The sequence below is a fragment of the Amphiura filiformis genome, chromosome 5 (genome assembly GCF_039555335.1).
Source record: "Amphiura filiformis chromosome 5, Afil_fr2py, whole genome shotgun sequence".
NCBI lineage: Eukaryota > Metazoa > Echinodermata > Ophiuroidea > Amphilepidida > Amphiuridae > Amphiura > Amphiura filiformis.
The window spans coordinates 45,134,608-45,245,455 of NC_092632.1; the positions used below are offsets into that span (position 1 = coordinate 45,134,608).

The 110,848-nt window shown below is 35.9% G+C and overlaps 3 protein-coding genes across 4 annotated transcripts in view; 2 read left to right on the top strand and 1 right to left on the bottom strand.

The window, feature by feature from the left end:
- The window catches only part of LOC140152230 (uncharacterized), a 22,068-nt gene extending 4,384 nt beyond the window's left edge, over positions 1 to 17,684 (top strand). The window contains exons 2-13 of the mRNA XM_072174532.1: positions 184 to 318; positions 2,636 to 2,758; positions 3,683 to 3,963; positions 4,496 to 4,682; positions 5,577 to 5,798; positions 6,556 to 6,768; positions 11,898 to 12,076; positions 12,747 to 12,973; positions 14,094 to 14,410; positions 14,908 to 15,100; positions 15,984 to 16,777; positions 17,183 to 17,684. Of these exons, the coding sequence (XP_072030633.1) occupies positions 184 to 318; positions 2,636 to 2,758; positions 3,683 to 3,963; positions 4,496 to 4,682; positions 5,577 to 5,798; positions 6,556 to 6,768; positions 11,898 to 12,076; positions 12,747 to 12,973; positions 14,094 to 14,410; positions 14,908 to 15,100; positions 15,984 to 16,777; positions 17,183 to 17,385 (3,074 nt within the window). The 3' untranslated portion in view covers positions 17,386 to 17,684. The remainder of the gene's footprint in view (positions 1 to 183; positions 319 to 2,635; positions 2,759 to 3,682; positions 3,964 to 4,495; positions 4,683 to 5,576; positions 5,799 to 6,555; positions 6,769 to 11,897; positions 12,077 to 12,746; positions 12,974 to 14,093; positions 14,411 to 14,907; positions 15,101 to 15,983; positions 16,778 to 17,182) is intronic.
- Positions 17,685 to 25,417: 7,733 nt separating this feature from the next.
- Positions 25,418 to 31,099, bottom strand: LOC140151879 (uncharacterized). The gene is made up of 4 exons (XM_072174195.1): positions 30,843 to 31,099; positions 29,601 to 29,748; positions 28,017 to 28,205; positions 25,418 to 25,623 (listed from the first exon to the last, which is right to left on the bottom strand). Exons 2-4 carry the CDS (start codon positions 29,656 to 29,658, stop codon positions 25,442 to 25,444), a joined length of 429 nt encoding a protein of 142 aa, XP_072030296.1. The 5' UTR covers positions 29,659 to 29,748; positions 30,843 to 31,099; the 3' UTR covers positions 25,418 to 25,441.
- Positions 31,100 to 33,311: 2,212 nt separating this feature from the next.
- On the top strand, positions 33,312 to 109,463 carry LOC140153213 (uncharacterized). 2 transcript variants are annotated; one of them, XM_072175898.1, is made up of 19 exons: positions 33,312 to 33,445; positions 47,178 to 47,367; positions 58,093 to 58,238; positions 59,111 to 59,173; positions 60,443 to 60,518; positions 67,543 to 67,827; positions 77,534 to 77,648; positions 84,398 to 84,565; positions 86,279 to 87,799; positions 92,099 to 92,216; positions 94,053 to 94,236; positions 100,583 to 100,698; positions 101,902 to 101,977; positions 102,969 to 103,100; positions 104,094 to 104,145; positions 105,555 to 105,698; positions 106,217 to 106,354; positions 107,368 to 107,442; positions 108,266 to 109,463. In XM_072175898.1, exons 2-19 carry the CDS (start codon positions 47,284 to 47,286, stop codon positions 108,406 to 108,408), a joined length of 3,636 nt encoding a protein of 1,211 aa, XP_072031999.1. In that variant the 5' UTR covers positions 33,312 to 33,445; positions 47,178 to 47,283; the 3' UTR covers positions 108,409 to 109,463. The 2 variants fall into 2 exon arrangements, with proteins under 2 accessions (XP_072031999.1, XP_072031998.1); XM_072175897.1 differs by lacking the exons at positions 33,312 to 33,445; positions 47,178 to 47,367; positions 58,093 to 58,238; ... (1 more) ...; positions 60,443 to 60,518; positions 67,543 to 67,827 and having other exon boundaries at positions 77,550 to 77,648; positions 101,899 to 101,977; positions 108,266 to 109,462.
- Positions 109,464 to 110,848: the final 1,385 nt, after the last annotated feature.

Below are 110,848 nucleotides of genomic sequence, written 5' to 3' on the forward strand. Positions count from 1 at the left end.
TCGTCCGTTGGATTCACCATTACCCACTTTTTATGTAAGCATACAAATTTAAGGGGTAAGGAGATTAAATATTAGGATTTGTATAAATGATTATGTGATTCTGATGTTAAACTTAGGGGGATGTAAACCCCCACCCACTTCTGCCTTCACTTAAACCCCTATAACCCCTAATCATTTCAACAGTATTTGCAAGTCATGAGAAGATAATAAGAAGATGCATAGATGAGAACAATGGCAAGTCGACAGAAACCTACAATGTTGGCACTCAGGAATGCTGTGGTGGCACCGTATATTCCAAGAGAAAAGGATTTCAATGCTGTAAGTGATCATATATAAATCCATGCATTTACATGTACATATGGGGATTGAACAAAATAAAATCAGTATTCTCCAGTCTTCCCTTTGCAAAATGCACACATTTTTGCTGAACCATGCGATGGTCAGCCTAGAAGACGCGTTGTCTGTTACTTACAGGGATGTGAGAGTTCCTCTTTTCAGCTGATTTCCTCTTTTTTATGTGTTTTTCTTTTATTTTCAGCCCATATTTGGCGTTTTTACCCTGATTTTACGCTGTTTTTAGCGATTTTCCTCGTTTTTGGTATGTCTGTCGCCTCTCACACCCCTGTACTTACTAGTACTAAAAAACTAAAAAATAATTGCACTAATATTTTGAAAAATAGGTATTCATCAAATTTAAAATAATCATAAAGGTACCATTTACTCTGTACAATCCATTCAGTGATTTGCTCATCCGGAGGGTCGTAAAAATCATCAAAATTCAGATTTTGGCACCTTTGTTAATGTCATAGATGTGCTAACATAGCTTGCTAGTGATGATCCCCAAAAGCCATGTATTAAAGATAAAATACCGGCAACATTTCACATGAATCTGTAATTTCTCTACTTTTAATAAGTAGAGAAATTAGCTACATGTTTTTCAATGGGGCTTCAACTTCATCAATACTGCTTTTTCCTTGTTTTGTTTTTGCCAAAGTTTTCATTTTAGAAATACTTAATGACAATTCTCATGACTTACAAGTCTCATGACAGCCCCTAAGGCTGTGCTATAATTATGAGCTTCCCGGGGAGGGTAAAATTTTCAAACGGCTTGCCAAAAATTGCTTGCCCCCCCCCCCTCTCGGCCCACCAAAAATTGCTTGCCCCCCCCTCTCAGCCCGCCAAAAGATCTTTGCCCCCCCCTTTACACATGCCAAATTTTTGGGATCCCAATTTGTAAACCTTAAATGGTCTATATACATGTTGTGAGCGCAGCGAGCAGGAAAATTTGCATATATTTAAGCGTTTCCGTACGGTTTTCGTAAGCCTTTTAGAGCGTGTTATTTAAAATGCGCTCCAAGAATGTGTACCAAAATCACTTGCCCCCCCTCTTGGCTTGCCAAAAGTGGCTCCCCCCCCCCCCTTTTGGCTCACCCAAAATTTCTTAGCCTCCCCCAATTTTACCCTCCCCAGGGCTCATAATTATTGCACAGCCCCTTATCCTTCACTTTTAAATAATTATACACAATTTTATTTTTTAACACTTTCGCTGGGACTTTTAACAATTTATTGTTGAGACATACATTGCAACAGAGACAGACAAATTGACCTGAGCATTTCCTTCTTCTGGACAATTCTTTTCATTTAAACTTGAATAAAAATAATGATCTGCTTTTCAGGCTGTGTATTTTCCAAGTTTAACATAAATGGACAAGTCCTATGCACATGGTTGCATCATATGATTCCATTGTGCTCATTGATACAACATAGACAATACATGAAGGGGAAATATCCTGTGTGTATACTGATTGAATTCAAGAGTTGAAGGACAAGAATGTAGGCCCAAAACTGGACATTAACAATCAAATTGTTAACATTTTGTTTCTTAAGGGGGTACTACACCCCTGCCCAATTTTGTGCCCATTTTTGCATTTTTCTCAAAAATTATAGTGCATTGGTGACAAGTAAGATATGTATATTATAGGGGCAAGGACTGCAACTACTGCACTGGCAATTTTATTTCAGCACAGACAACAGTTGTGGAGTTACAGTCAAAATGAGGGAAAACCAATATTTGATCAATAAATCAATAACTACTTGCCTTGACTTCATGAATTTTCAGTGCAGTAGTTGTAGTCCTTGCCCCTATACTATACATATCTTACTTGTCACCAATGCACTTTAATTTTTGAGAAAAATGCAAAAATAGGCACAATTTTAAGCTGAACATTAGTGTAATCAAGTTGGTCCCTACATTTCCCAAATGAATGCAGTGACCATCTGGTGTTCAAGTTCGCATGCAAGATTGCATGCAACAACTTTGAAAGTAAAGCATGTCTCTACTTTTTTGCATGTTGCTCAGGGTATCAATTTCACCTTCCAAATCCAAAATACATGGTGCAATCTTGTTGCAAGGTGCTCTAAGGTGGTCTGCAACAGGCAATTTGATGGGAAATTGCCTCATGTATATTCAGCTTTAAATGTAATCAAAACTTTGGTTAGCTTTTGGGGGGGGGGCAAGACTTTTCACATTTTTCAAGCGCATTATTCACACATAAAGGACACTGCCTCACCATTTATTTGAATTTTAAAAAAATTGAAAACTTTGTGATTTGTTTAATTTCAATTGCCTTTTCAGGTGGCAGCAGTATGTATAAATCCAGCACCGGTGAATGCTGTCATGGTTCTGGGGAATGGATTCTGCATACAGAAACAGAATTGAAGCAATGCTGTAATAATAGAGTATATGATGTCCAAGATGGTAAGTCACAGAATACTCCGTGTCTTATCTCAAGTTGAGAGTGCCTTCGGTGCGTTTACGTGGATACCCTGCCGGATTAAGCCAGTGTGGGCGATTCAAAACCGGCACTGCAAAATCCAATATGGCGTTATTCTCAACTTAAGATGAGACACACTATAGTCTGTAATGTATGGTTATGTGAGAATTAAGCAAAAGGTCTCAAGACTAGTCTTGTGACTAAAGTTTGTTCGGCTTATAATTGGCAAAAAATATAAGAATCATTACATTGGTATAGAATAAGGGTGTGAGTGAGTCCCGGGAATTCGAGGCCCGCCTGAGAATCCTGTTACCCGGCAGGAAATTCCCAGCCGGGTACCAAAATTTATAAAAAATAAATAAATAAGTAGGTTTTTTTTTTAAAGTTTTTTTTTTGGTTTTGTAGTGTCTCTGGACCTAGACCTAAATGCTAGGATTCATGGTTGACCTAAAAATTTTTTTAAAAATTGCACAATGTTTGTGTTTTTAATAAGAAAATTGATATTTTGTGATAAATGGGGGACGTTTTACTTCCTGGAACCCTAAACCAGGCGTCCTCTACCCATCAAAAAATAAATAAATAATTTTTTTTTTTTTAGGTCAACCATGAATGATCCTAGCATTTAGGTCTAGGTCCGGGGACACTAACCCCAAACGTTTTAGCTTGTATTTATATTATTTACTAACATAGGCCTATTTGTTTGTGATATTTCAAGTGTTTCAAAATTTCAAAATTCAAAATAATCCCATTCAATTACATGGTTGACGATGACATTTTACTGAACTTATAGACCACCACCTGCTCAGATCTATTTGAAATGCCTCATTTTGCTAGCAACAAAAACATGACATTTAAGCTTTTAGCTTAATCATGTGCTCAAACACCTGTTTGATGTTTTTTGATTTTAGGGATGAGTTGCTGTGGGAAACCGTGGACCACGCAAACCTGGATGAATACAAGAACTCATACTTGCTGCCCCAATGGAGTCAGAGCTAGAGAAGGACAGGGTCATTGCTGTGGTCTGGATAAAGTCTACCAGCCAGGATCTCAGATGTGCTGTGAGAATGATGCATATGACTATGAGAGTCGTGTGCATGATGTAGGACATAATCAGGCTGATGAATTACATTGCTGTGGTCTGGATCTTGTCTACAGAAAAAGTACACATCAATGTTGCATATATGGAAATGTAAGCTAACATTTTTTTAATGATTTACTTGTGAAAGTCGGTACATATTTTCATGAAAGGGAGAGAGATAGAGCATGGGAGAGAGACGGAGGGATGGAGAAAGAAAAGAGGGGAGAAAGATATTGTGAGAGAAAGAGAGACAGACAAGATGAGAGATACATTTGGCTTATCATACATAAAAATGAAAGCATTAAAATATAAGTTCATGTAGCTACACTCGTAATAGAAAAAATGATTGTAGGGGTTCTACATCGATCAGGAGAGCTAGGGTTTGTAGGAAATTGCAAGAACCACAAAATGGTTCTCTCTGGCTTTTAGGAAATTTTTTCATGTCTAAAATGGTTCTTTCTGGCCTTTGCAGAACCTGTTTTAGTTCTTTGTAGAACTATTTAAAGTTCTACATACAAGACAGCATAAGAACCCTTTTAGGTTCTACTTGGAACCTTTGCTAAGAGTGTAGGGTTACTGGAGAATAATAATAGGGGAAGTAACTTGCATTGCACTTAGAAATTCTATTTATCTTCTTGCACAGAATTTCACTATACAGCCTCAGTCAGAGTTCATCCAGTGCTGTGGAATGACACATTATGACATACGTACTCAAGTATGTTGTCGTGATGTACCTCAGCCTTTGAGTGGTGGAAAGACAAAATGCTGTGGGGAAACATCATACAACACAGCAATGGAAACATGCTGTGCTGAGGAGCTATTTCCAATAGGTAGGCTTTCTAATGTTGAAGAGATCTACATTGTAGTAAAGAGATTAGACACAAAGAGTCCAAACTCAAAATGGGTTATTCCAGTTGAAATCCACACTACCCCTGTGGAAGATTTTGGAAATATCTTCAACAGTGGGAGTATGTTTTTCAAATGTAATTGGTCAGGGTCAATCATTTTGAGACCCATACTCCCCCTGTATTATGGCTTTACTTCCACAAATATGGAGTGAGTATTTCAAATAGAAGTTAACCCAATTGTCTATTCTATTCAAAACTCATACATTGTACTACCCCTGTGGAAGACTTTAGCTAAATCTTCCACAGGGGTAGTGTGGATTTTAAATGGAATAGCCCAATTGTCCCGTTTGTATAGCTATGGTAAATCTGCCATAATATGATTTGTTGCTCATGGAAGGCAAATAGTATATCTCTGGATCTTATTGGCTAAAGCCCAAAATGGAACAATAATTGGCTACTTTTAAAGGTTTTTGGCACAATGTGTTACACACAGAATACAAACAATTACCCACAGGGATGAGCATATTTTGTTCCAGTTTTACTGGGATTTTCAAAATTCAATTTCAGATTCAGACTTATTTTATACCCAAATGAAAGTATGTTTTACTATTTGATGGGCCAGTTACAATTTTACCATATTTGGGCCCAAAACACAGTGTTTTTGTGCTAAAAAATAATTACTTTATTTTTTCTTTTACCCCCCATCTCCACCCTCCCCCTGGTCCTATCAGGACCCAAGTGTGTGTCCACCCAGACCGACTAGTTAAACAAACAATTGAATGTATGACAATGCTCATAATTTAGTACCCAATAATTTAACATCCTGCAAGTTCACCATGACAATAAAAATAATTTAAATCTTACTTCATTATTCAGGTCATGGATCATGTTGTCATAAGCATGCATACAGTAGAACCACAGCATCATGCTGTAGACCTAAGAATTCATATCATGTGGGCATGAAGTTGAACACAATTATACCAGAGATTCCAGGAGTACAACAGTGTTGTAGTACAACATCATATCTTATCAACCATCATGTATGCTGTGGAGGACAGCTTCATGACAGAACACCAGGAAAACTTTGCTGTGGCTCAGGTACAGAATTAGTTAAAGTCTTGGGTAACATAAGGTTTTTTTTACTGTACATAGCTAGGTCAGTATCATGACAACCCTGTTTTAGACTGCCGATATTAGTTCAATGTATGATTCCCAGTAAAACAGGGGTAGCCACCTTTTGGACTTGAGGGCCACATTGCCAAGTTTAGACAACTTGACGGGCAGCATACAGTTTTATTGCTAACATTTCTTTTGTATATTATTTATAATGTTATTTTTTGTAAGAAAACTTAGTTTCGTGGGCCATATTGGAAATTGCTGAAGCTCACATGGGTCCTGCGAGCCAGTGGCGTACCCAGGACAAAGGGTGTAGTTGTCCTGAAGAGATTATTTTAACAGTTTCTGTTAAGGGCCCCTTCAACCACTACTAACCCATGTCTTATTTGAACCATCTCTCTTTGAAAACCTGGATTATTATTGAAATTCCCACAGCATACATACCAGAGCATATGCTTCTGAAAATTGGCACACCAATGACATTGTTCCATGCTGAAAAACATCATTGATCATTACCAAATTTGTGATCATTATTATGTGATGAAAATTTTTTTTGACTGAAGTATGCCACTTTAATGCCATAAAAAGTATTGAAACTTTGGATTTGCCCCGTGGAATTCTGCACACAATAACATATTGTTATATAAAATGACACAGTTTCACTTCATACTTATAGCTAGCTGGAGAAAGTGAGTGCAGTTTGAAAGTAACCATATAATATTTTCTATTATCCAAACAGAACTGTATGATACACAAAGCCAGCTCTGTTGTTTTGGAAATACCATACTTCCTAAGCACACAAATTCCACACAGTGTTGCCTTGATGGCAGCTTTGAGTCCAATTCTCAAACCTGTTGTTATGGTCAAGTTGCTAACATCACCAATGGGATGTGTTGCTATACCCAACCCTATGATCCAAAGACAACCTCCTGCTGTGAAGAGTATGATGCAGGTAAGGCGTTACTTTTGAATGTAGTTTCTCAATTAACTTTTGAATTGGAGTAGGCATTTCTTGCATATGTCATCAATACTAGCCTCTCTCAAGGTAACAGAAAGTTTAGCTTTCTAGTTAAAAGCTTATTCAGTTATTCAAGCGAAAGTGTAAACAAATTAAAATTGTGTATAAAGTAAAGGATAAATCATTAAAATTGTCATTAAGTATTTTGGAAATGAAAACCTAGGCAAAAAAATGATGAAAAAGTAGTATTGACAAAGTTGAAGCCCCATTCAAATACTTATAGCTATGTCTTATTCTGTAATAATACATGGCTTTCATCTTTACTACTAGCACACTTTATATACCTCATATATAGATTCCTCTCATCTGATTGGTTAAAAGTGGAGTCATTAAAATAGCTGTGCCCCCTTTTTCTATCAAGATGACGTCATACAACAACTGTGCCCGGGCACAGTTGATTCTATGCCGGAAAATAATTGGATATTCGCAACCCGAATACACAGATCGCTTCGTATACATTGCGCACCCACTATACGGGCGGCGGTGAGTACGAGTGTGGAGACTATCGCGGTCACAGTTACAGCAATGAATTTGACCTCTCCTTGACAACGATCTTTCACCGGCCGCCTTGAGTGCAGTGATTGTTTACATTCTGTTACATGTCAAGGATTTATACCTGCCAAATGTCACTTTTTAGACAAATTACTACGACCTGGAGACTCGGCAGTGTGTGATGTTAGCACAGAAACGGTAGGGTTGTTTTAGATATGAAATCGGTAGATATCGGTCCAAATTCTGCACCCTTGCTCTTGCATGCACTGTGTGCATTTAAGCCTAAGGCCTATGCAGTTACAAAGCTTGTGAGGCCTTGTCAGTCAGGAAATCTTTTAACCAATCAAATGAGAAGAATCTATATTATTCGGTATATAAAACAAATATTGACTGCTTAATATTAGGGCACAGTTTAAAATTATAGGCCCTCGGTGATGTCAAATCCATGACTATGCCCTCAGCTTCGCTTCGGGCATAGTCATGGTTTTGACATCACCTCGGGCCTATAATTTTAACTGTGCCCCTCATAGCAGTCAATATTTGTATAATGTTAGCACATCTATGACACTCACAAAGGTACCAAAATCTGAATTTTTATCAACTACTTGGATATTAGCAGTAGATGTGGGCATTAATAAACTATGTGATATCAGCAGTAGATGTGGGTATCGGTGAACTACTTGATATCAGCAGTAGATTTGGCATTAATTAACTACTTGATATCAGCAGTAGATGCAGGCATTGATGAACTACTTGCTATCAGCAGTAGATGTGAGCATTGATGAACTACTTGATATCAGAAAAAGATGTTGGATCAAGTTACTTGATATCACCAGTGGATGTGAGCACAAGAAAAACTACTTGATATCAGCAGGAGATGTGGGCATTGATTAACTACTTGATATCAGCAATAGATGTGGGCATTGATGATGAACTAAACAAATTGTGAGAAACGCTTTTACGGAAGGAGTTCATATCAGTTGGTAAGTTCTGAAATCAAGTAGTTCATCAATACCCACATCTACTGCTGATATAAAGCAGTTCATCAATGCCAACATCTACTGCTGATATCAAGTAATTCATCAATGCTCATATCTACTGCTGATATCAAGTAGTTCATCAATGCTCACATCTACTGCTGATAGCAAGTAGTTCATAAATGCCCACATCTATTGTTGATAACAACAAGTTCATCAATGTCCATATCTACTGCCAGTATCAAGTAGTTCATCAATGCCTACGTCTACTGCTGATATCAAATAGTTCACCAACTCCTTCACATACTGTTTATAGGAAATAGTTCATCAAAGCCCACATCCGCTACAGATATCGAGTAGTGCAATGCCCACATCTACAACTGATAGCAATAGTTCATCAATACCCATGTCTACTGCTGATATCAAGCAGTTCATCATCAATTGGTAAGTTTTTAGCAGGATCGCCATCGGACAAGTTTAGAACTGTCTGATGGGTTACATCGCGAACCTGCTAAAAACTTACCAATTGATGATGAACTACTTGATATCAGCAGTACACATGGGTATTGATGAACTATAATTGCTATCAGCTGTAGATGTGGGCATTGATGAACTATTTCCTATTAGCAGTATTTGAAGGCGTTGGTGAACTACTTGATATCATCATCAGTAGATATAGGCATTGATGAACTACTTGATATCAGTTGTAGATGTTGGCATTGATAAACTACTTGATATCAGTAGTAGATGTGGGCATTGATGTTGAACTTCTTGATATCGGCAATAGACGTGGGCATTGATAAACTACTTGTTCAGTACACCTGGGCATTGATGAACTATTGCTATCAGCTGTATGTGTGGACATTGATGAACTACTTGATATCTGTAGTAAATGTGGGCTTTGATGAACTATTTTATATTGGCAGTAGGTGAAGGTGTTGGTGAAATATTTGATATCAGCAGTAGACATAGGCATTGATAAACTACATTGATACTGGCAGTAGATTGATGAACTTGTTATCAGCCATATAGATATGAACTTCTTGCTATCAGCAATAGATGAAGGCGTTGGTGAACTACTTGATATCAGCATTAGATGTGAGCATTACTGAACTACCTCAGTAGTAACTATATCAGTAGTATTGTAGGTACCCAGTCGAACTATTTTTGCATGGTGCCATGGTGCCTGTAATGACATCACCACACTTATTTTAAACATGTAATTGCACAATTTCCAGCATGCATCAGGGCTATTTTTAGAATGGTGATCTCATCTTGGAATTTCCAATGCCCTGGCAGGTCCTACATGTAGCGCATCATGACCACATAAACTATGAGGTGAATATAATATACTAATTGACCCCTACGGAACCTGCTCTGGAGACTTGACATGCATGAAACAAAGTACTATAATACAACAGTATTGTTTTTCAATTGTATTTTATTCAGTTTTACTACGTATCTGATTAAACACGAGGAGAGCGTGGCCTAGCGGTTAAGGCATAGGACTGTGAACCCAAGGGTCAAGGGTTCGAATCCCAGGTCCGGCTCTTTGTGTCCTTGAGCAAGACACTTCACTCTACTTGCTTAGTGCTTGGAGGGCACTTTAAGCTGTCGGTCCGTGTACATGCATATTTTCTCACATTAATGTAGTGTGCACGTTAAAGAACGTCACAGGCTATTCGAAAAGAGCAGGGGATCATCCCGGTCATGTTGACTGTACTTCAAAATACACTCATCTACTCTAGGTTCCAGAGTAAAAAATAAGTACAGCTTGTCTGTACGCAGTGCGACAATACTCATACATATGAGGGAGGCACTTATAAGGAAGAAGAAGAAACACTTTGTTTATAAATTGTCAAAAGATAAAATGCAAGGATAACACAGCTTTGCTGTTCAATATGAAGTCTCTATGAACTATTCGTTGGTGTCTCCACTTGTGTCTTACGTATTCTATGGGGAGATAATGACCCTGCATAACTCATTTCAACGCATTATCAACGCATTATCAGTGCTGCGCAACACTCTTGGATGTACTATCGACTCGGTGTAATGCATTTTGACGCACTAAGGTGGCATATAGCTGTATTTAGAATAGAAGTACTGCATACTTAGTGTCAGATGACGCCTTTGACAAATCTCATGTGTTTAATCGAGATTTTTAAAACTACATACTCTCAGGGTGAAAAACGGCCCAGCATAATGCATCACGGTATTATCGTGCTACAAAACGCATTTTCACGCATCAAAGAATGCAGTGTTACACATTATTGATCCAGTCCATGATGTATATTTTTTTGGTTTATTTAATAAGAAAAATACTTGTACTCATATTTTCAATTCATCAAAAATGTATTGTTTTAAAATATACAGGTTTAATTAAGTTTAACTAGAGTTGTAATTTTACTACAAACAAGTATTTCTTACTTATTCCCTTGATAGCAGTTAATTTTGTTTACACAAGTAAAATATGAATTTGATTATTATTGTATTCTGTTTCTTATTTCTATTTGTCATCGTCCAATGAACACAAGTACAGCTGTAGAAATTTACTGTGACTAGCTGAAATTAGTGGCCCAGTCTAGACATTTGTTTTGGTAAATCTTGCACAATAAGTTCATGACCAAGTTATTGTTTGCTTGTTGTGATATATCTGTATTTGGGAAATCCCCAGGGAATCCCAATTTTGCTTTGACTTACAAACTAAATCAATGAGCATAAAGAACTATTAACAATTGTTCATTTACTGTGGTTAGTTGAACATGTACAATTATTTGCACAAAAGACTGTATGATAAGCGAGTGACCTCCCAAATAGTTCACGCTACTTTTAGTGTGTTGAAGGCTGTCGCAACAAGTTTAGCAGATATTGTGAAAGAGTTCTTTTTTAAGCTTTGTGGGGAATCATTTTTTCTATTTAATTTATTAAAGCTGAACAAACCTGTTGCTATTTTGGGGCATACTCTGGATATTTTCAAATTGGAATGGGAAGGTAAAGGGATTGTGGTACTCTGCAGCAAGACTTGGTATAGGTTTGGATCTAAAGACAAATTCAGAAGCAAAGGGGATAACAAGAAAAACAACATCTTCAATAAGGAAAAGTTTTGTGTTAAGAGATCAGGTTTTTGAGTTAAAGACAACATGGTTTTAACCTACGAGCAAGTCAGAGTACCCCAAATGAAGAAAAATTCTTTATGATGGTATCACTACTATATACCTACCTTGGCATATGGATTGTTTTATCTCTTGACCAGAGTACGGATGTTTTTACACATGAAAAATAAATAAATTACTAATCCTGAAGTTTATAGGTAATGATGCACTACATGGAGGACCTGTTACCTCATTCTGAGCCAGGTCATTGGGAAATTCCAAGATGAGATCACCATTCTAAAAATAATCCTGAGGCATTGATTCACTATATCAGCAGCAGATAAACCATTGATAAACTGCTTGATGGCAGTAGTAGATTATGCAATGGGAAACTACCTGAGATAATAAACATAACCTAGTATTTCTATATAAAGAATATATTATAGTTTCGTGAGTAATTTCCTTAAAGCAAACAAACAACTTTGATTGATTTTACTCTCAGGTCAAACTTACCCAGGAGCTGATCAGAAGAATAAATGTTGTGGAACCAAGTTGTTCAACCGTGACACCCAGATATGTACAAATGGGCAACACAGAGGTGCAGTTGTGTATGACAAACCAGCCAATCATCTAGATCACAACAAAGTTTGCTTTGACCAGACTTATAACTCAAAAACTGGGGTAATTTGATTTTTTCCTTTTCCACTTCCTGTACTGTATTGAAAATATATACCATACAAGATCTTGCAGTCAAATAAATCAGAAAATGACAAAACAGTTTTTGGCCAACTCTGAAAAGTGCTTTATTTTGTACCTCTGTGTTCTGCAATCGCAATTTACTATGTTAGTTGTATTCCTTTTTGAAGAGGGGCACCACTCAGCGGTGTTCCAGGTTTTTTTTGAGGGGTTTAAAAAAAAGAAGTCTAGGGTCGGGCCCAATTTTAGGGCAGGGCAGGGCAGGTTACTCCAATATAACATTTGGGGGGGGTCTTATGTAGAATGTGCGAAGGATGACAATGTCTTTCAACTTGTTTGTTAGTGAAGATTATGCAGCACTTCCAAAGTTTAAAATGTTGCATTCAATTTTTTTTTTACTTTTTGCATACCATACTTTCAAGGCAGCAATTAAAAGTGTGAAGTGATGTATATACATTGTGTGGAAACCTGATATCAGCAACATGTAAGACAGGAACATGTTTGAACTTGATAAAGAATTAGAAAGTCTCATCATAGTTTTGCCAATTTATTAAAATATTAATTAATTTTCTCTTGCATTGTGAAAATATATATAGTATGTATATAGTTTGCTTACTACAAAGTAATGTAATTATATTTATTGTTTGCTACTTAGGCTTGTGGTTCTGATGGGTCTATCTATCCCATACAACAGGGAGAACAGATTTGTGGAGGTCTACTTTATCATCCTGATGATAAAATATGCTGCCAAGGAGTCAGATACCAAAGATTTTTGGAAGGAGAGGAGCGTCTATGCTGTGGCTGGTCGAATCAGTACTTCACACCTTCAACTCAGACTTGCTTCAGTAATAAGGTTTTTGATATTCCACAACACCAAGCAAGGTAAGATATCTAAATTATTAAAAGATGGAGTACTCACGGCTGTTTGATGTGATCATTTATTAGTTTTTCAAACAAAACATCATGTACAACCCAATTTTAAGCTTAAACAGCTAAAAGCGATATCATGCTAATGTATACAGATGCTTTTGAGTCATTTTCATCTTTAAATTTCCCCTATTATACAAAATTATTCACTTTTATAGCATTTTTTAAAGCTTTTCGGATATAAAATGTATGACAAATTGGTGGCGCTATTTAGTTACTGAAAATTACTCTTTCAAGCTTTTAATACAAACAATTTGTTTTATTTTTTGATGAAATGTGTTTATAAAATTTCTTTGCTGCTTGTTTCATCAATTCCATCTATTTTAAAGGCAGTATTGATCACCTAACGATGCAAATTAATACAATATGATTTAGGATAAATAGCGCCATCTATAGTTTGCATTTAGTTAATAATGAAGATGAAGCCAATTCTATATACATCAAACAATCGTGTACTAAAGATATTTTCCTATTATTGCAATATTATTTGCAGTGCATTGAGTGGAATCTGTATTTACATGACCGACCATACCTAATCCATCAGTGCAGTGCACTTTGGGTTTTCAGTAAAATTGATAACTGGATTGGTTGGAAGTGTGTGACCTTATTTTCCTTGATCTTTATATTCAAATATGTTTCTCTTTCTGTTTTTCTTTCAATATGTAGGGTGTAGGCTAAACATCATGCTTATGTAGGCTTTATTTTTTAGCCTAGCTTCGGCATTTTGGTTGAGACTGGTCCCATCAGAACTCAAGCATGTCTGTGCATAGAATTAACATTTAAACAAACAAAAAATGTTCAGGTGTTTCACATGAACACTGCTCTCCAACTTGCTATTTTCCCATCACACTTTCTTTAGGGTCATGCAAGATGTGCATTGCACTTTTGTCTAATTTAGCGACAAAATCATATTAACCTCTAATTAAAACAATGTGGTTAAAATATTAGAAATACATCAAAGGTTCAGTAATTGTATGATGGTTGTAAGCCTGTAAGAATTGCATTCAGTGAATATGTTCTTACTATTATTTTCCAAAGGTATTCATGTCATTTTATTTCATTGTTTGCATTGAAGCTTTTGTAGGAGCACTGCCTACAACAACCAAACTCATTTCTGCTACGATAACCTAGTGGTCAGACGCCGAGAGGATTCTCATCTGTTATTATGTGGATATAACCAGTGGTCACCATCTGCCTGGTACGATCCTGATCAGTTCAAATGCCACCAAGATACAGGCACCATTCTGGCTTCAGATGAGACCCTGTGTAATGGAGTCGTGTTTGACACCCCAGGAGTAGGGCTTGGACATGGTGGATGTTGCCAGGGGGCAATAGCATATAATCCAGCAACACAATTTTGTTGCGGGTTACAAGTTCACAACATTAGTGAAGGTAAGTTTTAGAAGCCATTTCCTGCCACTTCTGTCAAAGTTGCTGGAACGTGTGGGGGCACTCAACGGTGATGTACACAATCATAATCAGATATGTTCACTTCACAACACCCTTAAACAAGTCTCTACCTAAACAATACTAACTTTTACCCCAAACAAGTTTAAGTTTTAAAAAAAGAAGAACAATATATTTTCTTTTTTTGGACTCAATTTACAAATATTTTGAAGAGTAATTACCCTAAATAAGTTCACCATGACTAAATACCCCCTAAACTAGGAATATTTTATGCAAACTGTTGTACCAAACATATTTTAAAGCAAAAAGATAGTCAGAAAAGATAACATATTTCCTAAAAATTAGTGTAACCTGAGTATGACAGGACATCAATGGGGTGGGGGATTACATGCGCATGTAGAGTATTTCATGATTGATTCCCGGTATATGCCCTGAGTAGTCATAACTATTTGGACATCACTTTCATTTAACTATATCTACAGAAACTGAATGTTGTGGAAGTGAAATCTATAACAAACTCAACCCAACTGAAATCTGCTGTCGCAATCGTCTGCGGTCTACCACCGGAGGGAGGACAATGTGTACAGGTGACATAGCCCACAGGCCTGATCAAGCTGTGTGTGGTGGTTCCAGTGTATATAACACACTGACACATATGTGTTGCAGTAGAACTGTGTAAGTCATCATGGTCTGAAATAAAGGGGATTATTTAGGGACTGTGCAATAATTATGCACCAAAGGTGTTCAATTTTCAAGTGGCTTGTAATAAATTTCAACTTTAAAGCAGGGAAATGGTCAAAAATGGACTAAAATGTAGAAAAAAAGGCCTAAAAACCTTAAATATCAGGGTAGCCAGCATCTCACGGGGAGACTTCTTACAGGGTGTAGCTGCCCTCTCACTTACCTATGCCACTTCACCCCCACTCCTTTTACTTAGGTCAAATTGTGGTGATCTTATATTCCAAACCTCAAATGGTATAGATTGTGTATGTCTGCTTTACATATAATTCAAATGTTTTCACCCCAGTTCTAGTTTGCTTAGTCCTTGCTGGCTTACAAAACAAATACCCCCCCCCTAAATGTTGCCCTCTCCAGAGGCACATATTGCACTACCCCCAACTGAAGTCCTTGTCTTAATTTTGACTTAGTCCAACTTGTAAAGAACTTTTGTTTTGTGCAGAAATAGCAATTTCATATTTTTATAAAGTAAATACTATAAGATTCCCAGGATGATCATTTACAGCATTATTAACCCCCTGCGCACTACCTGCCGATCTAACATTGCCTCTGATTGGTCAATTACACAATATTTTCACGTTAATCACCAATCAGAATGGAGCTTTGCAAATAATTCACCCCAATTTTTTTGCGTGGTGAAATTATTATAACAATGTTGCTGATTGGGCCAATTGACAATAAAAACTTCTTTTTGGCCAATCGGCAGGTAGTTCTCATGGGGTTAACCTATATAATGGGAAAGTTCTGTTGTTATCAAACTTAAAGTATGAATTTAACAAATTCAAAATAAAATCATTATTTCTTGGTTCTCATTTCACAGACACACCAAACATGATAACTCAGAATGTTGTGGGAAGTTATCCTATAACACATTGGATGAAACCAAACTGTGCTGCGAGGACACTCTTCATTCCAATGCATCTGATAAAGAGTGCTGTGGAAATCAGCTCACTGACCCTACAACAAGAACATGCCGAGAGATTGCAGGACAAGCTGTCAGTCTTCCAACTCAGCTAGCACAGTCAACATTCTGCATGTCTGGTAGCTACGACCCGACACAAGACACTTGCTGCAATGGAATTCTCCATTCTACACAGGGTGTATGCTGTGGGTCAGACTTAATCACAGACTCAAGTCTACACATATGCTGTGGAGAGACAATACATATGAAAGACGCATCACAAATTTGTTGTGGTGGCAACCTGTATCGCAGCAGTGGCTACACTTGCTGCGGTAATAAGCCTCTTCTGCAATCATCACAAACGCAAGCTTGTTGTAATGATAGCCTATATGACATTTATGAACAAAAGTGCAACAATGGCACCATCTTGTCACTTACAGAGGAAACACCTGCAAGGACTACAGAGCTTTCCTCCACAGTAGCTAGTACTGAACAATACTATCCAACCACTATGGGGTTGCTCACAGATGGTACTCCTGCAAGCACTACAGAGCTTGTCACCACATCAGCTAGTACTGTACAACACTATCCAACCACCAATGAGTTAATGTGTGAGGATGTTCTGTATGATAACAGAACCTCTGGGTGCTGCTCAGGACTTGTGTACAATATCTTCAATCGGAGATGTGATGATGGAAAAGTTGTAAGAAACAGTAAGTTGATCAATATTTTTATACCAAGAAGTCATTCAAAATTGGTGTGTGCATAAATATCATTAGGGAAGAACTCAAGAGATCCTATAAATTTCGTTTCTCGGCCCTCCTCTCCCTCCCTGCCAAAAACAGAATCCTGAAATGTTGAACATTGCATTCTTCAAACTGATATTTATATAGACATGTAGTCAAGATTTCTAAACCCTTCCCTCCACCATGAAACTAGTTTTGTTTATAGGATGGCATTGATCTTTTGGGGTGTCCCTTTAGCACAAAGGGTACAAAAAGTCGAATTTATTATGGACTTGTTTACTACCAACTTGTAAACAAAAGGCATGAACATTCTTTATAGTTATTGATGCATGTCTAATTTAATTTGTTTGTTTACCTTTTTCTTTTCTTTAGAATGTGAAGTGTGTCAGCTGAGAAACAGAAGCCGTAGACAGAATTTGAAGCAAGCCTGCAGAGGACAGCTCATTCTCCTCGTCAGAATCACTGCCAAAGAAGTAGATAACACCAAAAGTCTGATAACATTGACAGCAGAAGACGTTGTCATCGTCAAAGATCTCTTGGAGCCTTCTCAAGATGGCGTCAATGTCATCAAGTGAAAGTACCTAAAGCGTGCCAATGCAATAAGACTACCAATCATGGTAATGGCACAGGTAACTATATGATAATCACAGACAATCGTATAGATGAAGAGAACACACTGTGGTTACAACCTGGAGATGCCTTGACTAAATCGAATGGTACAGACTTAGAGAAACGTGTGACAAGGATGTTACAACGTTGTGATAATCAAGAGACTTTGTATGGTGGAAGCTCTTAGGGACCGGTCACTATTTATGCCAGGGGGAATGGAGGATTTCAATTTTTTTGACTGAAACATTTCACGTTCCCCCTTCGCTTTCGTTCAAAAATTTCGCATTCCTCCTTATTTTATGAAATTTCTCCATTTAAAACTTAATATTCTCCCTCTTTCCTGGCAAAAAAATCACAGCCCCCCCTCTTGCTCACCAAAACATTTCACATTCCCCCTCAAATCCTCCATTCCTCCATGGTAAATAATGACAGCTCCCTTAATTAATTGTATTCTTTTTGTGTCTTACGTCTCTTGACATATGTGACACAATCTGATCTATTCAGGCTATGGTCTAAAAATTGTTTGGCATATTCTTCTGAAGCTTCTGAGTTTGTAGTCAGCAGGGCAAGTCGCTAACTTTAAATAATATAAATGATAAAATTAGGTAAGGTAGGTAGGGATGGGGTTTTTTGACTAAATCTTGTCTATTTTCAAATAATTAAAGATAGTGACACCCTCAATATATCATGAGACAATTGAAATTCATAAAATTATTCATATTTTTATGTATCCATATGTGTCCATCCATATCGAAACGATGCACTTGTCAGCTGCTACATGTGTCTCATTTCACATGATAGCTAGGAACAAATACCAGACTCATCTCAAGTGGACATCACTTCAAATCATCCCCAGGTCACATGGTTTAGGAATATGTTCTCTGTATTCCTAAATCAAGTGACTTTGGTATGATTTGAGGTGACCTCCACTTGAGATGAGTCTGGTATTTATTCCTAACTATTATTTAAAAAGAGAAACATGTAGCAGTCGACAAGTGCATTGTTTTGATATGGATGCACACATATTCATATTTTCAACTTCAACTTATTCATATTCATATTTGTAAGTATTTTCAACTTCACTTATGAAAGTAAGCAGTATACAGTAATTCATTTCTTCTTTATTCTTTTATTCCATTCTATTTATCCATAACATATTTGATTTAAATGACCTGTTTTATTTTTCAGCCCTTAAAATTTTGGTCAGGTCATGCCAATCAAACAAGTTTTTAGACCCTTTGTCAGAAAATTGAGTCATATTTCCACATAGAAGGCTGTGCAATTATAAAAAATCCTTTATCACTAGCATACTTGACTGTGACATTTAATCTTGTTCAGTAAAAAATTTTATCAATTTTTAAAATTCAGACCAGTCTCAGATGGCAGCAATTTTTATGATTAAGCCATAGAGAATGAGTATTTTGTGATATATGCTTCCATCCAATTATAACAATGTGCCAGTACGTTGAGACACTAGTGGCTCAGTTTGGTTCAGGAAAGTAAGCCTCTGTGGTATTACAGTATGCACTGGTTTGATCAACATGGTGCAGCTGCAGCAGAGGTGAAACAGTTTGCAATTCTGTCTTTGAGTATAGCTAGCAGGGGTGTGAGAGACCAGATTTTAATCTGTTTGCAGATTTTTTTTTTCAACTTCCAGATTTTGTGTGTGTATGTATGGTTTAAATAATTTCAGATTTTTTTAGCTGTTCCAGACCCTCTGTTCGCCAAAATCAGATATTTTTTCAAAGACACACTCTCAGGCCTGAGCTAGAACATTTCATCCTATGATTCTACCAATTCTTTCCTTCCAAGGTTTGGTAATTCTCTTGAGCTTAACTATAGTAGAAATATCTCCATGGATATTTGGATTATAATGTAAATAGTTAATAAGTAATTTATCAATTATTTTTGTCTACAGATGTGCAATCTGTGAATATGTATTGTATCATGAAGCTAATTATTTATGCAATTGATAATTTGTATGTATTTATTTATTTATACAGGAAATGTGCAAAAATGTTCACTCTTGGACAGGCCTCGCAGAATTTTTAAATTTTCACTTGCCCATGGGGCAAATCCACCTAAACTTGAAATTTAATTACTCTGCTCTGCACACAACTTATTCACCTTATGTCACCAGACAAAATGTACAAGGTATTTCTTTTTGAGGAATGCCTATAGTTCATAAAGGAATATCAGTTTGCATAATTTTCTATTGATATCTGTCTTTTTAAATCTAGTTACGCATCAGACATGCCAGTCTGTGTACTTGGTTGCCCAACATCAAATGTTGGTTGCCCTTAGCTGGGAGATTCTGTGAGGCCTGCTGTTGAACTATATAACTATGCAGTGTAATAAATTGAAAATTGTTTCAGACATGTATTCAGATTTATATAACCATTTGGTTGATGCTGCATGGGTTTTCAAAAGCTGTTATCAACTGTTTTCTCATATTAGGTTGAATGCTTTTTATTGAAAACACTCATATTTGTGTCTAATGATCATACAGGAAGTATACCAGGGTACTTTCATCTTATAAGTTAACCAGTTATCCTGGGCATAAAACTCAAACTACTCAGTGAGTGCTGTTTTTTAGGGCAGGGGCAGGGGGAGCAGGCTAGCAATGTTTGTTTTCAGGAGAGGGAGAGCAGGACTTTCAAAATGTGAACCCAAATTGGGGGGAAATCCAATTTCTTGTGAAAAGTGGACCTTTTAACCCAAACCACTAGCTTTTATTTAAACATTTTCATCAAGAAAGAGTACCATATGTAAATAATTTTTCTTAAAATGTTTGACTTTTTAGCATGTATTTCTAACATTACAAAAGGTGGATTGGAGGCCTCCTCTTGCACTCTGTGACTATGGACTCCTGTGGTACTAGTATACTTTATTTTTGATTTTTGATTTTTATTGTGTATCAATCATATTATCCTAAATGGACTTTACACAGTCCATATATGTTATTTTGTTTTCATTACCATTCATGAATCATGTATCATAAAGTTTGGTGAAATTAGTTTTGTAACTATATCTTTAACTAGTGATATACACGGTATATTGTTAGGAATCAATGGACTTTGTATCAAAGGAATAATGTATTTCAAGACAATGTGTCAAGCACTAAGTGCAGTATAAAGTAAGGTTATGCTTATCAGAGTGTTTCAAATTGGCGCATTCAAATTTGGGTTTTTTTTTCTTTTGAACTTGCCGATTTGGGTCTTTTGAAATTAAGGATACAAATTTGAATAAAATCATGCTTTTTTGAAACATTCTGTAATAACCTGTATTATATAAGAAAGGGTTTGGCAACTGACTAACATTTAAGTGTTACAAAGGGTATATTGTACTAAAGTGTATTATTATCATAGAGGATAAAATATAAACTGCAAAACAAAGGTACCATTTATGTTTTAACTCTATATCCTAAACAAAGACAGATATGTCATTATTAGAACCAGCAGCCAATAGCTGCACATTTTAGCCCGGATTTATGACCTCATTCGTTGAGATCGTTCAAGAAATAAAGACAGCTTGTTTTTATTGCGACATATTGGTCTTTGTTTAGGATATACAGGGGTGAACATAATTGGTACCTTAATTCTTTTGCAGTTTATAGTGTACCAAGTAGTGTGGTATTTCATCATGCGCCTGGTAAATTTTGTTTTAAAGGAGTATATGTGCTTGTCTGCATTGTGCAAGTAGTGTGTTGTGCCAATTTGCACATGCCTCTATGAGCAACATGCAAACATGGTTCTCTTTGGAGTCTTTGGATCTAATATCTTTGGTGATATTCCAAACTTATTACTGGTATATTACTAGTATATGACATGCCATTTTTTAATCACAAAAACTATAAAAATATTTTATGCTCTATATGTTGTTGCCAAACCCTTTTATAATGTAATCAATATTTGATTTAAAGCTACAGTCCAACCTCACCTATCCGTACCTCATTTATACAGATATCATGGTTATCCGGACAAATTATCTTCAAAGGAAAACATGTTTTCAATGTCAGGACACCTTATTGTTGTGCTCTGAAGAACCAGAAAGACAACTTTTGTTTATAACATTCGGCTGAAGCCAGGTAAACCCCAATAGTGTTCAGAGGCTATTAAATTAAAGGGATGCCAACCGAATATGATGGGAAGGGGATATGGGAAGAGGTTGTTCCATCTCTTTGTTGTGTATAGCACTGTGTTATACTCAAACACATCTTTTCAGTGTCGTTATCCGATATGTTGATGTTCCAAGTAGAGCACTTTGGAGAGTGAATACAGAATTATACATAATTTACTAATGTCGATTTTTCAGTTATCCGGACAATGCTGTGACCCATCATGGCCGGATAAAAGAGGTTGGACTGTATTTGTACATAAAAGAAAACAGGTTTTACTGCTTTATTATAAATTGTATATGTATATAAGGGGATATTATATTATATTTTTCTATAATGACAATCAGGGGTTCAGGGCAAGAAGGTTCTATCTACAATAGCTGCCCAAAGTCATCTTTTTAGATTGTGTACGATATAGAATGCAGAAATTGGCCAAATGTCTATAGGGCAGCTATTGCAGATAGGACTTTCTGGCTCTAATCCCTCGAATTGTTTATCAAAATGTACTTTTTGAAATATATTTATATTCAAGCAATTACAGTAATCTTTGTTAATTGAGGATTGTGTGGATCATTCATGACATACCATTTTCATGATTTGTTTGATGAACCTAAATGCATAATCATCTATGATATCATCTTTGGTATGTGAAATGTTACCAAATGTAGGTTATTGTGTTTTATATTATGATTTTATTTTTCAATTCTTGAGGGTACCATCATATATCATTTTGAGGATTTGATATCCAATAGAGGTTATCCACTTTACCCATGTGTGACTTATAACAAAAGTCGCTGGTTCCCATAGTATTCCTCATTCAAACCAATTTAATGCACAACCTCTGAGTTACCTGCATGACTTTGGCGGGCTATTTTGAAACAGTCATGGTTGCACATGCAGGTACTTCTTTAGAAAATCCTAAACAAGGTATAGCAGTCGCTAATAGGATACACCGATTATAGAACATGGATAACCTCTATTATGTTTCTAATATAAAGTTTGGATTTTTTTTCTTGGTTGATAATAACATATAGTTGATGTGCACTTTCCAGTTAATTTACGCTCTATAGCTGGGAAACTAAAATACAAGAGTCTAAAAATTATTACATTATAAGAATGATATGTCTGATTCGCTTATATTTTTAAAATGTAGTTCACACCACATGATGAATATTTATAAAACATACCCAGAGCCTAAAGTCAAGATACTGTTTTTAAATGATGCTGGTAATTAAGATGAAAGTCTGCTAAGTTTTAACTTCAGTAAAAACAAGAATCTCTATTGTGAGTAACCTGCCTTATTCAACATGTAAACAGTACTATAATACACAATAAGGATATTTCTGTTTTACGTTTTGCTTTTATTCAGTAATTACATGATGCCAAGCTTTTGAAATAAGCAAACAAGCAAATTCAAGCTTTGCAAATATTGGTGACAGCTAGCTAGTGCATTAAAAGAAGAAAAAAATAACATAATCTTTTAATTGCACAAAACAAATTAAATGCTTAATGGCAGTGTGTTTTAGGAATAAGATTTGAAAATTTACCACACAACAGAAATAGTTACTATACATCCTAGACAAAAATTACTTACTGGGATTCAAACCTAGGACCTTCAGTATGCTAGTCCTATGCTCATAATGAGGTACACTGTAAAGATTTGCCTAATCAAGATTGTTTGGCTTATAATAGGCGGAAAAAAAATAAGATTCATAATGCTGTGTATTGATATAGAATGGCATGCACGCAGTTGGGCACAGTGCTTACGCTAGTTGTGCATTGCATAATGTGCGACTGGCGCACGCTTATGTTAATTTATGCAAAGGTGAGTTGGGACTTTATTGACGCGCAAAGTAACAAAAACCAAATAATTTTCGCCTATTATAAGCCAAACAAACTTTATTGCATATAGGGCTCCCTCAACATACCGGAATTTTAGGCACAAACAACAAGTGCCTCATGTAAAAATCCCACCAGCAAATAAGGGCACGGACCCTTACGGTATATGGAGAAGAGCATGTGGGGAGCAGATAAGCATGGTAAGAGTTTTAACCCCCGGAGTACTACATGCCAATCTAACATTGCCTCTGATTGGCCAATTACATGATATCTTCATTGAAATCACCAATCAGAATAGAGCTTTGAAAATGGTTTAATTATTCTAAAGATGTTGTTAATTGGTCCAATCGATAATGTAAACTACTTTTTGATCAATTGGCAGGCAGTTCTCAAATTTGGCTGATTCCATTTAGGTACAAGTTGGGACATGTGTAAACATTACAAATATGCAAACAAATCGGGTTTGAAAAAAATTAACCAATTTCATATTATAAGATCGTACAATATGGCTTTAATAAAAACAAGTGTTGTACTTATTAAAATTAACATTTATATTTTGGTAGAACAGTTACTTAAGATGTGCACTAATTTCATAAGCTATTGTAAGTCTAATTGTCTAACTTAATTTTCACATATATTTATATATTGAACTCTGATATGATACAGATCGGAATACAGATAATGCTGTAATTAGAATACCACAGATGACAATAAATAGCAAATAATAAATAGCTTATACACCATGCATTTGTCAATATCTTTTTAATATTTTGACAATTTCCTTTGGTTTGATAAGATATAATATGATAAATAAATGTATATAACAAATAAAAATGATGATTGAACATAAAATAGCAACAAAATACATTTAGAGGCATTTCATGATCCATAGCTTCACCCCACCCACCCACTTTTTTTTCCAAAAAGTTGAGATTTTTATACCTCTGGCTACATAATGTTTGTGTGCAAAAAAATCTTGCAGATTCATTCCCTCAACAGCAGAAAAATGCTTTTAAAATTTAAAAATTTGTATTTATGTTCTGTTACCAGAAAAAAATTTCCAGCACAGCAGCCTTTGGAGCAAAGTTATATATACAAATCATGTAGAACTTGTAAAATCCAAAATCAAAATCAACTGAAATTGTTGGATGAAACTTTTTTGTGGATATCTACTCATAGCATATATAAAGAGGATGCTTGATTCACAAAATACTCCTTTAATTGACAAAAACACTTTATAAAAGCAGAGATAATGATACAAATTACAAGAGTTCATAACACTATGAGTGTAATAGCAGATTAATATGTATTACACTAAGGAAGTTGAAATAGTTAAATGGGGTCAAGAGAACCCCAGAGGTCACACAGTTATTCCATTTCAAACAAATTGTCTTTTGGAGAACTATAATATTTGGCTATTCCATTTGAAATTCACAACACCCTGTGGAAAATTACAGTGCTATCTCAATACTAGCTGAAGGGCAATCTATGTGGATTACTTTGTGCAGTTTATGTTAAATTCCAGCTGAAAACAATGGAAAATGATGAAATCCAATAGGACAAGCAATGTGGATCCTATTTAGGAAACTTTATTGGGTCTACTAGGCTACTGAATTCAAATTCCACTCTTTCTCAAGATGGGGAGCGGTGTGAATTTCAAATGAAAATGTATAGATGGCCATACCTGTATGTCTTTGTCTTGTTTAGGCCTATTCGGGGGCCTATTGTAGGCATACAGGCTGTATCAAAATGATTGGTACCCATCAGTTTCTAGTGGTTATGGACAAGACTGCCACATCAAAATGCAACATAGGCTCCGCATAATTTGTTGTTAATATCATAGACAGTCATAATAATGATGGTTATTTCAAGAGGATCCATGATGCATTTGGAAGACGCATGCATATCAATAACCATCAAAACTGATGGGTACCAATCATTTTGATACAGCTTGTATAATATACAAAATGTAGGTTATATATACAATGTATATAGGCTATAACCTACATTTTCATCTACCCCCCCCCTCCACCCTACCCCACCCCATGTGCCTGTCCAGCAGGCTCTCATCCTGGCGGCTTTTCACGTGGCCTCGAAGTTATGTTACATGATAAACCTGGAGGGCAGTCCATTTCATCGGAGCCATCATTACAGTCGAAGCAACCATCACACCAGAAGTCTTCATAAATGCAGAAACCAGACTTGCAATACGTATGGCAGTATTTATCTGCTAATCCAATGCAAGATCCTGGAACAAACAATAAATACCATGAATATTCTTCAACCGAGTTAAGGGGTAGGTCACCCACCCAGTAGCATAGCCAGCAGGGGGGCAGAGTGCCCCCCTGACAAAAAATCAAAGAAAAAAGTGCCCCTCTGACAACAAATAAGAGGAAATCAGGAGGGCAAAGGAAAAGAAAAGGGCAAAATTCAACCCGATCATGGGCCAAAATAGTGTAAAATACAAAATTGTAAAAATTAAGGCATTTGCATCCAGATAATGGGCGAAAATAGTGTAAAATACCAAATTTTTGCGCGCTACACGCCCAAATCGTCTCAATAAAGCCTTCTTTGAAGCTTGAAGCTATTGTATGATGCAACTGTAATTTTTTCGTCTGTGCCCACGAAATTTTATTTTGCCCCCCCCCCCGACCCAAAAAGCTGGCTACGCCCCTGCACCCACCTTTGCACAGTATTTTTGTGGGGCCTGAGAGTATATCAGACACCAATTTGCATTATGAGCACAATTAGGAATATCCTTTGATATCAAATGATTTTTATTTTTTCGAAACTCACGATATAATACAAATTTAGTGGTAAATTTTTTTTAAATTTTTTTTTGACATTTAACTGTCCTCAAGCAAACTTAAGGGTAGACGAGGTATTGTTGGTCGAAGCAACCTAAAAATCGCTTTTCATTATCTAGATCAATATATTATTGAAAATTAACACCTTGATGTTTTGCAAAAGTTTAATTTATTGTTGTTAATTAGTTATGTACGTTTTACAAAAGTGTTGTTGTTTCAGCCCTCTTCACAACGTGACTCAAGAACCGCAGCACCTATAAAAGTATATCTGTGATATTTTAATTCTTCTACACGCTCGCTATGAATTGAGCAATGCAACTTTTGCCAAAGCTCACTACCATTCGTAAGATGCTGTGAACTACCAAATCACAACAGTTTAAAATAATTAATAACCTTAATGAATTTAGTGATTTATATCTTCAATACGAAAGGTCAAAATTGTCATATGATGGACAACTTTTCACCCTAGTTACATACACTTCAAGTAATTAGGCCTATCATTAGGCCTACATTCATAAAGTTTACTTTGAGGACTGTTAAATATCAACAATATCAAAAATGTCCATTTGTAATAATTTGCTAGTAAATTTGTATTATATTGTGAATGAAAGAAAATTTAATTATTTGATATCAGAAAGGCATTCCTAGTATTCAGTATGCGATTTGGTGTGTCTTATGTGCTCTCAAGCCCCACAAAAATACTGTGCAAAGGTGGGTGACTGACCCGTTAAAAGGGTTTTTTATGGACATCAGCTAATATAGCCTACTAATAGGCTACTTTTCACTAAGGGGCTGTGCATTAATTACGTGTATACCCCCAGGGTGGTGAACTTGCGGGGTGAATTCTCAAATGGGCTGCCAACAATCGGTTGAACCCCACCCCGCGGTGCCAAACAATCTTGCAAAAATATTTAAAAAATGCCCTCCACTTTTACATGTTATCATATGAAGATAGCACGTGATTAGTAAAATGTTATCTTTTGAAGATAGCATGTAATTAACAAAATGATATATTCTGCAGATAACTGTAACTAATAAAATGTTATCTTCTGAAGATAGCATGTAATTAATAAAATGTTATCTTTTGAAGATAGCATGCAATTAACAAAATGTTATATTCTGAAGATAACATGTAATTAACAAAATGATATATTCTGCAGATAACTGTAACTAATAAAATGTTATCTTCCGAAGATAGCATGTAATTAATAAAATGTTATCTTTTGAAGATAGCATGCAATTAACAAAATGTTATTTTCTGAAGATAACATGTAATTAACAAAATGTATTAATTACATGTTATCTTCTGAAGATAGCATGTAATGAACAAAATATTATCTTCTGAAGATAGAACATAATTAACAAAATGTTATCTTCTGAAGATAGCATGCAATTAACAAAATGTATTAATTACATATTATCTTCTGAAGATAACATGTAATTAATAAAATGTTATGTTCTGAAGATAGCATGTAATTAATAAAATGTTATCTTCTGAAGATAGCATGTAATTGATAAAATATTATCTTCTGATGATAGCGTGTAATTAATAAAACGTTATCGTCTGATGATAGCATGTAATTAATAAAACGTTATCGTCTGATGATAGCATGTAATCAATGAAATGTAAATGTTATCTTCTGAAGATAACACGGATGCCAACCTTTGAGGAAGTTCTGAAATTCAAACCCTTACATTTTGGAGGACGTTCAAAAAACGTCCAAATCTTTAGGCCGTCTGTACATTTGCACCCGCCCCCACGCCCCTGATTTCGACAAGCCTCTGGCTACGCAACTGATCATAATGAATCGCGAAATTCCCAGTCCTTTCTTACCATTAGAAGCTGGTGGGTGCGGTGGCCAGGTGATACAATGATTCCTTCTCAAAATTGGTGGCTTGATGGTGCAGTCACATGATTCAAATGTCTGCAACTGCTTTGTAGATATATCGATGACCTTTACAGGATAAGAAATGTTAATAGTTCTGAAGCCGTTAAAGAGGTCGCCTGGAAACCCTGTTTCAACTGCATTAGAAGATAATATAAAACAATCAATCCGAGTTTACACTTCGAGCAATTCTTTTAATGTTAAAGCAATAATGTGCGATTTGCTCACAAGGACGCCTTGAATTTTGTTCGAATTTATACCCAATGGTGTACTTGAATACCCTGTGAAAGACTAAGCCGGTTAAGTATTTTAATTCGGGTCAAATATAAGAGGATTTTTTTATGTCAAAAGTGGGTGAGTGTCTATATATATTTTTAACTTTCAGCTCTGAGACCAAACTTAAAAGTCATTTCATATACAGATGGTTCCCAATCAGATTCTCGTGCTCTGAAAGACCATTGGACATATAACAGCAAAAACTGGATGCTGGTATAATTTTAAAAAAATTTTTAAAGTTAAAAAATACATTTTTATTAATGGGCATCTTGCTGTTTGGTTACACATGATGTTGTTTCAGTTATAATCTGTTAGCATAAGTATAACCCTTACATATCGAGCAAATCTCGTATAGAAGGGATATTTTCCGTGCTATTTTCGTGTAAATGTTTTACGATTTGTTTTTACCATTTCAGGTGTATCAAATCTTATTTTGGTTTAGAGGTCACCAACAAAAATCTGGAAAGGGTATCAATATACATTTGCACTCAATGTGTAGATGGCATTCCAATGTATAGACCTAATCATGCTGAGTTTGAAAAAGCTACCATTTATTTACCGAACCAAAGTTATAAGAGAGGAGGTAGAACTTATTGAATGACCCTCGTACGATTTGTCCATTTGAAACCCCGGTTTGAAACATCTGTCCTACGAAACCGTTAAATAGAGCACTTTGGCAGCATGGCCTCTCTTCTGGATAGGAGACAAAGTTGCAATGATTTAGAGAACTCAACACAATGAAGTTTCAACTCCATATTTTCTCACCATGCAATCCAAGATTTCACGCATTTGAAAACTAAACGGACTGCAATTTAGTTTCAAAGAAATAGCTTAAGTTAAAATGTGATATATTGGGGTATAAACGATAAAAAATCTTAAATAACGTGACTGTTGCCATGGAAACGAAATCAATTTAGAACGCGTGGAGTACCGTACAAAATTGCCGACATATCAGAAAAGTACCCCAAGATTCTACTGAACATTTGGATATTATATAGTTTGTCCATTTGAAACTCTGTCCTACAAAATCATTAATATATTATAGCATGCACTTTTGGCTGCATGGCCTCTTTATACTGTTGGCCTATTGTTGAAGATTGGGTTGCTCTGAAAAGAGCCGTTCAAGTCATTTGCGGCCTTGTCCCGCTAAAAAGGTCGAAGGGTCATTTATCATGTTACCCTTCCCTAATGAATATTTGGTGTAAAGAAACCTATGGTTACTTTCGGTATATTGATCTAATGTAACATATTCTTACCAGTAGTTAAGTATGATATTTCCACCAGAATGATCCAGACAAACAGGGAAATATTCATCGTACAAGACACAATGTGGAAATAGAATGGCTGATCATTATGGTTAACCGATTACAGAATGAGCGGTGCAACGAATCACATATCATTATTCTGTACAAGAAAAATGCAAGAAAGCAGATAAAAATACAAAATTTAAATAACAATCGAAGTTGCCAAAAATAATACACGATTTATTGTTCCTGAAGAAAAATGCTTCTACAAACGCCCAAGTTGAAGTTATTAATGTCGTTAATTGGCCTAGTATAATCATGATAATACCCAACAAACTCAAAACAGAAGATGTTGAAAATACCGGGTTAAATAAAGGTTCTTGTAAGATAAAAATTCCTTTAAAAAGGAATGGGCGTCCAATTGGAGCTTTGATATGATGTGCTGAAATGTAACCGTTTGGATACAATTTTCGTCTTTAAAACAATAATGTAACATTAGCATAGTAAGCAAAGAAAGATTAGGAAATGTAAAGCATCTTTATTGCAGTGATAGAGGTGTAAAATCGTACTGCATGGGAACTAAGAGGATTGGTTTCAAATTAAAAAAAAAAGCTTAAAAAGTAATAAAGATCAGGTACTCATGGGGGGGGGGGTGATTATAGCAGAATGCTCCAACAAACGCATGTGTTACCAAAATGTTGTTCTGTTATACCCCAGCAAACAAAAACTTCAAAACAGAAGCTATAATGATTATATAAAGGCTTTAAAACATTTTTATAATATTTAAAACATTTGTGAACATTTGCTACAAAACATTCTAATTCTAAAGTGTTGACAATTTGCAATAAATGTTTGTCAACAAAATATTTTACATAATAACACTTTGATAAAAATGTTAAAATATTGTAGTGGTTTTTCATCTAAAACGTTTAAAATGGTTAGTGTATAGTCTAAACAAGAACTGTCTTTAAAAACGACAACGCCATATATGAAAATCATATTTCATATTAAATGCAAAACTGATTTTGGATAGGGGCATCATGGGCATATGCTAAACGGAAGTATACGAATGTTTCGAAACTAGCGAACGAAGTATTAATTTTCAGTAGGCATGCCTTAGGCATGCCACCCACTCATGGACATGAATGGTAGCTCACTGAGTCTTTTACCCGGTTCAATGTACAAATGCATGATGTGATAGGCCTATATATATAATTTTAAGTTTTTAATCTTGATAATGATATCAACACTTACCTCATCACCGCTGAGAAACGATGAACATTATGAATGCTTCGTCAATTTCACCTTTTGCTATTACATGCATCCGTCAGTGTAGTGAACATCATGCAATTGAATATGGTTTATAATTGAGGTTGGGTAGTAGTACAGAGCCTGCATGTATATCACTTATACATGTTAAAAATCACATATTTAACAATTTTTGTTCTGTCGACTCGAACACAGCTCGACCTCTCCTTTGCTTTCCTTTATTCTTGTGACTATTAGCTAATACGGTTCACCGATCATTTCAAAAAACATATACCACAGCCGTCCTCGACCGGCAATTTATATATTAATTTATCCAATAGGCCTGTAGAGAATGTTGTCATCGAGGTAATGAAATTTCTATAAATATTTATTACTGGTCTCAGAACCAAAGAGTTTAGGCTGGAGTTAAAATCCGTGATACAGATTAATTTTTCTCCTTTGTATTATAATAGAGAGATCAAATAATTATATAAGTAAATAGGAAGATTATACAAGCAATAAAATCAGGCAGGAGACTCTTATAGTCGAAGCTGAAAGTAAAAGAATCAATCAAATTATGACTTGGTCATTTGGTGTGCATCCATTTGCCAATTTCTTGAAATATGACGAATTTTCTGTATCTTTCGTGTAATTAATTATATTATTTTTCGCATAGCGACGTTTGCACAGTATTTTTGTGGGACCAGAGTGCACATCAGACACAACAAATTGCATTCTGAATGAATTTCCTTCTGATATCAGATAATTTTGATTTTTTTGAAATGCGCGATATAAATTTGATGACAAATGATTTTAAAAAAAGCGGACATTTTCGATATTTAGCAACAGTCCTCAAGGCAAACTTTATAAATCTATTGATATACTTAAAGTGTATGTAGGCCTACTAGCTGGGAGGAAAAGCCGTCCATCATTTGAAAATGTTGGCCTTTCGTATTGAAGATAGATATTATTTTCCCCCAAAAGACATAGGTGGTAATCTGAATCAAAGCCTTATCTTCCCTGGAGGCTACGCCCCTCTCATGGCTCAACTTTGAATCGGGAATCCTTTTTTTTTTCTTTTCCGGGTTAATAATCTTCTAAACGTAAATGTTTTCACTTCGGCATATGCATGTTCTTGTCTGGTCAACCCGTGAGTCCTAATTCTTTCTTTTGAATTTATCTCTCGATTTATTATTTTTTGCAGAATACGGCCTATAAATAGTCAGGCAGCATTCGCAAACACACAAATGTTTATAGGGTATTGATAAACGCGTTTTGGTTGTATGTTTTAATAACTTTTAAATATCGGGTTAGGCCCTATATAAAAGGCATGAACGTGTTTACATGCGACGAAGAAAAAGAAACAGTACAACAACGTTTTCGTTGTCAAAATGTTATTGTAAAATGTTTTTTGCAAACATTTTTGCAAATTAAAAAAGCTCTTAAATAACATTATGTTAGAATGTTTTGGAACAAGTTTTCAAAAATGTTTTTGGAACGTAAAACGTTTGACCCTTCATGTAACCCAACAATAAAATATTTTTTACAACGTTTTATGTTTGCTGGGTTGTTTGTATACTAAGTATACATTCGTAATTCAAGTTAGGAGCTTTCATTAGGCCTACATCAGATCATATGATAAAAGCATCTAAAAGATTATTATTGAAGTTTGGTTCAGCTCAGAGATAGCATTTGATGATCAAACATTGCTGAATTCACGATCTCAAATTGGTCTTTTTTGACTGTATCCGTTTTTTCTTTAAAGGAGTATTTCGTGATCCTAGCATCCTCTTTTTATGACATTTTTCAGTAGATATCCACGAAAAAAGCTTATTTCCAAAATTTCAGTTGATTCCGATTTTGCATTTGCGAGTTATGCATGATTATTTATATGTGTATTACACTGCTCCATAGACAATGTGTTGTAATTTCGTTCTGGTGCACCAGAACGAAATTCAAATTTGGCGATATTTTTGCTAAACGAATTAATCTGCAAGAAATATTTGGTACATAAACATTATGTATCCAGAGGTATCCAGTGGTGTAAAAATCTCAACTTTTTTGGGAAAAGTGGGGGATGAGGCTGTGGATCACGAAATGCCCTTTAATTAATTGATAGTGACAGTCATGAACTTATGCTAACGTATAATTTCATGAGTAAAATTGATGTTTTGAAAACATTAGGCCTATATTCCTTCTCTGGGACAAAATCGCGTTTAAAAGTTACTTACTAAATAGGGGGGGGGGCCTATGTAGTAGGCCCTATCGGGGGGGGGGGGAGGGGTTTTTTTTTTTTTAATCATTTACAGGGGGCGTATCCACGGAAGAGGATTCGCAGCTGAGACAAACTCATACTCAGAATACATGTGTCCACAAAGCGTGCTGCGTTGGCGTATGACCAATAGGCAAATTTATAGGATTGTATTACAAACCGGAAGTAATCAAATCAATCTGGTCCTCACGTCTAGTCTTGTCATTTTAGATGGTTAAAGTTTACTCATCCAAAACGTTGGTTTTAACTTTATTTGAGCTCAATTAGTTTGGTATTTAGCAACGCCATGGATACGATCTATGCTGCTTGTATAATAATATAATTTTGGAATTTAGAGGTAAGTACTTCTTTGTATATTTTGCTTTAAACCTTTTATAAGCTTACTCAACTTACTTACTTATCAACATGATGATAATCAAACATGTACATGCTTTACAAATGACATATTTCAAGTTGAACTCAATTTGAAGCCTCACCAGTCATGACAGTGCAATTTATAGTGTAATGGTGCTTGCATTCAAGGTTTACATTAAGCAGGCACCCATTTTGTTACCCCATTGATTGTTGCCAAAAGAAGCACACATGACATGTGGTTCTACTTGACAGCTTTTTATAGGTATCCCAGGCAGACTTAGTTAACACATTTGCTAGTCAGCAAAATTCGCCGAGACCCGGGCCCAAACACAATGCATATTTACATAGAAATTTGAATTTTTTTCAAGAATAGGTCGGTGAAGGAAACCTACATTTGTTTTCTATACTTCACTTGACCGAAATATATGATTTTTATGGTGATAATCAAGTCGCACATGGAATTTTAGAGGGATTTTGATAGCAGTTACATTAAAAAAAGCTGCTATCGCCATGAGACTAAGATCTAGATTCTAGAAACACCCCTAAATGCCGTTTTGGGGAATTTTGCTAGCAGAATCTTTTTGATGGAAGTCAATCTTTGACAAGATGTAACTTTGTTACGGAAAGAGCTATGACAAAAATGTTTTCAGTTTTGGCTGTCTTTACTCAAGGGCTTTAATTTGATATCTATGTAAAATGATGCAGTTTGATGGCAAATTTGAATTCACCTAGCATACCTACTTTTTAATCCCTATTCATGTTACATGAATCATGCTATTGTGGACCATCCTTCTGGTACTTGAGTGTTTGGACAATGGAACAGTCTTTTGTCTACCTCTCTGTTTGTAAACAGATGAGGAGGTCAAAATTGTCATCCTCGCCGAATAGGAAAGACAGCGTAATAGTACGCCACTACCAAGTTTTGGCTCCTTTGGCGTGACGTCATGGACGTGTGCAAAAATTTCCGACGGATGTCATATAACCCGTTTTGCGATTGGTTGCAAAAACCATTCATTGCAATTGTAAGTCAATCAATGAACGGGGCAGCCTATTACGGTATTAATTAATGGGACCCGCCAGCAAAGTATGTCTAACCTGATTGGTTTACAAAACTACTTGGACAATTGCTAAGCCAGTCAGCGTGCTAGATGCCTTAATACAACCTCGCAGAGGTTTTCAAGAGGTGATTTCACATGGTGATCCAGCGATCGTGTATAAATTCAGCTTGACAACTGTTTTCGCGGCTGCAAAAACAATACATGGACACAATCACTGACATTTACACAATGAAAAAAAATAAAGAATCGGCTGGATTTTACGATCGAGGTAAGGTTTTTGGCCTGTTCCGGCGTGAATATCCTTAGTTTTCTGTGCATCAAAGATGCTTATGATGACCATTTTTTTGCGGACACTTTGATAACAGGTAACTTGTATGTCATGACATAGGGTAGAAATAATAAGTATACAATTGTGCACAAAAATGTGTTTCCGTATATTACGCAAGCCTTGAGATGTAATACACTGATACACATGTACACAAGAGCTATATCTGATGGGACCAGGAGCTCATTCTCCTGGTCTATAAAGGGTAGTTGCCAACGTCCAACTTTGTTTCGCCAGCACAGACATTGACTGTTATCATAGTTCATACTGACATTTCTTTTAACGGAATACTACTCTTCACAAAGTTGTATAATAACCTTGCGTAAATCGTGTACCGGTACGGTAGCACAAATTCACTTACAAATTTCAGGTCCAACCCCCAATGTATCCTTTCCTACAGATGTTTTATACTAAAAATCCAGAGGGTGTTGCTGTCACCCTCCCCCCCCTTTGTTAGACATGTTACAAAAAATGCTTCAGTGAGTTGAGGGTTAAAACACTATGTATGATAGGCCGTTAAATTTCTGCCCTGAGAGCTGTTGTCAACATTGGTAGAGCAGTGTGTAACTTGGCTTGTAAAGGAAGGTGACCTGATATATTTGGAAAATTTGGAAATTCTTTAAAACTTACACATATAACATAAAATTTTGTCCCTTTCAAACATTCATGCAAATTAAAGAACACATGAATGTTTCTTGTAAATCTGACTAATTCCTTATGGAATTACTGACATTTATACAGCATGATACTAATACTTGTAGTCTATAGTGTTTTTTATTAATGATAATCATCACGATCATGTAATAAATTGATATCAAATGAGAGATCTTACCGGTATTTTTCTCATTAACATATTGAAATAGAGTTCCAAAAATTGGTCGATTTCCGAAGATAACATCAAAAAACTGTTAAATTAGTCTCAAACGTGCTATATCACAGTTGAGACTAATTCAATCATTTTTTTGATGATGTCACCGGAAATATACCAATTTGGAACACTTAATTTTATTTCAATATGTTTTTTGATAAGAAAAATATGAGCTTTCACATGCACCAAAATCTGCATTTTGATGTCAATCAGGTTACCCACCTTAAATTATAAAAATTTGATCCAAACAAGTCAAGGCTAAAACAAAGAAAATTGCTGTTTAATTGCAGCGCCAATGAGTTGCATTCCATTGGTGACTGATGAGGTGAGTCTTTTTGATGTATGAACATCCGAATGCCATGTATGTACAGTGTTATGAACATATTAAATACCAGCACATACAATACAATTACCCCCTCTATATATGTACAATGTATACTGTACTAAACCCTGTGTATAATAATGTGATGATGTCATGCTCCTAGTGATATCTTATTCCTGGCCATTCCATTTCTAAACTACAGCTGGAAGTAACTACATGTACACAATGAAACATTTGTTTGGAATGTGGTCAAACTTTAAGGGGGTACTACACCCCTGACCAATTTTGTGCCTATTTTTGCATTTTTCTCAAATATTATAGCGCATTGGTGACAAGTAAGATATGTATATTATAGGGCAAGGACTACAAATACTGCACTGGAAATTTTATTTCAGCACAGACAACAGTTGTGGTCTTGTGGAGTTACAGTCAAAAATGAGGGAAAACCAATATTTGATCAATAAATCAATAACTACTTGCCTTGAGTTGCTGAATTTTCAGTGCAGTAGTTGTAGTACTTGCCCCTATAATATACGATCTTACTTGTCACCAATGCGCTATAATTTTTGAGAAAATGCAAAAATAGGCACAAAATTGGCCAGGGTGTAGTACCCCTTAATGTGTGTCAACTTCAGTGCACCTTGTCACTGAGCTTTCTTTTTAATTTTGTATATTTTGAATTATGTATATTTGTTGCACATTTAGCTCTATGTTCTGTATAATTATTATGAAGCTTGTATCACATTTTTGCTATTTTATTGATTCCTATTCAGATTATTTTATTAATCAGAGACAAAATGTGTTTTGGACATTACAAAGCCATGCAGTGGCATAGCATCATAGCCCCCCAATCGATTGCAAAATTAGACGCAGTGCCCCCCAATATGATACCCATGCTACTCCACTGAAGCTATGTATTCCCCTTGTATAGATAGATCTCCAAGGGGTTGTATTAATAGTTTCCTCATTTCTCCGATCATGTTTTGTCTCTTCTTTCCTCACATTACATAAATATATTGATGGATGCATGATTGACATGGGTAGTGCTAGTGGATAGTACGTATGTAGATATCGACCAGATTTAGATAGGATGTGCATTTTATAAGTATTATGTTGTGGTGGGTACCCATTAGCTTTATGAACTGCACACCTGGGCCGGGCTGGTCCAAATGTACATGACTCAGCACCAGGTCAGGATGCATTGTTGAGGGCATCATGGTCATTAACGTAGGGTACATGTACATCACATCCTTCAATAAAACGGCTATGTAGTATCAGTCCAGTCTCCCCAACATTGATTGAGGGGGAATGGGGAGGGAAGGGGAATGGAGAAGGTTTGTACTTCTCATCAAACATAGTTATACTAATTTCACTGAACTTTCAGAGCGGCAATGAAGAGTTCCAACATATTGTCAAGGTGTGCCAACTATTAATTTCGTTGATTGTGGTTGCTCAATGCTCTGCAACACAGTTGCCAGTTCTTTTTCAAAGAAGATCTTCAAAAACATGACTGATATTGTATTGTTGCAATTTATCGTCATTTTTGTCTCCGAATGCATCGCCAGAACTTTCAAATGTTACAACATTGCCACAGCCATGAAACCTCATTGCTTTCTAAGGACTATGTTAGGTTAGGCAAAAAAAAGGTTTGTCTCAAAACTCGCGCGCGCATTTGTAAAATCGCACAATTTGAAAAAAAATTTATTGAAATTTTTTTTTTTTCTGAGTTTTTTTCTCAAAACACCATAAAAATACCAAGTTGGGATTCGGGAATTCAAAAAAAATTACATTTCGCATTGGTTTTCAAACCACTCTTGAGCTTTTTTTTGGCCATATCCCAAAGACAAACGAGATCCAATGAACTCCACGGATGTCAATTATGCTATTCCATGTAAGAACTGTGAATTCAACATAGGAGAAACAGGAAGGAAGCTCGACAAGTGAATGGGAGAACTCCAGGTGGAAGCAGCCTGGGCAAATGTGTGAACACAAGCGATTAGAAAGGCATCACAATCCATTGTCAATAAATTGGCTATCACAGACTATGTGCAGGAGAACAATCATATTATAGACTGTGAAGAGGCTAAGGTAGTAGGCAAAGAGGTAGATATATACATTGTATACAAATGGTGGATAAGGAGGCGATAGAGATCAGGAAGCCAGACACCATTATAAACAGAGACGAGGGGCAATACAAATCGGTTGTTTTTGACAATTTTCTTGGAAAAAGAACCTGCATCTACTTTGCTGAGCAACCAGCTTCAGTAATAAACAGAAGATCGTCACAACAACGACTGTTTAAACAAACAAACAAACAAACAAACAAACAAACAAACAATTAGTGTAGAAAAAGGAATCTGCAAGACTTCTAAACATCCACAGTGAGTACTGTTTTACTGAACTAGAATTAAGAATAATATCTGCTATTAATTGTGTTTAAATAACGAGTCTAGATGAATATGTTCAGGCTAGTGTAGTAGTACCCTCATATTAATATCCAAGCATAGACCAAGTAGCATTTATTTGTTTTGAGATAGCAAGCTAATAAACACCTGGGGAGAACAATGCCAGTGTATTGAAAGGCCAACCCAGGTTAAATATTTAAATTAAAGAATGAAATAAAATAAATAATATAGTCTAGCATAGTAGCATTGTTATTTTTTGTTCAAGTTTATAGCTGCCAAACCAATTTTTCGAAGTGTTCAATTTCCAGGACATCATTAAAACCTAATAGCTTTACTATAGATTTCAATCTTCGGTGCTTCTCCAGCGTACCTCTGTGGATCAGTTAGTGAAAGCATCATGCTAGTATTATGAAGGTTGCTGGTTTGAATCTAGCCAGGTACACTGATGATTTTCTATGTAAATGCTACTTGCATGCTCTGGGTAAGATTAACATTTGTTTATTTTACTAAGCTACTTCAGAAAAGAGATTTTTTAATATAATGCCTAAATTGGCACTTTTTTACAAAACTGTCAAAATTTATACATGTAGTCTACTTGTAAATAACCTGTAACTTAAAATTATTGAAAGATATCCTAAGCATTGAAATATGATTACAAAGTTCCTGGTTAGTATACATCACGTATGCCTTTACAATGCCTGGGATACAATGTAACCATGATATCACACTGCAGGCACATATTCAATTCAGAGTAAATAAATTTACATTGATTTATAACCTCAGGGCAGTACACAAATATAAAAACAATGGCATATTTAGAATAGAGACTAAATTGAAATTGACAATTTGGAGAAATTGTCATAGTCAATGATCATGCAATATGGGCACAAACAATACCCACTAATTGTTTTATTAATTTTTACATTTGATGACACATTGGTATTATAATTCTACAACAGGAATAGTGATGCACCTCTGGTGTAAAATATGGTTCAAGGTAAAACTTATGTGTGATGCTTATTGTATTTCCAAAGCCCTGCAAATAACCCATTGATTCCATATCAATTGACCCTCTGCATGTAGTCTATCACAAAGGACAGTCTATCCTGTTGCCTTTCCAATATTGTTGACAAGTTCTAGGATAACTATATGGTTACCATGGCAACTGTATATGTGTACAGTATGTATGCCACATGATAATAATAATAATAAAAACATGATAATAAATGCTTGATTTCATCTTGCTTGTTAACGAGAAACAAATATTTTGAAATTAATTTTCAGAGGTTATTTTGTACATAAAAATATCATTAGTTTGTTGGCACCAAAATGTTATGATTTTGACCATTATGATGACCATAGGAGGACAAAATTTGAAATAAAAAGATTGAGGTGACATAGTGCCCAAAATGTATGAATAACCTCAATTGCTCATCTGAATCTGAATCATTAAGTCAAGTAAGGTGTTACTTGTGATATAAAAGCCTACTTGATTTCTAAGCTTACTACTTCCTTTTTTCATAGTAAAGGCACAAATACTGATTACATAATGCTCACCTGTAAACTTGGTAATATATGATACTAGATTTCGCGGTTCTCGGGTTGGGTGGTTCTTGTGACTATCTCTAATTACCCAACACCCGATATAGGCCTACTTGCCCTGACCTTTTAAACTACTATTACTCACTGAGTACTATTACAGGGCCTCCAAGAATAACAGTGCTCTTACACTGAAGGAGCTACCCTGTATAAAGAAAGTTGAAATAAATAAATAGATAAAAATAAATATGATATATCTCAGTGATCAATAATCAACTTAGTAGTTTTGAAGCTGTGATGCTTACTTGGCTGTAAACTGGAAACCCATCGTTCGCCTCTCCAAGCCCTGTCCTGCTACCACATAATATTAACCACACACTGTAATGCTTTCCGATGCTCGCACTGCGCCCATCGGTACTCCGCGCCTAAGCGCGTGGACAGAGGGACGGACGGACGGACACTCTGTGATTAGTATTATGATATAGACCAATCACCAATCTAAACTATATTACCGTACATGTTGTATAAATACATTGATGCAAATGTTATGCATACTATGCTCTTTGAGATACTTAGTAACAATAAACAAACAACTATCACCAGGTCATTGTTAAAAGTTGTGACCACAGTTAAAAGGGCATTCGTGACCCACAGCATCATTTCCCCACTTTTGAGATTTTTATATTACGTCGTTTAGCAAAGACATTGTCTATGGAGCAGTGTAATACTCATAATCATACATAACTCGCAAACGCAAAATCGGAATCAACTGAAATTTTGGGAATAGTTTTTTTCATGGATATCTACTGAAAATTGTCATAAAAAGAGGATGCTAGGATCACGAAATACTCCTAGTTGTGACTACAGAGCACAGCTTGTAACTACATGTATGGTCGAATCCAACGAAAAGTGTACACGGCATGTTCAGGGCCATAACTTAAAAGTATTAATCAATTGGCATTCGTTTTTATATTGTGTTTACTCGCTTTGATGATACGCTTCGCGCCATATATAATAAGACCCCCTTCTGTGAAAAATTTAGACACAGAGACCCCAAAACATGCTATTTTTACCCATTTTTTCAAAATATTTCTTAAGGTATTTTTAAAAACATCTAAATCAGTTATGAAAAGAAGTCATTGGATTGAATCTAAATTGATTTACTGAAAGGTGTTTATTCAAAGATTGCCTGTTCAATTTTTCACATATTTGTACATAATTATGAATTTTTTGTGATAATTTTTTGAGGGGTATTTTTTTACATTACCTACGAATACAATTTTTCATAGCACTAGATATATCTTTAAAAATGGAAATCACTAATAAATGCATAATTGATATAAGCTTTGATATGTCCAATACTGAAATGCATTGCATTCGACATCTTTATTATTGTGTTTAGCTGCCAGAAATTCTAAATGGCACAAAGGTAGGTTTGGTAAAAATATGCATTACCTCCGAATACATGTTAAAAGCTGTGTCATTTCCACAAAGTGAGAGAATAGTAAACAATAGTTAAGCAATAGGTGCAGGGTAATACACTCTTTATTTCTACCAAGTTTCAATAGCCTGCGTTTAAATATTTCTGAGATGTCAACAATAAAAGCAAGTATTCAGAGGTAAATTTCGGTAACCGAATGTTACCTCTGAATACAATTTGACATCATGACAGTACTGTGAAACACCGCCATTCATGCCAATGCCCATATTGGTACATAACGAAGGCCTGTATGTTTGCTATCAAATCATATGTCACGAAAGTTGCGAATTCACATACATGCCCACCATGCAAAACTGAATACGGCTTAATTGTTGAAAAATATGTACTGAAATAGACGACGGTCTGCTCATTTGAAAGAAAAATCAGATTCAAAGAAGATTAGAAGGGCATAAATACTTGGATTTGTCAACTGTCATGTGTGCTTCATTTTAAATGTTTACCGAACTTCTGGTTTCTGGGTAATTTGTGTCCAAATTCATTTATTCAAGGTAACTTTTGCCGTTTTAAGCTAAGGTTACCTCACGAATACCATGGAAAAAACGACTGTTCTCATTGTCTCATGATCTAGACAACACAGTGATGGACCCTGGTATAAAGCTAATTGTAGTTGCCCTCAAAAGAAAGGCCACAAGACGTAACTGACTCCAAGATGGACTTCACAAGTCTGCAATAACGGTTTTAAGCGATTTGTGTGCAATTAATCAAATTAAAGTCACTTTAGTGCCTTTGTTTCTTACTTCAATCCTCTTTCAACCACTGTGAACCGACATTAAATATACATGATAGGGTCTCAAGTATCAATAAACGCACATAAAGAAAATAATACATTCAAAGTGCTTTATAAAATGAAGTTTTGATTGCGATATCCACCAAAAGTCTCATTCTTACCTACAAATATTGAAATGTCACTTACGAATACAGCATAATACATGACATGTGTAATGAAGTGTCCCTACCAATGGAAATTAATTGTCAAAAACTTTAAGCGGTACCCCAGGACACTATTATTACCCATATACGGATTCATTCAACAATATTATTATTTATTATGTAAAATTGCTGATTAACTACTTGTATATCAAAATGAAGTGGTCAAATTCTTGCTAAAAGCATCAAAAATTTTTGATCTAAGGTAATAGCATTTATTCATTTGGACGTACCATCTGAAAGAGATCTAAAACTACCATTTTATTAATTCATTACCATAATAGCAAAATTTAAACCTCTAAACTCAATATAGATATTGTTAAAGTCATAATGTACGATCTTTTTTCAGAATTTACCTTTATTTTTTTCAAAACCGATTTTTTGGCATATTTGTAATACTTACACATGTTCTAACTTAAATCTATGAGCAAACTGTCAAATTCGTCCTATTTGTAGTAAAACGGGACGATTTTCTGTTGGTCCGACATAAAGTCATAATTTTTTAGATTATGACTTTATGTCGGCCACGGTCGCAAACCGTAGTCTCGTACAAAACTAGCTTGGTTACGCTCCCTGCACATGTGGAGGGAGCGTAACCAAACTGGCCGCATAGGAGACTAACTCTGAGGCCGCACTCGCTGTCCTAATCCAAATAGTGCGAGATGTTTCGAGTGATAGAGGTGAAGTTTATGATGTTGTTTCTTTGCAAATTCCCAATGTTGTTCGCGTCCAAATGTATTGGGAACTTTAATAATGATTGCATATTATCATTTTAGAAGAAAAAAACAAAAATCTAAAAATTTAAAAAGATCGTACATTAAGGCTTTAAATCGCTCATGTTACCTACGAATACCCGGGTTTCTTCACCTTTTCATTGTATAAAGCGTTAGGTGTATGCGTATAATTCCTAATATTCTTGAAAACATATATCCTACTCAAGATTATGAATGTTTTGAGTCATCCAGTAGTATAAAATAGACAAAAATGTGAATCAAATACTGGACTCACCAACGATTTTTTTCAGTAACGTTGCGACCCGTTCACGGGTCTTCATCAGACTTCTTGCAGAGACTTGACTGATGGTTTGGTCACGTGATGGTAATCGGCGAGGAAGTAGTTTCACGGTGGGGTCCCAGGCGTGTGATAGCAGGAAGCGGAGGCCCCCCTTCTTGTTGAGTGCTGGCTGCTCAGCTCTTTCCCGGATGGATTCTTTCACTCCCTCTCAAACCACCTCTCCTCCTTGTCGAAGATTATGATGTCGTCGGCATTGAATTGGTAGCCAGAGAGTTTTGAATGGGTGAAGACTGCGGAGTCCTGGTTTTCGTTGGAACTTCCTCTCCGGTGTTGATTGAAGCGAGCTTTAATAGACTGTTTTGTCTCTCCTACATAAGACTGGGCACAGCTAGTTTCAGAGCATGTGAGTCCATAAACTAGGTTAGACTGTTTGTCTTTTGGAATTTTGTCTTTTACGTGCACCAGTTTGCTCCGTAAATTATTAGAGGGAGGAGAGGTGGTTTGAGAGGGGAGTGAAAGAATCCATCCGGGAAAGAGCTGAGCAGCCAGCACTCAACAAGAAGGGGGGCCTCCGTTTCCTGCTATCACACGCCTGGGACCCCACCGTGAAACTACTTCCTCGCCGATTACCATCACGTGACCAAACCATCAGTCAAGTCTCTGCAGTCTGATGAAGACCCGTGAACGGGTCGCAACGTTACTGAAAAAAATCGTTGGTGAGTCCAGTATTTGATTCACATTTTTGTCTATATATCCTACTCGTTCTTATACAATGTGTAAATTGATTCATACTCATTTGATAAATAAAATACAGAAACTGACCTAAACTTCATTTTCAAAAATAAACTAGCATAAATTGACAAAGATCATATTGATCGCGTTATAAAAATAAAAACAAATATTTTCTGGTTGAGCTAGCATTTTCCTGACACCCTGTTGTCTACATTACACGAAAAAAAGCGTTAATGGGAATATTCCATTTGTTTTAGGTTGATTAGTATTGCGATAGTGAAAGCATCCTAGTGGTATTCGTAGGTTTTGATATCACATTTACTATCACACGTCCTGGATTTATTTTTCAAGATTAGTAATGGCACTTTTGGTTCCTATAAGGCCAATATGTCATCAATCAATGGGCAAAAGGAAAAAAATTGTGGAGACATTTCTATTTCGGACTTTTATTTTTGGCCCGTGGACACTTTTGGTTGGATTCGACCGTATAGTCAACTATAAATGTGTGCAATACTGGTAAACAACATTTTGGGAATACAAGGCATTTTGATTTTTTCAACTCGAAACAGAATCAAAGAAGATTATTTTATTATATTGCAGCTTGCAAACATAAATATATTTATTTATTATTTTCCTAAATGCAAAATGTTTCCTGTTCTCATCAACTGAAAGTTTACAATAATTTGTTTGAATACTCTCCATGAACTTACCCATGCATTACAACCTGTGCATTTAATCCATATACCTACCAGATCAAATACTCACAACAATGTGAATGCTTACAATGAATCTGGATAGTTGACTACATGGAATATTTAGAGGAAAGTTCAAGTTTGTATATTGAATGTGGATATGGTATCTATATCATGCTTTGGTTCAAAATGTACTTGTTTGTAAAAGTACAGTACACACTCTCAATGAAAGTTTAAAAAACCCAAAACACTAAAGTGTAATTTCCTTCCTGTACTTGAGCACTTTTGATACAATAAGAAATTACAACATTATAATTGTAATTACATTAATGAATTAAAATAATAGATAAATATGATTATTAGTAATAGTTCACACCCGGAGTTCACAGCTGTTGTGCTCTCCTTTTATAAGGCCTCATTGAAGGTCTTTGATTGTCACCGTGATTTTGATTTAGCCGGCCTGCCTTAACTCAGTGGTCACCTACTATAAAGTTGTATAGTTTCGACTGAATTACTCATCCTTCCCAGAATAGTGTCACTTTCAATCTGTGCTCACAACATGCGTGTTATGTATGACATAGATTGTACAGTTATACCACTGAGGCAGGCTTGTTTCTGATTTAGCTTAGAGGAATACTAACTAGCCCGGGCATATACATCACAGGAAGAGGAATTGGTAGTCATATTTAATATAGGAACTCAGTTGTGATGGATGAATTATAACGAGAGGATTTATGTTGACATAGTTTTCCTATTGGATGTTTATTATTATGTGATGTGTTTTGTCTGATTGGATTTGAACCCTAGGATTTGAACCTGGATGTGGTGAGTGTAAAATGAAATGCCCCTCGCTCCTTAAATCCTTTATGTACGATCTTTTTAAATTTTTAGATTTTTTTTCTTCCAAAATGATAATATGCAATCGTTATGAAAGTTCCCAATACATTAATTGGACGCGAAAAACATTGGAAATTTGCAAAGAAACAACATCATAAACTTTACCTCTATCACCCGAATATCTCACACTTTTTTTATTATGCTCCTCCACATGTGTGGAGGAGCGTAACTAAACTGGCCAGAGGAGATTAAGATTTATGATCGTTCCGACATATTATCATAATCTGAAATATTATGATAATATTTCAGATTATGATAATATGTCGGACCAACAGAAAATCATCCTGTTTTACTACAAATAGTGTGAATTTGACAGTTTGCTCATAGATGTAAGTTGGAACATACATTTGTAAGTATTTCAAATATGCCAAAAAATTGGTTTTGAAAAAAAATAAAGGTATATTCTGAAAAAAAATTAAGGCTTTAAGATAAACATTGATATAGCTTGAACAAATGTTTCTGGACCAAGAATAGATCAGAAATGACTGATGTTGCTATATATAATGCTTTTGCTCAAACAAAAACGTGTGGAGGTGAAATTGGCTGAGACAGAGTTTTCATTTATTTAGGTTGATCAAGGTACTGCACATATCTATATATTGAATAGCTACTACATAAAGTAATTACATTATACTAGAGTCTGAAGTTTACCGTTTTCTAAAATCCATTTTCTGTGTTGTAATCCGAGTTGTAAACTTTGTAAATCTGTGTCATGAATAAAGCTTAAAATGTATAAACAATGATATTAATGTCACAATAAAATGTTCAATATCGCGATCAATGTGTTCTAATTGGAATATTCTCACGATAATAGGCCGACTATTATTAAACAGTATTTTTATCATAAAAATTGACATACACAACTCATGATTGTTTTTAACATTTATTTCTCTTATCTTTTAACAATTTTTATCACATCATACAAAAATATCATTTTCCATGTTGTACCTCAGATTCCGTGATTTTCTTCCGTTTTCCATAAAACGGAAAACTTCGGACTCTACATTATACATCCCTGAATGATGCTAAATGATCAGTTTTAAAATCAAAAATGACTTTGTGGTTGCTACTCAGATAGCATGGCCGTAGCAAGTAAGGAAGCCATGGCTGCCATTATGTTTTTCTAAATATTTTTAAAAATTTAAATTTTGGTGCATATATTTGTATTTTGGCCACCCCACATTTTTCAACCTTGCTACGGCCATGTCAGATAACACTATTATATTATGTGAAAGGATAAATATACATTGTCAATGTATATTGTGAGGTGTATAGTTCAATGTTATAAATGATATGAATATATGCTAAATTAAATAACAATGTATACATAACATTAATATTTGTATTGTTTTTGTTAAAGTTTGTAGATTTTTGCACGTTGAGTCATCCCTTAACATCTGACACTGTACATTTTATCATTTTGTTCCTCTTTCAGAATGACTAAATGTAAGAAATGACCACATGTGACAGAAGAAATCAGCTTTGAAGTCCAATTATTCCACTATTGATGTGATCTTTAAGGATCTTTATTGGCCCTCAGAATGGCGGGGTCTACATTGGCAATACCAAGATCAAGTGTCACACTGCCACATCGAGGCAGGGACAGGAGGAACAGCTATCTAGAGGTTTGTTTGTGTTTTTGTTTGTTTGTTTGCATATATTTGTTGTATATAATATCAGCTCCAGTATTTTAACGATGCTCTGATTGTATCAAGCTTCTTCATGGAGATAGATAGATACTGTATTGTATTTTATAGGTCTTAATGTGCCATTTCCCTTTAAAAAATGGCTTGCATAATCGGACTATTTTAAAGCTGGTTTTTGAAACCAATTAGACCCAAGATGTCATCATTTTATGTCATGCAGATGGGTACATCGTTTAGCGAACATCGTTACTGCGCATTGCAAGTGGGCATGACGTTAAATGATGACATCTGGGTTCTGACCGCAAGGAATTATGGGATTTACTGAAAAGGTCATTACAAATGCCAACATTAGCCACTCAAATCCTGGATCTGCAACCAGTTTAATTCTTTTCAGGAGCACAGAAGAAATGCCAAGAGGTTTTGTATTCAAGTAGTTTCCTGTGTTTTCATTGGATAAGTGCACCAATTTACTGACATGATATATCTCGTATCATACCTGCTGAACGTGTATATACGTGTATCCACACACCATGTCTTGTTAGTAAGGACATATGTATGCGCTGCTCTGCATGACAACTGGCACAGCGACGATTGTTTCATAACAATAATGGCGGTTCAGTAACAAGCCGGTGTGCACACATTAAAACATGGATTTCACCAGGGCCTGATTTCACTGAGATTTGCCACTCCCAATATAAATACAGAGGGCAAACGTGGTAGCTTTTCTGAACAAAATTTGCAGCGAAATTCGAAAACCGGTTTCAGTGGTCTAAAGCAGAGTTGAGTTTGTGCGGAAGATGACTGTGCTGGTTGAGCTCTCAAGCTTTACTGGAGAATTAGGCCTGCTTTAGGCCTAGCGAGGATTATCATGTAAGACGGGATTGAGTAAAAGTGTTCCAGCCCGTGAATATTCTTCTCATTGGGCCTATGTGAGATTATTTGTACGGTATGATAAGGTGATACAGGTTATAATCTCAGAGTCCTTATCACGCCCAAACCTCACCTAATAACTAATACTATAATCCATAGTTGCTTTGACCTTTACAAGTAAAGGATTAAGTTAAGCTAGTGAGGAAATACTTACATGTATAAGTTTATTATGTAACATATTTTTGCTCACTGGAACGGATATTTTTACTACAACTAGTGGTTGTGGCTTGTGTCCAGATTAGACAAATTAAACCAACCAAATTAGATGAAGATGAAGATTTAGATTTTAAAACTCTTGTGATAACAAACAGGATTCATTTTTTATATATCAGGGAAAGGAAGCACAAAATTTGAAAATGAATAAATAATGGTGATGATGATGATGATGATGATGACAATATAATAACTATAACATCCTGCCCATTTATGTATTTTTTTAGCTTATTGAGATCGGTAGTAAGTAACTCAACCTCTGAACCTTGTAATGCCGGGCTATAGATGAGTTGACCTCAATGTTTATCAACAAAGGCAAGGGACTGGTATATCGATATGCTTGAGCGAACTGCATACAACCACTACACTGTTCAATGGCCTTATTGTGATGTGGCGGAATGTTTAAAAGCACAGGCCCTGAACAAAATATGATGCGTGCGGATACTGCCAGGCAAAAAACGTCAGAAGTCAACTCATCTATATTGGCATACATGTATGGCACAATTATTTATATTGTGAGAAATTTATGAAGATTATTCTTGGCCTTAAACTGAAAACTGATTTTGCTGATGTGAATTTTGTTCCATTTCAAAAGTAATAAAACATAATAAAAATACAACAAAAAATGAAATAGAACAAAATGAAATGTGATATTTCAGCCAAGTGTACATAATTTGAACGCCCACACTTTCATCAATGCACACGATGCATTTTTCTTGTACTTATATGAGATATACAATTTGATTAAAACAATTTAATTAATTTAGCCTTATGAGACATACAACAATTTAATTAATTTAGCCTTATTGAAAAAAGAACAAATAGTTGACAAATTAATGAAAATCATGTCCAGATATGATTATGAAATGCAAACATAAAATTGAAAGAAGAAAAGCAAATATGCACTGTTTGTATTGATGCATTATATGAATTTGAATAATAAGACTTTGCCATGAATGTCTTGCTGCTCATTCCTGTTGAATATCAATGGAATTTTTATTCTACCAGAAATCAGTTTGACTGAAATTCTTTTTTAAAAGTAATGTGTATTGGGTTCTTCCAGTTGAAATCCACACTACCCCTGTGGAAGATTTTCAAAATATCTTCCACAGTGGGAGTATGTTTTTCAAATGTAATTGGTCAGGGTTAATCATTTTGAAACCCATACTCCCCTGTATTACGACTTTACTTATATCTTCCACACATGGAGTGAGTATTTCAAATAGAAGTTACCCAATTGTCTATTCTATTCAAAACTTATACTCCCTCTGTGGAAGACTTTAGCTAAATCTTCCACAGGGGTAGTGTGGATTTTAAATGGAATATTCCCATTGTGTACCAAAAGATACACCTCCGAGGTAAATCCATCTCCTTTGTTATGTAATACACATATTGTATAGACCACTTGACATGTTACGTCATTGCCCGGCAGTATGCACACAAATTATTGCAATTTTCATTGTTCTTTGCCCTGCAGTTTGCGTATGCATCGTAGTTTGCTCAGGGCATGTGCATTTTAAATTGCCCACCACATTTCATATAGTACAAGAAAGCCATTGGACAGTGTAGCTGTTCGTTCAAGCATATCGATAAACCAGTCCCTCACCTTTGTTGAAAAACAATGATGTCAAGTTGTCTATACAATATGAATTTCGGTCAAACTGACTTCCAGTAGAGATAAATTTCTTCTTCAGGTAAGGTATTTATATTATAATTAAAACAAGTGAGATGAAAATTATGATCATCAATAACAAATAGTTGAAACAAATCAGATGAATTTCGTCTTCAAATAAGGTATTTATATAAAAACAAGTGGTATGGAAATTATGATAAAATAAAATAAATTTCTTATTTCTGCCATGGTTCAGGTAAGCGCTGGTGATGGGCGATCATGTGCAAGTGGCGAGGTCTCCTCCACTTCTACCCGCCGACGACCAATGGGTCAACCGTCTTGTTGTCAAGATCGTTGATTAGCCTATCAGCGTGATTGTTTATCGCCCATGTGTTTACGCACAGCCCAGACCAAGGAAGAAATAAAAAAAATTAACTTAAGTAATTTAGTTTAAAAACAAATCAGATGAATTTCTTCTTTAGGTACCGGTAATTAGGTATTTATAATTTATAAAAACTACTGAGATGGAAATTATGATCTGATCATCAAGGACAATAGTTGAAACAAATCAGAGGAATTTCTTTATATCAGAAAAAGGTATTTATAATTGGAACTAGCTCAGTTCGCTGGCTGTGGCGCTCTGCAGCGGGCGCAAACTTATTGCTTGATAATATGTGACCTGTCCCCACAAGACCAAGAGGAACATGACAAAATCCATGTTTTCAGATTCTGATATAGATATATCAGAAATTCTGATATAGTTCAGAAATTTGACCATTATAAAGGTACAGTATGTTTCTAAAAAGCAGTGGTGGCACCACGGTGGGGGGCAGGAGGGGCAAATGCCCCAGTCAGAACTCTTGCCCCCTGTTGCCCCCAGTAAAAACCCAAAATTACGAAAATGTCCATATTTTGCTGCAATTTTGCACAAAATTTGGTGATTTTGCCCCCTGAAATTCACTTTGCCCCCTAAATGCCCTTCCGAAAAAAATCCTGGCGCCGCCACTGCTAAAAAGATTTTTTACCTAATAGCAGAACTTCATGTAGATTGTAAACATTTATCTTTACACCAAAAATCTGCACTAATAATGATACATAGTAGGTCTGTGGACATGTTTAGCATCCATATATCAGGGGGTACTACACCCATGGCCAATTTTGTGCCTATTTTTGCATTTTTCTCAAAAATTAGAGCGCATTGGTGACAAGTAAGATATGTATATTATAGGGGCAAGGGCTACAACTACTGCACTGAAAATTCAGCAACTCAAGGCAAGTAGTTATTGATTTATTGATCAAATATTGGTTTTCCCTCATTTTTGACTGTAACTCCACAACTGAAATAAAATTTTGAGTGCAGTAGTTGTAGTACTTGTCACCAATGCGCTATAATTTTTGAGAAAAATGCTAAAATATGCACAAAATTGGGCAGGGGTGTAGTACCCCCTTAAGGGGCCACATTTATAATTTGAAACATTGGTACTTGTTTCTACATAGTAATTATAGAATTCAAAAAGTACAAACAAATCACCACTCTATCCGGTGAAACCCTCAAATAGATTGAATTTGTAATGACCGGTTAATCAGGTATAATTACACCCAGACAATTGATATCTAACATAACACAGACATTTCCTTATTATTTCATTAATTAGCAGGTGTTAAGTACCTAGCTCATTACAGATTAATTAGGATCTGTTGTGTGACGCAAATTATGTAAAAGCAAAAATAAAAAAGATCTGTTGTGTCTGTTTTATGTTTGAATACCAGCATAATGTGTGTACATGAGTACAATGCAGATATCCAATGCCAAACGGGGACACACATTGAAATTTTGCTATCCAATCATGGATCCACCTTGCAGGAAGTGTACACGTATGTGGTCTTAAATATAGAGATATTTTGCTCCACAACGCCGTTTTCACCAATGAAATCGGATATTCTTAAGCAAAGATATTGAGTTCGTAAGTTATGGTATTATAAAATTGGAAATTGAGATATCGGCCTTTAAAAATATTATTGACAATGTTGAGAGTAGGAATTATCTTGAAACATGTCTCAAAAAATACAAGATGCCAGTTTTTTCCGATCTGAAACTATCAGACAATATTTTTAACATTAATAGAATCACAAATTCGCAACAAACTCAAATTGTGAAAAAATCACCACCGGGCAGATTTTTGGCTATTTCTCCATTTACGATCCTGCCCAAAAGTGTCTCCTTTTGACATGACACGTTACATATAGATATCTTTGTAAGTGGCACGGTGGTTCTATACTGTAATCCTTGGGATCTTAATTCCTTGCAGGGACCTTTTTCATGCTTTATTTAATATAAATCAGTAATTCTGTCACAAGAGTGGACCAAAATAACATGTACTTAAAAGGGGGGGGGGGAGTAACCCTATAGGTTTAGGATTTGAATTGTCTTCAAATTTACATACAATTTCAAATATCGTCCCCTTTATGCATCTACATGTATGTGAGAAAACGAGAACATTTTCAGTGTAAAAGTGAATAATTAGCACAATTAGCAAGCCAATACATTGATACGTGTGAATTGCATTATGGTCCGGCATCCAGAAACAACACTCCCTTTGAGTGCTTCGCCATACCACTACACCCATCATTCTTGTGATAAAATATTCCAATTACATCGAATTGGATCGTCAAATTTCAGGATGGTAATGAGAAAAATAGAATTTATTATATCATACCAAAAACTCATCAACAATGAAAAAAAATTGGGGGGGTGATGCTGTCGATCGGTTACGGACCTTTAATGGATTTCTCTTCAAAGCAAATTATTTGCAGAGAACTTTTTAAACAAAATTATTAAGCAAGCAGTTCATTGTGGTGACCACACATGGTCATTGGGTGAGATGGAGTTGAAAAATGGGGTTGATCATGTGGCTACACATCCCCATCACACATTTTCAGTGAGTTCCCCCTTAAGTCCGATCCTGACTCCACTTACATGGCCGATGATGCGATGCTTTTCAAACATCCCAGCATCGTGCAATGAAATTAAAATGTACATTTTAATTTCATCGCGCGATATTGCGATGTTTGAAAAGTATGTTGGGTCTGCATCTCCTTTTAAGGTCATTCTACAGACCTTGATTTTCCAGCAGCCAATCACAAGTGTGCACGGCTGCGCTGTCGCAGCGCAATGCGAAAAAGTTAAATATTTTCCAACTCTATCGCGGACTGAAATTTCCATTGTGCGATGAGAATTTTCACTGCTGAACTCGTAAAAGCCTGGCTCAGATTGCAGTTTTTATAGCATCGCAGCATCGCATCGCGCTGCGATGTGGAGTCAGGATCGGGCTTTAGTGTGCCCTTTCTACCTAGTAGCACTGCACCACTGACTCTAAGTACTCTAATATAACACAGGTGGAAAGTGGATGTCAAAAGCTAACTTGCAACTTTGGCTAATTGTTAAAATAACAGAAAGAAAATAATATTTGTTTATATTTTGCAAAAAAACATATAATTTAGAAGGGAATTAACATGTTCACTTGTGAATAATCAAATCAACATGAACAAAAACTGATAACATAATGCCAACTCATTATTTTGTCTCTGGAATAGTTAACAAATTACAACTTGCATTACAAATGCATTGTACGTACAGGTATAAATTAAATCTGGGAAGAGAATTACATCAATTGTACCAACAAATGGCCGATAGCTATTGTTTGAGCAGCAGGGATAATTCAACCTGTTGAAATGTGATTGTTCTATGATTAAATAATACATTGCTAATTGTATTGTATTGTATTGTATTTGCTAAACATTGTCTACAAGACCTGATGACATGATAATTATGCCAACTCATTATATCTCGTGAAATATTAGTAAACAAAACACAACTTGGCCAATAGCTATTGCTTGTGCAGCCTGGGTATATACATGTTAGCCAAAATGTGATTGTGCTATGATTAAAAGTAATACATCTGTCCTTTCACTAAACATTGTCTAGCTTGTCATTATCTGCTTTTGTCAAGTATAAATTTAGACTGATGATTGATGCATTATTTGCACTGATGATTGATAAAATAGTGCGGGACACTTAACTATGACACTTAACTATGACACTAGGTTATATTATATCTAAACCATTTTCGGGTGTTTTTTTAAAAGTATTATTGTCTGTGTGCATCGCAGTGATATTATCGCAATGCTTTGATTGTATGGGCGTAGCCATAGGCGGAGAGCCATACTTTAATTTTGTTTTGCAATATTTGTTCGCACGTTTAAGGGGTTATCTAGCCACTGTGTAGATTGAAAGTTGCAGGGTATATAGTATGTAAGCAAATGAAGATGTAGATAGATTTTCTATAATAATATGTGTTCAGGAGAGGAGATATTTAACAAAAACAAAAACACCCAAGTCCGTCAAATGCACGAATAAGAATACGTGTATAAGATAGGCCTATGCACCATTGTGCATGATTGTGGAATTGCCGCAGCTGATTAGAGTCGTTCATTTCGTGCGGTACCTGATTAGAGTCGTTCATTTCGTGCAGTAAATAGCGGGCAATGGGTGTATTTTTTGTTTGCTTTAGTGTGTTGCTTTTTGGAAACGCTCATTTGTTTGCACAGACCTAGTCTCCTACACATCCAATTTATGTCGGGCGATCCGAACAAACATCGTGATAACCACATACAGTCTGGCCCGAGGCACAAACTATCAAGTGTTTGTTTACCAGTGACCTTCAATAAAATCGATACTGTAGTACAAACATGCTATATACAGGGTGTCCCTGAAAGAACTGTATCGTCGGAAACTTAATTGTTTGGGTATTTTAACGACACAACTAAACAAAACTAAATACTTGGTGCGGTTGAGCAATAAATCGGCTATCACATACTTTTGACAATTTGACAAAAAGATGAAATATTAAGATTAGAAATTTAATAAGATGGCATAATCACTGCGCATCATAATTTTTACTTCATTTACTGTATAAAACATACATATTTTGATTCATTATGACACCAGATTTCTTTTTCTTTTTTGAGAAACAAAAATCCTTCCAAACTTTACATAGAGCCAAAAATTTACAAGATAAATTTTTTTATTTTGGCATAACAATTTAGGGAATTTTGTTTTTGTTTGTTAACGTTTGTTTTAATACGCAATCACTCGGGCACACCCTTTCCCGCTCCAAAGGTCTGACCTGGTTGGTTAAACCGGCGCAGGCCAAATGTCAGAACTGCAAATAAAATGCAGCAAGGTAGAGGTTGTAATATCGTGCACATAGCTTCCTATACCTTGCTGTGTATAGTGAACAGAGCACATGTATTTTGCTCACTGGCAATTGATACAAACCGAAGGTGTCAATAAATGGGATAGTATGAATGGATCATTTTCGAAGTTTATGTTGTGATGAAGTTTGGAAGTCAACATGTGCGATGATGCCATAGGGTCTACAGGGGTTTTAACAACATGGTGTATCGCCTAAACTTTGTCAGTTGTATTTGTAGTTGATGTTCTTACAGAGCTGAATAGATTTCGGGGTCATCAAAGGTCACACAGAGTTCATCTGAGGTCAAATTACTAAAAACTGTCATATGGGCACGAAACTTGGTGGGTATAGTCAACACTTAGAGTCAATTTTTTGGAAGGTCATTTCAGGGTCATTCGAGGTCATCCAGGGGCATCTGAGGTCAAATTACTAAAACTGTTATATGGGCACGAAACTTGGTGGGTATATTCAACATTTAGAGTCAAGTTATTGGAAGGTCATTTCGGTGTCATCCGAGGTCACCCAGGGGTCATCTGAGGTCAAATTAAAAACTGACATAGCAGCATGAAATTTGGTGAGTACAGTCAACATTAAGAGTCAAATTTTTGGAAGGTCATTTTGGGGGTAATCCAAGGTCACTCATGGGTCATCTGAGGTCAAATTACTAAAATCTGTCGTATGGGCATGAAACTTGGTGGGTACAGTCAACATTGCTAGAAAACTGTCTAAACATACAAAATCTTCCAACACACGGCTCGGGTTGTTTTGGTAAAGCAATACCAACACCTGTTGTGAACTCGACACCACGAGGGGATTTTCCATATCCCAACCCGTGCTCTGGGCATCTTGTAAAACATAAACATTACACAGCTGTGCGGCCTATTACATTTCCATATTATTTCCTTCTTTAATCACCCCACACGCCCCATCCACCATCCAGGCTTCGCCCATACAGGGTTCTGAAAAGAAACTCACATTTAAACACAACCACTACCATACCATCACCCAACAACCTTACACACCAACCGCGTATGCCGAAAACCGCGCAACCCGAGAACCGCTCTAGTTTAATAATGAAACTAATTTCAACTTTCTGGTATGTTAATTTTTTCTTTAAAGAATTTGCATTCCTTCTGCAAGTGACAACATGATATAATGTGTATGACTTGAGAAAACTATTAGAAGGGATCTAGAGATCTAGAGATGATGTCGAAGATGTAGATAGGTGATGATGGTGACGATGACTGATGATGATGATGGCGATGATTATATTTCAAACATATTAAAAACATAAACTGAAAATAGAAAAGGTCTTTTTCCCCCCGGTACCCCAGGTCAACATAAAAAGTGGTAACCATGTGTGTTCTTCCTTTTTTGAAAACCCCCCTTTTCACTGATTTTTCAATGATTTTACCCCCCTTTTTTTGCCAAATCACTGACAAAATCAGGGTAAAAAATACCCCCTTTTTCAAGGTTTTCAATGAGAAGATTTCCAGACACCCCTTTTCAATGACTCCAAATATTTTAATATATTAAGTACAAAATGTGCAAGTAGGGGCCTATGAACATTACTTTGTGTCTGTTGTACTCCCAAAACTCACGGATTGCATGATAGGTTCCAAATTCGGCAGCTTTGTTAGTTTGACACATGTCAAATGCCCCGGTAAGCTTACTTTGATTTATTTACTTCACGAACGAACCGGCGCTTGCCAAACTTCAAGTGCAACAGGGGAAGAGAAACAACGATACAAAATAAAACTTACATGCATCAGAATTCGAACAGAATTAAAAACCAAGGAAAAATATCACTCGGTCGGTCTTAGACTTCGCTCCTATCACTGCCAATGTTTCCCGCAATGTTTTCAATTCACCACATGGAAAAGTGTATACGGCATCCAAAACGGTTACATCTGACACCATCGATGTTCGCGTCGCTCATTCAGCTCTCTTCAAAACGTGCGGGAGCATACGTGCAACACCCACTAGACAACTATATCGGGAAACCGCCGTGCCAATAGTAAAAAGCTGCCTTCTGACGCTCTCGCTGTGACGATTGAGGGCGGAATCAATGAATTGCCAGAGGATGGAGGCTGAAGACTCGGGCTGAAGACATCGATCGAACGAACCTGTGAAATACCCCTTTTTTTTAAATTTCGCGGAGACAATGCTCAGAATACCCCCTTTTTTTCGCGATTTCGCGGTCCGCGATTTCAGTCAACAAAATACCCTTTTTCATGAAATTTAGAACACACATGGTTACCACTTTTTATGTTGACCTGGGGTACCGGGTTTTTCCCCCTTTTTTGGTGCCTTGAATAAACCAGTAAGACACTAAAAAGAATAATATGTGCATAAGTTAAGCCATAATGTATGATTTTGGTTGAATTTTAATTTTGTTAAATTCTTTGCAAAAAATTATCACATAAATCAGTAACAAGAAGTGTTCTGATAATTTTAAACTGAAATACACATGTGATGAGATCAAACAAAAGAAAACCACTTAGGCATTTAATTGTGGAGCTCTATGGGTGAATAAAACCAGGGATCCCTAGCACCAAGTATAAATTAAAGCTTGTAAGTTATTCTATTTTATGTCTAGCATATCTAGGCATTAACAGTTGAAATCTAGGAGATAATACAATAAGCTATTGCATGTCAGTAACAATCAGTGTTTTTTAAATATTTTTCTCACAGAAACTGAATGACATTTCGAGAGAGCTTGACTTCATTCGTCTTAATCAGCAATCCAACTTTATGCCAGGTGGCTCACCTGGTACACCTTTAAGCGCTACAAAGACAGTCAGTTTTGTATTTGAGGGAAATTCTGTTCCTACGTTTGGGTAAGTGCATTATAATTGTGGTCACAATTTTAGGCTTATTTGTTTACATGTGATCTATGTCAGCCTGTGCATATTGCATACAGTATTGGCAACTTCTTGGCATTCTTGGCAAATTTGCAAGATCTGGCTGAGAATTTGATTAAAATAGATGAAAGTATCATCTTGCCAAACAAATTTTGATATCTAGTTTAAACACTCTAGCAAGTGTCATCTTCAATTACCCTCAATTTGAAAGAAGATTTCAGCATATATCTTACTAGAAATAGGATCAAATCAGTATGTAAAAGGCATACAAATAGTTTGTTTGACTGTAAGAAAAAACGTCCAGACTGCTATTTTTTTCCGAAGTTCATGAAAAAAATAATATCCCCCAGCCAACAAATAATTTTTCAAACAAGAGTTTTGTTTTCATATTTCTTTGACAAAATTAGTCATGAAATATTCATATTTTGTGCAATATTATCTATTTTCTTAAATTAAATAAAAAAGCTGACCAATCGACTTGTGTTTTGCAATTTCATCTGTTACAGCAAAGCAATAATATTCAGTAGAAATTTCCAGTTCAGTACTAAAAAAGGAAAAAAGTCTGGAAAGATAAAAAAAACCCACCCTGCACAGAAATACCCTCCAGTATTTCAATCAACATTTCAATTAATAGATAGATTAAATGATAGATGTACTTTGTCAGTAAGAACTATTTTTAAAAATGACATGTAAAATTTGGATTTGAAAGACATGCCACCTGGATCCACTTTTGGTGGTCAAAAATGCGATGTACAAGGCCAAGGAATCTCCAGTGAGATATAATTTTCTTTTTTTAGATAAGTAGTGACATGTTCATTTTGTTGTATTTCTTTCTTTATATATCCCAGTCCATCAACACATTACAAAGAACCAGGATCAGCTGCAGGAAGTGCTACTCTGCCTTACTCCAGGTAAATTGTTCAACTATCCCGCACTATAAACTTGTAATTAAATGCACATTGAGAGACTGGCAGTCAGGAATGTTAGGTGAATCAAAGGATCATTCAAAAAATTATGGATGACTTAAACAAATCAAACAAGTTGAAAAGGGGTATTTTGCCAAGTTGCTTGCTTTACACATTTTTATTATAGGGGTGTTGTAAGGGTAATTTTTTTTCTTTCTTTTTTGTAAATTGAGTCTTAAAAATTGTGTTTAGAGCAGCATTTGGTGTTAAATATACTCGTTTAATGTTTATGGGGATATTTTTGCTGGTAGGTTGAAACTAACTGGGGGTAAATGTTGTTTAACTATTCGGTCATATATGTGTACAAACATGAGTACTCCTCTTATCCAAATACCCCCACTGGCCCACCAGTATCAAAGTCGAATCAACTACTGCCCAAGCAAGTACATTTTTGTTATTTTGTATGTGTTGCTATGGTGACTTGAACATTTGAGAGATTAGAATATTTGTGACCCATCACATTAAAACCTACCAGTTGTCTTCAGAAATGAAAATTGATATTTAAAAACCAGAATAAAATGCTATTTGTTAGCTTTAAAATGACACCTTCAAGGGTGAAAATAAGAGAGCTTGAACCAGGGGCCACTGCGGCAGAAGAAAGTGGCCCCTGGTTCACCAAGATTTGAAGAAACCAGGGGCCACTTCCAATTACCAAGGGCCCAATAAAAATAAAGATATGCTGATAATGCTGAATGGGTTAAAGAAGCACTATTTGCTTTAAAATTTGATATTTTTGGTTCACTATCCAGGGGGCAAGTTTTGTGAGAAAAGTGTCCCTGGTCAACTAAATGAGATGGAACCAGGGGCCATTGCAGAGTTTCTGGGGCCAAACGGCTCCCGTCTCCCGCTTAATTTCGCCCTTGGACACCTTATTTGTTGAAATCAGAGACAGAAAAAATATCTTATATGAGACGAAACAAGCTCAAACTGATTTGTATTTTCTATATTTTTTTTCATCATCTTTCATTGTTATCTGTAAATGAAGCCAGCAGACAACTTGTTGGTTTTGATATGATGGGTCACATTTGTTTTAAATATTAAGCTTATAAATACATGCAAGCATATTGTAATGAAACCCTAAAAAATACATGTTAATTGTTATTTTACTTCCATTTTATTAACCTATTTCCCTTCACTTAAGTAAACACCGTATTAACCATAATAATCATTTATTGACTTAATTTCCTATTCTTTGATTCCTTTCCTGTCATGCAGCACCCCATATTACAATAAACTTGATTCTTCGAGTACAACAGTACCAGTAATAGATGCAATTACAGCAGGAATACAGGTAATAAGCATGCCCTGTTAATTAATCAAAATTTGACAAGTTTCCTTTATCCTTCAGTAATGATGTTAACCCACTGAGCACTACCTGCCGATCTAACATTGCCTTTGATTGGTCAATTCTGTGATATCTTCACTTTAATCACCAATCAGAATGGAGTGAAAATAATTCACCCCAATTTTAAATATAAACAATGTTGCTGATTGGTCCAATTGATAATGAAAACTTCTTTTCTTTTTGACCAATAGGCAGGTAGTTCTCATGGGGTTAACAGAGGCCCATAATGGCAGTCCAAATTGGCACGTTTCGCAGGCACTGTTCCTAATTAGTCTCTATAATGAAAGACAGATAAAAAGACTTTATCGCGTCTGACGTCCCTGTCAATTACGATCCTTGATTGGTTAATAGCGCGTAAAAGGAAGGCCGATTTATCTGGTGCCAATGGGAGAAAAGGAATAGCAGAAAATGGCGAAAAATTACGTACTTTTACAAGGCAAAAAGCAACTTTTCTAGGCATTGTTGACATGATGCCATTGGGAAAGAAAGTTTCCTACTATAAAGACCCAACTTTTGAGATGATTTGTATGTTTGAAGGTGCAAAATTAACAGTAAGGCGCCCGGTTATACCACCGCGTTCAGCAAGTCATCATCACGACACTTTTAAACAAACCGTGCTCGAGTTTGATTGACAGATGACGCCAGACGCGCTAAAGTCTTTTTATCTCTGTCTTTCATTATACATAGTTTTGAATTTTTTAATTGATTAATTCAGAAATTATTGGATAATTTGGTTCTCTTAATCTGACAAATTAGCTAGACGTGAAAATGCTGAGGTGTGAACGATATGATACATGTATGTCCTTAAAAGATAATTAGGAATATGTTTCATGACTAAGAAAAGAACAAGAAATTTACTGAAGTACCTCAGATAGTGGTATTTATAATTGGAATCTAAATATGCAATAAGCCGGCCTTTCATTAATGATGACCACAATTTGGATATATCCAGGTGTGTAAGCTGGTGTCCAGGTCTGTAAGCTTAGTAATGTCCTCAAAATACACTGTTTCTGAAGGCTATTGTAATTGACCGTGAAAAAGTGCTCACTTAAGTGGAAGTGTGGACAATACACCTGTTGTGTGATGTGTAAGGCAAGTTATTCAAACTAAGATGAATGCTGATGATGTTGCTTTAGCTTACATTTCATCCAGTGGTTAGTACCAGTGTTACAAACCATTTAGGCATCACACTATTTGGGTATCATACCAAAAAGGTGTTGCTCGGTCTGAAGTTTGTTCGGCTTATATAAGGTGAAAAAAATAAGACTCATAACACAGTGTATTGATATAAAATGGCATGCACACACTCGCAGTTGGACGCAGTTTTGAATAGGGATCTTTCCATTCAAAAGGTAATCATGGCAACAAATTTTGGGCTATTAAGGCAAATGAGGCATCAAAATTTGCAAAACATAAATGGGTTTGTTTTTGCTATTTCAGTTTTAAAATTTGATGCATAGATTTTGAGTTATTATCTCATAATAAAGGGGGTTAATTACTTTTGGGTATGTGTTAACAATTCATTCCAACTATTAATTAGGTAATGATTTGTGCATGAGTTTGTTAGCTGCAAGTTGAAACTTCACTTGTGAATTGATGATCTAAAATATATAAAGGCTTTATTTATATTCAATGTTGTGGTACAACACTCCCCATGTAATATGCATTGCAACTTTAAAATCATTAATTTCATACATTTGAGGCTAAGGTGTCAAACCGCCAGCTCACAAAGTTATCCACATAGAGATCTATATCAATTTTGATATTTTGGATTAATTTTCAAAATCTTTCCAGTCGATGTGCTTTTTGTTCCAGGCATTGAGAATTTTGTCCAGGTGTGAGAAAAGAAAGAGCAGATAATTGAAAAAGCCCTTCCTGCCCCCCTGATTGTGCCCCTGCCTGATTGTGCCCCTATTCATTATAATATGTGTGTGAATGTTTGTAAACAAAACAAGGTGTCCTAAAATGTTTCTTTTTTGATGTCAATTTGTAATTAATTATGACATTGTTTATGAGATGTACACCTGTGTTGTAGTAATGATGTTGACTCAAATAGAAGTCAAGTTACACCCTAATGTTATGCTATAATTAACAGCCAAAACAACAACAATAAACAATAATAATTAAAAGTAAAAATGGTAAAGCTTTGACATTCTAGCCAAAAACAAGAATTAAATAATACAATATTTTGCACATTTGGGATTTTTATACTAAAATGCAAAGCAAAAACATGTAGTTGAAACTTTTATTGCACTCACACTTGAAAAACATTTTATATTACATATACACATATCTTAAAAATTAACATATAGAAATATAAAAATTAAAATATATATAGACAATGCATGCTACACTTGGTGACCTGCGTGTGAAAACATTACAATGAGGAAATGAAGTAGAGAAATTCTTAAACTATTACCAGTATGTTATTTATATCCTTAGTTTGTAAACAACTTGTTGAACATTGAACCTGCTCTACATCATATACAAAGATGTGATGAGATTAGAAGGTCAAAATTTTCAAATGATCGTCGGCTTTTCCGCCCAGCTACATACACTTGAAGTACATATCATTAGATTCTTCAAATTTACTTCGAGGACTGTTAAATATAAAACAAACAAATAATTTTTAATCATTTGCCATAAAATGTGCATTATATTGCAAATTTCAAAAAATCAAAATTATTTGATATCAGAAAAAAGTGGGTAATGGTGAATCCAACGGACGAGGACACAAAACACACCCAGGATCAATAAATGATACAAGAGGATACCTTGAATATACGAACAACTGAAAAGAAAGAGAGCAAGGTATACCAACTTGATAGTGGGGAAACAAAATACAGACTATGCCTACTTTTGTTGGGTTTTTTTTGTCCCCTTTGCATACTGTCTAGTCTGTATTTTGTTTCCCCACATCAAGTTGGTATACCTTGCTCTCTTTTCAGTGGTATCAGAAAGACAATCTTTGTATTCAGAATGCAATTTGATATGTCTGATGTGCTCTCATGTTCAAACGTTCATACCAGAGTCCTTAAAATTAGTTTTGAAAAGAGGACAGCAAGAGTGTTGCATTATTTTGTTTTGTGAACATATGCTATTTACCTTATTTTCTCTCTCTGTAAGTTCATTGTAAATTGAAGGAAACACTTCAGGGAACCACAAGAAATATCCATGTATGGACCACAATAGCCTCATCCCAATGGCATAGTCCATTAACCTCAATTACACAATCATAGTGCAAAATTTGACCTCAAGTTGCAGAGTATGAGTTTTTGTATCCAAATTTTCAAAGGTCATTCAATGAATGTACAAATGTTTTGGGGTTTAAGAACTGTGCCCCTGATAGAGGAGCATGTTGTGGATCCTAGTGCAAGTATCCAAGAAAGCAACTTCAAAAGGCAAGACTGTTGGAAATTTTATTGTAACATACATCTTTTTACCTTACTGATGGTTGATAGGTTTAAATTGGTTACAGCGCTTTGTCGGTGCCAGTCTTTTGTTCTGGCTATCACTGCTTACCAATCCTGAAATACCTGCAATGAATTAAGTCTACTTCCTTAACTCGATTATCGGGCTTCTCCAATAGGCTAGCAAAATGCCTAAATAGACTCTTTAAATTGAATTGTTTTTAAGGTGTGCATATTTTCACTTTGTAATCATTTGCTCTATTTTGCATATTCCTAATTGTTTAAATTAAATTCCTAGAAATGTGACAGCTCTAATTAGAAACTAAAATCTGTACATTAAATGAATGTTGTTTTAAGTTTAAATTACAATGTAGAATGAAAAGGGATGTGAAAATGAAATAAGTAAAAATATGAGAGTGTAGCTTATTGGTAGAAGCTTGGGGCTTATGTAACGCCAACACACACCCTAGATAGATACACACAAGTACTTATTGAAGTGCTCCGTCTTGAACCATCACATTTGTTCTCTGGATATATACTAGGATATATGATTATACAATGGGATATTTAAAATCGCTTTTCACATCCTCCAAGGTAAGCTTATTATCAATAAAACTTAATGTTAAGCAACAACTTTGGAAATTTTACGAGAAACGGAATTGAGTTAAGTTAATGCGGTGCTAAAAAGTGAACATGTTCAGGCGGTAGGATAATTGTCTACAGTTACAGGGGTTAGCTCTGAACTGCTTTGGTTTCAGCTAGGCATTTCTACAATGTTCATTTGTGTTGGAGAGCAATTTGTTTGAAATAAAAGCCATATGGAAAACTGTAAACTGAACATCATTTTGTTCAAAATTATGATCTTGCATAGATTTAGCTATTTTGGAGAAAGGGCCAGTTGGAATGTATCTTGAAAACCCTGTGTGGGATATATTGAAAGAAGAATACAGTGTACATAAACAAACTAATTTTCGGGATATATTAGGTTGATCAGTTTTTCCAGGTAGACTGACTTTTGGAAATCAGTTTAACTGTATTATGGAAAAAGTGATGTCCATTTATGTGTTTTTGTGAAATAAGTTCAAGCTTGTAGATTGAAGTCTACCTTGCCATATGAATGTCTAGAATTAGCAGACCTTAGATATCAGTGTATGACTCGTACTTGTTTCAATTGTTTTTTTTAATGTATCCAAGTCTTTGAAATAAAATGTTTATAATTATATTTTGTAATGAACTATTTAAAAGCAGTTTACTATTTTAATCACAGGGATACATTCAGAAGACACAGATGGTAACAATTGGTGCATAATTTGAACAGTAAAAATGTTTAAACAGATTTTATGACCTTGCAATAGAGTGTATATAATATTCGCTAAACATGCCAGGTCATTGAGGTTCATCAGGTTTGTTAATTAATCAGCTAATTCAGAGTTCATTTTTCAAGACCAAATGAAAACGTATGTTTTTCTGCTGGCAGTTTTATGAGAAACCTTCTGACTTTCTAAAGCATTGATGGTGTTATATATATATAAAATTACAGACAACATCATTAATTCTCTAAATTAGATGACAGGTCATTAATTACATAAAATTGGTCATTCTTTAAAGTATGACATACCCTATAGAACTAAACACAAATATACTCAAATAGACCATAATATAAACAATTTACAAATTTGTTACTCCATTGGGATTAGGTGGAATTTCATATTTTTTTCCTTCTTTTAAAACTGAGAATATCAAATGTAGGGATATGATATAGTAACACCAACAAAAGATTAAGGTGATCCATTGCAAAAAGCTATAAATAATCAGTAACATTGATACATGAAGAGATAATAATTATGTTATTACTGTATTCATTCCAAGGGCGCTTATCAAAGTCATTTTCCGTGGGCGCTTATTTTTTACCTGGTTTACCTAATTTTTTCATAAGGGTCGTTTATTAGAGACAAATTGACGTAGGTTATAAAAGGGTCCTGAGATGTTCTAGTAGCTTTTCTGATGCAGGACAGGACTTGTAGTCCTGCAGCTATTTCACTGTATCGATGCCTATCTGTCACTTCAACATTAATGGTACCCTTTAGCAAATTGAAAATACCCAGGGTGGGTGCTTATTGGGGCATGGGCGCTTATTGGAATGAATACGGTACTTGGAATAGGAAAGCTTCATGGCTTTGGGCTTAGTCAGAAATGTTTCACGTACAGCAATGATTAAAAGTGTGCTGGCATTATAATGTAAATATGAAATTCCTAAGGAAATAGTATCTTCACAAGTCCAGAATATGGTCCATACACAGAGGGGTTCAGAATATGGTCCATATATATACACAGAGGGGTTCAGAATATGGTCCATATATATACACAGAGGGGTTTTGGATAAAATTACACATAGAAATGGATGTGGGTGATGATATCTCGTAGACCTGTTATCGATTGTCGTATGTGTCGTATTATCGTTGATTTGGCCCTAAATCCGACATTTCAAAAGAAATTATCCTTTTTCGACACTTTATGACACTCATCAAAAAAGAAAAAAAATGAAATTTCCATGCTATTTTGTCCAAATAAGCTTACCGTACAACAGTATACAAAATTCCCCGAAGTTGACCCGAACCCGAAGTAGAACGAACCAGAAAGTGTGTTTACACCGGAAGTCGGTGATCGTAATTAATATTGGTGTGATTTTAAGCTTATCTATCGACTTTTTCAGCATTTTTTTCTCATTACCGGTACGAGTTTCGACACATGTCGATTGTCGTAATTTTTTCCCCGACACAGTGTTGAATTAGAAATCATGTGTCGATAACAGGTCTAATATCTCGTTTCCTTACATCAGCAAGTCTGTTCACCTTTTGTTGAAAAATCCCCATTGTTTTAGAACATTTTTTCCAGTACGTGCATTTTTGTACAATCTATTGATTGGTTCACTTTTTTAGTCATACATTTTTTATGTCACTTTGGTTTATTCTTAGGATAGTCATCAGGATCAAACATTAACTTTTATTTCATTTAGATATTTATGTCTTACAGACTAGATACAATGGATGAATATTTAGCTTTATTCCATAAAAAATATATACATTTCCATAAATTAGCATAATATAGACATTGTGCCAAATGATGGTATTCAACACACGATGCCACCATTTTATGTACCTATTGGATACCGAACATGCCTTGTCTGTATGTTCTGTACAGTGTTTGGAAGTGAGGATAAACTGTATGTTACTATACAATGTATCTAGTATTATAGTCTAGAAAAAACCCACCTCATGGTGGTATTAAACCCAAATATAAACACATTCTATCCTAAGTTCAAATCGCAGGTAAGATGGCTTCAAAACCCAACCGCCAGTGCACTACACCATGTTCTATTGTTCCAAACAATAGTAACCAAGGCCAATCTGTGTTTCTGCCAGGCTGCTGTCTGTCAACCATTGGTTGGATTTTGAAGTATACATTAGTCAAACTTTTTTTTTGGCAAATATCCTAGTGCCTGAATTTCTGTTGTAGTTTCTCATCTGTTTTTGTTTTGTTTTGTTTATTTTATTTCACAGTCTCTACCACCCAACTTACAGAAAGTACCAAGTAGCCAACCCAGGGCATTACCAAACAGTCCATTGACATCACCACCAGTCCCCAGTCCAACTCCATCCTCCTCTTCCTCAGCAGAATGGCCAGTGTCTCCAAGAAGCTGGAATACCAAGGTTGCAGTGACAATACCAGAGAGGAAGTTGGAGTTGACACCTATGACTAGGATATTACACAGTAAACCTATATGGTATCTGCCCAAGAGACATAGAGCTACAGCAGTACATTATTTACAGACTCATCCTGTTGGTGTAAGTTAAACTACGTCTATGGGCAGAAAAAACCTCCTATTTGTTTTTGGCCACTGAACCTGTTTAAGCAAAACCTTTTATAGGTTACATAGGAGGTTTTGCTTTAAACATGTTCAGGGGCCAAAAATACACAGGTTTTTCCTGCCCATAGATGTTAATACAAAATGTCAAGATTTGATCCACTTGAGCTAGAGGTTCCAACTTTGAAAATGAAATATAAAAACTACAGGACAACTTTGATCAAGGGTAGGGCCACAACTAATTTTAACTCAAGTAACAGAACCATTACCTCTAACCTTAATCATGACTCAAAACTATAGGTGTTCTGTAGTTACTCCGGAACAAGAAAGAGAAGATAAAAGTTTAGAGAAGATCATTCTAAAAAGAGGAGATAGAAATTCAACTTTGAAATATGAGATAAAAAAAAAAACCACAGGACAACTCTTTATTAAAGGTAGCTCCACATCTTAATACTAGCTCTAAGTAACAGAACTCTTACTTCTAACCCTAATCCTAACTTAAAACACTAGAAGGTATTTTGCAGTTACTCTGGAACAAGAAAGAAAAAATAGCAGTTAAAAGAAGATCATTCTAAAAAGAGGAGGTAAAAGTTCAAAGAGGATAATTCTAAAAGACATACTTATATAATACTGGAGACTTTTATAATTCAAAATGCTCAAAATATTATCATTTGGCATGATAAAAGTGGATCAAGTTTTATGGCAATTGAAATAACAAAAAGCATGCCTACACAAGGCAAGTCACTTATTTCTGTAATACATTTTCTTATGGCCCGACCATTGAAGTTGTTTGTGAAATGAAAGAAAATTAAAATAGGAAAGAGTTGATTGATATCAGTATCATGCAATATAACAGAAGCAAAACAAAGACCTGATACCGCTACACTGGAAGTTGTAAATAAGTGGTTGTATACAGAATTTTTGTTTGTTTCAATGTTAGCCAGGAAGACCACTCCTAATGCTAGGCCTCCTGTGCTATTAATTATATTTCTTTGAAATAATTAAGGATGTGTACATTTAGGTTATTAAGCTGTGATAGGTGTTTGTAAGCTGCTATCTAATGGTGAGGAAACCACATTATGCTTATTTCAGCTTGTTGTGCAAAGTTTGGGTGTACAGACCGCATTACCTCAATGCTTGCCATTATACTTGTCATTCAAATCGGGGGAAGTAGATTATTTCATGCATAAATGACAGTTTTTGGATATAGCTTGGTTTGTAGACTACTGGTCTTTGGTTCAAATTGATCTGTAAAAGAATTCTCTGGAACTAATTTCAAATCACCTGGGGTCTTGGGGAACTAATGAAAGAAACTGGATTTTGAGGAACTGATTATCGCTAACACTGAACATTGCTTTTTGTTATTGCAAGTTAAAGAACGTAAAGGGAGAGAAGATGATCAAAGAATTCACTTGGTACCCCCTGTAATTCGAACCTAAGACCCCTCGTGTGCTAAGCACACGATCACCGACCAGTAACCACAGGGGTTTCACTGGCCCAGCCAGCGATTCCGTCATCATTTAGCACTTAGGGTTATTGCGTCAAAATGGCATCATGTGGGATTCATGCATGCACAGTGGTTTTCCTAATGGTATTTGTGGTGTTTACTGGTGTTAGGGTTAATAAAATGAACCTTGTATCAACTGATATAGAAATGAACAGGAGTGTTTTTAGGAACCAATTAGAATGATTATTTAGAAATGAACAGGAATTTTTTTAGGAACCAATTAGAATGATTAGCAGGTGTGAGAGTGTGATTATTTGTACCTGTTTTCTCAGATAATGCATAATCTGAGGTCTGTGTTCCAAGCTTGGTCTATAATAGAAATACATTAATCATGCATGGTTTGTGGGTCAGACACATCAAAACAGTATGTTAAATCATAGCATCGTCACTTCCCACCAGTAGCCTCAAAGTGAATTGTCTTCAGGTACTGCAGACTGTATGAGAAGAATTCAAATGACAACTATGATGTGTTTAAAAAGAATCAGTTTTACCATTTCAAGGTTAAATTCTGACAAAATGGGGTGTCCCACTGGTGTATGAATAACTTCCAATGGGAAGTAATGCAGTTTGTCAAAAAGTGGTATATAGTTTTGTTTTGATGATTACTTGGTGTTAATGGGAAGGATGTGATATCAAGGTTGATACGGGTCCAGTCATTTGTACTAGCACCGCTAATGACGTCTGTAAATTGATTGCTATTGTTTTTGATGGTGGGATTTTTTGTGGTTATTTTGTGTCATCTATCTCTGACCACCTGATATTGATATGCTCTATGAACTATTAACTTAGTTTTCTAAGTGAACTCTGAAAAAATAATTGGTTTTGGAATATTTAAAATATTATCTTAGGGATAGGCTTATATAAAGCAATATTGTCATATTCATAACACATTATTTTGAAAACCACTGAAAATTAAAGTATTTGCTGAGGAGGATGACCTAATTTTTTTAAATTTCAAGTTTAGGATTGTAATGTCTTTAAATGAACTAACATACTCCGCAAAAATCAATGCCTTTAGCTGCTGTTATTTGTGATAAAATCTGGGATTTTAAAATTTAAATATGATAGATTAGTCAAACTTGCATGTGGCTGACATGTCTTATTGCTCGGGTGAATCATTGATGTATTTATGTTTGTTCTTTGTGTTATACATCATATTTATACATCAATGCATGAAACTACAGCATGTTCATAACACATTATTTTGAAAACCACTGAAATACACAATAGTTTGAAATCATTAGCCTTGTAGCTGCCAAATATTGTGTGATTCTTCCATGCAAAACTGATGCTGGAGGTACACTATGGAGGCACACTACACTATTTGGGTCCTTATGTGTGACAGTTCAATATGGTGTATAAACTTGATTGTCCCTTGAATGTGTCTATGTGGCCTATGGTTATGCATAGTCTTATTGACCACTAAAGATTGGATATAGGCAGTTTACCCATAGCCTCTATGTGTGACAATTCAATATGGTGAATACACTTGATTGTCCCTTAAATGTGCCTATGTGGCCTATGGTTATGCATAGTCTTGTTGACCACTAAATAATGGATATAGACAGTTTTATGCTAAGCCTCTATGTGTGACAATTCAATATGGTGAATACACTTGATTGTCCCTTAAATGTGCCTATGTGGCCTATGGTTATGCATAGTCTTGTTGACCACTAAATAATGGATATAGACAGTTTTATGCTAAGCCTCTATGTGTGACAATTCAATATGGTGAATACACTTGATTGTCCCTTAAATGTGCCTATGTGGCCTATGGTTATGCATAGTCTTGTTGACCACTAAATAATGGATATAGACAGTTTACCCATAGCCTCTATGTGTGACAATTCAATATGGTGAATACACTTGATTGTCCCTTAAATGTGCCTATGTGGCCTATGGTTATGCATAGTCTTGTTGACCACTAAATAATGGATATAGACAGTTTTATGCTAAGCCTCTATGTGTGACAATTCAATATGGTGAATACACTTATTTGTCCCTTGAATGTGCCTATGTGGCCTATGGTTATGCATAGTCTTTACCACTAAAGAATGGATATAGACAGTTTACCCATAGCCTCTATGTGTGACAATTCAATATGGTAAATAAACTTGATAATTTACAATTTGTACCTTGATTGTGCCTGTGTGGCATATACAAATGTAGTTATGCATAGTCTTGTTGACCACTTAAGAATAGATTTTAAGCCCTAAGCCTCTAACCTTTATTAATAGCATTGAACTTTGCTATATTGGGATCATTTCTGAATGTATTTTAAGCAATGAACTAGCCTACTACGTACATCCAGGCCTGTCTATAGTTTGACGAGGTTAACTAGCCGACCCGCAGGCTTTCTGGCCACTCGTTGCACACTTAGGGCAGGAAGTTCCTTTATATAGAATATGAATACTGACAATAATGTGTAATGTCTATTTGGCTTGGTTCCAGAGTGTATTTTAGACACATTGTGGTTTCATTTTAAGACTATGACTTAACGAAATAATAACATGATGACTGATATTCCTTGGCATTATAACATTTACTTAATGTTCTGCATGCTAGCCATAGCCTTCAACATAAAAAGTCAAAGTTTTGAGATATTTTCTTCAAATGCCAAGAACTATCTTAAGAACCACTGAACCAATGCTGGGCTTGTTTGTAATCATTTAAATGCATTTTTCATGCCGATTCCAAATATGGTAATGAAAATTTACAATTCTGAAATTTTGAATTAAAAAAAAATTGAACTTGAAATTGAAAAAAGTCGTCTGCAGTCAACACCTGCATGGAGAGAGTTTAGGTTGCTGCTTTTTTGTCATCTTTTATTTCTAGATTAATAGCTAACAAATTAAAGGCACATTCACCGATTTTGTGAAGTGCGTGACTGACATGTTTAGATTTGTCCTTATTTTGACATCATTACACAATGTAGAGTCAGAAATACCAAATGGGAAAATAAAACCACATTTCATGAAAATTATTGGCCAGGTCTTACATGCCCTCAAACCTGTACTGTAGGTATATTGTTCTGTGATAGAATTAAATGCTTTTCTGATGCATGTTAATTGTTATTAGTCTGAAATTATGTAAGCTACAACCCAAATAAATATATAATATCACTTGAGGTCAGCAGGAAGTCTATAAGGAAATTAATGACAAATATGATACATGCCAAAATGATATTTCGTCAAACTTATCTTACAAAATGTGTAAGTAGAGTACCATAAAACAAAATTTATGGAAAAAAGTTAAAATTAAAAGTTAAAGTAAATACACACCCTGTTTGAAAAAACAAAAACAAAGGGATACAGATAGGATAATGTTGATTGAGAAAGAAAGTACATTTTGAGATCAACATTAAAATGTTATTTATATTATCTGAAAAGAGATATTGGGACAGACTCTTCTGACAATAATCATGATGATAATGCTCTAGTTTTTTGTTATAACATTTGCTTCAAAAATTGAATACTTCAAAGAGTGTGAAAAGAATAAGCATTTTAAAGCTGGGCTCAGATCTAAGGATTAACTACTTTGTATGCATTCAAACCAATTATAAGTACACAGTAGGCCTATATCTGTATTAAAGTGACAAATCTGGGCATTCCTGTACATTTCATTGCAATCGTCCAGCAGGGTACGCAAGCAGCTAGTCTTTTCAAAGACTCTCATGGTTTCTATAAGTGTGTGTACACCCATACATGTAGGCACATGGTCTGTAATACAGACTACTCAGTAGTCAGCCTATATGGTGAATCCCAAGAGAGCATTTAACAGAGGAAGTTATTAGTCGGTTGTCATTTCTATCACTTCCACAACCAAATCCATAAAAGTCCCTGCCAACTCGGCTTGTTATCGGCATGATGAATGATCTGTAGTATTATAGTACACTACACTTACAGAGATGAATACGGTTATGTTGTGGCTAAATTTTGAAGGCAAATTGGGCTGAAGACATGAAGAAAATTGAGCGCAATTTTATAAACTTGTTGATGCAAAATGCTAGCATTACACTTTGAAGGTTTTTTTCATGTTTAAGTATACTATTAAGGGTATACGATGTATTGTTGGTCGAAGCAGCAGAAAAAAAAGTAGTTCACAGCATCTTGCGAATGGTAGTGACCATTAGCAAGAATTCAAATATCACAGATATACTTTTGTCGGTCCTGCGGTTCTTGAGTTATGTTGTAAAGAGGGCTGAAACAACAACACTTTTGTAAAACGTACATGTAACTCATTAACAACAATAAATTAAGTAAGTTTTCAAAGTATATGATTTGTAGAATGAACTTTTGCAAAACACCAAAGTGTTATTTTTCAATAATATATTGATTCAGATAATGAAAATCGATTTTTTTTTTTGGCTGCTTCGACCAACAATACCTCGTATACCCTGACACCTGAGCGTCACCCTTTGTGCTCTTCCAAGTCTGCATAGTGCATACCATCAGAAACCAAAGACTACAAATGTATGTTTGGGTGCTTCAAATTTCTTGCAGATTTGGTAATTAGACAAAGATATCATCCAATTTGTATTTTGTTGACTGACAGAAATTACAACACACAGGTGTGTGGGGCCCTTTAATACATGTAATTATGCACAACGTGCAAATTCAATGTATAAATCAAATGACATTTTAAAAATAAGTCTTTTAGAGGATATCTATGAACCATACCATAAAAGATGGTGCTAAAATCACAAAATACCTCTTTAATAACAAATTTATTCTTTACACCATGCACACCATTTGGCATAAGATTTGGCATGAGACAATCCAATAGTACAAAGGGTGATATGTCTTATTCTCATCAGCAAACTTTTATTGGTGATATCATCATTATGCCAAAAAAAGTGAATGTTTGGCCTCACTTGGTTTGGAAAAAAAAGGTTGGTCGTCAAATAACTGATGTTTTAATAACATCTTTTAATGTTTTTTTAAAGAGATATCATTTTGGGAAATTTTAGTTTGACACATTGCACATTGTTGATTTAAGATTGAAATAATACCCCATTTTCACTATGGGAACTTTTTTTAATATTTTGGCTTTATGTAGTTTCACTCTTGATTAGTTATCTATGTCTAGCCATATTTGGTTTGAACAAGGACGTAATCCTTGAAAAGAGATGTGATAATGCTGTCATTTATTGTCATGAATGATAAGAACAAGAAAACGTCATTGCAAGGTTTATTATCATTCTGTAGTCTATACAAGAGGACTGAAACATGGATATTGTATTGCAACTCTCTCAACTTTCCTGATTGCATATTATGCTGGTGTATACATGTAGTCTTTCTGTAGATGTAGCTGATGCCATGTACAGGTGCGCTTTTAGCCTAGTGTCAGTCAGTGATGTTGACATGTCAATTGATGCAGCATCTTTAAATAACTTGTGTGAACCGCAGCCCTTTATTTGAGTGAATGCTCATGGTTTGAAGCTGTATCTGTTGCATTTTACCCTGTCACCACAGACCGTACTTCGCTAAAAGCACTTGTAGTGAACCCATATACAGGGGTACATGCAATTGTTTGAAGTACCTGGTACGTACCAATCACTCAAAACATTTACCAATAGATATTATACTAGTAAAGTTGAGGATCTGAGGAATACATGAGTAGCTCAGCTATGGTTTTACTCTTATGTGTTTGTTTGTAGGGGTGTGGTCAGTGAGTGTGTGATTGGATGTTTGTGCATTTGTTTACGGTGTCAAAAGAGGACACACATCTTATTCTTAACTATGAGGATATATCGGCAATGGGGACTGTCCTTGCGTTTTTTTAATAGCTGCAATGGTTTACTGTAGGCGTAAAAATGCATTCAACACTTGTATCCACAGACAGCTATAAAAGGTCCATGGTTGGCTGTAGTTTGGCTAGGTGTGTAGGTTTTTACACAATGTTATGTTTGATAGCAGGAACATGTAGGAGTGTGTGGGGTTGCATCACAGACGAGAAAGAAACAGACCGCATGCAATCAGTCAAAGTCTCAGCATCACCCGATAATGAGGGCCGCCGTTGTTCCATGAAATGCGACAGGTGAGACTACTACGCAATTACCGTGTATTTTCACGTAATCTGGAAAGCACGCGACGCTCTACCGCGTAGGCACACAGCGCTGGCGTGATCGTTAGACACGGCACGATCGAACAATCTGCCCTCATGAATATGCGAGAACTCACATCATACAACACACAGTGACATTGACTGGTTGTACGCTGTCTGTTTCTTTCTCCTCTGTGGGTTGCATACACATGTGTTGGGGTGTGTATGTATTTGCATGTACCTGTATCAAGGCATGTTATTTCAATCAATCCCGTTTTGTCCACTGTCCTTGTAGTCAATTACTTTATGTGTACAGTAATTGACTATAACAGGTTTAAGCTTTCCATATTTCCCTTCATCAACCAAATTATATCCATCAAAGGGACAGGTCCAGAAACAGGAGATGGATGTTATATTTAGCGTTACAAGTCTGTATATAACAATAATGGTACAGTAGGATCCACAACATGCTCATCTAATCAGGGCACAGTTCTTTAACCCCAATACATTTGTATATTCATTGAATGACCTCTGAACATTTGGGTACAAAAACTCATACCTTGCAACTTGAGGTCAAATTTTGCTCTGTGATTGTTTAAATGAGGTTATTGAACTATGCCATTGGGATGAGGCCATTGTGGTCCATAGTGGTACTGCGATTACTCAGAATAATGTCCTTGGTGATTTTTCTGTCATTCTTAGAAGACATATTGACAGTTGCTCCTGTTTATTGGATCCAGCAGTTGGCAGCTGCTTGCAGTAGAAATAGAATTTCTTCCCACCTTTGGATAAGCATTATTTTCTAGACCCACAGCAACATCCTGCTAACTCATTGCTGGATCCAGATAAATTGATGGATCTAAATTTTTCTAGAAAAAAGTTGACCCATTACTCAATCAATGCTTTAGGCCACAAAAAATTAATTGTTTGCTTGCCCACAGGGCCTCTTCAAGTGGAATGGTCAGTAAGGTCAGACACGTTGCATATACACATATATCAAATACTCTGCACATGTGGATTATGTTGTTTATTATTTTTCTGCTTGCGAGTGGACTTGTAATCATTTTCGAAGGTATTTTGTCCTTGTAGGAGAAAATCTTCTGTTTCACTTTTTTTGTGTAATTTTTTTTTTAATCTGAAAGGTTTTACAGTTGGCACAAATTTTGAATGTATTGCTCGGCACTGTAAAGAGGATGTGGGCAAGCAAACAGTTAATTGTTTGGGGCCTTATGGTGGCTTAACTGATCTCAAATGAAGAAAATATTTGAGAAAGGGTCCCAAAAGGAGTACTTTCTAGATATTATGTATATAACTGTCAGGCATGATTATCCACATGCAGACTGTGGGAGGCAGTGGGAAAAAATTACAGTCTGTTAGTCTCTGTAAATTTACGTAAAAGACTGCAAATTAATCCCACTTTTTAAGAAACCAGACTGCAATATTAACCCCATTAACTACCTGCCGATTGGCCAAAATGAATATTGTGTCCAATTTTGAACCAATCAAGGAGGTTATTAATACGATCATATGCAAATGCAAGGTTGACCATAAATAGTTTAAAGCCTAGTTGGCAATTGAACTGAGTATTTCACATTATCAACCAATCAAAATTGTTATAAAACCAGTAGTGTCCAGGGGATTACGGTCTCTTTTTAAAGTTGTGTGTATAGACAGTTTAATAATTACAATCAAACGATATGCAGATATAAGATTATACATAGCCTGCCGATATTACTCATATCATCCAATATAGTGTGATTTCAATCTTAACTCGAAGTCCACTGTTGTTTAGTAGCTGACAATTTGTTAAGCACAGTTGCTTTTGAGTGCAGTACAGTATTTACATACGTTTTGCTGAATGGAGGAGAGTGATATACAGGTATTTATATATTTGTAAGATGCAAGGAATAATGTTGTAGTATTTAAAAGTGAAGTAAAAACTTTGTATATTTCATTGTTTTTTGGGGTGTGGTAATTTACTTTTTCTTTTAACATTGGAGTTTGTTGTGGAAGACATTTGCAGTTTAACTTACACAGAAACCTTCACAAAGATACTGTAAATGAAACCAAAGATTACAGCACATATGATCTGCTAATGAATAACTTATATTTGATGTACTTGTTTTCTTTGTAGACGCTTGTGAGTGCGTCAAGGTCGCATAAACTGTTAGTATTAACAATGAAGCACCCAGGTGACCCAGGTACAATACCTTATATACAGCACTACACATTGCAGACTACTCCTTCAGGTGAGTATATTGTTTGTTTGAGTAATTATTTGTCTGTATAAATCTCTGACTATAATCAAGACCAAATTAAAAAGACTAGTTTGCGTATGACGTGCTGTCAACCAGACCAAATATGCTGTAGTGTGCAGGTCAGCAACCAATCACGCTGCACCTTTTTTTTGGTCGTGGATTATACCAGCTTATAAAGCTGATGAGACCTGGGGAAAAGACATGGTATAAAAGTTTGCGTAATATTCAGGCATGAAAATGTCCAGCGTTTTAGCTGATCTCAGCATTTTTTGTTATTTTTTCAGTGTTTTTCAGCCTATTTCTGAATCAAATTCACAGAAAATGGTAAAAAAACATGGTTTTCAGTGTTTTTAAAACCAGTTTTCATGCCAGAATATTGTCAAAACTTTCCAAATATGGCAGCATGTAGAGCACCAAGTGTATAACTGCTGGACTGTAAGTCCATTTTGTTATTGTAAATTTGTTTTCGTATTTGTATACATGGTGTTTTTCGAATTGAAGTGGGATTATACCATGAATATACATATTGCCTGATGTTTGCGCGTAAGCGCCAATGAGTTGAAAGCACCGTGCATACTCAGATGAGCGATGTTGACAAATCTGAACACTCCTCAAGCATACTCAGAAGGCTCACTGCATGGATCTATTAATCTGGAGTTAAATAATCCAAGGTCCAGGCAATTTCATGTATTGTCAAAACAAGGCTTCCAAATTTTGATGCGATAGTTTTGTAGCACCAAAAGGAAGTTTGTGCTAAACGCAGACAATTTGAACGCTCTGTGTATGCTCAGTTGAGCGATGTCACCAAGCTTGAACACTCTTCAAGCACACTCAGAAGGCTCAGGCATGGTACCTTCTAATCTGGAGTTAAATAATACAAGGTCCAGGCAATTTCATGTACTGTCAAAACAAGGCTTCCAAATTTTGATGCGATATAGATGTCCATTTATAGTAGCATCAATGCTCTAGTCTCATGATCATTACTGAGGTAGTTACCAATTTAGCCTTAACCTCAACACCTGTTGTAGTTCACAAACTGCATCATGAAATTGCATGTTTTGATTAGGTTGATCCCAACAGGTTCGTAATGAATTGCATGGTTTGACGTCAGGATATTCTATTTTTTGCAACAATTCAAGTTAGTTGCGTCAATTGAATGAAATGTGCTTGTGGAAATATGTAACGATGTAGGGGCGTGGCTGCTGCAGGATTTGAACCAGTGACTTGTGGAAAACTACAGTCTCTGGCAGAGAAGAACGGCACTTGTTCAGAGTTTGAGAGCATGCACAGCGGAAACACAAAAGTAGGGTTCTGATTAGCTGATTCAATCATATGACACTCATAACAACAAACCGATAATCTGATTGGCCGATTACGCATCAAAGCATTGGTCAGCATAGAACGGCACTCTTGAAGGGAGCACAAAGCTCAGCATAGGTTACTCATTAACAGGGTGCTCGCATCAAACAGAGCAATAGACTGCTGTACTTCTCTGGAAGCTAGTGTAGTCCAGTCTATAAGTGAACCAAACTGTCATTAATGCTATTATTGTGGTCAAAATACAGAATGCTTTAATACTTTTACAAATAACAAAAGATAGCCAAATCACAAAAGAGGGTCATTTAGCATATCTCAGCACAAGCTGCACTGTCAAATGAAGCTGGGAAAACAATAAAATCAAATTAAATTGTTGATGGAAGGACATAATACACAGCTTGCATTAAATATCTTAATTAAACATAACAATAGCATTGATAAGAATTAAGAATAAATACACTAGCTGTGTTTCAACTCGAGTTTGGGTGACATTATAGTACTTTGTAACAAACTGACATTTTACGTGTAGGCCTATATAATTATGCTGTGCAAGATTAGATTAGCATGGATACTGCGACCAGTGACATAAGCACCTTCATCAATACCAAACTGAAGATGAAATAATTAAGACAATTGGTAGGAATGTCCAACTCTCCATACAACCCAAGGTTTTGAATATTTAGATGGAAGAAGTTGTTAGGAGAAACTAACCAAACTAAGCAGTTCAATTCACTGGCTGTGAAGTAATAAAATTGTGTGAATACGTCATGTTTCTTGTGGGTACAATATTTGTGTCGAAATAATCCGGAGGTACAGTTTTTGCCGTCTATAGCGACACACAAACATGGCGGAGTAGGTACTCTTTGGTTCTACCTCATTGGTATATGCATATTTGTAGCTTCTTGATCGGTGTGATTTTGTATATACACCTGTACATATTACAGTGGTACATATATAATTATGGGTTCCTAGTTTTTGGCAAAGCATCATCTCTTTTAGGTCTGTAAATCAGATGATTCAGATACAGGTCAGCTGTCAGCTTGCTTTCCGTCTTATTAACCCATGTTATCGGAAATTTAAAATAACGTTTAGATAACATCTACCATTGCTGCAGATTTTGTCATGTGTGTAAAACTTGGGTTGACTATTATCCTATTTTTGGCTCATAAAGATGATGAAGCAACACAAGGTTGCTCATAAGTTTTAAATTTGGAAAGAGCAAATGTCAATATATTATTATAATTTCTTTGATATGACAATATGATTGAGACACCTGACTTGTCAGGTGCTGTTGTCCTATTTATGATATTTTAGTCATATGACTATACAAAGTGAGTTCAGTATTTATGTAACAAGTGCACCATGCTTCATTCTGCATAAGACTGTGATAGATTCTTGGCAAACATGCATTTTGGAGGCAGAATTGGATTTCTTTAAAAATTGTAAATATTGCCAATTTTTAGACAGCTAGAATACTCTTGGCAATCTGACTGACTTATCCTCAATCTCTATTTTTTGTGGCTAAAATTGAGTAAATTTGTTTTCGTATTTGTATACATGGTGTTTTTCGAATTTTTTTGGGATTATACCATGAATATACATATTGCCTGATGTTTGCGCGGTAAGCGCCAATGAGTTGAAAGCACCGTGCATACTCAGATGAGCGATGTTGACAAATCTGAACACTCCTCAAGCATACTCAGAAGGCTCACTGCATGGATCTATTAATCTGGAGTTAAATAATCCAAGGTCCAGGCAATTTCATGTATTGTCAAAACAAGGCTTCCAAATTTTGATGCGATAGTTTTTGTAGCACCAAAAGGAAGTTTGTGCTTAAACGCAGACAATTTGAACGCTCTGTGTATGCTCAGTTGAGCGATGTCACCAAGCTTGAACACTCTTCAAGCACACTCAGAAGGCTCAGGCATGGTACCTTCTAATCTGGAGTTAAATAATACAAGGTCCAGGCAATTTCATGTACTGTCAAAACAAGGCTTCCAAATTTTGATGCGATATAGATGTCCATTTATAGTAGCATCAATGCTCTAGTCTCATGATCATTACTGAGGTAGTTACCAATTTAGCCTTAACCTCAACACCTGTTGTAGTTCACAAACTGCATCATGAAATTGCATGTTTTGATTAGGTTGATCCCAACAGGTTCGTTAATGAATTGCATGGTTTGACGTCAGGATATTCTATTTTTGCAACAATTCAAGTTAGTTCGTCAATTGAATGAAATGTGCTTGTGGAAATATGTAACGATGTAGGGGCGTGGCTGCTGCAGGATTTGAACCAGTGACTTGTGGAAAACTACAGTCTCTGGCAGAGAAGAACGGCACTTGTTCAGAGTTTGAGAGCATGCACAGCGGAAACACAAAAGTAGGGTTCTGATTAGCTGATTCAATCATATGACACTCATAACAACAAACCGATAATCTGATTGGCCGATTACGCATCAAAGCATTGGTCAGCATAGAACGGCACTCTTGAAGGGAGCACAAAGCTCAGCATAGGTTACTCATTAACAGGGTGCTCGCATCAAACAGAGCAATAGACTGCTGTACTTCTCTGGAAGCTAGTGTAGTCCAGTCTATAAGTGAACCAAACTGTCATTAATGCTATTATTGTGGTCAAAATACAGAATGCTTTAATACTTTTACAAATAACAAAAGATAGCCAAATCACAAAAGAGGGTCATTTAGCATATCTCAGCACAAGCTGCACTGTCAAATGCACCAATTGAATGAAATGTGCTTGTGGAAATATGTAACGATGTCTGAGTATGCACGGTGCTTTCAACTCATTGGCGCTTACGCGCAAACATCAGGCAATATGTATATTCATGGTATAATCCCACTTCAATTCGAAAAACACCATGTATACAAATACGAAAACAAATTTACTCAATTTTAGCCACAAAAAATAGAGATTGAGGATAAGTCAGTCAGATTGCCAAGAGTATTCTAGCTGTCTAAAAATTGGCAATATTTACAATTTTTAAAGAAATCCAATTCTGCCTCCAAAATGCATGTTTGCCAAGAATCTATCACAGTCTTATGCAGAATGAAGCATGGTGCACTTTTTTGTGGCTAAAATTGAGTTATGGCCAGAAGAAGTGTATCCGTACATTTCATTGTTTTTAGCATGAAAAACATAATATCTGAGGAAGTATAATCTCATTTTAATAGAATTTTATCATAATTATTGCCCTTTTAGTTGGGCAAGAATGCAAGATGAAAAATTTAAAAAAAATTCATTTAAAAGGGCATTTCGTGAGCCACAGCATCATCCCCCCACTTTTCTCAAAAAAAGTTGAGATTTTTATATCACTGGAAATATCTGGCTACATAATATTTATATACAAAACATTTCTTGCAGATTATTTCGTTTTGCAAAGATATCGTGAAATATACCAGAACGAAATTACAACACATTATCTATGGAGCAGTGTAATAATACACATAATCATGCATAACTCGCAAACGCAAAATCGGAATCAACTGCAATTTTGGGAATAAGCTTTTTTCCTGGATATCTACAGAAAAATATCATAAAAAGAGGATGCTAGGATCACGAAATACTCCTTTAAGTAGCAAGTGACTCATTTTTTTTTTTATTGTATGACACATTGGGATTTGAACTTTCTTCACCCAGTGTAGCATCTTCAATGTCAAAACACTGTCAAAGCAATTTAGTTGTATGCCAAGTGAGTAGAACATGAGATCCAGAATATCATATGTTAAGAAATCCATAGGCGTGTACCAATCATATAGCCTTGAAGATAATTCATTCCCAAGTACATTTACATCATGTGCGTCTTTAATTGAGGTGTGGCTTGAAATAGGGGTCACCCAGAACTAGTGTCACTTAAACTAAGGATTATTCAGTGATGGCAGTGAAAGTGAAAAAAAATTGCCTTAAAGTCATTAAAATTGCCATTGGGTAGTTCAGAAGTGAAACTTTTTTGGCAAGAACAAAAAAAGCAGAGAAATATTGACTATTGACAAACTTGAAGCCCATTTAAATACATGTAGCTAATTTCTTTACATAAGGAGAGAAATTACAGGTTCATGTAAAATGTCTTATTTTGTCTTTAATAAATAGCTTTCGGCTTAACCACTAGCAGGCTATGTTAGCACTTCTATGACACTAACAAAAGTGCCCAAATCAAATTTATACAATCCTCCTGATGAGCAAATCACTGAATAGGCCTTTAAACTTGAGTCTTAAATTGTAGCACTTGGTTAGGGTGCCATTCAAGTTATTTTAGTGAAGAGATCTTGGCTCAAATCTGCATTTCCTCTGTGTCAAAGAAGGTCAAGAAAGTGTCTTAAGCTGACTTGCTAAATGGCTTAGTTTAAGCCTGAGATATAAACCATGCAACAGTATGCTAAATTTGTAATTCAAATGTCAAATTTTATTCCTGATGAGTTGAGTAACAAAACAGAAGATGTTATAATTAATACTATCCAGTTACGCCAATTTGATTAGAGGAAAGAGTAGCATGGTCACCTGTCTGTGCCAATTACAAACATGTTTATGCATTTGAGATGATCAAGCTCAAACTTTGAACTTGTCAAATTTCATTAGCTACATATTATGGAAATTAGGATCTTGTGGAACTGAGTTGGAGTAAAGAGAGTCGAATGAATCAACTTATTTGGATAAACAAGGCCAGGGTTTTAATGAACCGATTTAGAATGAATGTGGTGTCTTGAGTGTGAGGAATTGATTTGGTTTAGTGTTTTGCTTCTGCTCACACAGTATTATGGGTTGATACTTGGTATTGATGATAGTATTTTCCGAACACATTCTATGCACTTTAGTACATAGGGACGTGAATTCATATATATGACATGTGTGCACAATATAGATCATCATCTGAAATTTGATCCAGTACAACAAGGGTTGATGTTGCTTTTTCAACAAAATTAAGGCAATGTCAACAGTTTCTTAAATGTGAAACGTATATATATATATATAGCACATCAAAATTGAGTGATTTAAGAAGTATAGGAGGGTAGTTCATTTAAAAGACTGGTAAGATAGGGCAGTGGGCTGTTCTTGAATCTGTCAGTTTTGAATCGGAATGGTTTGAATTGTGCTTGTTTCCGGAGTTGCATACTTGACCTGAACTCGGAGCAGGGGAACCACCTTGAGAATCTTTCAGAGCTGCTAGCTTTGATAGCAAATTCCTTGCAGATATGAATTCTGTGGTCCACAAGAGATTGAAGGTTGAGGTCTTCCAATGCATCAGAGTAGGTTGTATAATCTGATGAAAGGATGCAACAGCATACACTCTTCTGAATCTTCTCAAGGTGGCTCACCTGCTGCTGAGTGAAGAGCAGAGAAGGTTTCCAAAATGTTCCTTGTGTGACTGAATATTTGACTTAATTAGCAATTTTTTCCCTACCATACAGGCAAAATAAAATGGGACCTATCGGACAAGGAATTTGACAAGATAGAAGAGCTGATTGACTACCATATGCTGGTGGAAGAAAAGTTACCATGTCGTCTGATACTTCCTGAAGCCATTATGAAAGCCAAGAACCTCAGGGAATTACAATCATTAGCTGTGTTTGAAGAAGGTGAGGTGTTTGCTGATTCTATGAAAAACATATCTCTTTCATATGTAAATTAGGCTATATATTTCATTTAGGGATTCAATCATGTTTCACCATTGTTCATCACCGATTAACAACGATGAGTTCGCGTCGTCTGCGTGTTTTACCCAAGCGAAGTAAACCGCGCAGACGCGCCGGACGTGAGTTGTTAATCAGTGATGAACAACGGTGAAATATGATTGAATCCCTTTTGAACAATGAAAACAAGCTAAAGATTGTCTAATTCACATGGTTCTTTCATTCAGAAATCTGTTTGTCATTGCCACTCAACCTTAAAGGAAGATTGATGATTTCTCTGTTGATATCAGCAATAAAACTAAATAATAAAACGGTAATGTTTAGCTTAAGAAAGTGTTTACGCATAAGTTCCAGGCATGACAAATTTTACACGCTCACGTGTAACACGTACACGTAACCTTGCGTTCGCGTATACGCTACTGGAAAAGTGTTTATTCATCACAGATTAACAACGCTTGGCTCCTGTACAAAGGTATAGGAAGAGTTGTTGAAATATAATTATACAGAATTTGGGTGTGCTTTATGGCCCAAACCTAAATACCAGTGTAAAGCTTTCCCTCAGCTTGGCTGGAGAATCCCTCATTCAATGGAAGCTTAAGTATTGTGGCTGTAGTAAGCTGCAGCCTGGCTGGGGAAGGCTGCGTACTGGTAAATAGGAATGGGCCCAAATGAGAATACAGGTTGTAAACTATTTAAGCTTCTGTTGGCATAGAGATTTGATCAAATTCTGTGGAGGTATTGTTTTAAAAGTTCTGTAAACAAGTGAACTGCTCAGTGGCAGTAAATCATGGCAATCCTTACTATTATCTGAGCCAGAGATAAAGTGCTAGTTTGCTGTTAATCAAACTCAGAAACAATTTGTTTAGAATTTGTGATGATTAAAACTTCTGAACATAGAGGTAAAACAGCATGTCCTTTGGTTAATTTTGCACCTTCAAACATTCAAAGCATCTCAAAATGTAGGTCAAAGTAGTATGAAACTTTCGTTCTTGGCACCATGTCAACAATGCCTAGAAAAGCTGCTTTTTGCCTTGGAAAAGTACCATAATTTTTCACCATTTTCGTGATTCCTTTTCTCTGATGACAGCACCAGATGAATCAACCTTCCTTTAATTTGCTACTAAATAATTCAGATGCGGACTAGCAAATATGTATCCTTCATCTGAAACATTGCGCAGCAGTAGATAGTGCTGCAATAGCTTGTCTATTCGATAAGGCCTAAAAAAATATTATTTGATTGGCATAACCCGACTGACCCTAAAAATAGGCCCGACCCTTTTTACATACGCTATAAATGACTATTCTGTTTCAGTGGTTGGAAAATCTGGTTCAAAAACAATATTCCAATCGATTAGAAGGGTGGAATTACACGTTTTGGTCGGAGATTTTGCGCAGAAACTGTGTGATGAATTCCAACATGGATAAGGCCTATGTTGTGCAAAGAGTCCAGACAGTGAGGGACAATTTGACTTGTGGTGGCTTGCAGTCCCTATCGAGACATGCAATTGATCGAGCCAATGCAAACCGTATAAGAAAGCTTAGAAGATGCATATGCTGGTTTTGATGGCTACGGTATCCCATCAACCAAGTAGCATTGTTACATACTTGGATAAAATGAGGTTATCTTAGTTACGGTACTATTTTCTTCTTTTAATACAGAATTCTGGAAGCGTGGCAATCTTGCATCAGAACCATTAATAGAAACAAAGGAAGCTGACACAACAAGACTGACTCCCCCTCCATCCGCATCCTCTACATCATCATCATCTGTAGCAAATTCATACCAAATACCACCGATGAGTAGTCCTGTAGGGAATGAACACCAAAGAAAACCTAGCAATTATCGGAGTTTATTATCGCCAATGTCTCCACAGCTGGCCAAGACTGAATATGAGAATATGCCAGTTTCACCAAAGCCATCTGTTCCATTGATGTCACAAGCTTCATTCCCAAATTATTCACCACTTGGTTATCAAGAAACAAGGCCATATCAAGGTTTGGGATTTGAGAATCAATTAAAAGGAACACAGAGACCTGTGTCAGTGCAACGTGTTCAAAGTAGTTCAAGTGTTGATTTGTCCTTGCCGCTACAGAGGCAACCAATGCGATACAGCACACAGAGTGAAAGAGACTCATTAGTAAATGACACAGGCAAGAGGTACCCACCACCAGCCTGTGCTCCTCCCCCTCCTCCGCCAGCAACTGGTTACAAAGATAACACAAGTCGTCCACAGAGCGTTGGTAGACCTCAAATCATGTATGGTTCAACACCTCTTGCGATGAGACAATCTCTGGCCTATTACACGCCATTTGAAACCACAAAATCAGAACATTCGCCCATGTTTAGATCACAAGCACCCGTAACAGCAGCGCCACCTATTCCTACTAAAGCAACTATGAGTTCAAGAGCTCTTAGCATGTATCCACCATACCAAATGCCATATACATCTGCTACTACAACAACCACAACTGCTGTCCCAGTACCATACTCATATTCAGAACCAGCAAGGATGACGGCTGCACCAAGTGGTTATTCTACCCCACCAATGAGGCCGTCTTCAACATCATCAGTAATCACACAGGAGACCAAAGAGCAGCAAAGACTTTCAGATTCAGGTGTATTTCTTGAGCCTATTAGAGTTTCAGGGCCTTCAATACATACAACAGACCCATTAGACTTATTTGATCCTCTTGCACAGTCCAACATAGTAGAGTTTGAGGAATCATTGCCACCAATGAGAGAACGTTTATTGTCACTAGAACTGAAAAGTGAAAAAAATTCAAATATGAACAGTAATAGTAAGACATCAAATCCAAATAGTAATAATCGTGGTGCTAAACCAGTAGTGTTAACATCTAATCTAATCACGCTCTATGATGAAGATGTTGAACCTGAAGATGTACTGCCTCCAGAGGCAGATGAATTGAGAGTTTCATCTGGAGAAGAATTGGAAGAAAATGAAGCAATTGGAGAGGGGAACACAGAAGACAGTACTGGGAGTGGATCCAGCGGCTCTGATTTCACAAGTAGTCAAGAGATGCCATCTGGCAGCACAATTGATGATGTCAGCATGGAAAGTGAAGAGCCGGTGGATGACAGCAAGAAAGCAGTTGAAAAGTTCAAGAGGAGGGATCACAGGAAAAATTTGACTAAGTCCATACAGAGATTTGGAAAATTTGGTAAGCAATGAATAAAATCTTTGTTTTTACCCCCTGGCTTTAAAGGGACCATTGAAAGAAAAACATATTTGGTATCAAAATAAAGCTAATAACATATAGAATCCATTTCTAAAATGATAAACGCAATTTTCCTTTATTTTACCCCCCAAATCAGCAAATAAAGACAAAGCGCCCAATGTCGCGTCGCTCCGCCCAATTCATATGTGCAGAGACACGTGGCAACCCCTGTGACGTCAAAGTGGTTATCCTTTGCGCTGCATGGCAACACTGCATAGTCCAGACTTAGTCCGAAACCAACGCATGAACGTGTTTACAGCAATGAACTATTCTGTGCCTTTTAGGCCTAACAAGTATATTAAAAAGGATATTATAATACAAATTACAAAGCTATAATGACCTCTATGATAGGCCTATATATAAATTCTAGTTAAGCCTACAAAATTGGCCAACAACGGGTAAACATAGTTAGGCCTAGGCCTTCATATTGACAAAGTCAAAGCTGTCAGTGCTAGCTGCTCGGCTTTTGCAAGAGACTCAGAATCCCGGCTCAGAGTATCATTTGTTTTTACTGAGGCAACTCTTTACTTATTTCCTCTGAAATATCTGGTGAGGATAGGAAAGAGAAGACAATGATGTTTCGGGTTAATGACATGCGACTTAATTTCTTCAGGCCTAATTAGCCTACCTCGCCGGCGTGCGGCCTAGGTTAACCGCCGGCCTAAGACGCATAAGCCGATCCTGACTCAAGTTTGGAAGCTGAATTGCGAGTTATTAAAGTGTGTTTGTTTGTAAACGGTGGCTCCGTGTTGAGACACACTTATGGGGCACGGGACCAGGTTCAAAACAAAAGTCAGGCTCGGGAGAGCGAGTTTACGAGGTTCTCGCCTTGCACACAGAGGTCCCGGTTCAACTTCAAGCCCGGCCAGCCAAAAGACTCATGTGAACTTGGTTTATCCCGATCCCGGATCCATGCTCGCAGATTTTCTCCGGGATCTCCAGTTTCCTCCTGCTTCTCAAAAATCGGTGATTAGTTGTTTGGTTATCAAAAACTTCCTTCACCCAATGAAATTTGGGGAGCTGAAAAGATAATTGGTGGATGTTACAATCCAAGTGCGGATAGATTTATGACAGGTTCGGCAGCATCCAGCCTAGATGATGCGATCTGATTGTGGCAGTACCATGGCAGCGAAATTACAGCGCTTTGAACCCTCCGAGATCTGGAAAAAGGCGCTAGGCCTATATATAAAAGCCGAAATTTATTTTTATTTATTTTTAAAGGCCTATGAAAAACGAGAAACAAATTCAAGATAAAGAACCACGAGAGGAACATATAAAGGCCACTCCAAACAATCATATGAACAATATTAACTGTCAGCCTTTAGTTTATGCGTTTTCGGAAATGCTTATAGGCCTAATAATCCAACTCCCACTGAAACTTGAAAGTGCAAAATGTCCGAGCGTTGTATCAATGGTAGGCCTACAGTTACAAAGTTTATGTTGATTGGGTAAATCAATGCTTGGAGGCGCCCTCGTAATTTATTTCAAGAACAGCTTGGGTGTCATGTTCTTCATCTGCCGTTCAGCTACTGCCCCAGTGCCAACAGCTCAAATAATAATGGCAAGTGCCCCGTATAACACATGGCATCTAGGGGAATAAATTTGCAAAATAAAAGGGCCTAGGCCTATACTTTGGCATGTTTGGGGTATGAAAACAAGCGCTTTTGAAAGTTAACTTATGGAAGAAAAGACTTTTTTTAACCAATTTTATTGTAATCTCTTGAATATTTTAAGGTAGGCCCTATACCGTACATAGGCCTATAATAATAATACCCATGGAAGGTGTTCGCTACCGCACATCATCTGCAATTTATGTGTTGCGGCAAATCTTGGCGATATTCTCTTCGTCATCGTCACTATTTATATATCATAGGCCTAGGCCTACTCATAATAATTAGTTCTATATTTTATACATGCCATGTAGGGCGTCATCGGAATCATATTTTTGGTCATGTTGACCGGTGGTTGAATTTATGAATAAGTAAAATAGGAAGCTGCATGCTTGACGATGATGAAAAAAAGACAATTGATCGCCCCCGCCGCTTCCTTTTTCGCATGGCATTGCCATTGAGGGAGTCTGAAATGTTTAATGTTATTTTCTTTATTATAAGGGAAAACTTTTTTTCACTGTTTCAAAAGTTAATAATATTGTCAATTGTTTAGATTTGCTTCTGCCCAGCAAACACAAAACGTTTTCGACATCATTCACAAAAGGTTATAAAAGGTTGTCAGAAAACGTTTAAATGTCAGGTTACTTTATATAAAGGGTATATTAAGAGTATAAAACGTTTTCATAACCTTAAAAAAACATTTTTTTGATAATGTACTACTCAGCAAACAAAATGTTTTACAGAAAACGCGTTAAATGTCGGGTTATATAAAGCGTATAAAAACGTTTTAATAACATTCCAAAAACATTCTTGAAAACTTGATACAAAATATTCTACACAGAATGTTATTTTGGGGTTGAAAAAATATTTTGCGAAAAAATGTTTGCCCAAAATATTTTCAATAACGTTTTAAAAACGTTTTCGTGACCTTTATATAATCCGACATTTAAATGTTATTAAAAGGTTTTGAAAAAAACATTTTAAGAACATTTTTGTGTTTGCTGGGTTCAAATATTTTAACATAATGTTATTTAAGTAGGCCTATACAATAGCATATTTTGAAAACATTTAAAACTATTTTTGTAGTGTGTTTTTTTTCATACAAAACGTTTTAAAACGTTATCATGACCTTTATATAACCCGACATTTTAATGTTATTAAAACGTTTTTACCTAAACCAAAAGCCAAAATATAACTTATTTAAAACGCTTTTAAAACGTTTGTGTGTTTGTTGGGTGTTCAATAAGCATTTCAATTTAGAGGCTCTGTTTTAATCATCCTCTCAGCATGCTCAGAGAACCATCAAATAACAAGAGCCTCGATCCTATCATCCTCCTCTACAAGTTACACAACCAATAATGTCCGGGAATAATACATAGGCCTAAATCCATTTGCATTGTAAAAAAATAATAAATGATAAATAAAATGCCCCTCACTTCCTCTTTTTTGATAACATGTGGACAATCAACTGGTATTTTGTTTTTACTTGACCTTTAAATAATTATATAAGTGGTTGTATTATCATGATTATTGCATCTGATATTTAGATCGCGGTCGCTTGTGTCAAATTATCCCGGCCAAAATGTCAACGCAACTCTAAACGCAGTAACCACAATGACGTCATCCGGAAAGCGCCCAATTTTCTACTTTTGATAAATGACGCAGCGATGTAAGCGTCGGAAGGGGTAAACCGAGTACCTTGTTTTTATTGTATTTTATTTCTAAAATAGTTAGTTCTTCAATTGTTTTAGATATTGATTCTATATTTTATGGGCTTTATTTTGATACCAAATGATATTTTCTTTCAATGGTCCCTTTAAGCCATAAAGAGGGATTATGCGATGGTGTATTCTGATTTGTACTAACTTGTATTTATAACTACTTGATATTTATAACAATGAATAGAGGGTATTCAGTATGATATCACTCATGACAGAGTCATCCGCATGTAAACAAATTATGTCCTCCATAAGGTAACACAGGGCAATTCACATGATAATACAACAAAACAAGTGATAGGTATGAATGGCTGTGGAATCGATCTAGAGACCTGTCCCTCTGTCATCTTAAGCTATTTTAGAATTGTCCTCCAACGTGGCTGTCATTTCAATTGTTATACCGTTCCGATTGGTTTATTGTTGTTCCGATTGGTTTATTACATACACTCTATAACCAAAGCAGACTCGTGTCATATTATATCACATATGGAAGAGAAAGTAGTGTAGCTCAGGTTTATTTCAAACTTTGCACCCGGAAACTTAGTTTCCAGCAGGTGCTTATTTACATACTATATATATAATGCACTTTTGATGATAACAGACTAGGTGCTATATTGGCCTCTTTAACTGTCATCTCAAAACAAGCTCTCCTACCCCAAAGTGGGTGTTCAGTGTGGTATGTCTTTTATATGTATGTTTAATTACCAAGTATGCTTTTGCCAAAGCCATCTACTGCATTGCTTGAAAACTTTTTCAGCATGCGTTTGGAGGGAGAACCTCGTCTTGGCAGCAAGCTGACGGATCAATGCAAAGGTACAAGCATATCAAAATTGTACTCCTGTTAATGTCATTGGCTTTATCACCAATTTCACATATTAAGTGATTATTTAACAATCATTTTTGTTGATTTACAGTAAAAAAGAAAACAACTCAACTGGAGAGGAAAAACAAGAGTTTGAAAGTGGTTGGAATTCGGAAAACCTACAAGAAAAAGATTGACCCTGCCAAAGATATCAGATCAGCAATAGACAGGTGAGAATGATAAATGATAATGGGCTATTCCTGTTGAAATCCATACTACCCTTGTTGAAGATTTAGCTAAAGTCTGTCACAGAGGGAGTATCAAGTTTTAATAGAATAGACAATTGGGTAACTTCCATTTGAAATACTCACTCAGTTGTGGAAGATATAGGTAAAGCCATAATACAGGGGGAGTGTGGGTTTCAAAATGATTAACTCTGACCAATTACATTTGAAAAACATACTCCCCCTGTGGATGATATTTCCAAAATCTTCCACAGGGGTAGTGTGGATTTTAAATGGAATAGCCCAGTGATAATAATCAGGTCTTGCAGGTGGAATACGTCTATAGCTTTCTGGAGACAGTAGTGTCCGCAAGTTATAAACGCGTGTCAAAAGGCAGTGTATCTGTAGGGCGCGGTCACTTTGTGTCACATCACGATAAAGATGCATGTGTATCACACACTGATGCTACGAGGCCGGTCGACTGCATATCCGTCAGTACACGCTTTTCAATACGGAATAAATGCTAACCTCTCGTGACATCATCCAAGCAGCAAAGTTCATTTCCCATTGAAAAGCGTGTAAAAACGGATATGCAGTTTACCGTTCTGCTACTGTCTCGAGGAAGCCAAGTGAACTATAGTCTGAGACTGAACCTAGTCTAGCAGAGCCCCAAATCCTGATCCATTGGAACTTGGGTTTTGACTAGAGTTTGAGTCCATTGGATTGAATATATTGTTTGAACAATTAGTTTAGTCGTTAGAAGTTGTGACAAACATACATGTAGCAACAATATTAAATGGCAATTGAATGTAAACCAGATACAAAGTTCAAAACTCCTTTGTGTGGGCAGCACATTTACCAATACCTGATATTATATCGATACTTTGACATCCTGAATGACTCTTCATGGTCTCAAATATCACATAAAAGTCTTTATTTAAAGTTTAAGATAATGCCCTAATGTAGATAACAATTTATGTTTAGCCAAACTAGTAATGAATCATGACAGTAGGAAGGATGTACTCATCTTGTATTGTTATACCAAGGTCATATATTATTATAACTTTCAAAAATGTTATGGTGTGAAAAGTCAATAGAGATTTGCTTCTGTTTGAAGTCATTCTCTATTTTAAGCCTTAACATAAGGCATGTCACAGGCAGTATAGTTTACTTTAGTTTCAGAATATAAACATACATGAAGCAATTTGTGTGTCAGTTTCTAAATATGAAATTGATACTAAGGAAAATGATTTGTATATTGAAAGTGAAATCAACAGTGATAACATGCTAGTCTATACCGGGAGTCTATATCATTTGTCTTAAAGCCATAATTTTCATCAAATTTTAATTTTGTTATTCATTACCTAAAATGCTGAGATAATATTAGTAATACCTGCCACGAATGATAGTGTGTTGCATTTGATACCATAAATCACATATGAACTGTTATACATCTGTGGTTAAGTGGTTTGTCCTTCCTTGGGTCCACTAATATACTTCCAATGGTCACTAGTCGGTGGCTTAATATGAACTGATCACACTTTGCATATAATCTGACTGAGACTTTTAATACTCCCTGTGTATATGTGTGCTAACAGGGTCCCAAACCTATTTGGTGTGTCCATAAACACCGCCTGCTGGATGTAACCAAGTACCTTGTCCAAATTCTCATTGAGGGATGAAGCGGTATGTGCATGGTGTTTCAAAGTGCTAATGACTGCTAGTAATTATGTTCAAATTGCTGTCCAGTTTGAAGTGTTAATCAGTTCGTGTGCTCTTGTGATATATACATTGAAGAGATTTTTCTTTTCTTTTCTTCTTTAATGAATGACATCATTACAGCTTAGCTACCAATCCAGAGAGTGCATTCTCAGCTATGTTAGCAGTATTCATTCAGGACTCCAGGGTGAAAGCACAGACAGAGAAACCTGATTTACTAATGAGAGATATCAGGCAATTTATGACAGGGATGAAGAACTTCTTATTCAACAGACAGGTGCCACAGGTGGATTCTGTCATGGACAAGGTAAGAAAAAAGTAAAAGTTACACTGAACGTAAGTCACAACATTAACATAAATATACTTTGATGAGCTTGTGATCTGCGGGAAATGTTAGGCTTTTACCACTACGCCGAAAAGTAGACCCATGTTACAAGTGATTAGAGTCACGCGGTAGCATGACCAGCAAGTTTTAAAAAAAACGACTGATAAAGAAGAATAAGAAGATGCACCGCGGGACTATATTTACACGAAACAAAACGCTATTGTTCTATGATATTTTTCGCTGGGTACAAAATATATCTAAAACCATGCTAAATCGTATTTACTATCATCTTGGTGTAGATTAGTCATCCAGTAAATAACATATAAGGTAAAGTTAAATCGAATTCTGGAAATAAAATTTGCAACTTACATGCGACAGTTGCGTCCGGTAACTCCGAACTTCATCAGGCATCTGATTGGTCACGTGACAAACGACGGGGAAGATCCTGCAAAGCCTGGTCCCAAGCGTGCGGCAGTTGAAAGCGGAGAAATATATATTTCATTTACTGGATGACTAATCTACACCAAGATATCAAGAACAATTTTGGGCAGGATTGCCTAACTCTCGTAAGAAATCACGAAAAAACGGCGAGGAAGATTGCAAACTTTAGGAACCATTTACGTTTTAGCCTACGGTGCCTACAGGGAAATATAACACCACGTAGTATCAAATTGAAGAGCAATGTAAAAGGACATAGAGTTGATAATATCTTACGTAACGCCGAAAGGAAACTTTTGAATGAAAGAATACGACAGATCAACTTCACAATTGACACTCTCAATGAGAAATACACCGATCAATCTAATCGTTTAGCGTCTTTATTACCAACTAATGAGTTTGAGAGGGTAACTGAGTTCACCAAAGTTGCACAGCTTGATCAACACTTTGCAACCAAGCGTAGACACATCGATAAATTCGCGAATTATAAAACTTCTAAAGCGGATTTAGACACTAACTGGCGTTCTACTGGTGGTCAAATTGACTTAGAATCTAAGCAGAAGTGGGTGAAAAACTTGTCTGATAGATCGCTGAGTGAAAGTGAAGTGTCGGTTCTAGCCAAAGGATTGAACTTTGCTGTGACTCCTAATAAAGTTCCAATCGCTGATATTGTCACTGCCACAGAGACTGCGATCAAACAAGCTAAGCTAGATCAATCTAAAGCTGAAAGCCTACGGCATAAGGTTAGCACTACTTTATGTAACGCTAAACTCCCACCTCCAAATACCACCAAGGAAGAAAGAAAAGCCCTTGATGAGTTAGCTAAGGACAAGGACATTGTCATCGTGCCAGCGGACAAAGGCAAGTGTGTTGTAGTTTTAAATATATCGGACTACGATAAGAAATGCCAACTCCTTCTGAAAGATAAAAAGACCTATAAGTCTATCGGCTACAACCCTACTAGCGGTTACAGGAAACAGGTTACAGAATATATTAACAAAGTTCATTCATGAGGGAGCTATTGACGTCAGCTTAAAATACAGACTGACCCTCCCACAGAACCTAGTGTCCCAGCTTTCTACGGTTTACCGAAAGTGCACAAGCCGGAACCCATTCCTGTCAGACCGATTATTAGTAGCATCGGATCAGTGACATATAATTTAGCCAAGCACGCTGCCAAGATCATTGGCCCCCTAGTTGGTCAGTCCCCCCACCACTTAAAGAACACTCAGGATTTTGTTCATAAAATCCAGGACATCAAGCTTACAGGGAATGAGATTATCACATCATACGACGTGACCGCTCTATTCACATCCATTCCTCCCGACGATGCTATAACAGTGGTGAAAGAATATCTCTCCAAGGACAAGACTCTAGGTGACCGAACGAATTTATCGGTGGACCAAATCATTGAACTCTTAACCATCTGTCTCAAGACTACGTATTTCTCATATAACAACAAATTCTTCATTCAACAATATGGCTGTGCCATGGGTTCAGCTGTCTCACCTATTGTTGTTAACATCTACATGGAGAATTTTGAGCAGATCGTGCTAGACAAATATCCGGGAAACCCTCCTAAATTGTGGCTGCGCTACGTCGATGATACTTTTGTTGTTATTGATAGGAATGAGGCTGCCTCTTTTTACAAATTCATCAACGAGGTAGACCCAAACATCAAGTTTACCCAGGAGGAGTGTGTTGATAACAAGCTAGCCTTTTTGGACTGTCAAGTTCACATTCACGAGGACGGATCACTCAAGTCCACGGTTTACAGGAAACCAACTCATACGGACTTTTACTTACAATTTGACTCTCATCATCCCCTAATACATAAACTCGGGTGATCAGATCCCTGCAACATCGGGCTAATACCATTATCAGCGACCAAGAGGATCTTCCTGGAGAACAAAATCACATTCAGAAATCCCTGGGTTGCTGTGGCTACCCCAACTGGGCCTTCACCAAAGCTAAAAAGACCAAAGAGCACACACAGAATCAAAAGCAGAAACGGGCACGGGTACCCAGGTAACAATACCCTACATATCTGGCTTGTCAGAAAGGATCAAGAATACTCTTAAGTCCTTTGGGATCGCAACGCCTTACAAACCCACCAACATCATCAGGGGAAGTTAGTCCACGTTAAGGATAAACCCCCAAGGACAAGCAGAGTAATTTGGTGTATGGCATAACCTGTGCGGCTACTGACTGTGGTGAAGCCTACGTGGGAGAGACCAAACAGTCTCTCAGGGCTAGGATAAATCAACATCGGAGACCTAGCTCCAGCGAAGCTCAGAACTCTGCAGTTTTCAATCACTGCAAAACAACGGAACACTTCTTTAAGCCAGAGGAGGTTGTGATCCTCGACAAAGAAGAAAAGTGGTTCGACCGGGGTGTCAGGGAAGCCATTTGGGAGAGAGTGGAGCAGCCAGCCATCAACAAAAAGGGGACTCCGCTTTCAACTGCCGCACGCTTGGGACCAGGCTTTGCAGGATCTTCCCGTCGTTGTCACGTGACCAATCAGATGCCTGATGAAGTTCGGAGTTACCGGACGCAACTGTCGCATGTAAGTTGCAAATTTTATTTCCAGAATTCGATTTAACTTTACCTTATACGTATTTACTATCCAAAGTGTAATATTTTAATAACTCATTAATTCAAAAAGTTACACCAATCATACAGTCAATCCGATTGTTGATAATAAATAAACATTCTTGCTTTATTTCACGCGGTATTTCATAGCCAAAATTAGTGGAAAATCATAGCTAATCATACTGATATCCACAATCTTTCGTCACTGCTACAGCCATACATGGCTGTCACTGTCGACTACCTTTTGAGATTCACTTTCAAATATACCCTAGTATATTCCTGGATACCCTACATACAAATTCTGGATCCCATTCGCCAAAAAATCAAGTTTTTCGCAATTCTTTTATTCTTTCCGGACCACAGCATACATTCATATTAATAAATACTCCACTTTCACACGTCGTTATAACGGGTCGTCCCCGTGGCGGCGGTTAAGGTCCTGGACTTCTAATCCATTTATGAATTTTTGCTCAGGTTCAAACTTCCCACCACTTTTTTTTTTTCTTAATGTTTTATTAACCAATGTATTGTCATAAATCAAGAATAACACCATCTCGAACATCCATTGCTATTATGATATTATTTTTTTTCATCAAACAAACATGTCTGATTTTTTATTCTCATCTAGGCCTAGGCCTAGGCCTACTTTCACCATCCAGATGCTTTCACCATGCCTGACTATCATGACATCTTCGTTATTTAAAACACATTTATCATTGGCTCTGTTCACAGTTCAATCTGAAATTATATTTGCAATAAATATTATAAATTGTCACAAATTAAAATCACAAACCGCGAAAGATCGCCAACAACTGCCGCTGAATATTGATATCAAACTAGATTTCACCGCAGGGCTATAAAGAACCATAAACCGCGACATTTGGATATCCAACTAGATAGCCCAGCAGGGCTACAAAGAATCACACACCACGAAATATGGATATCCAACAGGCTTAAACTATAAATTAGCTCCCGATAGAGGGCAGGGCCTGATAAGGGTAATTAAAATCACAAACCGCGAAAAGATCGCTGACAACCGCCGCTAATAGGGATATCCAACTAGATTGCCCGCAGGGCTACAAAGAACCACAAACCGCGAAATTTGCATATCCAACAAGATTGCCCGCAGGCTTATCGATTATAAAGAACCACAAACCGTGAAATATGGATATCCAACAAATTAAGACCACAAACCGCGAAAGATCGCCAACAACTGCCGTTAAATTTGGATATCCAACTAGATTGCATCGCAGCGCTATAAAGAACCACAAACCGCGAAATTTGGATATCCAACAAGCTTAAACTAATTAACTGCCGATAGAGGGCTTGATAAGGGAAATTAAAATCACAAACCGCGAAAGATCGCCGACAACCTCCGCTTAATAGGGATATCCAACTAGATTGCCCCGCAGGGCTACAAAGAACCAAAAACCGCGAAATGTGGATATCCAACAAATTAAGACAATAAACCGCGATAAAATGAAATGAAATGAAATGAAGAACCACAAACTGCGAAATTTGGATATGCAACTAGATTGCCCCACAGGGCTACAAAGAACCACAAACCACGAAATATGGATATCCACCAAGCTTAAACTATAAATTAGCTCCCGATAGAGGGCAGGCTTGATAAGGGAAATTAAAACCACAAACCACGAAAGATCGCAGATAACCGCCGCTTACTAGGCATATCCAACTAGGTTGGCCCGCAGGGCTACAAAGAACCACAAACCGCGAAATTTGGATATCCAACTAGATTGCCCACAGGCCTATAGATTATAAAGAACCACAAACCGCGAAATATGGATATCCAATAAATTAAGACCACAAACCGCGATAAACGAAATGAAACGAAATGAAGAGCCACAAACCGCGAAATTTGTATTTGCAACTAGCTTGCCCCACAGGGCTACGAAGAACCACAAACCACGAAATATGGATATCCAACAAGCTTAAACTATAAATTAGCTCCCGATAGAGGCCAGTGCTTGATAAGGGAAATTAAAACCACAAACCACGAAAGATCGCAGATAACCGCCTTAATAGGCATATCCAACTAGGTTGGCCCGCAGGGCTATAAAGAACCACAAACATTCAAACACGATTATCTTGCCTAGTCGGGGCATTTAGACGCTTCCGTAGTATAGGCTTAAATATATGCGCATTTACCAGTTCCAACTTGGAAGTAAATCGGACTTACTCTCCGTATCTCTCTGGCATTGTCAACATTGGGTGTGTGCTGTTTATATTTACATTTTCTGTACATATTTACGTTGCCTTGAATAATTTAAGTATATTAAAATATATATTGATCATTGTGTACGCCTCAGTCACGCGTGACGAGCAAGTTTTAAAAATAAACGACTGATAAAGTTTTGTTTAATTATTTATTGTCATAAATCATGAACAGCAACTTCAAACATCTATTTTTCGTTTTATGGAGCACTTTGTAACCTGATGACTTTCAAAGCTTGGAGCTGCTTGGTTACATTCATAAAAAGAAAAGAAATCTACCAAAAAAACGTTGACAACGTAAAGAAATCAGCAAGTTTAAAAAAACCCACCTCGGCTCACTTTTTGAAACTTGGTCCCATTTTGAATACCAACAGGAAATCAGTGTTTTTATTTTATTTCAACAGAATACAGCGTTTCCAACAAGATTACAAGCCTACTACACTTCTGGAAATGTTTTAAATTTATATAAATATGATAAAGTTTAAATCAATACCTTTTACAAATGGGACCAAGTTTCAAAAAGTGAGCCGAGGTGGGTTTTTTAAACTTGCTGATTTCTTTACGTTGTCAACGTTTTTTGGTAGATTATAGTTGACATGTCTGCTCTATATTTTACGAGTTAAAGAAAGTAGACAAAGTATAGGACTTGAATTAATAATTTGTGATGCTTCTGGCGAGATGTCAAAAGACAATCCTCAAAATAAAATATATTGATATTAATCCGCCAATTACGAGCTGATCAAAGTATAGATGTAAATATTTCCACATATACAACATAAAAACAAAAGAAAAATCCCCTGAAGCAACAAAAAAAAACCCATCATTCTATGGACCTGACCGACCTAGATTTTGCTCTACTGCAACAACAAGGAAGTGCTTTTTAATGTAATAGAGAACATACTAAAACAGTACATCTTTTGAAATTGTCCTTGTTAGTACTCATTTTATTATATACTTTTGTGCCATAAGAAGATGGAAAGATAAAGAGAAATGTTTATATTCATGTATCTCCTGAAAGTAGTAAATTAAATGCATCCATTGTGTTTCTTGTTCTGTTCTTTAGTATCCTGATCTGAGCATGAGTGAATTAGATGCAATTGTAGAGGGCGCTCTTCATCTTTACATTCTCAAGCCACTGAAGGATGACATCTATCAGTGTTTTATTAATGAAGTCAAAAGGTAATACAATTATGGACGTCTAGCATGCTTTGCATGACCAATGACATGCAAAGAAGGAATGTGTATTGTGATTTATTGTGATATGCTCTGTGAAAAAATGAAATCCAGGGATCTCCCTCAACACACATAAAAGTCACCATCAGTTTGAAAAAGACACAGAGTCGTCGTGTCGAAAGCTCACGTAAGTGAACAAATTTAGTTGTGTGTAACGGTTTAAACTCTACCAACACATAAAAGTAAATCAAGTTTGAAATTATTGTTGAATAGACCAATACCAATAAGCCCAATCGGCATTGTAACTTCCGGTTTTTGAGAGCAGTTTTGGGACATTTTGACCTCTGACATATCGAGGAAATTGCTGTAATTATTATTGATTAATTTATTATTGTAATAATGTTATCATTAAAAATATATAAATAATTAATTTATAAAATAAACATGTTTTTTTGGTTTGTTTTCATTCTTGTAAAACATTTTAAATTATATTTTTTATGCACAAAAACCAATTTTTCTGAATTTCCCGATAGGTCAGAGGGCAAAGTGTCCCAAAACTGCAAAAACTGTCCCACAATGCATTGAAAACTTCCAATGCCGATTTGGCTTATTGATAGAAAATGATTGTGAAATTAACTCATATCCTTACCCTGACAGGAATTGTATGATCGAGAACAATTAAAGATTAGCATGAGTGCAGCTAAGTGCAATGCAAATGTTACAGTGCAAGAATTGTAGTGTGCTTGTAGGATTCCTTTGATCAACTAAATTCAAATCAAATCAATTCCACCAATATGGTACAGGTTAAAGCATTTTTAAGAGAAGCATCTTGTGCATGTTTTTGTTTGTTGATGATTGTTCAAGGATGTTTAAATATGGAATGAATAGAGCATGATTTTCCAGTACTAGTGCAGCTCAATTATGTGTATACACTGAATTAAAGATGTCATTAGAGAATGGTGGTCTTGTTTAATCAACTATCTGATATAACCTGAGGGCTACCATTATTATAAGTGGCTGAGTTCTATGCAGAAACATAATGGTATCGCCAACGCCTGCAGTCGTGTTATATTGTCTCATATAACATGACTAGGAACGAATAAAAATTGCATATAGATTCTCAAGTGTGTAAGAGAGTATAGTAACTTAATGCTTTTATTTATATGTTACCACTCACAGTCGGCACATCTGCCTTTCTTTTCTCAGCAGGAATGGGTCACTGGCAATACTAGATCACAACATACAGACTGCCAAGTTAAGATCTATGGAGGAACTCGGTATAAAGGTGAGGAATACTAAATGAATCTGATATTGGATGAATGTAAACCTGGAACAGAGAGTTATATATTTGCTCACTTATGTAATATTTCAATGTGAAGTTTGGTATTTAAAGAAGAGGCTAACATGAGTCCTGGACTGAATAGTGTAAATATGTATTAGCCCTGGATGAAGCATTCAGCAGATCTAGATTATATGAACTGGCCATATCAAAAAGATGCAACTGTGCTCAGTACTACACACCAACATTTACATGCTTTTGTTAGTGACAGCCATTATATTATTCCATTGAATTCATTATTCCATTCATGGTAATAAAGTCTGCACAAAAAGTAATGCAGCTGTTATAAATATGCCTATGGCTTCAGAACTAGTATGTTTCAACATAGAAAGAAGGATGCTTTATTTACGCGCATTTTGGTACCCCATTTGTCCATTGTCGTTCAATATTAACAACACAGGAGTGCTTTTAAAGAAAAATGCCTGAATTTAAAAGAATTTACAGCGATCAATGGTTATTATGCAAGCGTTGTGGCACGTAAAATCCACCATTATCTTCTGCGCTGACTTCAAATCAATACAAATAGCAGCAACTTTTGAATTTGGGTATTTGTCTTTAAAAAACATTGCTGTGATGCTAATATTGAATGAAAATGGACGAATGGGGCATCAAAATGCGCGTAAATAAATCGTTCTTGTTTCTATGTTGAAATAATGTGAAAACAATTATTAGTTCTAAAGCTATAGGCGGATTGATAACAGCTGTGTTACTTTTTACATACACAATATTTATTTACACATTTGAATACACATTCATTATGCTTAGAAAAAAATCGGGAGGTACATTAAGTGTCCTTGAGTGACACACAAACATGGCGGAATTGGCACTTGATTTTACCTCATTGGTTTGAATACAACTGTCTATTTGTTACAAAAGAAAGCTCACTAATGTATAACTATTATGCTAATTGTCACAATTTGTCTTTTTGTTGTTGCAGTCTAATTATGTTCCACCACATATGGAGGCTATGAGTGAAATCAAGTCACTGATCATACAGATGGAGTTATCCTTTTCACCCATCAAGAAACTGGACTATCTCCTACAAATCGTTACCTCTGTATACAATACAGTAAGTCTACAGTCAGTAACACCTCAATTATTGTCAATTCATAAACCATCTGCAACCACTGGATGCTGCTATTGTACTATGGAGATGAAATGTATGGCAAAGTGGTCTACAGGGATACACTTTTTTGCTGCACACTTTTGACAGGAGCATATTTCCACAATGTTAATAAGGTGACTGGGAAGCATAGTATGTATTCTTTATGCATCATACGCATTGTTAATTTCGCCGTCATATGCATACCTGCCAACATTGTAAAAATAAAAATCTGTACAGGGTGCGCACGACTCGGGCGTGCGAAGCACACGCTTACCCGTAACGGCGCATACTTGCCAACCTTTGGAACTAAGGTTGGTGTCTACTTAGAGTGAAGTGAGAAGCAAAACAAAACTTTGGAAAAGTACTAAATTACTTGTTATTCAAGGTTGGATTTTTTTTTTTGAATTAAATTTTTTTTTCTAATTAAAAAAAAAAATTCAACTTTAGAGAACCACTGGACCTATTCTGAAGTGCTAAGATCATTCACAGGTAATTTGAAAAAAATTTGAAAAAAAAATTACGAAAAAAATTCGCCAAAGTCGCCAAAAACTTTGAAAAAAAAAATATATATATATATATATATATATATGTATTTTTTTTTTCTTGCATTTTCAAAAATCGGATTTTCCGATTTTTGTGATCTTTGACCTCAAAAATCGGAACGAATCCGATTAAATTGGAACAGTTGGCAGGCATGCATATGCATTGTGAGTTGGGCCTTGTCAACATCGCCGAAGTTCACTCTCACCAAAAACTGATGGGATACCAAACCTGAACCAAACATTTTGATACAGCCTGTATATAATAATGATTGATAATTTTTGTTGTTGGGTAATCCTTGTGCAGATGGTAACAAGTCACTATGAAAATGTTTTTAAAGTAAATTAAAACAGTAATGAAATGTAGTACTAGTACATTATAACAATCAATTGTATTCTTATGTGTTTGTAACTACAGGTTGTTGATAAGAACTCGGGCAGGGAAGTAGTACAGTCTATGGGAGCTGATGGTAAGTCTATAGGTCTTCTTAAGTCCAGCATTTTATATATTTCCATTTAAAGAGTTTGTTGTCGAAGATGTTGTTTCTGGTTAGTAGAGGGTGTCAACTCAAACATAATTTAAAACTGATCAACAATACTTACATTTATAAAATTTATATCAAACAAAAGGATAATATTTTTACCATTAATCTCTGTAAATATACTTTGCACAGTATGTATGTCATAGTCAATATGTATGTCATATTTTGACTATTTCTCATTGACATTGACCTAGTATAGATTAGGGTGACAGACTTCCTGTTATAGATCTGTGGGGTACTTCCTGTGTGTTTGTGAAAGTAAACTTATACTTATGTGAACTTGACTCTAAAGAAATCAAATTTGCCATGCTACCTTCTCATCTCCATTTGTAGCATGATCCACAACAAAGGAGTTGATTGGGAGAAAACAAAGTAATGATAAATTTGGTAGAATATCATTAATAGTTATACAGAACAACCTGTATGGACTTAAAGAAAATTATTGCACTGCTGTAATCGATGGATATACTATACCTTTCTTTGAAATGGTGCTAGTAATGAAAACTGAAAGTGAGACAAGCATAATATAGTATGCTACATTTGCTTTGCCTTGGTACATTGTGAATGTTATACATATAATAACATTAAGGCAAATACTTCTATTTTACTTCCGTAACAAAGGACTGATATGACATTTAGACAAAAAGTTTTAAAATGCAGATATTTGTCAAGTCTCTTTGATTTTATAAATGTGTGCAATGTTGTTTAAATATCATTGTTACATTATTTAATTGTATATTACATGAAGCACATTTTGATTAGGTTAATTTCTTTTTACTAATATTGGATAAAAGAAAAAACTAATATGAAAAAATTGCTAGCAAAAGACTATTTGCCAAGGATATTAGAGAAACAGAGAAAAATGTAAGATGGTAAAATTTAGCATTATATGAAGTGAACCATTGGTATTGGTAAGTGCATTACTGTAAACCCATGTCAAGGGAGGGTGGGGCAAAGATAAGGTGTGCATGATTTTGGCCTGATATGCATAAATTATAGGTTTTTGATAGGGATTGTAAAGTCTTCCTGCTGACCTGCTTTTGGATCATAACCAGTGTGTTAAACTGGTCAAAATGACAATGCTGAAGTCAATTTTGAGAGAGCACAGAATTTGGTGATTAGATTACAATGAGGTATTATGATTTTTTTTTGTTAATCACCTTAAATACTATGCACTCAATTGGGATTTAAAAATTTGGGCTGTAAAAGCTATCTGGGAAGATGGCACACTACCCCTTCTCTCCCCTAATACGCTGCTGAACCATGTCGTTGTAATGCCTCATATTTAAAGGACAAGTTCTTCATTGACTAATATAGAGCTATGTATATTTCCACAGATTTTCTGCCTATGTTCATCTATGTGTTGGTGCAGTGTGAGGCTGTTAACATTGAGGTTGAAGCTGACTATATGTGGGGTTTACTAGAACCATCTAAGCTTTCTGGTGAAGGAGGATACTATCTTACAACCTTGAGTAGTGCAAGTAAGTGAAAAATTGAGACATATGGTATAAATGTCAAAAGAGAAACTTATGATGCAACCAGGCAATCAATGCAAATCATATTGTCAGCAGAATTGTTGTAAATGGTTTTATATTTCTTTGCACTTATGATAGTCTTGCATATAACACAAATACTGAACCATGGAGCAAAACCATTAAAAGAAGTCTCCTAAACTGAGTAAGCCATCTATACAGACTCCCAAAAGAAAGCACGCCAAGCTGTAGCTTAATTGCAACGGAAAACTAAACGCCCTGTTGGTCGACCAAAACAATGTGAGTGGCGCTAATGCAAAGAGAGATAAACACACAGACTCTGACACAGACCAAAGACAGAAAAAGTCACACCATATATTTTCTCCCATACCTATTTTGTTTTTTAATAGAAAATAATTATATTGTTTATAAGTAAAGCCTATTTTTGGCCACATGTAACTAATATCAGAAAGACAAGTTACAACACTTGCACTTAATTTGTTCACCTAATTTTCATCTCTTTTCAGTCTGTATACTGAAACAATTTGAGCAGGAGACACAATCAGAGACCAAAGGTTTCTTATCTGTCATGGTTGCTATGGAAACCAATGAAATCATTGATAGGACAATACCAGTATTGCCTGGGATGACTGCTGCTGATATCTGTAAGTAAAATGAGGGAATTACTGTATTATTTATTGTGTGGGCCAAGCCATACAGTGTTCATCATGTGGAATGCTGCTCACCTGTCAGGTCTTATAACACATTATGCAGGCTCTATTGGTTGGTTGGCTGGAATTTAACAATGAACAAACAAAACTGGAATTAAACACCATTCAAAATTAAATCAAGCAAACAAAACAATACACATGATTTTCTCATCACAGGATCTAATTCTTGCAGACAGCAATGGTAGTTGAAATCAATCATTATCTGATAACATCTTTGAATGTGAGAAACAACTGAAATGAATAGAAGTACCCACCAGACTCTCCTTAATAGTGCAATAGAGAAAAACAGAAAACTGAGTTTTGAATGAAAATGAGGCAGTGTCTAGTGAATGCATGGTGAATACTATATTCACTTTAATAAAGACAATTTTAGATAAAATTTTAGATAAAATTAAGCTATTATCTACATCTTTATGATCATCAATTTAAAAGAGACGAATAAACATTTTACCAAAGGGAACAAATGTTTTTGTTCAGATGGAACTGACCCGTGTAAGTTTACAAATTGGAAATTTTTCTATTTATCAGTAGCAGTTTAAACAAGCAACAGAAAATATAGGAGCACCTGATATTTTAGCTGTAACATATACCTCTCATTAGAGGTGAATCTAGATGTGTCTTTATTCCCGGGGCTTGGTAACACTGAGTCTGATATTATAAATGTTCACAACTAGAGATAGGAAGAGTATTTTCTCATGGTTTGGACCAAGTTCATATCTGCAATAGCTTCCAGGTATCATATTTTTAAATGTATACAATATAGAATGCAGACATTATCAAATGTTTATACGGCAGCTATTGCACATAGGGCTTTCTGGCACAATTTGTACGAAGAAGACATCATTTGAGAGGACCAGATAACACCTTCTGAACACACGATGAAAGACGTGGCAGACTTAACCCATCAAGTACACATTATAACAGAGTTCCTGTTGCCTTCATTTCAGGTCGAATTATTTCCCATAAGATGCAGATAGAGAATGCTGAAGATGACTACCATCTCTACCTCATTGCAGATAAAGGTCAGTTACCTCCTCGTATCTTATATTCATCAACATTTAAAATGAGTTATTATCTATTCCAGCACCAGTGACACATTAATTTCCCTGGACATTTGGGTGTATTTAAAATAGGTATTAGTATTTAACTTTAAAATCAATATAGGAGTTGGAGTGTTACTTTTCATTCTCCTTCAGTGAACAGAGGCCCAATCCTACCCAGGCAAATATGCATGAGATGTCACTGGAGTTGGAACAGATAATAACTCAATTGATGATTATATAAATCCAGTTCCCACTTGTGCGATGATTCCTATGAAGAAGAACCAAATCTTGGAGTTTAAAATGGGCAGGAATAGCTTAAAATGAAGGATAAGACAATAACATTGTCATTAGGTAATGTTTTTAATATGAAAAAAATGGCAAAAAGGAAGAAAAATATGAAGCTCATTTCAATTGCAATTCAATTTTTCACATATTAGATTGTTTTTGGTCCCATCACTTGCTGGGTATGATAATGTTAGCACACCCACTCTTTTTACACAAATCTTTTTTTGACCAAATCACTGATAGTGTAAACTATGCAGGGTGAGGTACGATATGATGCCTCGTAATTTCTGAATTCATTTAATTTCAAATATCTCTCCATATTTCTGTTGTCACCAATCATAGAACTAAAACCTATGAAATGATAATTCTGTCATTACTTTGGACTGAATTAAAAGAAACTTAAACATTTGATGTCACTAGATTGAACATGCTGTAAATTAAAGTGGAAGATAAAACACCACTAACTTGTTTAATTTTTCCTTCCTTTCCTCAACCGTTAATTCCTTTTCACATACAGAGGTACCACGGAAGTGTGAAGATTCATGGTGCCCAATGTACGTCAAGAGCGACATTGAAACTAAAAACAAGAACTCACAAGTCCGATTTGGATACAGACATAAGAAGCGTCAAGTAGAATGGCCACCACCTTCTGAAGAATAGGGCATTAGCATATGTGACAATCCACCGTACTATTTCATATTATTGTAAATAAGTTGAATTCTAATATCTATTACTCTCTTTTTTATGCAGTTGTGTGACCAAATTGTGTGCTATATTTTTCTGGTTCTATAATTGCTGAAATATATATATATAGATATATAGATATTTTTTGAAATCAAGTTGGGTATTCACAAAGGTACCAATAGGGTTAATGAGATGAGGCAATATTATCAAAATACGAGAGGGAAAATCCCGTGCCATTTTTTGTGATTAAGGTACGGAATTGGTTTTAATATCATCAACTGACTTCAAAGAATATAATAGGAAAAATCTTGATGGCAAAATTATACATGCTCAGAAATTCAAAATCTTTTTTTTACCTTTCTCGGTGCATTTGTTTTGATTAATGCTGCACTTCTACATGCATACCAATGTGTGATCTTTGTAATTGTGCTTGCATGTACAAGAGTCTATGCATATGATTTAATGCTGCAACCAATTTAAGGGGGTACTACACCCCTGGCCAATTTTGTGCCTATTTTTGCATTTTTCTCAAAAATTATAGTGCATTGGTGACAAATAAGATATGTATATTATAGGGGCAAGGACTACAACTAGTACCCCCTTAACACATCAACCAATTGATAAAACTGTGTAGACAATCTTTATCTGGGTATAAATCAAATCTTAATTTGAACCACCTGATTCTTACCAGTTTCATGTCAACAGTATTGGTCAAGGTTCAGGGATTTCATTCACTCTTTACAATGTGTCTTCTTATTTGAGTACCAACTCTACCTTCAAAGTTTGTGCTTCCAAGTCACACTTATCACTTTTTTTGTATGGATTGATCATTTTCCGAGTGCACTTCCATGTAATGTTAAGTGAGCCTAAACATATTACACTCGGATGTGGTATTCATTTATAGCAATGTTTTGAATGAAAAGATCTAGAACTTGGATACAACAGTTTGCCAAATATTGCTGATAGATCATAAGGATTTACCGTACTGACGCGAATATAGTCCCACCTTCGAGTAAAGCCCACACCCAAATTTTCGAAAAATTTCAGAAATTAAAAAAATTGAATTTGAATGCATTTTGATATCATTAATAGAGTATGACATGAAAACAAAGTATCAATTTTCATATTAAAAACACAAAACTTCGTGCAAAATTCAATTTTTTAAAAAAATCAACCATGAATGATCCTAGCATTTAGGTCTAGATCCAGGAAAAAAAAAATTTAATTCGAGTATAGTCCCACCCCCCAATTTTGAAAAATGTTCACCCAAAAATGGGGTGGGATTATACTCGAGTCAGTACGGTATTATATTTTCACATTTCAAGAGTATCCACTGGCTTTTCAATAAACATCAAAATTGATGGTTACCAATCATTTTGATACAGCTTGTATTTGTTGCTTTGGGCTATTCCAGTTGTAATCCACGCAGCCACTATGGAAGATGTGACCTTAATCTCCCACACGGGTTCAATTTCAAATGAAGTCACCCATTCGGGGAAACCCCATTTGAAATTCACTCACTCTGTGTCGAAGATGAAGGTCATGTCTTCTAAGACCACAGAGAGTGTATGGATTTCAACTGGAATGGCCCAATTGAATCATGTATGTTTAGGTATTGAGAATTTATTCAAAATTATGATTACACTGTTTCATAATCAGAGAGATAACATGCTGCAGTGGTCTGAGCAGCAACATCCTGAAATGGTTCAAGTTTGGACACTCATCAATAGAAGTCACTCATCATCAATATAAGCTGACCATCACTGGCAATGTGAGAAAGTTATACAGTAAAATAGAGCCAAAATATTTCAACAAGTCACAGCTGCATGCTGAAATCTCTAGTGAAACCATACAATCATGACTTTGTATGAAATGCAACAAAGTGTGGTTCAAAATTGAATTTTTTTTTCTAAGGCCAAGATCAAGTTTGTACCATGTCTACAACATATCGTATTTCCTTGAATAGTCGCCCCCTTCAAATAAATGCCCCCACCACTTTCTTCAACCAAGATGTTTAAAAAATGCCGATATTTCCATGCTATCTTGTGTAGTAAGCTTACCATGTTGCACACATGGTCGATAATAGCGTCGATAATCGGCAAAAATCTGGTCGGAAACCCAGAAGTGAAGTTCATAGTTCGTCATTTCAGCATTGAGTTTTAAGCTTAGTTAATGATTTAACAGGAATTATTGTTCTAAAAATGACCTCTAATAAATGCCCCCATTCGGAAAATGCAACGCCCCCGGGGGCGTCTATTCAAGGAAATAAGGTATCTTTTGTTACTTAAAATCTTTTGGTCAAACAGACATTTGTTTAACTTGGCAATTCACCAGTAATACTTTGTCAACATACTTATTGTTTTAAATCAAGAGATTTTAGACACCGCACGTTATTTTCACCAATTGAGTGTGTTGG

Coding starts and splice junctions, on each gene's coding strand:
- LOC140151879 (XM_072174195.1), bottom strand. CDS start 29,658: ATGAATATTTCCCTGTTTGTCTGGATCATTCTGGTGGAAATATCATAC. Junction 28,206..29,600: donor AATATCATACTTAACTACTG/GTAAGAATATGT, acceptor CTTCTAATGCAG/TTGAAACAGGGTTTCCAGGC. Junction 25,624..28,016: donor GCACCCACCAGCTTCTAATG/GTAAGAAAGGAC, acceptor TGTTTGTTCCAG/GATCTTGCATTGGATTAGCA.
- LOC140153213 (XM_072175898.1), top strand. CDS start 47,284: ATGGCGGGGTCTACATTGGCAATACCAAGATCAAGTGTCACACTGCCA. Junction 47,368..58,092: donor GGAGGAACAGCTATCTAGAG/GTTTGTTTGTGT, acceptor TTTTTCTCACAG/AAACTGAATGACATTTCGAG. Junction 84,566..86,278: donor ATTAGCTGTGTTTGAAGAAG/GTGAGGTGTTTG, acceptor CTTTTAATACAG/AATTCTGGAAGCGTGGCAAT.